This window comes from Tenrec ecaudatus, chromosome 1, assembly GCF_050624435.1.
Source record: "Tenrec ecaudatus isolate mTenEca1 chromosome 1, mTenEca1.hap1, whole genome shotgun sequence".
NCBI lineage: Eukaryota > Metazoa > Chordata > Mammalia > Afrosoricida > Tenrecidae > Tenrec > Tenrec ecaudatus.
In genome coordinates, this window is record NC_134530.1 from 150,175,294 (window position 1) to 150,319,472 (window position 144,179).

Genomic DNA, 144,179 nt, shown 5'->3' on the forward strand with positions numbered 1-144,179 from the left:
CCATGAAGTTGCTGGTGGTTTCGAACTGCTAACCTTTAGAACTGCAGCCCAACTGGCAATCCCTGCACCACCAGGACTCCTTCTCTTGCCATAGGAAAGTATTATTTTAGTTCTAATTAGAAGTGCTCCAAATGCTTACTATATAAAATCAAAACTTTCATTCAAGATTTTTGATGTTACAAAGCATGATTATTCTAAGGCAGGGGTGTCAGACTCAATTAAAATGCGGGCCATTCGGTGCAACAGGCAAGATTCACGCGGGCCACATCACATTTACAAATTTTGTTAAATTTATATTTTGAATTGAGGATTCAGGAATATGGATAGAATAATTAAAACACAATATAACTGCTTTTATTTTAACATTTATTTTATTTACTGTATTTTATAAAACTAAAATTATTATTTTTTTGCCCAAAACTTGTCAGCGCTTTCCTCCTACTAGTTTTCACTTACCTCTTATATTGTGGCCGGAAAATATAACAAAGTAACTAATAAAAACCACAAAATGTTGGACAGCTGACTAACGATGCACAATCGTAATGGCTTCCCTCTGAAAATGTTAACTAGCGCTGCCGCTAGGTGTGATTCATGACAGCACAACCCAGAGTGCTCTCTGTAACCTTTTCTCTATTGGGATCTGTTTCCATGATGTGACACGGAGAGTGGCAGACATCTGGCTTCCAAACATCGCCAGAACTGAGTAGCACGTTTATGCACGCCGTAGGCCCCTAGGAAAGTCAGTGGGCCACGTGCATACTTATCTTCAGTAGTTAAAAGGTTAATGGGGGAATTGTGTGTATGGTGTTGCCTCGATCTCCATTAAGCGATATTTTCTTCGTAACATTTTTTTCTATTTTCATTTTATTTCAGAGCATCACGGGCCACAAAAAATTACCTTGGGGATGGGCCACCAGTTTGACACTCCTGTTCTAAGGGAATATTTAGGTCTTACATAATAAGTAAAGGAATAATTTATACCTGGAAGTTTTCTTTTGATTATCAATTTCAAACAATTGTTATCTTTGCTTATAGGATTTGAAAGTTTGACCAATGAAGATCAGACTGCACTACAGAAGGGATCAAAAGCTGAAGTGATGTTCCTTCATGCGGCTCAACTGTACAATCAGAAAGAATGTTTTCCATCAGTCTCAGAAAGTAAGAAGGCCAATTAATACAGCCTGAGTGTTAATAGCTACTACTAAATCTGGCAGCAAATTATATAAAACTGAGCTGCTTTTCTTATATATATTTTGCCATTTAATATAGGAATAACTACTTTTTAATATGAGATATTTAGTTTCCAGTATATTGGTTTAACCTTTGTTTTTCTTTTAAAGAAAGCCATTCTCTATTATATTTATTATTGTACTTAATTTTGTATTTTCAATGAGTCTTCCATAGCTCTCCTCTATATAAAAAATAGGAACTACTTCTTAGACTAACTTTATGATCCAATAATGAACGTTTTAGAGTTACCATTTCTTGGGAAAGTTTTCATCTTCTAGTTATGCTGAAATCTGACAGACTACTATTTGTATAAAACTAAAAAAAGTCCGACTTTATATTTTTCACTTTTCTTAGATGCTTTGAGATTATCAAGTCACACAGGTGAGACATTGACTTATCACTATCAGAAGGATGCTAGAGGTGTTGTTTGTTCCGTGGAAACATCGCACAATGAAGACAATCCTGCGACAGCTCTGTCTGGTAATATTACACACAAGACAGAATACTATATCGAATGGAAAAACTTAGATGGATATGTTTTATTTTCTTATACTGCCTTGAGGGAAAAACACCATAGAAATTGTGTTTAATTCTGCATTATATTTTGATGAGAACATATTTTATGTTAATCTTTTTAGGCATTACTGAAGATTTTATTACCGCACTGCTGTACTTTTGCAGAAGAATGAGTCAACTAAATATTACTAATACTGAGTATGCTCTGCTTGCAGCAACAACTGTGTATTTTTCAGGTAAAGACCAATTCTAACACAAATAGTAAAATTTTGGATGAAGTTTGGCCATGAAATCATAGCATTTGTGGTAGATATATTATTAAATTATTCTTTACTGTCCAGTATACCAATTTTGTTTAGTCAAAATTTTTTTTGTCACATTAATTTCTTGCCTCTTAAAAAATGCTTTATTGACCCCTTTCTTGCCACTTTACAGAAACACATGGAAAGAGCTGCCTACACTTCGGTACCCTTTCTCTTCTCTTATTCAGGCGTGACCCACTACAAAAAGATTTTGGGCTGTTCTATTTCATCATAATTTGTCCTGATCTGCCCTGATTTGTCCACTATTGGTTCTAGTGGTCATTTTTCAATTTATAGCTTAGTTGACTCAATTTGTTATCAGCATTTAACAGAGCAGATTCCTCCTTTCCACTTAAGATTTTGCCTCACTTGGCCCTTGGTGATCACACCCTCTTTCTTGACAAGCTCCCTCCAGTACCACTCAGCAACACTGTCTCCTTAACTTTCCTCCTCAGCAGTTGCTTTTATTCAGTCTTCTTTGTTAATTCCTCAACTCCCACAGTGATAAATGTTAATATGTCTTAACTTATTCCCCTCCCCCTCTTTTCCTTTGGCAATTGCATTAATTCTCATGGTTTTAAATCCCATCTATATGTAATACCACTCCCCAATTTATAAACCATTTTGTATTGCTCCCTTAAATCAACAATAGTATATACTCAACATTTCAACTTGGATGTCTAATAAAAACAACCAACCAACCAAACAAAAAAAAAAAAACCCTCAATGGTCAATGAGCTCAGAGAGGTAAGATCTTAATGAAGAAATAAACTGTGATTCTAGAAACAAGTGAAATAAATCCAGAAACAGGTGATATAAGAGGTGAAATAAAATTACCATTGATGTGATAGCTATGAAAGTTGGGATCTCATATAGTTTGGCACCTTCAATTCAAGGCAGAGAGGTCAGCTAAGAAGGTCATGGCCACTGTATTTTGGATCCCAAGGGGGCAATATTCATAGATATTTTCAAAGGACATAGGTCAATTAACTTTTGAAGAAGTTTTAAGAACATTGAAAATGATATTGGTGAGAAAAAGATCAGGAAAATTGTGCCAAAGACTTGTTTTCCATCATAACAATGCACCGCGTATTCTTGGAGGCTAGCGAGGCCTGTTCAATGAAGAGTTTAGCTGGGGTCTTCCTCCATCTCCCCTGCAGTCCCACCCTTGCCCTTTCATGCTGCCTTTGAACCCCAAAGTCAAAACTGTCGACAAGGAACATGATTTGAGTCCCTTGAATATGCCCAAATTGCTGTTTTGATGTGGTGTGAATCAAAAAAGCATTGAATTCTTTGGGAATGTTTAAAGAGATGGAAAAACTGTCTTCAGAAATGTATAGAACCTAGATGGAGGATATGCTGAAAGACAATAGCTTCACATTTGGATATTCTTGTTTAATAAGGGTTTCTCTGACTTGTAGCAATGCTTTTTTGTTTACTCTCATATAAGTCATAGCAGACCATTCCTCTGCTTATAATCCTTCATTGGCTTCATATGTTTCAAGAGTAAAGCTAAAATTTCCCATTATTGCTTATCTATTTTCTTACTTCATCCCAATGACCCTGCTTAAAAAAAACCATTTTATTAGGGGCTCATACAACTCCTATCAAAATCCATACATACATCAATTATGTTAAAGCACATTTGTACATTTGTTGCCCTCATCATTCTCAAAACTTTTGCTCTCCGCCCAAGCCCCTGGCATCAGATCCTCTTTTTTCCCCCTCCCTCCCCACTCCCCCTTCTCTCATGAACCCTTGATAATTTATAAATTATTGTTTTGTCATATCTTGCTCTGTCCCACGTCTTCCTTCCCCACTTTTTGAGATGTTTCTTGAAAATCTCAAGCAGGGGTGGCCCTACCTCAGTTTCTACTGTACTTTATGAGACCATTGTCAGGAAGATTTTCACCAGATTCCTCCCTCTTTTATTATCTTTACATGGCTACTCAAGTGTCACCTAACAGAGGCCTTTCATGATTATCCTTTAAAATATAGCCAGTGTCCCTTCAGTTTGAATGCATATCCCTCTTCCTGCTCATGTTTTTCACAGGGCACTTTTCACTGTTACATATATTCTACATAATAAATCATTATATTTAGAGAATGTGTTTATGTAAAACATTTATTATATGAATCCCTATAATACAAACATTTAAATGTGTAAATGTTTTTTCCAGCTCCACTCTTTTTAGACTTAGAATGTAAGTTCAATGAGTGTAGGACATTTTGTTCACTGCTATTTTTCCGGCAAAGTAATTGGATGAATGAATGTAGGTTAGCTTAGTCAGCCTTAGTTGTCTCATATATTTTAGATTTAGGTAAATAAGAAGCTTTTCCTTTTACTTGCTTTTGACTTTGTGGAAATTACCTAATCTTTTACAGTTTCAAATAACTCCTGGCTGTAGTTACAACTATGTATGATCCTTCTTTTCCATGTGACTCTGTGGAAATGAATTTTTATATAGCTCACCTAAAAATGATAGTAATAATACAGCTTCATAGAGTGAAGACTAAATAAGATAGATTCACATTACTAAGAAATTATCTGGAATGTACTAGAAATTTAGTATTACTATTTCATTATGTAAAAAACTCTATTGCTTGAAATTATCCAGTACTACTTTCCAGTATAAACTAATTTAAATATGATGTTTTTCAGATCATCCATGTCTTAAAAATGAGCAACGTGTGGAAAGTTTACAAGAACCAGTTTTACAAATTTTGTACAAATATGCAAAAATCCATCATCCAGAAGATCTACAGCATTTTGCTCATCTAATTGAGAGGCTTACTGAATTGAGAACACTGAATCACAACCACTCAGAAATAAGTAGCACTTGGAAAACAAAGGACCCGAAACGGACTAATTTACTCTCTGAGAATTGGGATTCTGTTAACATTTCTGACATTTTAGAATGTTGTGGTTTATCTGAAGCTTCCTAAATCTGTATTATCTGGTCTCTATAGCATCACAGTGATGACTGATTTCACAGGATGAATTGGAATATTATATTTCACCATAAAGTAGGCTCCAAAACCTACTGCCTATGAGTTTGTTCCAACTCATAGTGACCCTGTAGAGTCAGAATAGAGTAGCTCCTTAGAATTTATGAATTGTAAATCTTTATAGAAGCAGACTGCTTCATCTTTCTCCCACAGAGTAGCTGGTGGATTTGAGCCACAAACCTTGTAGTTAGCAGCCTCATGCCTAAACTAGGACACCACCAGGGCTTCTTTGAATATGATTGAATCCTCATCAATAGTACTCAAGAACAACAACTAGTGCTCAACAAATTTTGTGGAATAGGAAAAACCGCCACCAGAGGGCCATTTAGGACTCCTTTCTAGATTGAAAGGGACACTAGCAGTGGCTATTGTTCGTGGGTTCTTCAACAGGAAACAATGCTAAACAGAGTTCTTGCCTGAATAAAGGTGACTTTCCCCATTTGGCAGAAAATTGAATGGAAAGATATAGATTCTTTATAGCTAGGAGAAAGGCTAGCTAGGAGAACCGCCTATGAGAATGGAGCTTGTACATTTAATTCATTAAAGCCAGACTGATGCTAAGCAGGTTTAATTTTAGGGAATATTATAAACTTATTCCTGTTAGAAAACTTTATAAATTATTAATTTAGTATATGTATGTACTGCCAAAGCGAGCACCTTTATAAATTATTACAAAGGGAACAAAACTTTGTTCTATGCTTACCTTTAAAAATATCTTTAAAAAAATACCCTTTATAAGTCCAAATTAGAAAATTAGTGATGGTAAGGCATTCAAACAATTAAAATAATACATGATTAAAATATTTTAATATGTATTAGGAAATAAAGCATAATTTATTTTTAATAGATGAACAACATTTTGACATTTCCAACATCTTTTGTAATATTCTTAAAAGTTAAAGTTCTTAAAAAGATGAAATATTTCCACAAATATTTACATTCTTGTATAAATGGAGTCATAACCCATCCAAATAAATGTCACATGAAATTAATGAAATTGAGAAATGTATGGTTGAATTATTTTTTGAAAGACTGTATACAAGTAAATAAAATACAGTGCATTTAAGTTAATACTAGACATAACATTTGGGTTTTAATTAAAAGGGAAAAAACTCCACAGTTGATTTTCCAGTATTGTGGGATTTATAACATTTAAAATATCGAATTTATTCTTTCATCTTAAAATCTTGAGGAGTGAGAGTGATAGGAAGGATAAATCACTAACTAGAGCAGTGGTTTTTAACCTTTCTAATGCCACCACCCTTTAATACAGTTCCTCATGTGGTGACCCCACCCCCAACCATAAAATTATTTTCGTTGCTACTTCATAACTAATTTTGCTACTGTTAAGAATTAGGCAGCTCCTGTGAAAGGGTCATTCGCCCCCCCCCCCTGAAGGGGTCGCGACCCACAGGTTGAGAAGCGCTGCTCTAGCGGGTTGTTGTTAGGTGTCTTTGTAAGTTCTGAACCATAGCGACCCTGTGTACAACAGAATGAAACACTGCCCCGTACCATCCTCCCAATCGGTCCTAGGTTCGAGCCTATGGTTACAGCCACTGTGTCAATCCACTTCATTGAGGGGCTTCCTCTTTTTTTGATGCCCCTCTACCAAGAATGACCCCCCTTTCCAGGGATTGCTCTTTCCTGACAGTATGTCCCAAGTAAGTGAGACGAAGTCTTGCCATCTTTGCTCCTAAGGAGCATTTTGGCTGTACTTCACTCAAGACAGATTTTTTGGTTCCTTTGGCAGTCCATGGAACTTTAAATACTAGAGGAGACACACATATTAATAACTTGAGTGAAGGGGACGGCAAAATACAGTGCAAAGTAATCAAGGCAAAGGAGACATTGACAGGGACACCAGTTAAGGCACCAAAGGTAAATACTATTACAGATGCAATTCTGCTATAACAGTAATCTACAAGGGGATACACAGACATGCAAACTGAAACAGGTATGGGAAAGTGGATGAGCCTACACCTTTGAATCTATAGGTTTGATAGAGGGTATTTCTGCATATATGTGTGTGTGTGCATTGTAAATGTATTCATTAATAGAATAGAACATACAGGGGAAATTATGAAAATTTCTTAGCCATAACCACATACCTTAAAGAAATGAGCTGCTTCATTGGGGCTTACTGACCATAATTTAGAAGATATCAAGGTAAATTGACAAACCCACAAAGACAGTGTTCTACATCTTATTTTGGTGAGTAGCAACTGGGAATTTATAAGTTTGTGAGTGGCTATGTAAGTGCAACTCTTGATCTCCTTATGATGCAAAGAAGAGTGGAGACAACCACAGATGCATGCAAACAATTCGTTTGGAGACGTAATGGACCTTATGAATACCACGTTCAATGGCCCTGAGACCAGAAGAACTGCATGACCGACATCTGGCTCCTTCTCTGAAAGGGATCATAATAGGAGGTCTTCCTAGGTAGGGCAGGGAGAAAATACGGAACACTATGCAAGGATAAAGTTCAGAAGGGAAGGAGGAATAGGAAAATGGCTGAAGGGAAATGGTAAACACAGAAAATGGCAAGAGTGTTGTTACATTGTGGGTTTTACAATCAATGTCACAAAAGAGTATTGTGAATTGCTGAATGGGAAACTATTTACGCTGTAAATTTTCACCTAGTCACAATAAAAAGTTTAAAAATAGGTAAACAAGGGGCCATCTAGCTCAGAAGCAACAAAGCCCACATGGGAGAAGCACACTAGCCTGTGTGATCACGAGGTGTCGAAGGGGTAAGGTATTAGGCATCAAAGAACAAAAATCATATCATTGTGAATGAGGGGAGAATGCGGAGTGGGGACTCAAAGTCCATCTGTAGACAACTGGACGTCCCCTTACAGAAGGGTCTTGGGGAGGAGACAATCCAGTTAGGGTGCAGTGTAGAAACGATGAAACAAACAACTTTCCTCTAGTTTCCTAAGTGCTTTCCTCCCACCCCCCACCCCCCACTATCATGATCCTAATTCTACCTTACAAATCTGGCTAGACCAGAGGATGTACACTGGTACAGATGGGCACTGGAAACACAGGGAATCCAGGATGGATTATCCCTTCAGGACCAGTGGTGAGAGTGGTGATCCCCAGAGGATAGAGGGAGGGTGAGGTAGGAAGGGGGAACTGATGACAAGGATCTACATATAACCTCCTCCCTGGGGGATGGACAACAGAAAAGTGGGTGAAGGGAGACGTCAGTGTAAGATATGACAAAATAATTATTTATAAATTATCAAGGGTTCATGAGGGAGGGTGTGTGTGGAAGGAGGGGAAAAATGAGCTGATTCCAGGGGCTTATGGGGAGAGCAAATGTTTTGAGAATGATGAGGGTAACAAATGCACAAATGTGCTTTATACAATTGATGTATGTATGGATTGTGATGAGTTGTATGAGCCCCCAATAAAATGATTAAAAAATTTTTAAATTATCTTAAGTGAATCAATTATTATTGCTGGGGGCATCTTATGGATATTCTTGGAATTATCTCATAGAGGGATTATCTTGTTTTCTGTATTGTATCTGGACTCAACTCTATCTTGCCTACATCTTTCTGGGCCTCAGTTTCCTCAAAATGTAAAATAGATCATGTATAGGTCTTTCCCAGATCAAAATTTTATAATTTTAGTAGAAACTATTATATAAATAAGATGTATTATTAAAATATTGCTAAAGTTCCTAGGAAATGCATTAATTATGTGTTATGGTATCTGGAGACAAAATGAGTATCTCAAACTGAAGTTATTAGCCAAATTTATTAGCCAAACTTATTACTTTATAATGCACCTACTTGTCCAATCCTGAAATTAGATCATCTTAGAATAGAACTTGATTTTTTTTTCAAATTATTTTATACCTGACATATCATGTTTCAGGGAACGGCCATGATTGGAATCCACTCCACTGCAACTTAAAATCATCCATCTCCACTGCCGCTAATAGCTCAGGTCATCATGTCTTCTCCAGGCTATTAACACTGTCTCCTTACTTCAAGTCTTACAAGTCTCAACCATTCTCCATAGTACAAATCATCTTTTGAACCTGATTGTATCTTCCCTTCCATTCAAAAATCTTTAACCTTCCCATCCGTGAAGGCTAAAATCCAGAAGCCTTTGCCAGGTCTTCATATCTGTGAAGCCTCAAAGCTGTACCAATTCTCATTTTCCATCTCTACCTCACACACCTACACCTACAACCACATACCTTTGGCATCATGTACTTAGACAAATGTTTCCTGGGAACTGGCGCGGAGCTCCTTAGTCAGGACTACTATTCCTCTCTTGACCAGGGCCAACTCTCTAGTCTTCTATTTTCTGCAGAAGCACAAACAAATATGTCTCATTCTGAAGTCTCTCTTCCGACTCCTCAAGCTACGGTAAAGTTCCACTTTCTTTTCTCCTCCCTCCCCCTTTTCAACCCACCCTCCCTCCACTCTCCCCAGTTCCGTTTTTTCATGACTCTTCGAAAACCATAACTTTATCATAATGTTTACACCGCAGTAAAATTGTTTCCACGTTTCCTTCCTTAAATTGGAAGGCAGAGATGGTTTTCCACTCCGAGGCCCAATCATCATCCAGCACCTAACACATCTTTCCTTGAACTCTGACAATCGCAGAAGCTTCAATAAGGTGGGCGCGGAAAAAACCGGAAACTTGGAAAGCCCGGTTGCTCCAGTAACGGGAAATCTCGCGAGACGTGAGGCTCCGGAGCAGCGAGAGTTCTCCTGAACGACCGTTATTTAGCCGTTAAACGGTTTAGGACCCGCCCCACCCCTTCCAGCTTCGGAGGTGGGATGATTTCCCGCCTTTTTTTTACAGCTTCGAGGGCAGGAGCTCCTACGGGTTGTTCTGTTCCCCCAATCGACCGCAGGGCGCAGTCCGCTGTCCGCGGGCGCCGAGCCGGGGTTCTTTGGAGGAGGTAAGGGCAGTTTTGGTTCTCTCTCCCCGGGAGGGAGGGAGGGCCGCGGGGCGCGTCGTGGGTTCGGTCCTGTCGCTCCTTCGAGGCGCCACCCGCGGCCATCCTCAGAACAAGGCCGCTGCCCAGCGGCGGGCGGGATGCCGCCCAGGGCCGGCGAGGGGAAGGGCTTCGCTTTCCTGCGGATTCCCTGGGCTTCTCCATGTTTGCTGGGGATGAATGAGGTCGCGTAGATGAAGCCCTTTGACCTTGGGCGCCCGCTGTGGGCGGTGCTGCGCGCATTTGTTTTACATTGTATTCTGCAAAGAAGTTGCCACTAGTGCTTTATATGTTTGCAGTTGTTTTTTCATTTTAACTTATTTACTCACCATGTGTTAGCCACTTTGGTTAGGCTGAGAAGCTGGCAAACTTGTGTATATTTTCGTAAAATGAACGATTTCAAAAGGTTTTCTCGCTTCTTGTGCTTTTTCCTGGCGTCTTCCTTTCTGTGTTTGGTATCTAGTGGACGCTCAGGATAATCTGTGCTTGTGCCTTTTCTTTCTACCAGCGAACACAGGAGCAGGATTGTGTGAATTCTTTTTATAACAACGTATAACTAATTTTATAACGAATGTCACTAAAGAATAGTGTTTTGACGAAGCAATGTAAAACATTTTTTTTTCTCCATTTCATCCTGGGTAGTAGAGATTTACAACTGGAAGAGAAGATGGAAAAGCAAAAACCCTTTAAATTGTTTGTACCACCGAGATTAGGAAGCAGCCAGGTTTCTGCAGTGAAACCACACACGATGGGAGGAGATACGAATTTCTTCAAGGTAAATTTGCACATGAATCATGATCTTAACTTTAGGTAAATGACATAAAGTGTATTTATTTTCTTTTTAAAAAATTATTTCATTGGGGGCCTTTACAGCTCTTATCACAATCCATATATTCATCCATTGTGTCAAATACATTTGTGCACATGTTGCCATTATCCTTTCCAAAACATTTTCTTTCTACTGGAGCCTTTGGTATCAGTTCCTCATTTTTGCCCCTCCCTTCCTCGCCCCTCTCCCCCATGAACCTTTGATAATTTATAAATTATTATTATTCATGTTTTACACTGACGGTGTCTCCCTTCACCCACTTTTCTGTGCCCCTGGGAGGGGGTTATATGTGCATCACTGTGATCCTGTTCCCCCTTTCTCCCCCTGACTTTTCCCTTCCCTTCCTGATTTTGCTACTCCATTGGTCCTGAAGGGTTTATCTGTCCTGGATTCCCTGTGTTGTGACCTCTTATAGAACATGCTCTGTTCTAGCCAGATTGATACAAACTATATTTTTGCAGTGATAGTGTTTTGTAAAAATTTCTTTTCAGCAAACATGGTCTGATTTACTAAATAATTTGAATAACATTGTTGTGAATGAATACCGAGTATACTTATACTGTGTGTAGGTATCATTTATTCACACTGTAGAGCTCTGCACACTTAATGGCACCTGCATATTTTCATGTCTTCTTTCCTTAAATGATCAGGCATTTATTAGACACATGATGAAGTAGTAAAATAGAAATGATCTTTTCTAATACAAAACTATATTAAATACATGTTTTGTAATACAGATATAAGTATATGATATATAATTTATATTATGAGTTATAATATAATATGCATATAAATATAAATGTATATGTATGTTACACACAATATTGTGTATTATCTACAATATACATGAAATATTGTATGTAGTATATGTAATATATAATGTGAATATATTTGTACTATATAATATATGTAAATATATATCATATGAAACATTATAAAATATAAAGAAAATTAGAGAAAAAACCTGTATGCTTATACTGCAAATATGGCTAGATAGTAGCATTTTGACTGAACTTCACATTTGATTACGGGCTCCTAGATTGGTGGAATAAAAAGGGAAACTAATTTTACTCACTAAATGGAATTTTTATAGGAAAGTAGGAAAGATCCTAAGTTTCTCAGGGTAAACAGGTCTGAATTATTTTTGAAAATTCTCACATGGTACTTTATTGTAAATGGAGTGATGCAATGAATATTTATATGCTGAAGACAGTTTCTTGTAGCTGCTATAGTCACTGATCTAACATTAAAATGCTATGGAATGGAGACAGTTCTCAGTTCCATCAAGGGAACAGCTCAATGATGAAATTGGAGAAACTTCAAAAATACTAGTTAAAACTAATTTTTTTAAATACCTAAAAAATATACCTTATAGTTTGACTTCATCTTATAAGTGAAGACAACTAATTAAAATGTTTGCCTTGCTCAAATAGTGCCTTTAGTTATGAAGTGCTTCGATGCTAGAATTGCGACAAGTAAATGGCGTTAACAAATTTATTCTCTCAGTTTGGGAGGCTAAAAGTTTGAATTCAGGTTGTCAGGTCTAGGGGAAAGCTTTCTCTTGGCTTCCAGTTCCGGGGAAAGGTCTCTCTTCAGCATCTGAGCCCAGCTTTCTTTGAAGATTTTGTTTCGTGGCATCCATCTTCCCTTAGGTTTAGGAGGTTTCCAGTGCAGAAATCTTGGGTCCAAAGAATGTTGCTCCGCTCCCACCTCTTCTTTCTTGGTAGAAGAGCTCCCTCTGGTATTTACTTCCTCAGTCCTGTTTGTATTTCCTGGTGGTGTGGTGAATTTTATCTCCTGGAACCCTGGTGTAGTGGGTTACTAGCTGGGTTGTTAATGGCAAGGTCAGCAATTAGAAACCACCAGCTGCTGTGAGGTGAGAAAGAGTAGGTTTTCTTCTCCCATAAAGATTTACAAACTCGATACCCAGGGACGGGGGGTGGGGCGGCAGTTCTCTGCCCTGTAGGGTCACTATGAGTTGGAATTGACATGATGTTTTTATTTGAGAAATCTCAAAAGAGATTTACTCAAGATACAACCTAATCTTGTAAATTGTATCCTGTCTATACAACATCATAGAGGTGAAGATTGACAACAGCTAGCATAATTATGTGAAAACACAAAATAGAAAATAATTATATAATACTGAGAATCATGGCCCACCCTATATGATGCATATTTTTTTTGGGGGGGGGCACAGTTCAAACCATCACACATAGCAAAAGTACTTGATTGCTATTTTAAATATTTATACTTGAGTATAAGCTGAGTTTTTCAGCACATTTTTAATGCAGTTTTTGTGCTAAAATTAGGGGCCTTGGAGGATATTTGGGTCAGCTTATACTCGAGTATATATGGTACTTTAACTATATTAAAGGATTTACAACAGTAGTCAGTTAAGCAGATGTTTATTATGTGCATATATTATTACACTGCTAGGATTATAATGGTGTGACAATATGTTTAAGAACTTTCTTGTGTTTCTAGAATTTCAACAAATGCATTCAAGATGATTTTCATTTGCCATTTGCAATAACTAATCTCTCCAAAAATGTGGAAAACCTTGACTCAGGTAGGAAACTGGAAAAAACAATATACTAGTTTACATAGAAACATTACTTAAAAGATTATATATGATATCTATAGTATTATTTATAAAATAGTAATATTTATTACTGAAAATAGGACATTATACTGATATTATTGATTCTTAAAGCTGGACATAGTATGTAATAACAAAAATAATAAGACTCATATTTAACACCATTTATCTTTTATCTTGCAGCTCCTACTTTACAAAACACCAACTTTTTACCCATGCTTGAACAGGTGAGTTAAATATAGTATCTATAGGTATAATTTGTTTAGATATTGGGTTATATATTTGAAAATACAAAGCTTCAGTTATTGGATTTTTCTTCTTTGGTGTATATTGCTGCTATTCGGAAATTGTCATCAGAAATGCTTTATTACAGGAGACATTTATTTACTTTCTAGGTTGATAATTCTGACGGTTGTCACTACCAGGAAGGACTAAGAGACTCTGATTCTGAGGTCAGATTTCCCATCTATACAGTATTTTGGACATTGATTTGTTTTATATAGCTTTATTTTGAACCTTCAAAAGGATTAATATTTAGTTAACTTTAAAAAAGATCCTTTACAAATCCTTAAAAATTTAAAACTTTTTAAGTTGCTGAAACACTTGATTGATGTATTTTCTTGGGTTATGATGGCAGCCAGTTCATTAGAGACAATTAAATTTTAAAGCATAGAAATTAAGGATAGAAGAGGGAAGATGGTTGTTTGAAGTAAAGAGACTCATAAACAAGCCAATATTTTATCAAATAATTATTTAATAGGTGAAATTATTTTTTGGTTATTTTGTTGACCAAGAGATTTGCAGGAGTAATTTTGACATTAATTATGAAAGATTATAATTCTCACTTGTGGGACATCCAAATCAAAACCATCTCACTACTATTGAGTTGATACTGCCTCATAGCAAGCCTATAGGACAGGGTAAAACTGCCCTTATGAGTTTCTTAGACTGTAACTCTTTACAGGAATAGAAAGCCCTGTCTTTCTCCCTTTAAGCGGCTGGTGGCTTCAAATCACTGACCTTTCAGTTATTAGATATAACCACTATATCTCTAGGAGTCCTCTAATAGGATAGATAGCTTTAAAAACAAATTGAAATTCCTTGGCCTGACAAAGGACTAAATGTTTGTTGCTGTGTATTTTTGCTGTAATACAGGATTTTAAAATGTGAACCTATTAACCTGAGTAATCCCGAGTGTGGCTCGGGGTAAATGTTAACTGTCAGAAGCGGTAACCCCGAGCCACACTCGGGATTACACTGCAGAGAAGTCCCTCAGCTGCTCCCGGGTCCATCGGTGTCCTCTGCTGTGATTGTAAAGTGGTCTGACTTTCTCCTTCCGTTCTGTTCTCTGCATGCAGTGTCACCGCACAGGGGTGGGACTGGGCCGGAAATTCAAAACTGCAAGTCTAAGAGACACACAGTGAGGATTACATTGTATCAAAGCAGATCACCTCAGATTTGTCCCTACATCAGTCTCCAGTGCCCTGCCCGCCCTTTTACTGTCATTTGGAAAATTTTTTGTCCATGGCATCAAAAAAGTGTCACTTTAGTACAAAAAGAGTTTCAGACCAGATAAATGACAGCGACAATGACTTAGAATTACTTGCAGAATTGAGCAATACATTGATTACATTATTGAAAAAATTATATATTTATATTTATTACATTATAATTTATGATTTTGTGTATTAAAGTTTATCATACCTGGAATGTCTACTAGAGAGCTTAAAATGAGTAATTTCTTAAGAATTACAGACCTGCAATATAAAAGAACAAATTTTATGCAAAACAATGTACCTGCTTTGTGTATAAAATTACTGACATAATTAGACCGCCAGGGAGGTTAAAAAACAAAGAGCTATCAGCAAACAAATTAGTTTTTAAATACAAACAGGCATTTTTCTTATAAATTCTAAAAGTACAAGAATTCCAAATAAAACATCAAGCTTGATGAAAGGTAGTTCTTGTGTTCACTATTGTTTTAAAAATCCAAATCCATGTCTCCTAGTTAATTATTGAACTGTATAATCAAAATATTCCAAGATGACATAAGATTTATAGATTTTCTTAGAGACTATTTTAACTTTTCACCAGCTTTATTATTGGCGAAAATATTTTTCTGATTTAAACACATTGGAGTTACTTTACGTTATTCAGCCAGGTAACTTTAGCAAAATGTGTAATAATTGCATTAGTAACTTAGAAGAGTTAATGTATTTTCTTTCAGTATGCTACTAGGAAAGAATTAGTTTCAACTTGTGAAGTGCTATTAATCATGGATATTTGCAAAAGGTAGCTATAATTTTGTTTCATTATAATTTTGAATAATGACCTAATTTAGGTAATTTTATTTTAATAGAATACAGGGCCAATCAGCAGACTATATTCAAAACTATATAAGGAGGCTGAAAAAATCAAGAAGTGGAAAGTGAATGTAGACTTTGAACTAAAACAGAAAGAAATTAAATTGCAAGAAAATAGAAAGACAATAGAAGCACAGCGTAAAGCCATTCAGGAACTACAGGTAAAATGCAAGTTTGAATTATAAACATGTATATCTTATAACACTATTAAAAAGAATCTTAAGGTTGTTAGGTTCACCTTGTTTCTGTGATATGAATTTTAAGGATGGATATTGTTTGAGCTTTTATTGATGATTAGTTGCCTTTGAACTTTAGGGATGAGGATTGTTGCCAGATGCCAGCTGTTGGTGTTATTGCTAGGTCCCATTGAGTCTGCTCTCACTTAACTCTATTCAGAATAGATGGAAAACTCTGATTGCTCCTGCTCTGTCTTCACAATTGTTGCTATGTTTGAACTTATTATTGTAACCGTGGTCTCAATCAGCTTTTGAGCTGGTCCCATACTTTACCAAGCATGGCTTTCTCTAGGGTCTGGTTGCTCCTGTTAATGTCCAAAGTACATGAGGTGAAATACTTGCAAGGAACATTTGGATGTACTTCCAAGACAGATTTGTTTGTTCATCTGAAGTCCATGGCATCTATAATGTTCTTTAACACCGCAATTCAAAGACATCAGTTCTTCTTTGGTCTGCCTTATTCTCTTTCCAGCTTTTACGTGTATCTGAAAGTATTGAAAATACCTTGGCTTGGGTGAGGCACATCGTAGTCCCCAAAATTACATCTTTGCTTCTAATACTTTGTTGTAGTTGTTAAGTGCCATTGAGTCGTTTCTGACTCAGTAACCCTATCCTATGTACAACAGAATGAAACATTGCAAGGTCTGGCACCATCCTTAACAAATGTTCCTATGCTGGAGGCCATTGTTAGAGCCGCTGTACCAATCCAGCTCCTTGAAGGCCTTCTTTTGAACTGTCCCTCTACTTTACCAAACAGTCCTTTTCCAGGGACTAGTCTCTCCTAGTAACATGTCCAAAGTACACAAGACAAAGTCTCGCCATTCTTTGCTCTCAAGAACGCTTTGGTTTTACTTCTCCCAAGACAGATCGGTTTGCACTGTTAGCAGTCTGTGCTATTTTCAATATTCTAATTCAGCACCACAATTCAAATGCATAGATTTTTCTTTAACACTTTAAAGAGGTCTTTTATAGGAGATATGCCTATTCCATTGTAGTACTTCATTTAATTTCTTGACTATTGATTCCATGGACATTGATTGTGGATACAAGTAAAATGACATCTTTGACAACTTCCATGTTGCTTATTGGTTCAGTTTTGAGGATATTTGATTTCTTTATGTTGAGAAGTCATCCATACTAAAGTTTGTAGTCTTTGCTTTTTCCTCATTAAGTGCTTCAAGTCCTCTTAACTTTCAGCAAACACCACAGGTTGTTAATGAGTTTTTTTAGTCCTGATGCCATGCTCTTCTTCATATTGTCATCTACTCAGATTACTTGCTCAGCATATAGATGTTACCTGATTTTAAACCAAGCCATATTTCCTTGTTTTGTTAGAAAGACTACTTTGGGTCTATAGGTTCTGGAATTTCCATTTTTTGCAATGCTATCTGTAATTTGTTTGATCCTTACATTTCATTGCCTTTGTATAAATCAATAAATCGCTGGTCTTTCTGTCATTCCCTGTTTTCAGCCAAAATGTAGCTGCCATCAGCAAGAATATCCCTCCTTCCAGATTGTCTTCTGAATCAGGCTGGAATTTTTGGCAACTCCTTGTCAATGTACTCCTATTTTATCTTAAAAATTTTACTTGTGTGTGATAATAATATTGTTTGACAGTTTTTTCATTCTCTTTGATAATTTTTCTTTGGAATGGGCAAGAATATGGATTTGCTTCAGTCACTTGGCCAGGTAGCTTTCCACCTGAAACTGTAGAGTGCTGACTGTTTTTTTAGTAACAGTGATAGTATAGTATGTATAGCTTCTGTTTTTTTAATTCTTCCTATGTAAGTCAAGGAGCTTTGGTGTTCTAGTACATTATGTGTTGAGCTGCAAGGTCAGTAGTACAAAACCACAAGTTAAGAAGTTTGAAACCATCAGCTGTTCCATGGGAAAATAATGAGGCTTTCTATTCCCACAAAGGGTTATAGTCTTAGAAACCTATGGAGTTCTACCGGGCCCTGTAGGGCCTCTAGGTGTCATAATTGACTTGATTCAGACAGAGTATACATTCAATATTTGCCCATGCTGTTGTTAGATTTCATACAGTCTTTCAATGCTGCCAGTTGAGGCTTTATTTTTTTTACTTCTTTTTTTTTAGCTTGATAAATACTGAGTGTGTTCTTCTGTTTGGTTTTCTAACTCCTGATCTGTGCACATGTTATTATAATTTTTTTTGCCCTAATCATTTTTTTAAACAATTTATTGGGGCTCATACAATTCTTATCACAGTTCATACATATACATACATCAGTTGTATAAAGCACATCTGTACAGTCTTTGCCCTAATCATTTTTTTCTCTTTTCTTTTTTTACATTTTATTAGGGACTCATACAACTCTTATCACCATCCATACATATACATACATCAATTGTATAAAGCACATCCATACATTCCCTGTCCCAATCATTCTCAAGGCATTTGCTCTCCACTTAAGCCCTTTGCATCAGGTCCTCTTTTTTTCCCCCTCCCTCCCCTTTCCCCCCTCCCTCATGTGCCCTTGGTAATTTATACATCGTTATTTTGTCATATCTTGCCCTATCCGGAGTCTCCCTTCCCCCCTTCTCTGCTGTCCCTCTCCCAGGGAAGAGGTCACATGTGGATCCTTGTAATCAGTTCCCCCTTTCCAACCCACTCACCCTCCACTCTCCCAGCATCGTCCCTCACACCCTTGGTCCTGAAGGTATCATCCACCCTGGATTTCCTGTACCTCCAGCCCTCATATGTACCAGTGTACAGCCTCTGTCCTATCCAGGCCTGCAAGGTAGAATTCGGATCATGGTAGTTGGGGGGAGGAAGCATCCAGGATCTGGGGGAAAGCTGGGTTCTTCATCGGTACTACCTCGCACCCTGACTGACCCATCTCCTCTCCTAAACCCCTCTATGAGGGGCTCTCCATTGGCCGACACTTGGGCCTTGGGTCTCCACTCTGCACTTCCCCCTTCATTTAATATGGTATATATATACATATACATATATACATATACACATACATACACACACATATCTTTTTTTTTGCAGGATGCCTTATACCTGGTCCCTTGGCACCTCGTGATCGCACTGGCCGGTGTGCTTCTTTCATGTGGGCTTTTTTGCTTCTGAGCTAGATGGCCGCTTGTTCACCTTCAAGCCTTTTAGACCCCAGACACTATCTCTTTTGATAGCCGGGCACCATAAGCTTTCTTCACCACATTTGCTTATGCACCCATTTGTCTTCAGCGATCCTATCATGGAGGTGTGCAGTCAATGATATGATTTTTTGTTCTTTGATGCCTGGTAACTGATCCCTTTGGGACCCCTCGATCACACAGGCTGGTGTGTTCTTCCATGTGGACTGTGTTGCTTCTGAGCTAGATGGCCGCTTGTGTACCTTCAAGCCTTTAAGACCCCAGTCACTATCTCTTTTGATAGCCGGGCACCATCAGCTTTCTTCACCACATTTACTTGTTCACCCACTTTGACTCCAGCAGTTGTGTCGGGAGAGTGAGCATCATAGAGTTCCAATTTAATAAAAGAAGGTATTCATGCATTGAGGGAGTGTTTGAGTAGAGGCCCAAGGTCCATCCGCCACCTTAATACTTGACCTATAAATATAGACACATAGATCTAGTTCCCCATCCTCCTATATATATTTGCATGTACATGTATTTATCTAGACCTCCATGAATGCCCTTTGACTCCTAGCTCTTTCCTCCATCTCCCTTGACTTTCCTCCTGCCCTACTACCATGCTTCGTCGCCACCTGGGCTAGAGTATACCTCTTCTCTAAGCAACCTTACCCTTGATCGTTTCCCACCAGGCCTGCCACTCCCCCTTCTCTACCATTTGGGGTCCCATGTTTTTCCCTTGTCCCTGGGTTTGTTAACACCACTTCCTTACCCCTCCCTACCCCCCCACCCCAAGTCCCCCCGGAACTGTCGGTCCCGTTGTTTTTCCTCCAGATAGTTCATCCAGCCTGTCCTATTCAGACAGACCTGTGGAGACACTAACATGCACGAAAACAAGACAGAGGAAAACAAAGCAACAGTTTACAACCAGGCAACAAAACAACAAAAACAAACCACTGACAAAGAACAGAACAAAACAGTTCACAAGAGAAAAGCTTGTAGTTAGTTCAGGGATCGTTTGCTGGCCCTTAGGAGCGTTTTCCAGTCCAGTCTGTTGGGGCACCACGCCCTGGCCCCAAAGTCCACTTTCAGCATTCCCTCGGGACCTTGCCACTCCATTCCCTTGCTGTTCCGCTGCACTCCCCCAGTGATTTGCCTCGGTGTGGTGGGATCAGGTCAGGTGCAATTCCCACACTGTATCTCCGGTGCTGTCCCCTGTATCGCCCGTAGTCACTGATTGGCATCATTTCTCATAGTGGGGCCAGCCATGTTGTTCTCTCTGTTGACTGGCTGCTCTACTCAGGAACATCATCATCACGGCCTGGTGGGCCCGGCTGTGCTCCACTCTCTCCTCCTGCCCCTTCATCTTCTCCCGTGTGCTCTGATCAGATATGTTCATCTCCTGGAGCTGCCGAGTCAATGTCGTCCTTTGGAACAAATTCTTTTCGGGGGAGGGGCAGGAATCCACTTAATTTATGGTGCTGGGGCCAGGCTCCCAGACCTCTCCACTGGTTCCCTACTCCACGCCGGGATATTGCATTCACACCTTGCTACACTGGGTTGAAGTCTGGTCCCACTTTCCCTGTGGAGATATAAACAATACCCTCCCCTTGAGTGGATTAGTGCCCCATGACCCTACTACCTTTTTCTTCCTTGTATTCATCCTTTTGTTTTCCTTTCCCCACCTCCTCCACCATTGTCTACCATGTACATCCCTGGTTTTGGTCTGGTCTCTTCCATACTACACAGTCTTCACCCCTAAAATGTTTGTATACAGTAGCTTTTTTCCCTATGCCACTGTTGCTTTTTAAAAATTTTTTAAATTCTTACCTCAGCGGGCTCTTGTTGTACTTGTCCTTTTGTGCCTGACTTACCTCGCTTAGCATGATTTCCTCCAGTTCTTCCCATGCCGCTATGTGCTTCATACGTTCATCACTGCTTTTTAGTGATGCGTAGTACTCCATTGTATGTATATACCACAGTTTTTTAATCCAATCGTCAGTTGATGGAAATCTGGGTTGCTTCCAACTCCTTGCGATTGTGAACTGTGCCGCAATGAACATTGGAGCACAGATGTCTGGTCTTGGTTTGTTTCTTGCCTCTTCTGGGTATATGCCCAGTAGGGGGATTGCTGGGTCATATGGTAACTCTATTTCCATGTGTTTTAGGTGTCGCCAGATTGATTTCCATAGTGGCTGTACGTACTTACAGTCCCACCAGCAGTAGATGAGAGTTCCTGTCTCCCCACAGCCCCTCCAACACTTGTTGCTTTCTGATTTTTTGAATTGGGCTACCTTTGAGGGTATCAGGTGGTACCTCATTGTTGTTTTAATTTGCATTTCTCTTATGGCTAAAGATCGGGAACATTTTCTCATATGTTTGTTGGCCATTGGGATTTCTGCGCCTGTGAAACATCTGTTCAAGTCTTTTGCTCACCTTTCAAGTGGGCTATTGGTTTTTTTCTTTTTGGAAGTTAGCAGAGTATTGTAGATTTTAGTAATAAGGCCTTTGTCTGATGTGTCATTGCAAAAGATGTTTTCCTAGTCTGTGGACTCTCTTATTACTCTCTTGGTGAATTCTTTAGATGTACACAAGTGTTTTATCTTCAGTATATCCCATTTGTCAATTTGTGCCTCCTCTGTGTTTGTGTCCTTCCCTATTTCTGAAAGCCTGCGTATTCCCTGCGCCAAAGTTCTCAAGTTGGTCCCAATTCCCTCATTGATGGCCCTAATAGGTTGGGGTTTAACTTCAAGGTCTGTGATCCACTTTGAGTTTATTCTTGTGCATGGAGTGAGATAAGGGTCTTGCTTCATTTTTCTGCATGTTGATATCCATTTTTTCCAGCACCACTTGTTAAAGAGGGCATCTGCTTCCCATTTGATATTTTTGGGGCCCTTGTCAAAGATCAGCTGTGTGTATGCTGATGCTTTTATTTCTGGGTTTTCAGTTCTTTTCCATTGGTCTGAGTATCTGTCATTGTACCAATACCATGCAGTTTTGAGAACTGTGGTTGCATAGTATGTGCCAAAGTCAAGTAAAGCAAACCCTCCCACGGTGTCCTTCTTCTTGAGGAGTTCTCTGCTAATTCTGGGCTTCTTCCCTCTCCATATGAAGTTGATTATAAGTTTTTCCATTTCTTTGAAGAAAGATGATGGTAATTGTATCGGGATAGCATTAAACTTATATAGTGCCTTTGGCAGAACTGACATCTTAACTATATTAAGTCTCCCAATCCAAGAGCATGGAATATTCTTCCATTCGTTGAGGTCGCTCTTGGTTTCTTGTAATAGTGTTCTATAGTTTTCTCTATATAGATCTTTTGTTTTTTCAGTCAGATGTATCCCTAGATATTTCAGTTTGTGTTTGGCTATTGTGAAGGGTACCACCTTTTTGATCTCTTCTTCTGTGGTCTTATCTGATGTGTATAACAGTCCGATGGACTTCTGTTTGTTGATCTTGTATCCTGCCACTCTGCCAAACTCCTCTATTGCTTCCAGTACTACCCTTGTGGAACTTTTGGGATTTTCCATATATAAAATCATATCATCTGCAAATAACGATAGTTTCACCTCTTCCTTCCCCAGTCGAATACCTTTGATGTCACTTCTTTGCCTTATGCTGTTAGCTAAAACCTCCAGCACGATTTTAAATAGGAGTGGGGACAAGGGGCATCCTTGTCTGGTCCCCTTTTTCAGTGGGATTGTATTAGTCTTTTCTCCATTGACTATGACTTTGGCTGTTGGTTTTTCATATATAGCGTGTATTGTCTTGAAGAACTTTCCTTCCATTCCTATCTTCGCTAGTGTCTTAAACAGGAATTGGTGTTGGATGTTGTCGAATGCTTTTTCTGCGTCTGTTGATATTATCATGTGATTCTTATACTTTTTCATGTCAATGTGACGAATAATACTAATGGTCTTTCGTATGTTGAACCATCCCTGCATCCCTGGTATGAATACCACTTGGTCATGGTGAATTATTTGTTTTATATACTTTTGTGTTCTGTTGGCTAGTATTTTGTTAAGGATTTTTGCATCAATGTTCATTAGGGATATCGGTCTGTAGTTCTCGATTCTTGTGGGATCCTTGCCCGGTTTGGGTATCAGAGTTATACTAGCTTCATAGAAGGAGTTTGGGAGTTTGCCATCTTTTTCTATGTTCTGGAAAAGTTTGTGTAGGATTGGTATTAGTTCTTCCCTGAATGCTTGATAGAATTCTCCAGTGTATCCATCTGGTCCAGGGGATTTTTTTGTTGGTAATCCCTTGATAACCTTTTCTATTTCTTCTATTGCTATGGATCTGTTGAGATTCTTGATGTCCACCGAGGATAGTCTAGGGAGGGATTGTTTTTCCAGGAATTTGTCCATGTCGTCCAAATTGTTGAATTCATTGGAATACAATCCTCCATAGTATTGTGTAACTATCCTTTTGATTTCATTAGGGTCTGTTGTAATGACCCCTCTTTCACCCCTTATTGCTATTGAGATTTGTTCCCTCCTTTCTTTGGTTAGGTTTGCCAATGGTCTATCGATCCTGTTTATCCTTTCAAAGAACCATCTTTTAACGATATTAATTTTTTCCATAGTTTTTTTATTTTCCCTCTCCTGAATCTCAGCCCTGATTTTTATAATTTCTTTTCTTTTGCTATTAGTAGGGTTGTCCTGCTGACTCAGCTCTAGTTTTTGTAAATTTTTTGTCAGCATATCCCTCACGAGTCTCTCTTCCTTTCTTAGGTGTGCTTATATTGCTATGAACCTTCCTCTGATGACTGCCTTTGCTGTGTCCCATAAGTTTTGGTACATCGTGTGCTCATTTTCGTTGGTTTAGAGAAATTTCCTGATTTCGTCTCGGATCTGCACCAGTATGAACTCCTTTTGCAGTAGAGAGTTATTCATCCTCCAATTATTTGCTCTTATTTTCTTTGTCTTTCTTTTGTTGATTTCCAGTCTTATGGCACAGTGGTCAGAGAGAGAGGTCTGTATTATTTCAATGTGCTTGAATTTATGTAGATTTGCCTTATGCCCCAGCATGTGGTCTATCTTCGAATATGTGCCATGGGGACTTGAAAAGAATGTGAAATTTTTTGTATTTGGATGAAAAGCTCTGTAAATGTCTATTAGGTCAAATTGTCTAATTGTTGAGTTTCTTTCCCTGTGATCTATCTTTCTCAGTGAGTGGTGTGTTGAAGTCACCCACTATAATTGTCGAGTCTGTAATTTCTTTCTTAATCTTTTGGAGTGTTTGGTTGATGTATTGAGCTGGTCTTTCATTCGGGGAATATATGTTTACAATGCTTAGTGGTTCATTGTCTATCATTCCCTTGAGCATTATATAGTGTCCCTCCTTATCTCTTTTTATTGTTTGCACTTTGAGGTCAATTTTATCCGAGATAAGGATTGCAACCCCTGCTTTTTTTGTATTGCTGTTTGCTTGGTAGGTCCTTCTCCAGCCTTTGATTCTCAGCCTATTTTTGTCTGTAGCCTTGAGATGTGTCTCCTGTAGGCAGCAAATTGATGGATTGTGTTTTCTAAGCCATTCTGCTAGTCTCAGTCTTTTAATGCCTGAGTTCAGGCCATTGATATTCAGGGTTATTATCTCCATGTGCGGACTCTGTGATGCCATTTTATACTTTTTGTGTTGGGAGTTTTCCTACTTTCCTTTCTCATTAGTGTGTGTTTTGTGTGTGTATCATTCTTGACTTCTTTCCATTGTTATTATAATTTTTTTCTTCTTGAGTTGCCCCTTGAAATCTTTTGTTCAATTTTTTTCACTTCATAATTCTTTAAAAAATCATTTTATTGGGGCTCGTACAATGCTTATCACAATCCATACATCCATCCATTTTGTCAAGTGTTAGGGTCTCGTCCAGCGAGACACTCACGCCGTGACCCGGAGGGGCAACGAACCTGGATGGGAAAAAGAGAGACATGGGGCAAGACAAGTGCTGATCAAGCCCATTTATTTTGCCAAAACTCTGGGTATATATTCACAACAGAGAAGGAAGTGGGAGGCACATATTCCAATGAAGCACATTGTGTACAACAACCAATCAGTCACATGTTCCCAAGAAGGTACAAAGGGTGCGCAACAGTCTGAAAGACATCGTGGTGATGTACGGGTGAACTTATCACTATGTTCCTAATATGGTATATCTGCAGTTCAATGGGTGCTCAGTACTTTGACTAATGGCAACAAGGTCAGTTATTGGAACTGCTCATGCTACAGTAGCTTGGAATGTGGGGGCGAAGTTGGGCAGGAAACAAAGCCTTGCTGTTAGAAAGTGGCCAAGTTTCTGCTACATGTCTGAGGCCAGGGTCTTAATGGCCATCGGCTCCCAACAGTCAAGCACATCTTTTCATTCTCAAAACATTTGGTTTTTACTTGAGCCCTTTTCCCTCCCTCCCTGCTCCCCCTTCCCTCATGAACCCTTGATGATTTATAAATTATTATTTTTTCTTATCTTACACTGCCTGACATCTCCCAACACCCACTACTCTGTTTTCCGTCCCCCAGAGTGTATGCGATATATAGATCCTTGTAATTGGTTCACCCCTTCTACCCCACCTTCGCTCTACCCTCCCAGTATCACCACTTTTGCCACTGATCCTGAGGGGTTTTTCTGTCCTGGATTCACCGTGTTTCCAGTTCTTATTTGTATCAGTGTACATCCTCTGGTCCAGCCTGATTTGTAAGGTAGAATTGGGATCAGGATAATGGTGGGGTGGGGTGGGGAGAGGAAGCATTTAAGAATTAGAGGAGAGTTATATGTTTCATCATTGTTACACTTCCTCGGCTGGCTCATCTCCTCTCTGTGACCCTTCTGTAAGGGGATGTCCAGTTGCCCATGTTCACAAAGATATGATTTTTTTCCCCCTTGATGCCTGATACCTGATCCCTTCGACACCTCGTGGTCACACAGTCTGGTGTGTTTCTTCCATGTGGACTTATTTGCTTCTGAGCTAGATGGCTGCTTGTTTACTTTCAAGCCTTTAAGATCCCAGACACTATATCTTTTGATAGCCGGGCACCATCAGCTTTCTTTGCCACATTTGTTTATGCACCCATTAGCTTCAGTGATCATATCAGGGAGGTGATCACACGATATGATTTTTTTCTTCTTTGATGCCTGAAACCTGATCCCTTAGACACCTTGTGGTCACACAGGCTGGTGTGAAATTCTTTTATTCATTTTAGCTACTCTGCATTCAAGAACAAGTTTCAGATTATTTTTTGACACCCATTTTTGGCTGTCTTCTTAATTATCTTTACCATTCTTCATGTATATCTTTGATATTATCTCACAAATCATCTGGTCTTTGGTCTGTAGTGGTAGTGTTCAAGGTATCTAAATTCAGGTGGGATATACTTTAGTTCATCCTTTGACTCTCACGGATTTGCTTTTGTTTTCCTTAACTTCACCTGGAAAACTTACACATGAGAAAATGAAGTTCTATTCCACAGTTGGACCCTAGGCTTATGATACTGAGTTTTTTCATCATCTCGTTAACATAGAAATAGTTTATTTTTTCCTGTGTACTCCATTCAGCAGGTTCCATATGTATATTCGCATTTTCATTATTTTTGATGTTTGATATAAATATGTTAATAGAATATGACATATATAAGCTTAAATTTAAACCTGTTTAATTATGATTTCCTGGCATAAATTAAAAGAAGGTTGAGAAAAATAAACCATTGTCTTTGGACAAGATAAAACTACACTTTAAAATGTGTCGAGAAGATTAGCATTAAAATATTACTGAATGCTTTTAGAGATGTTTAAATGGACGCTATCTTAGTTTGATAAATGTGAGATCCATATTCTGATGGGAAATCCATAAGTGATAAAAATTTCCCTTTAGGTATCGAAAGAAGATAATTTTATTGACCATTGTAACTTGTTAGCAAAGAAATGCTGCTTAGTGATGATACTCATGTTTGTTTTGCTAAACAAATGTGTAATGACTTGTTTCTGTTTTGTAAATTAGTTTGAAAATGAAAAAGTAAGTTTGAAATTAGAAGAAGGAATTAAGGAGAATAAAGACTTAATAAGAGAGTAAGTATTAATATAATAAATTTATTCTCTCACCAAAAATTTATCACATTTTTTATGTGTTATAAATTTATAAGTAGAATTCTCCTTAGATGCTGTGGAAAAGGAAGAAAATATCCACTGTGTATTTTTGTGTTTGGCAAATTACGACAACTAGGGCCACTTCCTTTTCTTCTCCTGTTTATGTCTAGTTTCTGATTCAGTGGAGTGGGGCTCAAGAATTTATATTCCTAATAAGAGATGTTGATGTTGCTGTTTCAAGGATCACACTGTGTACTAGAAATAGTTACAGGTTTGGAAACAAAACTAAAGCAAACCATCAATGATTTCAGTGATTTGTTACCTTTTCATTCCCTGGATTATTGAAAAAATGTTACAAGATATGACACAGGCCACGTTCTAACCTTTGCTTTTCACTGAACTAATACATATGTCTAAATGTATATATTGAAAATTTAACTTGTAAAGGAGATGTTGGTAACTTGAAGGAGAGCACCACAGATCATATATTTCACACAATGAATGCTTACCCAGAAAGTTAAATTATTTTATTTATTGAAGGTTAGGTCCTTTCTAGGACAATTAGTAAATGAAAAGTTCAATCCTTTCTTCTCATTATTTTTCCTTGGACCATTCTCTACCTGTTCACTTAAATATTATTGATAGGTACTTCAGTAGAAACTTAAGGAACTGTCAGTTTTACTTTTAGACAAGGAATTTACCAATCATTGCTAATTTTACAGTCAGTTCACTTCTCATAATTTCATTTTAGAGTAATGTGCTATATGCCAAATAGAAATATATTTAAAGGTTTTAAAATTGTAATATATTTTAAAATTTTAATGTATTATTTATTTAGACTTTGATATTAGATTACAGTTAGGCAAACGTTTTTCCTCTTTTTCAGAAATAATGCTACAAGACATTTATGTAATGTACTCAAAGAAACCTGTACCAAGTATGATGAAAAGGCAAAGAAATGTAAATATATTTCTTGTTTTGTATGGTTTTACCAGCTTTTATTTGATCTTTTTGAAAACTCAAATCCTTTTGAAACAAGGCATCATATTGCAAAAGATATATGTGACACTTATAAGTTAGTTAACGCCCATATTGTTTAAAGACTAATCTTTTCTGTCTGTGAAACAATCAGCAAATTGAGTCAAGAATAAGATGGAATGGGACATGGGGTTTGGACTGTTGACAAATATTGACTTGGGTGAAAATGGAGGATTGTGGTGGGTACATACGTGGGTTGGGGGGAGAATAGGTAGGAGTGTATGACTGGAGGGTTTGGACTGTTATATGCAAAATTGATGTTAAATGTAAACTTCCATCTAATTTGCAATTATAAATGTTTTTTAAAAGAATAAGCTATGGTATTCGTAATAATAGAAAATACCAGGGGCGAATTATGCTGAAGGCATAGAATTTAATAATAATGGTATAATATTTATTTCTAATTTAAATATAGTTTCTTCCTAAAGATCATAAGTTCTTTTAAAACATTGTAATGTGATTGTATGTAGATGAAAGAGCCAATTAAAAATATATTTTTAATTGTGAAGAAGAAATTTTTCTTATTTTTATGAGAAAATAAAAGTTTAGCCATCAAAAATAATAATCCAAATCTTTGTCATTAATCAAATACTAATTCAGACAACACTTTAGCTCTCTTGGCCTAATGGAAGTTTGGCAGTTTGAACCTATCAGCTGGTCTCTTGTTTCTGACGAGAATTCATTGGGAACGTACTGCTTATTCTAAGATCTTATCTATTTTTCTTAGCTAAAAATACTTCATTGATATATCACAGAATACTTAATTAAGAGCTAGATTTACCAGCTACTCCTTGGAAAAGAGGTGAGGGTCAGCAGTTCCTGTGGAGATTTATAGTTTCAGAAACTATATAAGGTCACTCACTATGCGTTCTAATTGACTTAATGGCCATGGGCTTTGGTTTAGTAAAACTATTCGTAGTTTTGTTTTGAGAAGTAAATTAGTAAATATAAGGTGCTTAGAATAGTGCGAAGTACACAGTAGTTATTATTATTTCCAGTTTGCATTTTTTCCAGCTTTTTATTGTCAGTCCCAGCTTATAAATTCTTTGTTTTGCTTTTGTATCTATACTGTGTGTTTTCCAGAATGTATTGCATCACTATCAGCTCTTCACTTTAGCCTGCTTATTCACCTTTGAGATTCATTTTTCAGTCTAGTATAGAAATTGGTTGATGAACAGGGATCAAAGTAGATGAGAAATATTGGCTCTCTCTGAAAAAGTACTTGAGCTAGATAGACTAGGATCTTAGAACACTTTAGGTTTTAAATCTAAGCCAGCAATCAAATGGTGGGATTGGTTTGAATAATCCTTCACACTTTTTTTTAGGTTATCTCTTAAGGTTGAAGTATGTGTTGATGTGTGTGACATGTGGATACTTTTTTAGAAATCTTTATTATTAAATTCCAGTCAGATTCTTGCCTTAAGTTGTTAGTCTTTCTGTTACTGTGATTGTTCATATTTTGTCTTTTTAAAATTTATTCACTCATTAAAATTTTTTTGGTGTGTGTACCTACTATGTATTATTGCTCTAGATACTGAGAAAATACAAGTGACCAAAGTCACTGCTTATATGGAGTATACATCCTAGTAAGGGAATGAATAAATAAAATAAGAGGTACTTGATATAAACTGCTAACAGAGAGGACATTTTGTGATAGGGTGTTTGGGGAATAGTGAGTCATGTAACTATTTTGGGGAAAAAATATTTCAGGTAGAAGCGGCAAATGCAAAGTCTCTGAGTTGAGAATCTATTGATAATTCTTCAAGACACAACAGTGAGACCACTGTGGACACTTATGTATTTTTCACCTTTTTGTCTCGGTGCTCCAAGATAATTTCTTACAACCTCTCTTGTCACTAATTCTATTTCTGCCTCTCATCTGCTTTTATTTCTATTTACTTATGGTAACTTTTTTTATCATGAATTAGGTGAAGACTTACAGAGCAATTTTTCATTCAACAGTTAATTCACATTTTGTTTCATGTAATTGATTGCAATCCCTACAATGTATTAAAATTTTCATACAAGTTACACACACACGTTAATTTTCTCTAATATTAAAAGAGAAACTTTAGTGGCATTAGTGGGTTATATATATTGAACTGCTAATTACAAGGTCATGTGTTCAACTCTACCAATCCGCTTCTGTGAGAGAAAGATGAAGCTTTCTGCTCCTGTAAATATTTACAGCCTTGGCAAATCAAAGGGGCAGTCCTACTTATTCTCTCCTATATAGGATTGTTAAGAGTCGGAGTAAATTCGATGGTGGTGGCTTAATGATAAAGGAAAAGGAGGGAAAAGATGTACTCTTTATAGGGGATTTTCTTTCTTGGGACTCAGGTATTTTTTTTAAAACCATTTTATTGACACATAATTCACATATCATACAATTCAATATTTTAAATGTATAAAAAGGTGTGCAGTCATCACCACAATCAGATTTAGATCATTTTCTTCATTCATGTATCTATTATTATTGCCTATTTCTCCCCGACCCACCCTGTTAACCCCAAGGAGCTTTTAATGTTACTGGTTATGTAATGCTAAGGAGCTTTTAATCTAGTAAATGTCTTATATAGATTTACTTATCCTAGATTCCATATAAAGAAAATCATACTCAAAACAAATCCAACACTATCATAATACATAAGACAGAAAAATCTCTCTCTAAAATAAAGCAGGAAATAAGATCTAGAACAAGTTACAAAAGGGAAAACAAACGATGAGCTATTACCTAACTGTGTCTATAGTAATCCACTTTCCAAGGCACTCTCTCTGAGGACAAGACTGTTAACATCCTTAGTCAAAGTTGTCTGAGGGAGTTTAATGGAGGCTTAATTCACATGGGGACACTGCAAAGTTTTAGGGCTTTCATTGTCATCCATAGCCTTTTGCAAGACAATAAGGCAGGGGTGGACACTTTTAATATGTCTCATCTTGATATTTATCTTCCTTTTTGTCGCTAGAGATTAAGTGAGTTTGTGTACCTCATGAATCTTAAATATTCAATGGAGAAATACATACAGCGTAGTTATTAAGCCTTTAGTCATTATAAAGGATAAAAATATAACCACGGGAGGGGGGAAAAAAAAGAGGACCTGATGCAAGGGGCTTAAGTGGAGAGCAAATGCCTTGAGAATGATTGGGGCAGGGAATGTATGGATGTGCTTTATACAATTGATGTATGTATATGTATGGATGGTGATAAGAGTTGTATGAGTCCCTAATAAAATGTAAAAAAAGAAAAGAGGAGGAAAAAAATGATTAGGGCAAAGACTGTACAGATGTGCTTTATACAATTGATGTATGTATATGTATGAACTGTGATAAGAATTGTATGAGCCCCTAATAAATTGTTAAAATTAAAAATATATATATATAACCATGATAATCAAAGTTTGAATAAATTCATGGTTAATTATCCTATAATAGGAAAGTGTAGCTACTTGAATATCACCAAGCTTTTGATCTTGATAGCTTGTAAGTACAACCATGCCTTACTATTAAGCTGCCTTTGTTACTTTAAAAAACAGTATAGAGATGGATCTGCCAATGTCACTTCAGTAATGTAGGATTTTAAATATTTTCATGTTTTCCTGAGTTATTTTATTAGTATCATAATGGCTTCATATTGAGACATTTATATTGATATTTATAACAGGTGAATATGAACGGGAAGAAACTAGACAAGCTTATGTAGATCTAAATAATAACATTGAGGTAAGTAGTAGTGAAAAGTAAAAAAATGCTAACAGGCATTTATTTCTAAGCAAAGTGGAGTAATACTCATAAAGATACTAACTAAGACACTAACAGTCCTTACTAAAGGACTTGTTATTTTTATATACATGAATTTGTATCATCAATAAAATTCCCCAAAATCTGTGCTATGAATGTTAATATTTTATTTTTTAGTAACTTTCTTGATTTTCATACTAGTCACTTTATGTAACTTAAATTATTAACTATTGACTTCCTTGTCAGAGACCAAGAATACTATAGCTCATAAAGCATTATTAATCTGTGTCTGACTTATGCTTCCATTTATTGCCCAATCTTCTGTTTCCTGTGCCTTCAATCATTTGGGTAACCATAATAGACATTCCTAATGCGTTTTTAAGTAAATTATTTAAAGCTATAAAGTTTTCCGTATTTGAAATTTTTTGGCTTTAAATTTAAAGATCACATTTTCAAATTTAATGTTTATTTAAAATTTTTATTTAAAAGTCTGAGTTTTAAAAATTTATCATATCCTGTCAATTCTATTTCAGAAAATGGTAATAGCTTTTGAGGAACTTCGTGTGCAAGCAGAAAATTCCAGACTGGAAATGCATTTTAAGTGTAGGTATCCTGTTTAATTTTATATTATTAGTCTTCTGTTTTATATTTTCAATCGTTCACACTATTTTCATCCCCTCAGCCTAATACCCTTAACTCTTTTGTATCTTGTATTTTACATAATTTTGTCAGGATAAAGATAATGGTTTCTACTTCTGTGAAGATTTCCAGTCTTAAAAACCAAAGGGGCTACGCAGCCCAATAGGATCACTATGAGTCAGAATTGACTTGATAACAGTAAACTTTTGAGTGAGATAGTTTTGTAAATAAACTCAGAATCTTATAGAATTTGATAAGGAATTGATAGATGTTAAAAATGACTTTTTGGCTTTAAGATACAATTTCTGTGTCATCAGATATATATGGTTTTTGGTAGGAATCAGTGCGGTGCCATTGGTTAGGCACTGGATTGCTAACAGAAAGCTCTGACTTAAACACACGGCTGTTCCATATGAGAAAGAGAAGACTGCCTGGTCCCTTAAAGATTTAGTTTTAGAAACTATCAGATTGCTATGAGTTGAAATCTACTTGAACAGGCAGCAGGTTTAGTTAGGCGTATGATTTAATTTTTTAAGAAATGTAGTTTATTGTTTTCATATTTCTTGTTAGTTAAATATGCATGCTAAACAACAATACATGCATTTAAAATATGTGGCTGAATCAATAGAGACAGCAAGTAGAATAAGGGTTCCCATGGGGCCCGGTGGGGAATCAGCTAATGTAAAAGGAGTTATGGAAGGAAGAGAATGTTCTGAAATTGATTGTGATAGCAATTGCACAGTACTGCTGGATGCGATTGAACTAAGGAAGATATGATAACTGATTAGCTCCCAATATAATGGTTTTGGGGAAAAATGTTATTTCAGATTAGAAAGTTATAAATATTTTTTATGTGTGCTACTATAAAAGCTATAGATTTTCTTAAGTTACTATAATTTTGTTATTTTAAAAATTCACTATTTTATTAAGCAAATTTAGCGGCATGAGAACAATAGTTTTAGATGGTTAGACTCCATTGAGTTTTTTAAAGTGGTGAAATATATCAGAAACTTTGTATTCTATTTGTAATAGAAATATTTTAAAAATACATTGGCACTAAAGTGTATTTGTTTCATTTTTAAAGTGAAAGAAGATTATGAAAAGTTTCAACACCTTGAAGAAGAATACAAAAAGGAACTAAATCACAAGGAAAATCGGGTAAAAAAAGCAAGCAATTCTTTGTTTTCTGTACTTGTATTTATTAGTTCATCAGATAATTAACAGTTCAGAATAAATTGGAAGTTACTTTGATTGTATGATACACTTTTTGTGAGTGAATTATACATATCTAAAATTTAGCCTCATTAATTTTACTGTGAAAAATTAATGTTTTTCATTTAAGTAGGCATTCAGATGATATTCTATTTCTTTAAAAAAATGATCATCTACATTTATATGATGAGTAATGGACCATTGCTGCAAAATGTATTTTGTGGGACAAATACTTCATAATATGTAATATGTAATGATGGTGATCACTGACCACTCAGTCCACATTTTTGTAGAAGAATAGAACCACCTGGAGAGTTCTTACTATTCATTTTGCAGATTTCTAAACAGTGTGTATGTGTATATGTAGTTCTTGGATTTCACGTAGAGTTGGAAATAGTTAATAGCTATAAACAATGGATAAGCTTCATAACATCAGGTAGAGTACTCAATTCTTAACTGAAGTACACTAATTCAACAGAAATCCAATTCACTCATTCACAGTGCTGCTTCTTTCCCACCCAAAATTTTTTTAAAAAGCTTAATAACTTTTCTTGACATGATTGAACTATTGAATTATATGATGTGTAGATTTTGTCCCAATAAAACTTTATAAATAAAGTACAATGGGACAACACCGTAAACTCTGCTTTGTAGATCATATCTAATATATTTTTCATCTTATTCATTAATTGTTCATGTCTAAAAGTTTGGTTTCTTATAATGTATTTTGTGTTTTTCATTGACATACTTTCTTCGACCTTCTTGAACGCACATGGACTGTATAATAAATAGCTGTTTTTAATTTCCTTTTTTATCAATTTAATCATGTGTCATACCAGATTTTGCCTCTCTTTAATTGTGTCTTTTCTTTTCCTTCTTTATATGGATTTTCTGCTTACTTGTATGCTTGATAAATTTTGACTAGATGCTAGGCATTACCTTGTTTTCTATTGGATTTAAAAAATATTCCTGTGAACATTCTTGAATTTGTTCTGGGACCCAGTTAATGTACTTGGAGGACGTTGATTCACTCAAAGCTTGATAAGTTAAAAAAAAAAAAAAGCTTGATAAGTACTTAATTGAAGACTTGAGAGAAACCCTTTGAAGATCTTCAGAACTCTGTATGCAGATTTCTCTTTTCTGTTCCTTTGTCTGGTGAATTTGTGACTGTTTGCAACTCCCCAAATTCTCAACAATGTCTTCTTAACTTGGAGGGACTTCCAGACCTTGTTTTAGGTTCCCTTGCACTGTGTCATACCTTGGACCCCTCTAACTTGTAGTCCTTACTTGATCTGTTTCTCTCAGGGAACACTGTTCGTTCTTGCTGTTCATTGCCTTAAAATTGTTTCATATATTTTAATCATTTTACTGGGGGTTGATACAATTCTTATCACAATCCATACATACATCAGTTGTGTAAAGCACATTTGTACATTCGTTACCCTCAACATTGTCAAAACATTTGCTCTCCATGAAAGCCCTTGGCATCAACTCCTAATTTTTGCCCCTCCCTCACTCCTCTCCCCTCCCTCATGAGCCCTTTGTAATTCATAAATTATTATTTTGTCATATCTTAATCTGTCTGATGTCTCCCTTTACTCATTTTTCTGTTGTCTGTTCCCCAGGGAGGAGGTATATGTAGATCTTTATAATCGGTTCCCCCTCCTGATATCGCCACTCTCACCACTGGTACTGAAGGGTTCATCTGTCCTGGATTCCCTGTTTTTTCAGTTCCTCTATGTACCAGTGTACATCCTCTGATCTAGCCAGATTTGTAAGGTAGAATTGGGATCATGATAGTGATGGGGAAGGAAGCATTCAGGAACTAGAGGAAAGTTGTATGTTTCATCCTTGCTACACTGCACTCTGACTGGCTGGTCTCCTCCCTGTGACCCTTCCATAAGGGGATGTCCAGTTGCCTACAGATGGGCTTAGGGTCCCCACTCCGCACTCCTCCTCATTCACAATGATAAGATTTTTTTTTTTTGTTCTTTGATGCATGATACCTCATCCCTTTGACAGCTCATGATCACACAGGCTGGTGTGCTTCTTCCATGTAGGCTTTGTTGCTTCTCAGCTAGATGGCTGCTCATTTACCCTGAAAATTGATTTTGCATGTATTTTACCCACATCTTTAGTAGTTTTAGGCAGGTATATTAATCTGATCCCTATCATGGCTGAAAACTATTTTAAAAAATTCATTTATGACCTCTGTTTTTGAATCCCTGTTTTTTAATAAGTTCTTCAAGTTCCACTTTAAAAATACATCTAGCATTTTCTTAGCACCTGTACTGTTGTCAACTGGCGTGAACCACTATCTTTTCTCTGAAATATTCTGGTAATCTCCTTAATTGGTGTCTATTTACTCCTCTATATCCTTTCAAGCTTTACTTTTACAGTATCTATAGTGATTCTGTTAAAAATCTTAGTTCATTCACTCAACTTAGATCCATCCTGTGGCTTGTCATTTACTTAGTGTGAAGGTCAAAGTGCTTATAAAGTTGTATATGATGGCATCTCTTCTTATCATTGTCTACATTTTAGGCACAGTAGTCTTTTGGAAGGCAATTTTTTCTGATAACTTTATGGGAGATCTTTTTTATTAAATCATTTTATTAGGGGCACATACAACTCTTTATCACAATCCATGCATACATCAATTGTGTAAAGCACATTTGTACACTCATTGCCTTCACCATTCTGAAAACATTTTGCTCTCCAGTTAAACTCCTGGCATCAGCTCCTCATTTGTCCCCCTCCCTCCCTTTTTCCCCCTCCCTCATGAACCCTTGATAATTTATAAATGATTATTTTGTCATATCTTACACTGTCTGATGGGGGAGATCTTTTACTATTAATCCTGTATGTTATTTTTTTCCCAAAGAGGTCTTTCCTGCTTCCCTTACATTACATTTTAATATCATTTAACAGAGCTCATCCTTGTCTTCACTGTTTTTCCAGTGTGTATTGCTTTAGAACATAATATTACTCTTATTTATCTTGTTTATTGCTTCACTTTTTCATTAGAATGTAAGTTTCATTATGGCAGGGATTTTGTGTGTGTGTGTGTGTGTGTGTGTGTGAGAGAGAGAGAGAGAAAGAGATAGAGAGAGTGTGTCTGCTGCTTTCGTACTGTTTATATCAATTCCTGATACACAGTATGACTAAAAGATTTCCTGAAATAATGGATGACTGTGTTTGGATGCGATACCAGCCCCCCCACCTCTAATCACGGGTTTGATAGTGTAAGGTTTATTTGGGCGCGAAACAGAACCAGAGATCCAATTAAGAAAGTTTTAGAAGCAGGCTTTATTGAGAAGCTTGCGGGCGGGATCAGCAATTCAGGGCATTGAGTTATTGAAGCCGCGCAGAAGGAAGTGTGAGTGGTGTTTTTATACCCCTTTCTGACAGGCACAGGGGAAAAAAGGGGATAACTATGCTTACACAAGGGATTGTAAGAAAAGGAAGTAATTTGGGAATTGGGTGGGTGTTGGGCAAACTAGCTGAGCAAGCATCTAGAAGTAAAAATATGCTGGTTTTATACAAGGGAGGGGGGGGTAGGTACAGGGTAAGTTTCAAGAACTTAACAGATAGGTGCAATTGTATGGTTGAGATATATAAAGATTATATTGAAGTCATAGAGAGCATGAGAAATAGAAGAGAGATTGAAATAATGGAGTAAGACATTTCATGGTAGCATTTTCACCTCCTGGATGGCCACGATCTTACCAGCCAGGTCAACGCACAGTGTGGGCCGAAGGCAAGGTGGGGCAGGGACCTGGCAGGATGCTCCAGGACCTAATTTATTGTTAACCAAGTATTATAACTACTTCAGGGGCGTGTGTATGATTGCAGGTAACCACACGTCACAGGAATGGGCAGTACAATAGGCATACATATCATAGGATGGGGATGAGCTAGGGGTGTACACATAATAGGAGGGGGTGGAACTAGTGGTATACATGTGACAGTAAGGGCGGACCCTAGATTGATGATGGAGGCCTAACCTTGGCCACTCTTGGGTGGGCTTGACCTCTCTGGGATGTACTACAAAGAAACAGTCAACTACTATCCTTATCAGAAGGGAGTGGGCCCTACTTGTTATGAGCTAAACAGTGGTGATTGCTTGCTCTAGATGGCTGATAACCCTTAGGGAGAATAACCCTGACCTACTTCTGATGACCTCCAAGTGTATAGTCATTCGCAAGCAGCTAAGTTTGACATCTATTTGGGGGGAAACAGCTTGGGGGAGAATTCCTTCTGTTTCCCACAGATGACCTTCACAAACCTGTTTATACATTTTGAATCTTAAAGAGAATACTTTCCTAAATAGAAAATTATTTTTCAGTATTAAGTGTTTAAATGGGTATCCTTTTTTATAAGAGCTTCTTAGTAAATTTTCTACAGGCTAGTATATGCTTACAAAGATGCCTTTGGTGTGTCATTTTTGTGGAGAAGTAACCATTACTAGAGATTAGTTATTCAGTTATTAGTGCTATTTGACAGTTCATCACTTGAATATTCAACCTTCTAAACTGAATATGGAAGTTAATATAATTATGATTAAGCACTATTGAAGTATTTGTATATTTGCTAGATAGCCATTAAGAAACCTTATCTGTGAGGTCTAACGGACCGGTCTAATCCACTAGGTGGACAGCCCTGCCTCTTCCCCCAGAAGAATTTACTTCAGAGGACAGCACTGAAACTACAGCTCAGGGAGAGGGACATGTCTGATCAGAGCACATGGAGCAAATGAAGGGGGAGAGAGAGAGAGAGAGTGGAGTACTCCCTGGCCCACCAAGCCTTGAGAACGGATATCCCTGCTTAGAGCAGCCAGTGCACAGAAAGGACCATATGGCTGGCCCCACTAAGCAAAACAACATCCCTCACTGACCAATAACCCTATAGGGGACAACACTGGAGACACAGTGTGGGAATTGCCCCCACCCCCATCTGACTCTACCACGCCTATACAAAACACTTAAGGGCCTGCAACAGAACAGCAAGGGAAGTCCTGAAGGAATACCAAAAATAGACTTTGAGGCCAGGGCGTAGCTCCCCCCATCAGACTTGACTGGAAAATGCTCCTAAAGGTCAACAAACAGACCTTGAACTATTTACATAAAGGCTTTTTTTGTGTGTCATTGTCATTTTGTTTGCTTTTGTCCCTTTGTCTTGTTTTCATGTGCATATTATTATCTCTGCAGGTCTATCTAGATAAGATAGGCTGGATAAACAATGTGGAGGGAAAAACAACAGGACCCATGCTTCTGGGGGCACATGGGAGACTGGGAGGTGGGGGAAAGGAAGTGGTGTTAACTAACCCAGGGACAAGGGAACAACAAATGATCCAAAATCAATGCAAGGAGGGTGTAAAAGACCTGGTAGGGACTGATCAAGGGGAATGTAACCAAGAGGAATTACTGAAACCCAAATGAAGGCTGAATATGATAATGGGACAAGAGGAAAGTAAAAGGAAATAGAAGAAAGAACTAGGAGGCTAAAGGGCATTTATAGATGGCTATATACAGGCATATACATATGTAAATATATTTATATATGATGGGGAAATAGATCTATGTGCACATATTTATAGGTTTAGTATTAAGGTAGCAGATAGACATTGGGCCTCCACTGATGTACTCCTTCAATGTAAGAATACTTTGTTCTATTAAACTGGCATTCAATGATGTTCACCTTCCTGACATTGTTGGAAGACAAATGTGTGCATAAGCAAATGTGGTGAAGAAAGCTGATGATGTCCAGCTATCAAAAGATATAGTGTCTGGCATCTTAAAGGCTTGAAGGTAAACAAGTAGCCTCCTAGCTCAGAAGCAACAAAGCCCACATGGAAGAAACACACCAGACTGTATGACCATGAGGTGTAGAAGGGATCAGGTACCAGGCATGAAAGAACAAAAAATCATATCATTGTGAATGAGGGGGTGTGCGGAGTGGGGACCCAAAGTCTATCTGTAGGCAACTGGACATCCCTTATAGAAGGGTCTCTGGGAGGAGACGAGCCAGACATGGTGCAGTGTAGCAAGGATGAAACATACAACTTTCCTCTAGTTCTTTAATGCTTCCTCTCCCCCTCACCTATCAAGATCCCAGTTCTACCATACAAATCCTGCTAGACCAGAGGATGTACACTGGTGCAGTTGGGAACTGGAAACACAAGGAATCCAGGACAGATGATCCCTTCAGAAACAGTGGTGAGAGGCAATACTGGGAGGGTGGAGGGAAAATAGGGTAGAGAGGGGGAACCGATTACAAGGGATCTACCTATGACCTCCTTCCTGGGAGACGAAGAACAGAAAAGTGCGTGAAGGGAGATGTCGGAGAGTGTAAGATATGACAAAATAATAATTATTTTTTCATAGGTTTCATTAGGGAGGAGGGAGTGGGGAAGGAGGAGAAAAATGAGCTGATACCAAGGGCTTAAGTATAAACCGAATGTTTTGAGAATGATGGCAACAATTGTACAAATGTGCTTGACACAACAGATGTATGTATGGATTGGATTTTTAAAATCATTTTACTGGGGCCTCATAAAACTTACAACCCATATATAAACAAACACTTGATAATTTTTAAATTATTATTTTGTCATATCTTACATTGGCCATCTTCTCCCCTCACCCACTCCTCCTCCACTGTCTGTCCCCCAAGGAGGAGGATATATGTAGATCCTTATAATCCGTTCCCCCTTTCTACCCTACCTCCCCTTCCTTTACTCTCCTGGTATTGCCACTCTCACCACTGGTCATGAAGGGATTATCCGTCCTGGATTCCCTGTATTTCCAGTTCCTATCTATAGTAGTGTATATCCTCTGGTCTAGCCAGATTTGTAAGGTAGAATTGGAATCATGATAGTGGGGGAGGGGAGAAGGAAGCATTTAGGAACTAGAGGAAAGTTGTATGTTTCATCCTTGCTACACTTCACCCTGGCTGGCTTGTCTCCTCCCCTTGACCCTTATGTAAGCAGATGTCCAGTTGTGTACAGATGGGCTTTGGGTTCCCATTCTACACTACCCCCTCATTTACAATATGATTTTTTTTGCTCTTCGATACCTGATAACTGATCCCTTTGGCACCTCATAATCACACAGGCTGATATGCTGCTTTCACGTGTACTTTGTTGCTTCTGAGATACATGGCCGCTGGTTTACCTTCAAGTCTTTAAGACCCTAGATGCTATAACTTTTGATAGCCAGGCTCCATCAACTTTTCCACCACATTTGCTTATGCACTTGCTTTGTCTTCAGTGATTGTGCCAGGAATGTGAGCATCATAGAATGCCAGTTTAATAGAAGAAAGTATTCTTGCATTGAGGGAGTACTTGAGTAGGGCCCAATGTCTATCTGCTACCTTAATATTAAACCTATAAATATATGCACATAAATCTATTTCCCCATCCTCATATATTTACATATATGTACATGCCTGCCCCTATTTAGACCTCCTGTACATGCCCTTTGCTTCCTAGCTCTTTCCTCTATTTCCTTTTACTTTCCTCTTGTCCCACTATCATGCTTAGCCTTCATTGGGTTACAAAAATTCCTTTCGATTACATTACCCTTGGTCACGCCCTACCAGGCCTCCTACACCCTCCTCACAACTGATTTGGATCACTTGTTTCTTTGTCCATGGGTTTGTTAATACTACTTCCTTTCCCCTCACCTCCCCTTCTCCCATGTCGCCCTGGAACTGTTGGTCCCATTTTTTTTCTCCTGCAGATTCTTCATTCAACCTATCTGAAAATAAAGTGAAAGACTTAACATTTCTGTTAAAGGAATCCAGAGAGAAAGTCAATTAGAAGAAATGACAAGTTAAAGTTTATATAAGCAAATATAGCAATGTATCTTATGCACAAAAGCAAGACAGAGCAATACCAAGCAACAAAAGAAAACAAAACAACAACAAAAAAGAAAAACTTGTAGTTAGTTCAAGGATTGTTTATTGGCCTTTAGGAGTGTTTTCCGGTCTAGTCTAATGGGTACCAAGCTGGCCCTAAACTTTATTTTTAGTATTCCCTGGGGACTTCATTCCTCTGTTCCCCTTGCTATTCTGTTCCAGGTCCTTAGTGCTTTGCCTCCATATGGTGGGGTCAGATCGGGCGTAATTCCCACACTGTGTCTCCAGTGTTGTCCACAGTAGGGTTATGGGTCAGTGAGGATGTCGTGTCTCATAGTGGGGCCGGTCATATAGTCTTCTCTGTAGATTGGCTGCCCTGAGCGGGAATAATGTTGTCAAGGCTTGGTGGACCAGGATGTGCTCCACTCTCTTCCTCCCACCTCATTTGCACCCGTGTGCTCAGATCAGACATGTCCCTCTCCATGAGCTGCAGCTTCAATGCTGTCCTCTGAAATAAATTCTTCTGGGGGAAGGGGCAGCTGTCCACATAGTAGGGATTGGGGTTAGCCCCTCAGACCTCTCCACGGGTTCCCTGTATGTATGGATTGTGATGTGTTCTAGGAGCCCCTAATAAAATGATTAAAAAAAACCTTTGCAATATTTCTTTAGCACCTAACCAAATTAATTGGATATCTGTCTGTCCATGTCAAACTGTGAAGCTAATGAGATTTTAACTTAACTTTTATATAATTTAATATTTTCTTATATTTTTCTCATAAATGTGAGTATTGTTCATAGGAGATTGATTATTTAAATCATGTTTCTTTGACAAATATAAATTATAATACTATAGCTTATTTTGTTTACTACCTTTATGAGATTATAAATTTGAAAGATAGAAATATGACTAGCATATATTGATGTCTGTCAATGTAACTAACGATCTGAGATTTACCTTTTAATTAAGCTGCCATATTAAATTTTGATGAATGAAATGTATTATAAATATTTCATTGTAGGTATCACTGCTATTGATTGAAAAAACCGAGAAAGAAAACAAAGTGAAAGATTTAACATTTCTGTTAAAGGAATCCAGAGAGAGAGTTAGTCAATTAGAAGAATTGACACGTAAGTTTATATAAGAAAATATAGCAATGTATCTTATAAATTTAGGAGCCCTGCTGGCATAGTGGGTTAAGCATCAGACTGCTGCTTACTGCTAGGTCACCAGAAAGAAACCACCCACTGCTCCTTTGAGGATTATGAGGCTTTCTACTCCTGTAAAGATTTAGAATCTCAAACCAAAGAGCAGTTCTAATCTGTCCTATAGGGTCACTATGAGTCATAGTCAACTTCATGGCAGTGAGTTTTTATCCAATTCTTTTTGCTTCATTATAAATTTTTGCTTTCATTACAAGTATGTTATAATAGTTTCTAGTGTTTTCCTTCTCAATGTGAATTGGACCAATAGAGTCACTTGGAGAGCTTTATCAAAATATATGTGATCCTTTTTCTCTCCATACCCTCACCTCTTCCAAAATTTCAATAAAGTATTACTTCACGAAGACAGATATTTTCATATTTTCTGTTCACAGTTGCACTAGAAAAACCTGGACTAGTGCCAAGGACATATTGTTGTTAGGTACCATCAAGTTGGTTCCAATTTATAGTGACTGTGTACAACAAAATGAAACACTGCCTGACTCTCTTACATCCTCTCAATCATTGCTGAGTTTGAGCCCATAGTTTTAGCCATTGTATCAATCTTTGTTGGAGGTCTTCCTCTGCTTTACTGCCCTTCTATTTTAACAGGACATTTTTCCTCCACACTGCTCCCTCCTAAAGTATGTGTTACTATTTTTGATTTCAAGGAGCCATTCTGTTGTACTTCTTCCAAGACAGATTTGTTCACTCTTCTGACAGTCCATGGGTATATTCAATGTAATTCACTACTACTACAATTCAAATGTATCAACTTTTTTTGTTGTTTCAGTGTCTAGCTTCCACAGGTATATGACGTGATTGAAAATACCATGGCTTGGATCAGGTGCCTCTTTGTCCTCAGTAACATTTTTCCTTTTCAGTGCTTTAAAGATGTCTTTTGCAACAGATCTGCTTGATGTAATATGCCGTTTGATTTCCATTGTGACTGCCTCTTTATTAGCATCAATTGTAGATTCAAGTAAAAAGAAATCTCTGTCAGCTTTAATAATTTTCAAATTTATTATCATACTTATTGGTTCAGTTATGAGGATATTTATTTTCTTTATAGTGATGCTCTCGTCTTTGATTTTCAATAGTAAGCGCTTCAGGTGTTCTTTGTTTTCATTAAACAAGATTATGTCATCTGCATATTGGAGGTTATTAATGGTTCTTCCTCCAATATTGATACTGCATTCGTCTTCATATAGTCCAGTTTCTCATATTATTGTTACTCAATGGCATTTGATTTTGTGGGTCTTAACAAAATCTGGTTAACATTGTGTAGAATGGGCTTCCACAACACTTAATTGTACTCATGCTGAATCTGTGCATAGACCAAGAGTTCAAACAGAACCAAGGGGATTGTAGGTAGTTTGCAGTCAGGATAGGTGTATGTCAGGATTGGATCCTTTCACCACATTTATTTAGACTTTATATTTGACTTTTGAAGAATGTCCAATCAGGCTACATATTAGACATTTGATAAATACTATATAAATCAATGATATGAGAGCATATAGATGGAATCGTTAATTTTTCTCTGAGCAAGACATTTTGAAAGGTATTAAGGAAGAATTTTTGATTAGGATTTTACATGATTAAAAGTTAACTAGACAGTGAAGTAGAGGAGATAGCTTTTACAAGACATGAATGTTTAAGGGTATATTTAGTATTCAGGGTTATATTTGAACCCAGTAGATGAGACTAGGTATATTGGACAGGGTTCTCTAGAGGCTGGCACAATAAACTATAGCACTAGGGATATTTGGATCAGTTTATAAAATACCTTGGATGTCATGTTATCTCTAGACTCTGTCTTACTATTGAATACTTTTCAAACTTGTTAAAGTGGCAGGATACTTAGAAGACATAATGAATGGTGAAACATGTACCCTTCAGAATACCACAGGGATCATAAAACATTTATCTATCTTTGTTTTTCAAACACATACCCTGTCTTCACAGAGAAAATCATTTTCTAGTTCCTGCTAACATGTGCTCTCTCATTTTACCTTATTGTCTAACTATAGCTTATACTCCAGCTATATTGAAATTATTTAACGTCTCAAATTTTATGTTCTTCCTATCTCATCACCAATCTTATGTCTGGTCCCCCTCAAACCAAAAGAGCCTTCCACATGTACTTCAAATCTGTGGCTAAATTCTAGTGAATTCCTCCTTCTCTAGTCTTAGGATTAAGAGTCCCGGTGGCATAGTGGGTTCCATGTTAGACTCAATGTCAAAACCACCAGCTACTGCATGGGAGAAGCACTAGCCTTTCTACTCCCATAAAGACAGTTTTGGAAAACCATAGGGACAGTTCTACCCTGTTGCTATGAATCATAGATAATTTAAATTTATTTTCAATACTTCAATATCTGCCTTGCCTGTTGGTTTGTTTCTTTTGTTTTTGAACATGGTTTAGTTCCTTTGTTCATATCTTTTGGTGTGCCCAGGGATTATTAAATTAAATTCTGTACATAGATAGAAGAAAAATTAGAGGCCCTAGATGATGTTATCATTAGTTTGCTAGGGTAGGTTGGACTGATTATATTAGTTGAGGATTGAACTTAATGAGGTAAAACTGGACAAGTGTTTGAGGTTTTTCAAACTTCCAGATTTTTTACTCTATCTACTTAAGAGACCCCCCCCAGTTCCCAAATGATGCTAGTTTCTCAGTAGCACTCTTTTGTTTTCACAAATACCATATGCAACATTTTCAACTTATCCACAGTTCATCTTTTCAGTCTTAGTTTCTTTGTCCCTTTGTTTTAAAGTCCCTCCCGTACCATGGCAAAACCTGTAGTTGTTTTCAGCAGGAAAGTTGGCTTGTCACAGATTGCTTCATCCTATATAGAATTATTACCTTAATTATGATTCACTCATATGTTAGTACTTTTGGTAGTAAAGGATATCACTTACCATCAGAGATTTAAGAACAATTTAAGGGAAAACAAATTTTGCCATATTTCCAATCCTTTTAAAACTTTGTCTTACCTAGAAACTCTTGCCTTATATAGTGCATGAAATTTATTATTTTCTCAACCTGTAATAAAAATTACTTTTATATTTTGGCTTTTCCCAAAACATAGTTCTGTGCTTCCTTGGCTATTTTCTGGCAGGAAGTTTTCTCACATTTCATCCACAATGGAATTGGGATTATTTTAGCGCTCTCACCATATTCAAATCATTCATTCAGTTTTCATCTATGCCAGATAAAGAGCTAGTTGCTGGGGATCCAATAGCATTTTATTCTTGCTTTTTAGAAAAGTTATTATTTCTAGTATATTAGGATGTTTTATGTAGTAATATGGATATTGACTTTTATTAAATACTTTTATCAATACTTTATTAGTGATTACCTTCTTGTGTTAAGTCGTTTAAGTTTCTTAATGTTAAACAAGTGTGACTCTCAATCTAGTTTTAATATTTTAATATATTATTTGATTCAGTTTTTACATGTTACTTGAGTAGACTTTGTTTAGGACATTTCCACCTATGTTCAGTGATACTGTTTATCGTGTTGTTCCATCATCACCCTTGTATTTTCCAAATTTTACCATCGTCCTTAGCTGAAGCTCAGTTTTTTTATGAGGTTTTAAAGTAAATGCATATGTAGAAGGGCACGTGGAGTAAAACTTCACATTGAGTAATTAGAAAATATTAGTTATTAAGTGATATAAAACTTTGCTATTATTATCTTAACTGAAGAATATAATATGTAAGAAAGAATTAAAACTTAAAATAGGTAAAAATGAAAATTATATAATGAATAATTTTGCTTTTAAGAGATTCTAATATTTTAGTATGTACACTTTTTACAGTCATTGTTTACATACATATAAATGCTACTTTTAACCTGTCCTTTTAATTCTATAATATTTAATGAATATTTACCCAAATTAGTGATCAATAAATAAAGTCTGTATCATTATTCTCAATGGCTACATGGTATACTAACATATGCATGTACCAACATAATTTAACTTATCTATGATTGGATATTGTTTCTAATGTTTTACTATTATAAAAAATGCTTCATTGAAAATTCTTGCAAGATAAGAGTCTTAAAAAGCAATAAAGGTTGATTATGATTCAAAGCAGAATGGGGCTAACAATAACATTGGGCTAACAAATGAAAACAGTACCTCTGGTCTAGTGATGGGTTGTGTGTTGGGCTGCTAACCGCAGTCAGAAGTTCATAATTTAGCCTGTGAAGGGGAAGAGATGAGACTTTTTACTTCCATAAATATTCATAGTCTCAGAAACCTACAGGGGCAATTCTACTCTGTCCTGTTGGGTTACCATGAATCAGAATTTTGATGGCTGTGAGTTTGGAGTTGGGGTTGTTTTTTGAGTCATTGATGATAAAGAAGGGAGAAAAAAGACAAAGAAGGGAGCCTTGGTGGCACACTGAGTTACAAGGTGGTGGGCTGCTAACTTCAAGGAAGCAGTTTGAAATCACCAATGGCTCATAGGGAGCAAGATGAGGCCTTCTCTCAAAAAGAGTTAAGACAGGAAACCCATAGGGGCAGTACTAATCTGCCTTCAAGGATTGCTTGCTAGGAGTTGGAAATTGACTTGATGGCAGGGAGTTTTTGAGTTAGATAAAAATGGGTAATTGTAAAGAATAAGAATTCATTTTCTCTTATTCTAATAAAACATCTATAATTTTCTCTTTTAGAAATACAGAATGAAAGCTTAAAAGAATCAAATGACAAACAGCATTGTTTAACATCAGAACTGGAGGATGTTAAAATGTCACTACAAAAAAATGTGGTATGATTTAAAAACTAATAACTCACATTATTAATTAGTGAACAAAAACATTGAATACTAATATGTATGAGGAAGTAGAGTTTTAAGACAAAATTCAGTGTATAAAATGCTTATAGTTTATTATAACAGTATAATTAAATATGAAACTATGCTAGGTGCTACAGGATAATGAACTGGGATAGCTCTAAGAACTGAAAGAACAATATGGGCTGAATTGGTTAGGAAGATTTAGTGGAGGAATTGGGACTGGGATTTGGAAAATGAAATCAGTCATTGAAAACCCTATAGTACTTGTGTTTAGCTGGGCTGACTAGAGAACACTCAAATCCAGAGACACTCATATATGTATGTATAATAGAGCTTTATATCAAAGAGTAATCATGTATTAAGAAAACATCCCAGTCCCGTACAGATCGAGTCCATTAAGTCTGATACTAGTCCATATATCCCTCTTCAAACTCACAGAGCACATGCAGTGCTGCAAAATGCAGGAGAACAGGCCAGTGGGTGCAAAGTCTTGTGGATTCAGTGGTGCTTGAAGCATCTACAGGGCTCTCGCAGGTCTCATTGTGACTTCAGCAGCTCTCTGACCGACTCAACAGCAGGAAGGTGAAGGCAGAGAAAGAGTGTGTTGCCTGCATCCAGGGAGAAAGAGGAGGCCGGCCTCAGAAAATCATTTATCTTGGTCACCTTCCAATCAATCTGCGACCTGATTGGCAGGGTAACCTCTACTCATATATGTTCCTATGGAGCCATGTTGGCACAGAAAACCTAACTGTCACAGTACTCAGTTCTTTGACATACTTGGATTGACATGGGTCAGAATCACTCTATTGTAACTGGTTTCCTTTTATGTTGTACAATAAGTCTCATGCTTTGCCTAGAATTATGCTATACAGTTGAAATAGTAGGTCGATATTTGTGGGGGAAAAGACCAGCCCCCCACAACTAATTACCAGTTCAATAAGTACAATTGTACGGTTAAGATGTGTAAAGATGACAATAAAGTCATAGAGTATGAGAGATATAGAAGAGAGAGTCAAATAAGTCAGACACATTTCATGGTAGCATGCTCACCTCCTGGATGGCCATGATCTTACCAGCCAGGTCTGCGCACAGTGTGGGCCAAGGTGAGGGGGGCGGAGACCCCAGTTATTGCTAGCCAAGGCTTATATCTACTTAGGGGGGCGTGATTACAGGTAACCACACGTCACAGGAATGGGCAGTACAATAGGCATACACATCATAGGAAGGGGATGTACAATAGGCATAAGGGTAATAGGAAGGGGATGAGCTAGGAGTGCACACATAGGAAGGGGGCGGGGACTAGAGGTATACATGTGACAAGAAGGGCAGACCCTAGATCATGATGGTGGCCTAACCTTGGCCACCCTTGGATGGTCTTGACCTCCCTGGGCTCTCCTTCCAGTAAACAATCTACTACTATCCTTATCAGAAGGGTGTGGGCCCTACTTGCTGTGGGATAAAGAGTAGTGTCTCATTGCTCTAGATGGCTGATAACCCAATCTTTCTGTTTCCTACAGATATTCCTAATGGATTGTGATAAATTCACTTTTGCTTTTCATTTATTTGGATGATGCTTTGTCTTTTATTTCATTTAGAGTACTCAAAAGGCTTTGGAGGAAGATTTACAGAAAGCAAAACAAACAATCTATCAGCTCACTGGAGAAAAAGAAGCACAAATGGAAGAATTCAATAACACTAAAGCTGCTCATTCATTTTTGGTCACTGAACTTAAAACTACTATCTGCAACTTAAATGAATTGCTAACCTCAGAACAGCAAAGGTAAAAATATTGAGAGTTGAGTAAAAATAATTTACTTTTAATATTTAGTATCATTTTCTATTGCCAACTTGCTTTTCTGAAAACCTTTAGTCTCTCTTCAAAATACATAATGCTGCTATTTAGCGCTTTTATAACAGAAATACCACAAGTGAATGGTTTTAGCAAATAGACATGTATTCTTTCACAATTTAGGAGATTAGAAGTTTGGATTAAGGGTGCCAAATATGGGGAAGGCTTTCTTTTTTTCTGTTGGCTCTAGGGTAATCCCTTTGTCTCAATCTTTCCCTAAGCTTAGAAGGTTCTCAGTGCAGGGAACTGTGGTCCAAAGGATGTGTTCTGCTCCTGGCTCTCCTTTCTTGATGGTAATGAGGTCCCTTCTCTTCTTTATCTCCTATAGAGTGGTGAAGGAGGATGACTCAAGATACATCTCACCCCAGTCCTCATTAACACATCCTAATTCTGTCTCAACATAATAGAATAGAGGCTAGATTTTGACAGCATATTAGAGAAAATAGAGGATAGTCACACAATATCGGGACTCATGGCCTAGCCATGTTGACACACATATTTGGGGGACACAATTCAAACCATGACAGGCATGAATATATTTTAAAAGTTTGTATTAGGTAGGTAGGTATTCTAGGAAGCAACAATAAAGGCATGTGATCTTAAGAGTTCCTTGGCTAATAGTTAATTACATTGACTGCTAACCACAAGGTTGAAGGTTAGTCTACCCAGAGTCTCCTCAGAAGGAGGATCTACTTCATAAAAAAAAAAAAAAATCAGTCATTGAAAACTCTATAGTACTTAAGTTATTTGACACACTTTGGGTTGCCATTTGTCAGAAACACTCTATTTTAACTGGTTTTCTTTTATTCTCTACATTGTTTAATGTATGCTTTGCCTAGAATCATGGTATGCAGACAGGCTCACAAATTTTGGTACAGATTATTACTCGATAGAGTTGACTCTGACTCATAATCTTATGTACAATAGGACAAAATTCTACTCAGTCCTGTATCATACCCATGATCACTGCATGTTGGAATCCATCTTTACAACTGTTGTGCCAAACCATCTCACTGAGGATCTACCTTATCCTCATCCTCCCTCTTTACCAAATATGATGCGTTCCTCTAATGATTGGTCTCTCCATCCTTATGATGTGTCTAAAGAAATCAAGTCAGGCATTGTTCTATTGTGACCCATGTGGTAATAATTTCTTTTGTAAGAATCAATACTAAACTAAGCCTAAAGAGTTGGAGATTGAAAAAAAAATCTCAAAAGCCAAGCTTTGCAAGATAATAGTCTCCTCCATATCCCCCTAACTCCTCTCTTCAGTGTATTCTCTCATGTCTCTGGATTCTGTGAATTGCTGCAGTGTCCCACAACTCTTTTTTTATGTAAGTTCAAGGAAATCTCTCATGTGTTGGGAGCAGCTTAGTCCAAAGGCTGAAGGTCAGGGTAAGCCACATGCTAGGGCCAGGAGACTCACTCTTACCCTAGAACTTGCTGTTGTTGAGATCACTTCTTCTGAGTGGGCTCATTTTTTATGCAACATGATGGAATTTCAGGGAATTCTGTTCACAATTACTCACGGGCAAATCCTATCAGAATTTTCTCTCACTCTTTTATTAGAACCATGCAAGGAAAGGTCATTTGGTGGGAGTTACATGGCACAATCAAATTTCATCCAAAAGTAATAATATGTTCTCTACCCCTGGAAGCTATCTTTTATATGCATATACACTCTGGAGTCTCTGGCAAGATGTTTCCAGTAGGTCCTTGCCTTCTACTATTAATCAACCAGATTTTCCCCCAAGTCATTTCAGAAACAGGTTTTCTCTTTACAATTGTACCATATAATTCATTATATCCACTGTAAGTAATGATAACTAAGATAACCATTAGTGTGGCCCAATTCATACTCAGTCTCATTCCATGCTTTTCAAAATGGAACCACAATCACAGGCATGTGAAATCCAGAATTATTATATATAATATAAAGGATTAGTCTTGGCAGGGCCATATTAATTAAGTATAACTCAATCCATAAGGTCTTCATTAGCTAATTAAAAATTTTTAAAGCAGTTTTATTTACATATAAGCTACATGCCATATAATTCAATGGTTCAGACATAAGAGTTGTGCAGTTGTCACCACAATAAATTTTAGAACATTTTTTCTTTCTTGTCTTCACTGTTTTTAGTTCCTCATTCCTTCCCAAACTCCCTACCATAATTCTAAAACTATTAATTCAGTTATTGTCTCTATAGATTTACCTATCCTGGATTTCATACAAAGCAAAACATGTATTTAAAAAACCCACAACTACTATAAAATAAAACATAGAAAAACCTCTATCCAAAAGAAAGTAGAGAGAACTAGAATAAATTTAAAATGGATCAAAAATTTAAAATGGATCAAAAAGGAGAACAAATGGTAAAGTATTAAATTTTAATCTAATTACATCTGTGTTAATCCACTGCACTCTGCCAGGCTATTCACATCCCTGGTCACTCCAGATGCTTAATCCATGTGGGGACCCTGCAAATGGCTTTTGGACTTTCACTGCCATTCATAGGCTTTTGCAAACTGGATGCTCAGGATTTAAGCTCTACTACAATTACCTCTTCTGGTCTTAGATTTTATTACTTAGAATCCTTGGATCACACAGGCTAATGTGCTTCTTTCATGTAAATTTAAGCTGACACCTAACTTAGATGGTCACTTGTTTTAAGATAAGTTTTTAAGACCTTGGATGCTATTCTTTCTGATAGCTGAGCACCATCTGTTTTCTTCACCACACTTTGCTGTATTACTGTATTATCTTCAGTGATCTCTTCATAAGTGTTGAGTAGGGCCATGTTATAAGTACGGATTGGTCTTAGATTAGGGCTATGATTAAGTGCAGGCTCAAAGTCCATTCATACAGCTATGGTTTATATCTGTCCTAGGTCCACTTGAGACATTATTATCATTTTATTGGGGAATGTTAGAGATTATCCTCCTGGGGTATGTGGTAAATCTATTGATAGTATCACTAATTTAGCATTGGCTAATTTTTGAAAGTAAATTGTCAGATCTTTCTGTTCTGTCTTCATCTGGAAGCTCCACTGAAACCTGTCTCCCATAAGTCACAAATTGTATAAGTATGATAAGTAGACAGATAGGTCGTAGTGGTTATGACTAACTTCAGAGAAATGATTTTCTAAGCTATGATATTTGGTTTACTGGATTCTATAAACCACTTCCTGATTTCTGAATTTAATTTATAGACTAGGTGCTCTAATATCTTTATTGAAAGAACAGATGAATGTCTATAACTAAATATATATCAGTAAAGGTACTCACTTTTCATATAGTTTGTCTAAAATTTGAGTATAAAGACTTGTTTTGTTTTTCACTACTTTATACTAAAGAAATATTTTATTAAGCCTTATAAAAATAGCTTTGTGTTACTTTTGCTCCTATTGAATCATTACTAATTAAATCTTGAAAGGAAGAAAACCAAGTTTTTTTATATTCTCCACTGCTTGTGCATGGTGAAGTAAGAACTATTTTTCCTAATCTTATATATTTTTGATTGATCTGGTAATTTTCAAAGTTTAAAGTTATAAGCAACTTTATATGTTCTTTTCCCAAATTACCACAGTTTTATACATGGAGACAGAAATTATAAGTGGATTGCATAAATTCTTATACAAAGGGGCTTTAAAAAGTTTGTAGAGAGATTCTATTATCTTTTAATTCTATTTTTTCATAAACTTTTTGAAGTCTCCCTCATCTTTATATTGTTTTTAGGGAAAATGCAATACAATAGTAGTTATTTATTCAGTGTCTTTCAGAGTTTTAGAATGCATTGATTAGATTATCACCAATAGGTAAAAGAGAAAATTATGACTATAAGCTTTATGGTTTTATATGGATTTAATTAATATATAATTATATATTTCTAATGGTAACATCTTATTTTAAAATATCACCCTGTTTAATAATTTAATTAGTCAAATCTGCTAAGATATATCAATTATTAAATTACATGAGTTTTAGTGACTAGATGAATTCTGAATAAAGAGATTATTTATATTTTATAATATGTTTACAAGATTGGAAAAAAATGAAGAGGAATTGAAAATCATAACGGTGGAGCTTCAGAAGAAATCTACTGAACTGGGTAAGATTTAGAGAATAGCTTATATAGTTTGATAATATTAGCTAATTATAAAAGTAAACAGGATTTTAGAATTGTTGTTGGGTGCTATTGAGTCCATTTTTAACTTAACAACCCATTTGCCAATAGTCATTATTCTAGTAAAAATTAACCCAGCTTTTCATTTGGATAGAGACTGGTGGAACTGGAGAATCTGGTCCTTGGTCTCCCTTCAGGTCTGGAACTAAGCTTACCTGTATGGCTCAGTTGTCAGCCAAAACAATAGACAGGTCTATAAGCAGCACAATACACTAAGGAGGTACGCACACCTAAGAATCATCAACCATTTGGGCCCAAAAGAGCAACATTTATCCATGGACAACATTTAGAAGAGTTAAAAAGGAGGTGGAGTGGAAACTGGAAACATAGGGAGGAAGTGGGATAAATGGTGTTATATTGAGGGGATTGCAATGAATGAGATGAAACAAAATGTAGATGGATTGTTGAATGTAAAACTGATAATGTGCTTTGTAAACTCACACAATATACAATACAAAGCTAAAAAAAAAGATAATGGAAATTTCCCTGAATAAAAAATAGTGATTATTCCATGCTTTTGTCTTATTTTTTAAAAGATAAAAGAATTTAAACTTATAGAAAACTATTTAGTTTCGTTACACAGTTTGTAGACATCCTGAAGTGTAAGGAACATCTATGTTTATTTTACTTATTTTATGATTCAGGGGCCTTAGTGAGAAATTACTTATATTTTAGAATTCAATTTTGAACTTTCATATATTAACCACAATTGGGTTATTAACTATTTACAGGGAAATATGTAATGGTATTCAATAGCTTTCATGGCTAAGAGAAAGAATTCTGTAGCTATATTTTAAACTTAGATAGTTGTAATAATTCTGAGCTTTGTGGATGAAGGGCCAGCCCCCCACAACTAATTGCGGGTTCCATAGGCAAAATTGTACAGTTGAGATATATAAATATAGATTATAATAAAGTCATAGAGCATAAGAGAAGAGAGATTAAAGTAATGGAGTCAGACACATTTCATGGTAGCATGCTCACCTCAGCCCCACTCAGTGGTCTACGTAGAGAGAAGGGTAGGGGGGATAGGAGGAAGACAAGAGGAGAGAGCCAGTGTGAGGGAGAGGGAGGACAGAAAGAACCGAGAGAGAACCTTTGTTGCTAACCAAGGCTTATATATTGTTGGGAGGGGGGTGGTGTGCAAGCCCACTAATTATGGGTAAAGACATACGTCACAGGAAGGAGTTGCACTATAGGTTATACAACAATGAGAGGGACAATATACACACTATAGGAAGAGGAGGGATTAAAGGTGTACATGTGACAAGATAGGCAGGTCCTAGATTCAGGATGGCAGCCTAATTTTGGATGTCACTGAGCAGGTTTGATCTGTTCTCTGGATCTTCATAGAAACCATTAGCAGTAGGGTATAAATCCCATCTACAGGAACCAGACTGATGGCCCAAACCTTTAGGGAGAAGTAGCCCATTGTCCCTAACAGCAGGGCAGCGAGTGGGCCCTTCTAGTGGTGGACCCAGACAGAAGTTTGGCGACTAACTGCGTTCAGGGAGGATATCTCTAAGCATATGACCTCCCACCATATGCTGGTAAATAGCCTCTAATGTTTGGCATGTCTTTTGGGGAGACAAACCTGGGGAAAAGTCTATTTATAATCCCACAGAGCTTCATAAAATGCAGAAAATTAAGAAGGCATATATATTATTCCAATGAGCTAAGTATTTTTATAAAATAAAAATATCAATTCACAGTTGTTTTCCCAGAATAATTCCATAAATCTCAAAAGCTTTAATATTAGCTTGTTTAGTTAAAAAGTTACAACTAAGATTGCTTAATACTTGAAATGAAATATTTCAGAGAACATTCAAAAAATTGTCAAACCAAAAGTTTGGTTAAACTTTTGAATCATTAAGCTTTTCCTTTTTCAGTGCTTAATTTTACATTATGAACTAACCTGTAGAACCCCAAATTGTATTACTCAATTGTACACACTTTATTTTCTGAGAATGACTTTATATTAGAAAGAAAGCCTCATGAAAATTATAATTTCCCTCCTAAAGCATGGTTTTAAATTACTTCATTCTACTTCCTTTAGAATTAATTATTCAGTTGAATGTTGTTGACTAATAATTTTGGTTCCTTAAATATACTAAATAAGTATTTATTTGCAACAATTCAATAAAATGTTAAGTGACCATTTTTCACAATAAAAATCAAATGCACAATATAGTTCTTTACAATAGAACAATCAGTTATAAAAATTTGATTTAGAATTATAAATTTACAAAATAGTATTATATGTGCTTCTTATTTTGTCCTATGGGAACATATACAAATAGTAAAGTATCTTGCAGTTACAGAGAAATTTGTGAAATTTCAATTATGGTAGAAAGGTTGAACAAATTTCCATTAGAGCAGTAGTGTCTAAAGGGAAGAAAACTTAGGAATTTCTATTTCTATCATATATGTCATACATATGCTTTATAGTAAATATTGTCACATTATATATGAAACAATATGTATTTGGATTTTATGCATATTTATATACATGGTATAATCATTGAGTCCTTTTTTGATGGAGGTGCCTTATTGCTGATAATAAGGCTAAGCCAAAGATAATCAATGTAAACTGCAGAATTGCAAAACGTTTCACATAGAAAGTTGATTTTAAAAGTTGACTTTAAGGAACCAGTGCAGCTTTGGACAGTTGTTAGAGGATGGTAGAGTTTGCCAAACATGATATGTGGAAAGTAGCATTAATAATGACATATGTATTCAACATTAGGCAAATAAATACTTATTTAGTATATTTAAGGAACCAAAATTATTAGTCAACAACATTCAACTGAATAATTAATTCTAAAGGAAGTAGAATGAAGTAATTTAAAACCATGCTTTAGGAGGGAAATCTTGGAGATTATATTGTACCCTACTTCCTCCCTTATCCTTTACGTTTAATTGATTATTCAGTGCTTTCATTTTAACTATCATTTTATTGGGGCTGTTACAGTTCTTCTAGCAATCCATACATCCATGTGTGAAGCATATTTGTACATATGTTGTCATCCTTTTCAAATTTTTTTCTACTTGAGCCCTTGGTGTCAGCTCTTCATTTTTCCCTCCCTCCCTCACCTTCTTACCCTCATGAACCCTTGATAAATTACAAATTATTTCATATCTCACATTGTCTGCAATCTCCCTTTACACCCATGTTTCTGTTGTTTGTCACCCTGGATAGAGATGGGGTGGGATTAAACGCTGATCACTGCAATTGGTTCCACCTTTCTTCCCCCATCCTTTCCCTATCTTCATGGTATTACTACTTCCATTATTGTTCCTGAGGGGTTTATCTGTTCTGGATTCTGTGTGTTGAGCGCTCTTATCTGTACCAGTGTACATGCACTGGTCTAGCTGGATTTGTAAGGTAGAACTGGGGTCATGATAGTGGGAGGGAGGAGGGAGAAGCATTAAAGAACTACAGCAGTGGTTCTCAACCTGTGGGTTGCGACCTCTTTAGGGGTCAAACGACCCTTTCACAGGGGTCGACTGATTCATAACGGTAGCAAAATTATAGTTATGAAGTAACAACGAAAGTAATTTTATGGTTGCGGGGGTCATCACAACATGAGGAACTGTATTAAAGGGTCATGGCATTAGGAAGGTTGAGAACAACCACTGAACTAGAGGAAAGTTGCATGTTTCATTGGTGCTGTACTGTACCTTGGTTGGCTGGTCCCTTCTTTGTGATGTGACTGAGGGGATGTCCCATTTTAACTCTTAATATGTAACTCTTAAAATCTAAGACTTTTTAACTCTTAAAAAGCTTTTGAATATATCCCATTTTTATTACTTCCACAGACCTTGAATATAAGGAAATGTGTTCAGGTCCACATTTTTTCTTTCATGGTTTTTGAGATTCAAGCACATATTTTTAGCCTAACAGAAAATGAGCATAAGGAACATATTGAGATAAAAATTGTAATTATTCAATTAACCATCCAACCATATATCCTTGTTACATTGTATTGTTGTAATAGAAAATACCACTAATGGCTGGTTTTATAGTCATTTCTATAAACACAATTTTCTTTCTTTTAAAAAAATTTTATTAGAGGCTCATACAACTCTTATCACAATCCAAACATCCATTGTGTCAAGCACATTTATACATGTGTTGCCATCATCATTCTCAAAACAGTTGCTTTCTACTTGAGCCCTTTGGTATCAATCAGCTCCTCATTTTTCCCTCCCTTCTCCAGCTTCCTTCCCTCATGAACCATTGATAATTTATAAATTATTATTATTTTTCATGTCTTACACTGACTGATGTCTACCTACTTGTTGTCTGTCCCCCAGAGAGGGGTTATATGTAGATCCTTGTGATCGGTTCCCCTTTCTCCCCAACCTTCCCCTTACACTCCTGGTATCTTGTGGAAAAGATTCGAAAATCCCAAATTCTTTTTATGAATTGAGTTTAATTCTGATATCAAAATCAGGCAGAGATATTACTAAAAATGAGCATTACAAACCACTATCTTTCACAAACATAGGTATAAAAATTCTAGCCAATAGAAGGTAACACTATATAAAAATCACTATCAATTATGATTTATATTTTCTAGTTCAGTTCATTAAAAAAATCACTGCCATTGAGTCAGTTGACTCATAGCAACCTTATAGGATAGGGTAGATGTGTCCTGGAGATTTCTAAGACTAACTCTATTGGAATAGGATGTCTCATCCCTTTCTCTGGGGTTGACTGGTGGTTTTGAACTGCTGACCTCGCAGTTAGCAGTCCAACTCAACCCATTATGCCACCTAAAAGGGTGGAGCTAGAAGACAAAATAAGATATTACAATGAAATTTGTAAAGACCGGGATTAGAAAACCAAAAGGAAGAATATGCTCAGCATAACAAACTGAAAGAACTAAAAAAATTAAGCATTAAGTTGCAATATTGAAAAAGGCTAAGGGCAAAAGGTTATATGGTTCATGAAGAATCAAAAGAAGATAGAATACCCAGAATCACTGTACCAAAAGAACTGATTGACATATAACATTTGAAGAGATTGCATATGGTCAGGAACCAATGATACTGCAGGAAGAAGTTCAAGCTGTAGCGAAAACACTAGTCAAAAGCAAGGCTCCAGGAATTGATGGAATATCCATTAAAATATTTAAACAAGCTGATGAAACACTGGAAACACTCATTCATCTCTGCCAGGAAACTTGGAAGACAGCTACTTGGCCAGTAGACTAGAAGAGATCCATGTTTTTAGCTATCCAATAAAGGTGACCCAACAGAATGTCCAAATTATAGACTAATACTGTTGTTGTCACTTGAAAGGAAGATGTTGCTAAAGATGATCAAATAATGCATACAGTGTTATTGGGAGGGAGCTGCCAACACTGACACAGGAAGCTGCCATAGTTTCAGGCCTGACTTAGGACACAGAACCAAGAGATCATTCCTCATGTCAGATTCATGTTGAATAAAAGCAGAGAATACCAGAAAAATGTTTACTTGTGTTTCATTGACTATACCAAGGTATTCAACTGTGTAGATCATAACAAATTATGGAAATCCTTGAAAAGAATGAGAATTTCAGAACACTTCAGTGTATTCATACAGACCAGAACAAGGACTACCTCATAGTTTAAGATCAGGAAAGGTGTTCATCAGAGTTGTATCTTCTCACCATACTAATTCATTCTTTATATTGGAAAATCATTAGAGAAGCTGGATTATATGAAAAAGAATGAGGCATCAGGATTAGAGAAAGGCTTATGAATAACCTGTGATGTGCAGATGACACAAATTTCTTACTGAATGTGAAGAGAACTTGATGCCCTAGCTGTTGAAGATCAAGGATTACATCCTTCAATCTAGATTACAACTCAGTGTAAAGAAGACCCAGAATCTTCACAACTGGTTCAGTGGGTAACAACATGATAAATGGAGAAAAGATTGAAGTTCTCAAGGATTTTGTTTTGCTTGGACCCACAACCAGTACTGCAACCATGTAAGCAGCAGTCAAGAGATAGATCCGCTGCCCAAAACCTCTTTACAATGTTGAAAAACAAAGCTGTTACTTTGGCGACTAAGGTGTGTGTGCCTGACTCAAGCCATGGCATTTTCAATGCCTTTTATGCATGTGAATGTTGGACACTGAAGAAAAAGAATCAATACATTTGAATTGTGCTGGCGAAGAATGTTGAAATTATTTTTTACTGCCAAAAGAACAAATCTGTCTTAGAAGTACAGGCAGAATACTCTTTAGAGGCAAGGATTGAAAGATTTGCTTCATGTACTTTGGACACGTTGGGAGAGAGAAGTCCCTGGCAAAATAGAGGAGTAGCTGAGGAAGGCCCTTAACAAGATGGATTGACAGCGGCTGCATTAGTAGGCTCACATATCACAACGATTGAGATGATGCTGAGCTGGGTGGTGGTATATGTAGGGTTACTGAGTCAGAATTGACTCGATGGCATCTAACAACAGTTCACATTCCATGTTAGTTTAAGTCAGTGGTTCTCAACTTTCCTAATGCCGCGGCCCTTTAATACAGTTCTTCTTGTTGTGGTGACCCCCCCCCACCCCCCAACCATAAAATTATTTTCGTTGCTACTTCATAACTAATTTTGCTACTGTTATGAATTGGGTGCCCCCTGTGAAAAGGTCATTTGACTCCTAAAGGGGTTGCGACCCACAGGTTGAGAACCCGAGAACCGCTGGTTTAAGTAGATAGTGTGCTTCTAGAAACTTGTCCATTTCTTTCAGATTTTTTTATATTTTTGGAGGAAGGTTCTTTATAGTTACTGTTTCAATTTTTATTTCAGTTGGTTCTGCTGTGATTTGGCCCATTTCATTTCTTAATTGTGTTATTTGCATCTTCTTTTACTTTGTTAGATTTACGGTGGTATATCAATTTTGTTAGTTCATCATAGAACCAACTTTTTGTTTTGTTGATTTTAAAAATTATATTTAATCTGTTTTTGTTCTTTATTGTTTCTTCTTGTGAGAAGAAATAGTGCTTTTTTATTAGAAATTTATTTTGCAACTGCTGATAATTTTTTATTGCCATTGACTTGATGTATTTTTACTATCCTTTTTTAGTCAAAAAATGCCGTGGAGTCTATCTTATAAATAGCATATTGATGGGTCCTGTTTTCTTATCCATTCTGCTCTCTTGACTTGTGCATTTAATCCAATTATAATCAGTGTACTTATTGATAGATATGAATTTTTTGCTGTCATTTTGCTCTTTGTGTATATGGTGTTTTTTGTGTGTGTCTGTTGCTTTTTTCTATGTTGAGCTCATTTTGTGGGTTTTCTTGTCATTTTCTTCATTGCTTTTTAAAAAATTTTATTGGGGACTCTTACAATTCTTATAACATTCTATATATCAGTTGTATCAAGCACATTTGTACATATGTTGCCTTCATCATTTTCTAAATGTTTATTTTCTATTTGAGGCCTTGGTATCAGCTCCTCCTTTTTCCCTCCCTTCCCTCCCCCACCTCCAGTGACACCTGGATAATTTATAAATTATTATTTTCATGTCTTAACACTGACTGCTGTCTCCCTTCACCCATGTTTCCGTTGTCCCCTGGGGTGGGGGGATTATGCATTTTCATTGCGATCGGATCCCCTTTCTTCCTCTCTGCACCCCCACTCTCCCCCTATGCTCATGGTATGCTACTCCCATTTCTGTTCTTGAGGGGTGTATCTGACCTGGATTCTGTGTGTCATGAGCTCTTATTTATACCAGTGTACATGCTCTGGTATAGCAAGAACTGAAATGCAGGACAAGAGAAATAATTGTGTTTCTTTGGTGCTATACTGCACCCTAGTTAACTTAACCCTTCCTTGTGACCCTTCTGTGAGGGCGATGTCCAATTGTCTACAGATGGGTTTGGGTCTCTGTTTTGACCCCCCCTTGTTCTCAACAATATGTTTTTTTGCTGTTGCTGTTTTGGGTCTTCTGGTGCCTATTAACTGATTTTGTCAACACCTCATGATTGAATAGGCTGGTATGCTCTTTCCATGTGGGCTTTGTTGCTTTCTCTGCTAGATGGCCACTTGTTTAACTTCAAGCTTTTAAGACCCAGATGCTATATCTTTTGATAGCTGGGCACCATCAGCTTTTTTCACCACATTTGTTTTTGCACCTATTTTGTCTTCAGCGATCAATTGTCTGTGAAGGTGAGCATCACAGAATGCCAGGTTGTTAGAACAAAAAAAAAGTGTTCTTGTGTTGAGAGAGGGCTTGAGCAGAGGCCCAAAGTCCATCCGCTTCCCCCAATTGTATTGCCATATAAATATATGTACATAGGCCAATAACTCTATTTTTATGAATTAATATTTTTACATAAGTGCACACCTATGTTTATACTTCTATTCATAGTTTTGCTTCCCAGATCTTCCCTCTGTTTCCTTTACCTTCCTCCTGTCCCGCCATCAGGCTTGCCCTTCTTTGCCTCTGAGTAATTCCTCTCAGCGAGACTGCTGTTGCTCCAACACCACTGGGATCTCTACATCTTCCTCTTTGTTGCTTTTTAATTCCCTAATCGTTCCCCTGTCTATAGTGTGGTTTGCTCACCGCACCTTCCCTGGCCTCTTCCTCGCTCCCCACGTCCCTCTGAACTATAGGTCCTGTTGCTTTTTTCCTTGGGCTTGCTTCCCATGCCTCTTAATTTTCTGATCTAACAACAGGAGCACTGGGCAGGTGATTCTACTTGGATGCCATCTTAAAAAAAAGAATTTTATTGGGGGCTCATACAACTCTTATACAATACATACATCCATCCATGTGTCAAGCATATTTGTACATTTGTTGCCATCATCATTCTCAAAATATTTGTTTTCTACTTGGTACTCTTGGTATTAGCTTCTCATTTTTCCTCTCCCTCCCCACCCTCTCTCAATCACGAACCCTTGATAATTTATAAATTATTATTTTGTCATGTCTTATACTGCCCACCATCTCCCTTCACCCACTTTTCTGTTATCCATTCCCTGGAGGGGGTTATATGGAGATCCTTGTAATCGGTTCCCCGTTTCTACCCCACCTTCCCTCCACGCTCCTGATATCGCCACTCTTACCACTGGTCCTGAGGGGTTCACCTGTCCTGGATTCCCTGTGTTTCCAGTTTCTATATTTACCAGTGTACCTCCTCTTGTCTAGCCGGATTTGTAAGGTAGAATTGGGATCATGATAGTGGGGGGGGGAGGAAGCATTTATGAACTAGAGGAAAGTTGTATGTTTCATTGTTGCTACATTGCACCCTGACTGGCTCGTCTCCTCCTTGCAGCCCTTCTATAAGGTGATGTCCAGTTGCCTACAGATGGGCTTTGGGTCCCCACGCTGCACTCCCTCTCATTCATGATGATATGATTTTTTTATTCTTTGATACCTGATTCCATCGACACCTCGTGATCACACAGGCTGGTGTGCTTCTTCCATGTGGGCTTTGTTGCTTCTCAGCTAGATGGCCGGTTGATTATCTTCAAGCCTTTAAAACCCCAAATGCTGTACCTTTTGATAGCTTGGCACCATCAGCTTTCTTTACCACATTTGCTTATGCACCCAGGCTTTGTCTTCAGCAATCATGTTGGGATGGTGAGTATCATGGAATGCCAGTTTAGTAGGACAAAGTGTTCTTACATTGAGGGAGTACTTGAATGGAGGCCCAATATCCATTTTGCTACCTTAATATTAAACCTATAAATATATGCACATAGATCTATTTTCCCTCATAATATATAAATATATTTACATATGTACATGCCTGTATTTAGACTTCTATAAATGTTCTTTGCCTCTTAATTCTTTACTCTATTTCCTTTTACTTTCCTCTTGTCCCACTATTGTACTCATCTTTCGTTTGCCTTTCAGTAATTGCACTCCATCAAGCCTTACCGGGCCTCATACACACCCTCCTCGCCACTGATTTTAGATCACTTGTTGTTCCCTTGTTCCTGGGTTTGTTAACACCCCTTCCTTTCCCCCACTTCCCTGTGTCCCATGTCCCCCCTGGAACTGTCAGTCCCGTTGTTTTCTCCTCCAGATTTTTTAATCCCACTTATCTATATAGACCTGTAGTGATAATATGCACAAAACAAAGACAGAGCATATATAACAAAATAACAAAAGAAAACAAAACAACAATAAGAAAAAAACCAGCCCCCGCCCCTCAGAAAAAGAAAAGCCTGTAAATAGTTCAAGGTCTGTTTGTTGACCTTTAGAAGTATTTTCCAGTTTTGTCTGATGGGGTGTCACACCCTGGCCCCAAAGGCTATTTTTGGCATTCCCTCGGGACTTCCTTGATCTGCTCCTCTTGCTGTTCTGTTGTACACCTTAGTGTTTTGCCTCAGTGTGGTTGGGTCAGATCAGATGCAACACTCCTCCTCCTTCATTGCTTTTTTAAACTTTATGTTACTACATATTTATGTTTTTTTTCTTTTATTTTGATGAGGTTTATTTTCTCGGAGGTTACCCTGTACTTTGTTAATTTCTTCCAAAATGTAAACAATCTGTTCTATCTTAGAATGTACAGACTTCCATTCCATTTGAAAGCTCTGTAGCTATGATTTCTTATGTTTAGTTTGCGATTGTACTCATTAGAAACTGGTATCTCCAACAAATCCCACATGGAAGAAGCATACCAGCCTATGCAATCATAAGGTATCAATAAGATCAGGTATCAGGCATCTAAGACCCAGAACAAAATCATACCAATGTGAATTGGTGTGGGGGTGGGCGGCGGATTGGAGACCCAAAGCCCATCTATAGACAGTTGGACATCCCTTACAGAAGGGTCACAAGGAAGAGACAAGCCAGTCAAGCAGGGTGCAGTATAACACCAATGAAACACACAACTTTCCTCTTGTTCTTTAGTGCTCTTTCCCCACTATCATGACCTCAATTCTACCTTACATATTTGATTAGGCCAGTACATGTACACTGCTACAGATAAAAGTGTGCGGCATAGGGAATCCAGGACAGATAAACCCCTCGAGATCAATAATGAGAATAGAAATACCAAGAGTGTAAGGGGAAGGTGGGGGGAGAAAGGAGCATTCGGTCACAAGGATCAACATTTAACCCCTTCCCAGGTAGATGAACAACTGAAAAGTAGATGAAGGAGTCAGTGGATGATGTAAGATATGAAAATAATAATTTATAATATATCAAAGGTTTATGAGGGAGGAGGGTGAGGGAGGAAGGGAAAGGAGCTGATAACAAGGGCTCAAGTAGAAAATGCTTTGAAAGTGATGATGGCAGCATGTACAAATGTACTTGACACAGTGGATGAATGTATGGATTGTGATAAGAGCCCCCAGTTAAACGATTAAAAGGAAAAAGTAATAAAAACTGATTTATCTCGCTGTGATTTGAAATCCTGTGATTATGACTTAATTAATACCTTGGAGATTGACACTAGATTTTTGTTTAAAAAAAATGTTCCAGGTCTGCCTTTTGGCCCTTATGAGTTTTCCAATCGAGTTTGATAAGGTGTTAAGCCCTCCCCCCAGAAATCTATTTTTGGGATTCCTTGGGGACTTCATTGCTTTACTCCCATTGCTGCTCTGTTGCACTCCATGTTTTGCCCCAGTGTGGGGAGGTCAGACTGGGAACAACTACTGCACTGTGTTTCTGGTGCTGTCCCCGGCAGCGCTATGGGTCAGTATGTCATGTCTCGCGGTCATGTCCCCCTCTGTGCATTGGCTGGTCAGGGAGGAATATCATCCCAGGGCTTAGTGGGACTAGTTGCGGTCCACTCTTTCTCTTAGTTTGCTCATGTGTGTTCTGAGCAAACCGCCCCTCTCGCTGGACTGTATCTTCAGTGCTAGCCTCTGTAGTGCATTCTTATGGGGAGCCAGGTCCATGTAGCTGGTTATTTTGCTGCTTCATACCAGTATGCTGCATTCAAGTCTTGGCATACCAGGTTGAAGTCTGGTCGCTCTCTCCCTTCCTGTGGAGACATAACCAATAAACCTCGCTGTGGGTGGGTTAGTGACCTGTTACCTTACTTCCCACATGCCTCTATATTTTCTTTTGCCCTCCTTCATAGTTGACTGCCATATATATCCCTGGGTTGTAGACGTTAGTTTTGTACTGGGGCTATGCAATAACAATGTTTGCAACAAAAAGGAATTTAGCTGCAAAATAAAGTAATAATTTGATAGCTTCAAAAGAGTAGAAAGATCACATTAATTTTTTTATTGAAATAGAATACATGGGATATACAGAAATGAAAGATTCTTCTACAGAGAATTGAGGAACCCTATCGGTGTTGTGGTTACGTATTGGGCTGATAGCGGTTCTGCAGAAAAAGACAGGTCTTTCTACTGTGAAGTATTACAGTATCAGGAACTCACAGGGACATTCTACTCTGTCTTGTAGGGTTGTTGCGAGTTAGCATTCACTCAATGGCAGTGGGTTTTGGTTTACAGAGACTCAGTATATATTTATATAATGGCTGCTAAAGTTTCAAAAGAATTGAAATGTAGAGTTAGCTTCAAGGGGAAGATCCATTTACATTTGGAGTGATTATTAAGAGTGGTATACTGGATGATATATTGAATATAGTTTATAGAGGTCCATACTTATTTCCCTTAAAATGTTTTGTTGTGGAATTAAATTTTTATAGAAATTATTATTAACATTTATCCATTATTTTTGCAGGGTTACTTTTAAATTTCCAATGTGCTTGGTGGCATACTGGATGTAGTAATACATCTCTTCTTACTCATCCCTTTCAAATGATATAATTTCTTCCTATATTTAAATTTTAAATTTTTAACATATTATATTCTTTTGTTTATTTAGAAGAGATAACTATGTTTAAAAATAACAAAGAAGTAGAAATTGAAGAATTGAAAAAAATGTTGGTAAGTATAGAGTTGCTTTTATTAATTTATAATACTTAAAATATTGAATCTACTTAGATTCTCACTGTGTATGCTTTGGGCTAAAATTTTCAGCTATAATATCAATAACTTAATATTTGATTTTAAGTAGAGCTGTATTTTTATTTGTACCAATTTTTATGTATCTTATTAACTGTAGTTTCTGACAAATAGTGATCTTTTGGAGCAGAGTAGTTTAATCAGATTATCCAAGGCTGTAGTCTTAAATGAAGGAGAGACTTCCACGTAGTACTTCTTTCGCACTGCTGGTGGGTTTAAACCAACAACCTTCAGGTTAGCAGCCAAGCATTTAACCAAGCACTGATAATTGTGAGAGGTATTTATAAAATCTTCTATGATTTTGGAGTTTTCATTTTTTATTTCATTTATTTATTTTAATCATTTTATTGGGCGCACACAACTCATCACAATCCGTACTTACATCAATTGTGTAAAGCATATTTGTACATTCATTGCCCTCATCATTCTCAAACATTTGCTCTCCACGTAAGCTCCTGGCATCAGCTCCTCATTTTCCCCCTCCCTCGCTGTTCTCTCCTCCCTCATGAATCCTTGATAATTTATAAATTATTATTTTGTCAGAGTTTTCTTTTTTAATTCCATTAATTTTTCATCATATAGTTTGAATCTTTCTTGTGAGCCTTACTTTTATATATAATGATTACATCTTCCTGATGAATTGAGACTTTCATCATTAAATACCTCCATTTATCTGATGATACTTTTTTATTCCAAGTCTTTTTTATGTGGTATAATTATAACCACTTGAAGTTTTTAATGATAATTATTTATTTTCAAGGTGTAACTTTCAACCCATCTTAGTCTTTATATTATATATATAATTTATATACAATATATTATTATTCAAATAATATAATAATATAATATATTAAATAGAATATATTTACAATAATATAAATATAATATATTATACAATTACATGTATTATATAATATAATTTTATTATATGTATATAAGCTGTATCTAACAAGGTCTTTCTTTTTTATCCATTTTGACAGTTTCTGCTAATTGGTCTGTTAGACCCTTAATGTTTTTTTAAAATTGATAGTATGATTGGATTCGACTCATAATTTTAAACTTGATTTATGTTTATTCCTTTTGATATTTGTTCCTGTTTTTATTTAATATACCTATTGTATATTTTAAAGATAATTTTATTGGGATTCTTACAGTTCTTATAACAATCCATACATCAGTCATATCAAGCAATATCAAGCATATATTTTCTTTTCATCTGTACTTCTTTGTATTTTGTAGTTCTAAGGGTTACAATGTACATCCATTAGTTTGTTTACCAAGTATTAAAATGGTACCATTTAATGTGAAATGTAGAGACCTTTGAACTATGTCCCACCCACTATCATTGAGTTGATTTGGTTTCAGTGGGACCTTGTGGAGTGACTGGTCAACCTTGCTAGCAGTCCAACACTTATTCAGCAGTGTCACCAGGGTGTCTTTAACTATGGATATCCCTTCTGTCGCCTTGTCTTTTATGTTTTAGTTGCCAAGACAAGGGTAAATCACAAAGTATTGGCACTATAGTTCCAATTCACATATACATGGATTAATTCTCAACAAAGCATGTTTAAACATGCCTATGCATTCCATGAGTGGCTGAAGGCCATTTCAGTAATACACTTGTCTTAGACTTGTTAGGATGCCTTCTGAAAAAACAACATTTTTTGTGCTACAAAAGAAAACAGTTTTGATATTAGTGCTAATATCCAAACTTTAACAAACCTCAGGTGAACACCTTTATAATCACTGAAACTTTGCAAGTTTGTAGGAGTGCTGCCTCACATAGAATAACAGTTTTTTGGATGGATCAAGTATTTCTTTCTTTTTTTAAAAAAAAATTTATTTATTTATTTATTTTAACAATTTATTGGGGCTGATACAATTCTTTTCACAGTTCATACATATACATACATCAATTGTATAAAGCACATCTGTACAGTCTTTGCCCTAATCATTTTTTTTCTCTTTTCTTCTTTTACATTTTATTAGGGACTCATACAACTCTTACCACAATCCATACATATACATACATCAATTGTAGGATCAAGTATTTCAAGTTAGGTTGGGGAGACCTCAAAGATAAACCAAAAGAGGGAAGTCCTTGATGAATGAGCACACTCTGGCTGAAGTCTAGAATGTGTTGGAAAAAAGCCTATGGAATTTTCATTGATGCATAGTAACTAAAAGTGTTGGTATCTCACATGGTTTGGCAATTTCAATTTTAAGTGAACACTGTGGACTCGGCAGACTTTGGCTTGATGGTGTGAAAGTGTGTGAAGATTAGTTAGTTCAAAGAGTTCATCTTTAAATCAGCCTTTTAAAGCAGGAGTTTAGCTAATGAAACCAGTTTATGAAACAATTGTAACCAGGGGAAAATCGTAGATTTTACCTATCCAGAGAGTCAGTTCTAATCAAAATAGTGATTTCTGAGGATATATTTTGAGCTAATTAAATTCAAGGCTGAGTGGTCAGCTCAGAATATGGAGACTTTTGTTTTCTTTTTCCCAAAGCGGAAGGACTCAGGGTGATCACAAGGGCTGATTAGGAAGAAAAAAAATGTAGAAGTGCATTGCTAAGAAAAAGGTCAGGAAAGTTACACCGAGGAATTTTTAAAATTTTCATTTCCAATAATGCAAGTTTCTCATTCTTCAAGGGTAGTAAGAACTATTCTGTAAATAATTTCATTGAAAAACTTTACCCCATTTACCCTACAACCCTGATTTTGCCCCTTCATCTTTTTTTACGTTTTCCCAGATGCAAAGAACAGTGAAAGGAAGGATATTTGAAAAAGTTTGAGTCCTTGAAAAATGTGTAAATTGAAGAGAATTCTTTGAGGGAAAGGTTAGAGAGATGGAAACATCACCTTCAAAAGTCTGTAGACTTAGCTGGGAGGACATTTGTTTTGAGAAACAATGGCTTCATATTTTGTTACCTTTGTTTAATAAAGTTTTATGATTTTGTAGTAATACTTAAAAAACTTTTCCTAATATTACAGTTAGATATTTTGACATACAAGACAGTGTTATATTTTTTCTCCTTGAAATAGTTCTGTTTTTAAAAAGTTTAAAAGAGCTTCAGGGAAAAATTCTCTTTTATATTTACCCCCCACATTCACTAGTTTTTATGTTCTTCACTTTTTTCTTGAAGGATCTAAATTTGTTTCATCATTTTCCTTCAGGCTGAAGAGCTTCCTGTGTTTTGTTTTTTGTTTGTTTGAAGTGTAATTCTACTAGTTCTTGTTTTGGAACTTTACTTGTTTTCCTTTTTCTCAATATGTCTTTTATTTAATATCCATTCTTGAGGAATATTATTGCGGGATACGGAAGTTTGGGTTGACTTTTTTCTTTTAGCATCTTAGAGATCATGTTTTATTGTCAAAGCCTTCATGTTTTATATTGTGAAACATAGACATATTGTCAAAATTTTTCTTATTTGGTTTTCAGCAATATGTAAAGGTGTGAGGTTGAATTACTTTGGAATTCACTGATCTTCATAAATCTGTAATTTTTTAACTTTTTTCACATTTGGCAAAGTCAGTCATTTCTTAATATATATATATATATATATATATATTTTTTTCCTATCTAGTCCTCAGTATCTTCTCTTTCTGGGACTATAAGCATATATTTGATTTTTTAAAGTGTTCTCTCACAGGTCTTTGAGGATATATATGTTCACTTTCCTTTCATCTTTTTTGCCCTCTCTCAATTCTTCAGATTGTACCATTTGTTCTTAATTTTAAATTACTTCTTATTGTCAAATTTGTAATTATTTTATTTGTAATCTGCTTTCTGTTCTTAAGTACACTCAGTTTAAAATCTTATTAAAATCAATTAAAATTTTTTTATTTCTCTGGTTATATTTTGTGTTTTTGCATTCATTTCCAGGACATTTTCCATACTTGACTGAGCATAATTTCATTTTTATTTATTTATTTAAGAACTGTTTATTAGGGGCTCATACAACTCTTATCACAATCCATACATACATCAATTGTGTAAAGCACATCTGTACATTCATTGCCCTCATCATTCTTAAAACATTTGCTCTCCACTTAAGCCCCTGGCATCAGGTCTTCTTTTTTTCCTCTCCCTCCCTCCTGCCCCCTCCCTCATGAGCCCTTAATAATTTATAAATTATTATTTTGTTATATTTAATAGTGGTATTAAATTGCTCATCTGATAAAATTTACCATTGTAGTTCAAAACAGCCATAGCACAATTCATAACTGAATAGATTTGTGTTCTAGTAAACTTTATTAATAAAGATAGACAGTGGACTAGATTTGGTCTGTGGACTGATCTTTGGTCTAGAACATTTGGTTCAATTTTCGACATAAGTATATTGACAAAGTGAGCTTATTCTGAGGGAATGAGGTAATTTAAAACCATTTCAAAGTAAGAATAACAATGAATACTAGAATTTTCAGAATAGTGAAGAGAAATTTTAGGGAATGATTAAACAAATTCACTGCCATCAAGTCGTTTCTGATATACAGGGACCCTCTCGAACAGTCGAACTGCCCCTGGGGGTTTCCAAGACTGTCCCTCTATTGGAGTAGAAGTGTCGTCTTTCTCCTCTTAAGTGGCTGGTGGTTTCAAGTCCAGTGAGCAACCCACTGCACTATCAAGGCTCTCTAGGGAATGATGCTACCTCAATAAATAGCAGCTATCATTTGCAAGGAAAATTAGGCTGTGCTTAAGACAGACAAAAATGGCGTGAAAGTTACTAGTAAAGCACTTTATTGCAATATTAGAACACATAGTATTGATAAAATAGTAAAAGACTATTGCTAATGAGTAGGAATGATTTATGTATAAGGTAAGGCTTTAATTTAGTGCTCTGTATGATTTTCAAATAAAAAATTCTATGGTTTTTAGTGTAGTGCTTTGCTTATTAAATCTGTCATTAATTTAGTTTTTGATTAATTTAGTTGTGATATTTTGCCTTATTATTATTTTTTAGCCAAAGGAGAAACTCACAGTTCTTTTTGCAACTCATTTTGGATAGTTTGACTGTTTTGAATATGTACATACTTTGGCTCTTACGATTTGTTAATGTTCTTAAATAGGCAGAAAATCAAAAGCTTTTAGATGAGAAGAAACAATTTGAGAAAATTGCTGAAGAACTAAAAGGAACAGAACAAGAATTAACTGGTCTTCTCCAAACCAGAGAGGTAAGTTTAAGGATAAATTTTTGTTTCAGAGAACTTTGTAATAGAGTACAGATTTACAGAATTAGACCATGGTGTATCATTATTTAACTTGTAAAAGAGTTCTTCATAAAGTTCCTTTAAAAATTGTGGTACAATTAAATTTCACATATTAAAAATTGACTCCATTGGGTAACATAGGACATAAAATATTTAAAGCAGTATTATATATAATGCTATAAAACCCAAACCCCAACTTACTAACATAACATTGAGTCAATGCAGACTCATAGCAACCCTACAGAACAGCACAGAACTGCCTTTGGGAGTTTCAGAGACTGTAACTCTTCATGGGAGTAGAAAGCTCTGTCTTTCCCCAGAGGAGAAGCTGGTGGTTTTGAATGGCTGACCTTGCATCCCAACATGTAACCATTATCACCATGGCTCCACATAATGCTATAGATTATAATAATTATGTTTTAATGTCATATTTATTATCACATTTAAAATGTAGCTTTAATTAAATTTAGTTTTTAGATAAAAGTAATTTTTAAGGTACATGTTATAGTTTCAGAATGTTTTTTATTTTTAAATCCTCTTTCCAATTCATAGAGCATTATATTGGAACTGTTTCATAATATTAAGAACAGCTTAGTTTTTAGAATGTTTCTTTATTTGGTTAATTTATTCTCCATAATAATGTAGCAATTATAGGTGAAATTAGTTGCTTGTTAGATTAGACATTATAAAAATATTATATTTAAATATAGTTTTATTGGTAAAGCTTGAGAATTTCAAGATGAAACTTTCGCATTTACGAATGTTATTATTTTAAAAGTAGAATGTTTATGGCATTACTTATATATAACTTAAAATATTTGGTATAGCATTGCCATATATTTGATTATACAGAGTCACTATACCTTTTAAATAAAAAAAATTGGAAAAACATTTTTTGTTTATACATGCTTAATTTGCAATACACATTTATTTTGCAGAAAGAAGTACATGATTTGAAAATACAATTAAATGCCATTGTGACAAGTGAACAACATTATTCAGAACAGGTTAAAGATCTGAAATCTGAGCTTGAAAATGAGAAGTATGTTTCTGTCTTTCTATAAATAGTCTGTTCAATTTATAAGATTTCCATTAGTAAATAATAACTAAATTATGTTTAATATTTATGGGAATGGACTTAAAGAGTGCATCACAAAGCTGGGAACTGCTCTAAAAGAACAATATATTACTTTTCTTGGAGATACTTAATTCATAATAGGAATAATTATGTATAGTTGTCTCTGGTGATTTTGGTAGATTATTTCAGAGGTTCATATAGCGGAAATGCCAAAATGAAAATTTCTTTTTTACATTGTCCAAATAGAGTATTTGATTGTATAAATTTCACCAAATCAATAAATTTAGACAAAGTGAGGGGAATAATTAGGATATTAGTTAGAAGTAAACTCAAGTAGTGGGTCTAGGGGTAAGCATGATTTTTTTTCCTTTTTGTTATATTTTAGTTTTGGGGAAAAAACAGGAAGTAAGCAGTTTATACTATACTTATCCTTCAGCTCCTTTTTCTTGCTTCTGGTACCCTATCAATAGTACTTTTTTTAAATGCTTGGGTAATCTTCAAGTAATAAAGTAGCTTTTAATGACTGAATTATTTATACAGTAGCATACACTTAAATTGTCTTTGGCATATGTATTTGCTTTTGTAAACCATTTATTGTATAATGAAATTCTTTTATGAATTGTCCATGCTAGTAAATGGGAGGAAATCATGGGTACTTTTGGAAATCCTCTGAAGGATTAGAAATCTCCCGTGACTGCATTTAAAATCGTTCCTGATTACAACTAATAATAGCGGCAACCTCTCTTTCATTGTAGAGCATCTACGATCTCCTAAGAGGAGATGGAGTGTTATGAAAAGAAATTAAACTTAGTTTCACTTATATTAACTAAAATACTTTTACTAAAAATAGTTAATTTCTCATGTACTAGTTTAATCAAATAAGCAGATGTTTGGAACCATTTCTATGAAGGAAAATAATGTAATCACTCTTCAGATATTTGGAGAAAGTGTTAGGGATAGGAGAGTATGGAGAATATGCAAGGGAATATTTAATCTGATACTTTCAGAATCATGCTATGGAAAAAATTCAAACGTCAAAAGTAGGGGAGAATAATCCAATGAACCAGCATGTATCTATTACTCACTTTCAGAAATTAACCTTGTTTTGTTTATACCTCCCAAACCTTCCTCTATTTCCTCTCATTATTTTCAGTTAAATTTAAAAAACTCATTTTATTGGGGGGGGGTTCTTACAATTTTGAGTTATATTAAACATGCCATTTAATATGATTGTTTGCTTATTTTGTATGACATCTTTTCCAAAAATAGGCTAATGAATTCTGAACTAACTGCAAGCTGCAATCAGCTTTCATTTGAGAACAAAGAACTAGCCCAAGAAACCAGTGATGTGACTCTAGAACTCAAGAAACTGCAAGAAGATAATAATGTGAGTTGAAAAAGAAAGGGCCAGCAACAAGTTTTCTGAAAAATTAGAGGGCAAAGACCCTTTGGCTTTGAAAGACTGATTGTATTAGAGCTGACACTTTATTTGAGAAGAAAAATATGCATAATGATTTTAGATGGTAATAATGGGTAACAGAATGTATAGCTTTCCACTGCAAAAGTTAATCTAATTTTTATAAAGTGTTTTCAGCAAGTATTTATTGAGTACATTATATAACAATGTAAATGATACAATGATGAGTTAAGTATCATCATTTCTCTTATGTAATTAAAATATAATAAATAATCAAATACATAAATAAAGTAAGACATCTTATTTTATTGTGTTGTTAGTAACACAAAGTATTACCAGAGGTTACAGGGTCATTCTAACTTGGTGGAGGACTCAAGGCTTATGTAACATTGATCTTGATCTTAAAAGATGAATTATGAGTTCAGTAGGTAACAGTGAATGGGAAAAATCATTTCTTGAAGCTACAACAATATGAAAAAAAAGGATACAAGGCAACAAAGGATCACTGGGAAACAGCAAGTAAGACGTGTTTAGTTTGCAAAAGTAGTGTGGATCTATGTAAGTTAAGAAATTGTCTTGCTTCATATATAATTGACTGAATACTGACAGATAAATATCTTAAATATTGGTTTCAATTATATTTTGATTAAACAAAATAATAATATAAACAACATTGATTATTTCTTTAGAATAGCAAAAAGCAAGAAGAAAGGATGTTGAAACAAATAGAAAATCTGGAAGAAACAGAAACACAATTAAGGCAAGACTAATGAGTTGGCCTTTTTTGTCTGGCAAAAGACTTCAGTATTTCTTTTCTGTTAACTCGATTTAAATTAAGCCTCTGTTGAATATAATATAAAATTAAATATTGGTTTTAGTTACTGTTTGGCCAACTAAAAATTATAGTGTCTAATTTATACTTAGTGTTGAAACAATAGTGATATGCGTAGGAAGTAATTTTAAAGAACTTTATAAATCTAATTCTTTGATATTTACTTAGTTAAGAAAGTACACTTAGTTAAGAAAGTAAGAATATTCCAGAAAATTTACAGGAAAACTAAATGTATTGCTTGTAATTACATCAACCATTTTGTATTGGAATATTCATAATCATTCTTCATTTTAAAATAATATATATAGGTCATTTTCTTACAATCATTGTTGATAGGTAATTTCATATATGATTCTTCTATTTAATGTCATTTTAAGTATTATCTATGTCTTAGGAGTTTTAAAAATCCATTTTCATGCCTTTATATCATCTAATCAAGTGGATATAACATTTATTTTAACCATTTATGAATTTGAATACTTAAGAATTTTCAATATGATAAATAATACTGTAGTAAAAATCTTGGCACATAAAAATTCTGGAGTCTTAACTTGATAGGGTATATTTTAACCAGTAGAATTCATTGGGATATAGGAATAATTACTTCAATGACTTTTGATAGTTAAATAGCTTCAAATATTAGTTATAAACTAGGAAATACAACTGATTATATGAAATTACTGACTCCTAAAATATTTTAGTTGGTATTAGATATTATTGATATGTATGATAAGTTAACAGGTAAAAATAGAAATTTTTAATGTTTTCATGATTTATTTTCATTTTGGGGGGGTAAGCTTTTATTATTTGCCAGAATTTTATTTTTCTAAAATTGTCCATGTATCCCATTAGTCTTTTGAAGTCTTTATTGTTTTCTTATTGGTTTACTTAAGTTTGTAAAAGTATATTAAGTCTATCTGTTTTATTAATATAGCACATATTTTCTCCAGTTTTTGTTTTCCTTTAAGGCACTATGTTGACATATAGAAACATTAATTTGCTATTAAATCTAATTGCCTTTCCTTTTGTGGTTTCTGTCTTTACATTTTTACTTTGCTATTTCTAGCATGCCTGAAAGCAATCAGATATTAATATTTTCTTTAGTTAATAAATCATATATTGATGGTATATTTTTAACAAAATATAAATCATTTTAAGTTGACTGTTTACTGCTGAACATAGCTCTAGATTTAAGACATGAGTTTTGATATGTAGCATTTTCGTTTTGTGTTCTAAACAATCTGATTTGGTAATTTAAGTTTCTTTTAAATTAATTACTAATTTAGACAAATATTTTCTGTTTCTGGAGATTTTTGCTTACTTATATTCTGAAATATTAAGTTTTGATTTATTGTTGGATTACAAAATGTAGTCCATAAATTCATTGAGATCTTTAGATTTATAATATATCTCCCTCATGGGATTGTTTTATAATTACACAAAGTAAGGCGAATAAAGTGCTGAACCTGGTCAGGTACACAGTAATGGATTAATAAATATTAGCTATTATAGGAAACCTTGGTGGTGTAGTGGTTACCCACAGGGCTGTTAACTGCAAGGCCAGCCGTTCAAAACCATCAGCTTCTCACTGGGAGAAAGAGGACTCTTTCTGCTGTAAAATATTACAGTCTTGGAAACTCATAGGGACAGTTCTACCCTGCCCTATAGGCTTGCTTTAAGTTAGCATCAACTTGAGGGCAGCCTTTTTAGAGTTTTATTGCTTATATGGAACTTGCATTTGTAGTTTGAATCCTTATTATGAGTGCTTATACAGTTTGAGAACAGTGAGGATACATGAAAAGGCTGTTTTAAATAATTCAAATGATCTAGACATATCCCACATCTACCTATTGTATCAACTGATAGGACTCTAAATGTAAACATATTTAGAAAAAGTCATTATGTTGATTAAAAATGTAATGCTCTGGTAAAGAAGTAAATATTTTGGATTCAAGTCCTGGGTGGTACTTATTTCACATGGTTAAGCAGTATTCCATGCTTACAATTTATATCCAACAACATTATTAGTGGTAACAAGGTAAATCGGAATTAGAAAATTCTCTGCTGAGACAAAGCACCATTACTTTCATGTGTAACAGACCCAGTTTTAAAATGAAAATATTTTTAAAAAGTTAATATATACAAATGGTACAAAGTTCAAAGAGGCATACAATGAAAGAAAAGTATATTCTTGATTTAGTTTCTCTTCCCAGATATTTCTTGTGTAAATTCCCAGAAACAATTTTTATGTACACAAAACTATGTGCACAGTTTCAGTTATATAACTCTTATTTAATCACTTAAATTTATTTATGATCCCAGAGTGTTTTTGTATAAACCACAATATGCCTTAGAATGGCTAACTTGTGATTGAAAACATTTAAGTGAAATCTTGATTGAAATAGTTGTTACTTTCTAGGACTTGATTGTAGAAAAATGACTAAAAATACAGGTAATTATTTTCAAAATCATGGTATAGATTAACTTAGTTATAAGAGTGGAAATGTGTCAATTGGAATTGTCTATGAAAAATTACAAAATGAAATGAAGGAAAACCAGAAAACACCAATAGTAACAGCATTTCAGAAATTCCGAAGGTAATAAAATGAAAATATGATTTTTACTACCATTTACTCTCTTTGATTCTTTTTAGGAATGAACTAGGATCTTTGAGAGAAGAGCTAAAAAAGAAAGATGATGAAATTCAATGTAAACTGGACAAGAGTGAGGAAAATGTATGCTACATTTAATAATAAATTGTATCTTAAAATCTCAAGTCATAAAAAATAATACTTTCTAAGAAAATAAAGTATGTTGTTGGAGTCATCTAGAAACTCTCATAGGTTATCAACCTTAAAAAATATAATCAAAGTTGGGGGATTTATTTATAGCTAGAAGAAATATTAGAATAATTTTGAAATCATTTTAATGTTTAATATTGATTTCCTTTTTCAGGCTAAATAAATACTCATGCCTCAATGATAATGGAGTACAGTGCTATTAAATTGATAAAACGATTATATATATTTAGGAAATAATGGAATGAGAATGTAAAAAACTACAAGTATATGATATTAGCATAGATAACAAAGTGGCAGAAAATCAGGTTGAAATAGGAAAAGTAAATTAGATTTTAAAAGGCCTTGACTGTGTTCTTTGATTTATCCAATGAAATATTATTTATCTCGTACTGTGTGCCAGCCACTGTTTTGGTGGTGAGTTTGTATTAATTTGTTTTCTTGGACAAGGGTGAGCCAGTTGAATTTTTATTTGGGAGATGGCATCTCTCAAATTTTAATTATGGAACAAAAGTGAAAAGTTCTGGAATCTCTGAGAAAAATTTGGTTCACTTATTCTAAACCAATTATTGTTTCTAAGAGATTAAATAATCTGGATAGACCTGAGTTGCATGCTTCCTAGAATTGGGGTGGGAAACAGTTTATATCAGTTTATGTGGATACAGCAGGATTACTGTGGAGTTTACAGTAAAAGGGTTCTTGAAGGGAAAGGATGTTGGACATACCAAAACATAGTTAATTTGATTGTATTAGGAGTTTGAGGTTACAACTTCCGGACATTAAGACTATAAAAATAGTCCAAGGAGGGATCAGCTAACATTTGAGCTTACAATGAACTACTCGTATTTTAAGTTCTTAATATGCTATTTAGCCAAAAATTATTGTACTTACTTTAAGAATTAGGAAAAAGGGTTTACAAATAAGACTAAAAAAAGCCCCAAACTGAAAAGATTACATAATTAAGAAGAGGTAGAGGTGGCCTTCTGGATTTTTGATATTACCCCTCATATTTTTTCTCAAGCTGTTTATCCTACCTCTTAGTTAATAGTTAAATTCAACAAGAAAATTGAATTTAAGATTAAATAGTTGGTATGTAATTAATTACTTTAAAATTTGCATTCGAGGCTGCTTCAAAGCACCATTTCTTAGTTTATGTTAGGGAAATACAGGATTTTGATGTTTAGTGTAAAATTTAACTTTTCTATTCAGAATTTGAAGTACAATTTATTTTCACAATGTAGAAAATATTGGTGAAGATCAGGGGGAAAAATGAAATTCATGACTAATTTTGTTAGCATTATCAGCTTCCCATGTGTGGATCTTCAATTACCTATTAATATAGTAGGTACATGGTGGTGCATTGGTTAAGAACGGGGCTGCTAGCTGCTGGGTCAGTCATTTGAAAGCACCAGATGCTCCTTGGAAGAAAGACAGGGCTTTCTACTCTCATTCTGTAAACTATCATATATGTTTCTACCGTCTCAGAAACCCACAGGATCAGTTCTACCCTGTCCTGTATGGTCACTATGAGCTGGCATCGACTCAATGGCAGTGAGTTTGGTTTTGGCTTATTAAAACTAGATAATTTCCCAAAAAAGGATCTAAATTTCAAATAATTATTAGATATTTATCCGACCTCTACTTTCTTTACATCTTTTCCCCCAAGTCACCACCTTAGTTTCTACATTCATTTTTCATATTTGTTTATTCTAATGAGCCTCAGGTTCATTCGTCTCTAAAATGAATATAATACATATCTTTTCTATATCATTGGGTTGTTGCAAGATTCAGATTAACAAAATGTATAAGACATAGTTAAGAAATTACATTTATATATAAGACAATTTTTGAAAAGCCTAGATAAGTTGAGAAAGGTGATAACCTATTATAAAACGATCTTGGGCTAAGATAAGAATGGTAAATAAACTTTTGACATTAAACATTTGCATACCACCTGTTTTTAAAGACATTGATATAAACTGAGAGTTGATAAATTTAGAATTATAAGGCTAAGTTTTATAATTCTAATTCTAAGTAATACTAAAAGATTCTCATAGAAGAAAATTAGGATGTTTTAAAAAGATTCTTAATGTGCCATATTTTTTTTAGGCTCGAAACACTGAATGCGAAATTTTAAAAAAAGATAAGCAAATGAAGATGTTAGAAAACAAGGTATTGTCAAATTGCAGTATGATTTTTGGGAATTAGGGGTATTTGTATATATACTTTATAGATTTTTCAGATTTTTGAGAAAATGTACAATTTTTGCTATAGATTTTCCTTGGGTTCAGTGGTTTTATACAATGCTCGAAAGAGCAAAGTTTTATTAAACTCTTCTTTAGCGTCCCCTTGCCCCAAATTTCATACTTTAAGCAGCTGCATTTATTGTGGATATCCTTGAAGGGGCAAGACACTTAAAATTATTTTTAGACATCTTTTCCTTTCCTATAAATTTTATATTAGTCGAACTGCAACAAAATTCCTGCTCTCTGTTATGTGAATAGTATTTCCAGCCTACTCATCTCAATTGGCTCTTCCTTTTCTGTGCCTTACCACTCACCAGCCTTAAACTTGACCTTCTAAATAGTGAGAAGTTCTCTGGAAAGTATAATTAACTTTCTGTTCTGATCACTAATAATCCAAACAATTTTTAGGGATGGGGTATATTAAGAATTAAGTGAAATAAATCACTTGTAACTAGCTGTGCCATATATTACTCAGTTTCAGAATTGTAGTTGACTATGCAACATGAGTAAGTATTGTAATAAAAATGCTTAACAGAATATTTTGTGGTAAGGAGAGAGAGTTAATTTTTTTCATTGAAGTTTCAGTCTGATTTCGTGATAGTAGAACAGTTTCTATGATGCCACCAAACCATTGTATGACATATGGGTGAAGTGCCAATAAAACTATTAAAAATTATGCTTTTTGGTCAAACCAATAGAGAATTGTGAATTATATTGATTGGGTTGTGAAAAATTAGTGGTAAAAATATCTATAGTTTATCTTATTCCTTATCCATTACATCCTACTTCTCATTTTAGAAATCTCTAACTTATTATAATTTGGAGAAGATTGATTGCAACATTCCCCATTAGCACATTTCAATTCCCTTTATGGAAATATCAGACCTTTTTTGCCCCTATTTTCAAGGGACTTGTGCAGAGCTAAATTAAGAGATATTAATAGAAGTAATGTTTAGAATACCATAAAATTAATGCAAATTTCTAAGGGGACCTAAAATCACTGAAATATGGTGGCATACTCATAACCATAGACCAATAAAAGCCAAACAAACATAGAACAACAAATTTTGGAGAGAGTGTGAAGAGATTGGAACTCTACACTGCTGATGGTTTGTAAACACAACTACTTTGGAAAGTGAAATGGTGATTCCTAAAACAAGTGGCAATCGAATTACCATCTGGCCCATTATTGCTGGGCATGTACCCTAAGAAATAAGAGATCATCAATAGTTGTATGTTCTCCCATGTTCAGTGCAGCACAGTTCACAATAACAAGAAGTTGGAAACAGTTTAAATCCCCATCAGTAGAAGAATGGATAAAAAAAACCTTTGGTATATATGCACAATGAAATACTATGCATCTCTAAAGAGTAATGATGACATCGTTAAACAACCTCATGACATGAAGGGAGCTGTAAAACATGATAAGTGAAGTTAATCACCAAAGGACAAATACTGTATGAGTCCACGGTTAGTTATAGGGACAAGAAACAGGATGGTGGGTGCAAGGCTTAAGCTTGTAGGTTATCCGGTAACCCGGCATGCTGCTCAGGGCAGCCAGACATTCTGGCCAAGTGCCTGACTGGTGCCAATGAACCATACACACCATCCCCTCTAGGTGTGTATCTTGATGGTCACTTTGACAGAGGGGTCCTCATGTCAGCTGGGATCAAATTATCAGGGGAGGTGGGAGGGTGATCACTTATTGACTGCCATGGAAAGTTATGATGAGGTCCCCCAGACTGGCATACTTTCCTATCAGAGGAAAGGAGAGGGGTAAGGGAACAGACATATCTGGGAGAAGATAAGTGCATGCCTGTTGGTAGAAACGGGAAAGAACAACTTCCAAGAGGAGCAAAAAGAGGACTAACAACAAGGACCCTAAGGAAGGGGGTATACTTGGTAATAATGAAACTAATAAGCCACATAGGCGCCCCAGTTTCTGTATACCTCCTGGGGACCCAGTCCAAGTGCCGTAGAATGCTAGGGCATTGAATCCTGGATCTTCAAGGTGCACAGCACACTCCAAAGGCCATGCCAGAGGGATCTGTTGTGGAAACTCAAGTAGGTGAACGAGACTCTACCTCAAAAACATTACTGTAACCTGAGGCCTGAAGACTGAAATTACATGGCGTTGAAGAGGCAGAAGACAGGTATACCAAGAGTATTGAACCTGTTGGTTGGGTAGGCACATGAACAATGACGTATTACATCAATGCCCTGCTTGCTGTATTAAGATATATATTATTCTGGCAGACCTAGGAATATGGAACATTTTGCCTGACAGCTGCCATTATTTGTGTAAATAGCCATGTAAGTATTTAACACATATTCTGTACAGGTGAATAATTCAGATATTGCAATATGTAGTTAACTTACACTTGTTCATGGCCAGTAAGTGGATTGTCGACTCCTTTGTTTGGGAGTTGGCACCTGAGATTTGTTTCATTGGTATTTCTCCTTGTAGGAGTACACTCATACAATATTTGTCCTTTTGTGATTGACTAACTTCAGCCAGCATAATGGTTTCCAAGTCCTTCCATCTCATGTAGTGTTTCATGCTTTCATCGCTGTTTTTAGGGATGCTTAATATTGCATTGTGTGCATGTACCATAGTTTCTTTATACATTGTGCTGCTGTTGGGCATATGAGCTGCTACCAGTTTCTTACTATTGTGGACTGTGCTGCCATTAACTTGGGAGAGCATATATCCATTAATGTTATGTCTTCTGTTTCTTTGGGCTTTATGTCTAGTAGTGGTGTTGCTGGATCATGATATTTGAATTCAAAATTGCTCTAAGTATTGCCTTATCAATTTCCATTGTAGTCGTATGTATTTACAAGTCCACCAGCAATGTATGTAAGTGTCGTTCTCTGTACAACCTCTGAAGTTTTCTTTTTTTTTTTAATTGGATAGCTAGTGCTTATGAACGTATTTGTTAGCCATCTGTACTTCATTTTTGGTGAACTGTCAGTTCATACCTTTTTCCCACTTTTAAAAAAATATGTATTTGAATTTATTGTATTTTTATGTATTTTTTTAGCTAAATTTATTGGGGGCTCTTACAACTCTTGTTACAATCCATACATTAATTGTATCAGACATATTAGTACATATATTTCCATCATTCTTTTCTAGACAACTACTTTTTATTGAGACCTTAGGATCAGCTCCTCATCCCCCACCGTCATGACCCCTTTATAGATTACAGATTATTATTTTGAAAAATAAATTATCTTTAAAAAATTCACTCTGGATACCACATTCTACCTTTTGATGTCTTGCTTTGCTTTAAGTGATTGCTAATCACCTCTTTTAATGGAAAGCTTGTTATAAAACTCATCATTTCCTCCTATTTTCTAATTCTGAATATTTGCATTTTTTCTTGAAGACAAGAGCTCTCTTTAGTTCAACATTGTTTTTAAATTTTTTCCCCCAATTCTTAATTGGGTTGTTTGTTGTTTTCTTGTGGAGCTGTTTCGAGTTCTGTGTATTTTAGTGATCTGATGTGTCCTTGGTACAAATCTTCTCCCAATCTGTGGCCTCTTGTTTTACTCTTTTACTGTGCAGAAGTGATGTGATTTCAGTATTTCCCATTCATCTGTCTTTTACCCTATGTGCCTCTTTCATTATACTTGTATATGCATGCCCTGTAATTGGGCCTGTAAGTTTGTTCCAGTTTTCCCATTGATGATCCTGATAGCTCTCGGGGTTGTTTACATTTAGATCTTTAATTCATCTAGAGTTTGTTTTTGTGCACAGGAGAAATTCTTCTGCATATGTATATCCAGTTTGTCCAATACCATTTGTTGAAGAGGCTGTTTTGTCCCATTAAAATTTCTAGGTCCCTTATCAAAGATTAGTTTCCTGTAGGCTGATGCATTTGTGTCTGGGGTTTCTGTTCTGATCCATTGGTCTATATATCTCGTACTCGTACCAGGCTCTTTGGATTACTATGGTTAAATATAGTTGGTTTTTAGGACAGGTAGTGCGAGACGTTTTTTGCTTATTCTGGGTTTTTTGCCTACCCATTTGAAATTGGTTATTTTTCATTTCTTTAAAGAATGCATTTGGGATTTGGATTTGGATTGTATTTTATCTGTACATTGTTTTAGGTAGTATTGTCATTTTCACAATATTAAGTTGGCCTATCCATGAGCACAGGATTCTTTCATCTATGTAGGTCTATTTTGGTTTCTTGTTCTGTTCTGGATTTTTCTCTGTATCGGTCTTTGGGGTTGTTGTTTTCTAAATGAGTTTATCCCTAAGTATTTCACCTTTGTAAATGTGGTTATTGTAAATGGCATTGTTTTCTTAATGTCCTTTTCATAGCTCTCGTTGCTAGACAGGAATCTGACTGATTTCTTGTTGTTAATTTTGTATCTTGCTAACTTGCCGAATCCCTCGATTTAGGCAATTTTTGTGAAGACTTTGGGTTTTCTAATAGGATCACACATCCTCTGCAAATCACGAGAGTTTCACTTCTTTGTCTATTTGTATTCCCATGATTATTTTTGTTGTTGGAGGGCTATAGCAAGAGTTCTAGCATAACGTTGAATAAGAGTGGTGATAGGGATCCTTGTCTGGTCCCTTTTTTCATTAGAATGTTTCTAGTTTTTCCCTATTTAGTGTGATGTTGGCTGTTGTTTTTTCAAATATGGCTTTTATTATGCTGAGGAATTTCCCTTCTATTCTTATTTTCTTGAGTCTTTTGATAAAAAATGGGTGTTGGATATTTTCAAATGCCTTTTCTGCATCTATTGATATGATTATGTGGTTTTTATTCTTTGCCTTTTTAATGTGGTGAATTATATTGATTGTTTTTAAATTTTTGAACTGTTCCTGCATCCCTGGAAAGAATCCTACATGGTCATGGTGCATTATTTTTTTGATATGATGTTGGATGTTATTGGCCAGATTTTTGAGGGTTTTAGTGCCTTTGTTCTTGAGGAATATTGGTCTATAATTGTCTATCTTTGTGAAAGTTTTGTCTTGTTTTGGTATCATTCATACCCAAACTCATAGAATGAGTTTGGGACTTTGTTGTCTTTTTCTATGTTCTGGAATAGTTTGTATATTATTGGTGTGAGATCTCTTAATACTTGGTAGAATTCCCCTGGGAAACTATCTGGTCCTGGCCTTTTCTTGGTTGGTAGTTTCTTAATGATGGGCTCTATTTCTTCTTTTGTTGTGGGTCTGTTGAGTTTTTCAATATCTGTCTACATTGATTTGAGTGGATTATGTATTTCTAGTCCCTCTTCAGACTCAAGCAACCACATGCAATGATGCAAAATGCAAAAGATCACAGGCCAATGGGTGAATCTAGTGGTGGTGGAAGGATCACAGGGCTCTGGCAGGCCTTGTGTACAAGGCTCACGAACAGGAAGGCAAAATCAGATAGAGAAGGGGAGGTTATGAGGAGGGCACATCCTTATGAGAAGGCACATCCACAAGGAGGTACCAGCAAGTTGTGATCTAATTGACAGGCTGGACTCCACCCTTACATTACTATATATCACTTTGATATGAAATTATGTAACTTCCACTCTATTCTAGACTGTTGAATTTGTTTGAATACAGCTTTTCACAGTAGTGTATTTTCTTTTTATTTCATTTACATCTGGTGTAATGTCACCTTTTTCACCTGTTATTTGCATCTTTTTCCCCCCTTTGTTAAGTTTGCTAGTGATCTATTTTGTTAATTCTTTCAAGGCACCAGCTTCCTGTTGATTTTTTTTTCCATTTTTTCCTATATTGTTGATTTCTGCTTTGGTCTTTATTATTTCTTTCCTGTTTATACTGGAGAGTATGTTGTCCTTGTTCCAGTTCTTCAAGGTGGTTGATTTTGGATTTCTCTTATTTTTTCATGAATTGGCTTCTGATAACTGCTTTTTCAGTGTCCCCAACGTTTTAATATGTTATGTTGTGTTACCATTACCTTGTTTCAAGGAGTTTTTGTTTCCTCCCTTCTTTTACTTTATTGCCCAATCATTATTAAGTATTATGTTGTTCAGTCTGTGTGAGGATTTTGATTTTCTTTATACAGAGTTGTAATCCATACTGAAGGCTACAGTCCTTGATAATCATCATTAAGTGCTTCATATTCTCCTCAGTTTCAGCAAAGAAGTTTGTTTCATCTGCATATCAAAAGTTGCTAATAAGCTCCCGTCCCTTCCCTTCTCCTCCCCTCTCTCCTCCTGCCCCCCAGGCGCTTACTCTCCGGCCGCCCGGTGGGTAGCTGGCGGGGGAGGAGGCAGGAACCACGATGGCGCCCCAGAAGCACGGCGGTGGAGGAGGGGGCGGCCCCGGGACCAGCGCGGGGTCGGGGGAAGTGGCTTCGGGGGTTTGGCGGCTGCGGCGGCGACGGCTTCGGGCGGCAAATCCAGCGGCGGGGGCTGTGGCGGCGGCGGCAGTAGTTACTGGGCCTCCTCGTCGTCCTCCGCTGAGGCAGCTGCGGCCTGGGCAGCGGTGTTATGGGTGAAGAAGCCGAAAATGGAGCACGTACAGGCTGAGCACGAGCTTTTCCTCCAGGCCTTTGAGAAACCAACACAGATCTATAGATTTCTTCGAACTCGAATTCTCATAGCTCCAATATTTTTGCACAGAACTCGTACTTATATGTCTCATCGAAACTCCAGAACAAACATCAAAAGGAAAACATTTAAAGTTGATGATATGTTATCAAAAGTAGAAAAAATGAGAGGAGAGCAAGAATCTCATAGCTTGTCAGCATATCTGCAGCTTACATTTACTGGTTTCTTCCACAAAAATGATAAGCCATCACAAAACTCAGAAAATGAACAAAATTCTGTTACTCTTGAAGTTCTGCTTGTAAAAGTTTGCCACAAAAAAAGAAAGGATGTAAGTTGTCCAACAAGGCAAGTTCCCACAGGTAAAAAGCAGGTGCCTTTGAATCCTGACCTCAATCAAACAAAACCTGGAAATTTCCCATCCCTTGCTGTTTCCAGTAATGAATTTGAACCTAGTAACAGCCATATGGTGAAGTCTTACTCATTGCTATTTAGAGTGACTCGTCCGGGAAGAAGAGAGTTTAATGGAATGATTAATGGAGAAACCAATGAAAATATTGATGTCAGTGAAGAGCCTCCAGCTAGAAGAAAGCGGAACCGTGAAGATGGGGGAAAAGACATTTGTTGCACATATGACAGTGTTTGACAAGAACAGACGCTTACAACTTTTAGGTGGGGAATACGAAGTAGCCATGCAGGAAATGGAAGAATGTCCTATTAGCAAGAAAAGAGCAACATGGGACACGATTCTCGATGGGAAGAGGCTACCTCCATTTGAAACATTTTCTCAGGGACCTACGTTGCAATTCACTCTTCGTTGGACAGGAGAGACCAATGATAAATCTACAGCTCCCATTGCCAAACCTCTTGCCACTAGAAATTCAGAGTCTTCATCAAGAAAACAAACCTGGTTCAGTGAAAGCTACTCAAATCATTGCGGTTAAAGAATCATTGACTACAGAACTACAAACAAGAAAAGAAAAAGATACTTCAAATGAAAATCGACAAAAATTAAGAATATTTTATCAGTTCCTTTATAACAATAATACAAGACAACAAACTGAAGCAAGAGATGACTTGCATTGCCCTTGGTGCACTCTGAACTGCCGCAAACTGTATAGTTTACTTAAGCATCTGAAACTCTGCCATAGCAGATTTATCTTCAATTATGTCTATCATCCAAAAGGTGCTAGGATAGATGTTTCTATCAACGAGTGTTATGATGGCTCCTACGCAGGAAATCCTCAGGATATTCATCGCCAACCTGGATTTGCTTTCAGTTGAAATGGTCCGGTAAAGAGAACTCCTATCATACACATACTTGTGTGCAGGCCAAAACGAACAAAAGCAAGCATGTCTGAATTTCTTGAATCTGAAGATGGAGAAGTAGAACAGCAAAGAACATACAGTAGTGGACACAATCGTCTGTATTTCTATAGCGACACCTGCTTACCTCTCCGTCCACAAGAAATGGAAGTAGATAGTGAAGATGAAAAAGATCCTGAATGGCTAAGAGAAAAAACCATTACACAAATTGAAGAATTTTCTGATGTTAATGAAGGAGAGAAAGAAGTGATGAAATTATGGAATCTCCATGTCATGAAGCATGGGTTTATTGCTGACAATCAAATGAATCATGCCTGTATGCTGTTTGTAGAAAATTATGGACAGAAAATAATCAAGAAGAATTTATGTCGAAACTTCATGCTTTATCTAGTCAGCATGCATGACTTTAATCTTATTAGCATAATGTCAATAGATAAAGCTGTTACCAAGCTCCGTGAAATGCAGCAAAAACTAGAAAAAGGAGAATCTGCTTCCCCTGCAAATGAAGAAATTACTGAAGAACAAAATGGGACAGCAAATGGATTTAGTGAAAGTAACTCAAAAGAGAAAGCTTTGGAAACAGATGGTGTCTCAGGGGTTTCAAAACAGAGCAAAAAACAAAAACTCTGAAAAGCCCTGAACCCCGGATTATGGACAAAACAATGAAATTACGTTGTAGGGAATTCAGCCTCTAGGAAGACAGTGCGTGTGAGTGAGCAAGTGTGTGTGTGTTTGTGTATATGTGTGTGGTTTTAAATCTTAAGTTGCAAACAGGCACAGTTAGATGAAGTACATGATTTCCACAAGGACATTTGTATCAGGGTCCGCCTTCACTTCATTACACACCCATTAAATATGGAAATCCGTTTCATTGATGCCATTACAACATGGAAAGTATACTTCAAAGAAAGTATTGATTTTTTTATTTCCCCCAAATTTCAATAATTATGAAATACTAAATTTATAATCTAGAAGTTATTTCAAATAGTTAAATTATAATGTTATTTGCATTTGTTAATGGCTGTTTTTCTACTCTGTAATTAATTGTAAGACATTTTCTTGGGGAAGGAAAATTGGAATGTGTTTCCCTTTTTTAAAATAGAAAATTTTTGTGAAATTACGTTTGATTACTATTTGTAATCAAACCTTGATCCCTGAATTTGAAATCATTGAACAATTTGGAATGAAAAACTATAAGATGATTTTACATTAAATAAGTTCTTTTTACAATTAAAAAAAAAGTTGCTAATAAGCTTTCCTTCATACCTGATGGCAAATTCTTCTTTATATAATACAACATCTCTGATTTCTTTCATCATACAGATTGAATAATTATGGTGACAGAATACAATCCTGATGCACACCTTTCTTGATTTTAAACTGGGAATTATTCCCTTGTTTTGTTCACACAACTGCTTCTTGATCCATGTACAATTTCCTCATGAGCACAATGAAGTGTTGTGGAGTTTGTTATTATTTACACAGCCCAATGCCTTTTGCATAGTTAATAAAACACAGGCAAATATTTTTCTTATATTTTCTGCTTTTAGACAACATTCATCTGACATCAGCAATGATATCAATCTTCCCATCTGAGTCAGGCCTGAACTATTGGCAGCTCTCTGTCAATATTCTGTTGTAGCAGTTGTTGGATAATCTCTAGCAAAAATGTACATGCTTGTGCTATTAATGATACTACTTCATAATTTGTGCATTCTGTAGGATAACCTTTCTTTGGAATGGGTACAAACATGGATCTCTTCTAGTCAACTGACCAAGTAACTGACCTCCAAATATTTTGGCATAGGTGAATGAACCCTTCCAGAATTTCATCTACTTGTTGAAACATTTCAATTAGTATTCCATCAATTCTTGGAGCCTTGTTTTTGGCTAAGACTTTCAGTACAGCTAGGACTCCATCAGTTGCAGTGGTTCTCAACCTTCCTAATACCGTGACCCTTTCATATAGTTCCTTATGTTGTGGTGACCCCCAACCATAAAATTATTTCCTTTGCTACTTCATAACTGTAATTTTGCTACTGTTATGAATTGGGCAACCCCTGTGAAAGGGTTGTTCGACCCCTAAAGGGGTCACGGACTCAGGTTGAGAACCGCTGTTCTAGTGGTTCTTGATTGTACAGTAACCTCTTGAAATGGTTGAGTGCCTCTAGTTCTTTTTGGTATGGCCATGCGTATATTCTTTCCATCTTTTGATGCTTCTTGCATTGTTCAGCATTTTCCCCACAGAATCTTTCAATATCACTGCTTGGAGATCGAGTTTTTAAACAAAATTATTAATATGTATATCATTCCATAGTTCAATCATGTCAAGCAGAATTGTTCAATTGCTACCACAATCTTTCTAAACATGATTTTTCTTCCTAGACTCCTTGACATCGTCTCCCTCCCCAACTATAGTCTCCGCCCCCCAAAATCCTTATTCTACTTGTTTGCTGTCCCTATAGGTTCAACAATCTGGGTTTCATATACCAAAAACCAGAAAAAAATGTACCACAACTTCAAGAGAGTGACCTCCAATGACATAACACCTCTGAGATACACCCTACGATGAACGAATACCAAACAAAACAAAAATATTGAAAAAACCACATCAGGTTCAGCATACATCAGAGAGGGGTCAACCGACAAAAGTTTTAACTGCTCACGTCGGATGTATGCTTTGACCTTACATACTCATCTCTCCAATGTCTTCTGCTTAGTGTGAAGATTCAGTGATCTTCTTTAGTTTTTTCAGTTTATGATAATTCTGAGCATGGTCTTTTTGTTTTTCTAACTTTGGGCTTTTGCACATTTGATTATAATATTTTACTTTGCCCTTTGAAATTTTCTGTTTAGCTCTTCATTTCTTCCATTAATTTAGCTACTCTAAGATTAAGAGAAAGTTTCAAAGTTTTTTCTAACATCCACTTTCATCTTTTCTTTTTTCCTGTCTTTTTAATGACCTTTTGCTTTCTCCATGAATGGTATTTTTCATGTCATCCAACTGCATTCTGGTCCTCTATCATTAGTGTTCACTGTAGCAAATTTGTTCTTGAAATTCAGGTAGTGTATACTTAAGGTCATATTTTGGCTCTTGTGGACTTATTTTACTGTTCTTCAGCTTCAACCTGAACCTTCGTGTGAGCAATTGATGGTCTGCTCCTTAGTTGACCTCTGGCCTCATTTTAGCTGCAGGTGCTGTGCTTCAACCAACTTCTTTTCCACAGATGTAATCCATTTGACTTATGTGTATTCCACCTGGAGAAGTTCATGTGGATAGTCAACATTTGTGTTGTTGAAAAAAGATATTTGTTATGAAGTAATTATTAGTCTTGTAAATTCTGTCATGCAATCTCCAGTTATGTTTCTATCAAGACTATATTTTCCAACTATTTCTTGCCCCTTGTTTCCAACGTTTGCATTCCAATTGTCAATAATTAATCAATGCATCTTAATTGCATAATTGATTAATTTCAGATTTAAGACATTGGTCGAATTCTTCAGTTCCTCATCACTAGCTTTAGTGGTTATTGTTTAAATTTGCATACAATGACAGACATATGGTCAATTTTTTTCTTAATTTGGATTCATGTTCTTTTAAGTAGATTAAGAAAAATTAGGAATTTTAAATTTGGATTGAGGCTAATTTCTTTTGAAGCTTTTCCTTTTTAAAATTAATGGGTTATTTAGCAACATGATTATTGAATAGTTAATTTATGTTAATTTATACAATATTTTATTAGTTTGCAATTGGCTATCTAGACTGACCTTGTGAATAAAATAACTATGATTTCTGATTTTTTTAGTGTAACAACTTAAGGAAGCAAGTTGAAACTAAAAGCAAGTGTGCTGAAGAACTCCAGCAGGAGGTAGGAACTGCTGAAATAGGTTCAAAATTGAACTGTGATATTTTCACTATAGATATACACAATACTGCTCTCCCTTCCTTTAATAATTTCACTCTAGTAAGTGCCAGAGTAAGTTAAAATCATTTTGGTACTAAGCATATTTAAAAATTTTTACAGAATAAGGCCTTAAAAAAAAGTACAGCAGAAAGCAAGCAACTAAATGTTCATGAGATAAAGGTATTTGCAACATTATTGCTTTTAAAGTTATAGTAAATAGATGAGTATCAGTTTTGTATCATTTATATGAGGAGTTTCAAAAAGTTGATGGACAATTGGAATTAAAAGGCAATGAGATTTTCCATAAATACTTGAACACCTCACAAGGTAGCAATTATCTTCAAAGATTGCCATTATTGGAAATTGTGGACATAAACCCTTTTATTATAAAAGAGTGAGTACCTCATCTGTGATGGACCTGAGAAACTTTAAAATATGTGTGGGTATTCATGTAAGTTACATCATAAAAATTGAGATGGTGTAGGTTTAGGATGAAACCTTGAAAAATACATTTTTAAAATGTGTGCTTACATGCTAATCCTGATAGAAAATGAGTATGAAAATCATTGACTTTAGAAAAATTAGTGATGTAGATGAACCCAGATGTAGGAATGATTACCAAATGCCAATAAAGTAAGTATTGTCATAAAAGGGAATATTTTGTCAGATTCAATAAAAGTCAAGGCTAAACTTATATATTACCTGTAAGAGAGACATTTTATTAAATATGAAGACATCATATATCATGTATTGTGGATTAAATTGTGTCTTCCAAAAACATACATTGTAAATTTGAAATTCTATGCTTATGATTATAACCCATTTAGGGATGGGTTGTATTTGTTATGGTAATAGAAGAGAATTAGTATTTTGAATCAATTTCTTTTGAGATTAAAAAAGAAAAAGATTAAATAAGGGAGTAGAGCATAAATAAGGGAAAAGAGATAGATGCCAAGCCACATGGTATCATCTAGGAACAAAACTTCAGAAGAACGGAGCTGATAGAGAAAACTTTTCCCTAGAGCTGTAACCCTGAATTTGAATTTATAGCCTCATTACATGTGAGAAAATTAATTTCTTTTCATTAAAGACACTCATTTATGATAGTTTTGCTATAGCAGCATTAAGAAAATAAGATGCCATACAAATAGTAAGCTAGGGAATATTAATACAGCAATTTTAACTAAAATTCAAAATAAATTTAAAGACAAAGCAAGTAAAGAAGGGCATTTCATAATGATAAAACTGTTAGTTTATGAATATATTTGCCCCTAATAAGAGAGCTTTAAAATACATGATGAAAATACTTAAAAAAACAGAAGTGAGAATAGACAATTACATCATTATAGGTGGATATTTTAATACTTCTTCTCTTAGCAATCGATACAACTAATAAAACTGGTATGACTATAGCAATAAAAGTGACTATTAAAAACTGTATTTAGAGACATATACAAGGATGTACGTACCCCCCCCAAAAACGGAATTTGTTTTCAAAGCTATGTATTAAAATTTTTTTATAAAACAACCCATCACCTTCAAAGTACTGTCCATTACACTTAATACATTTGTCAAATCTGGGATTTCATTCTTGGAAACATCTTTCAAACTCATTTGTTTGAATGGCTGACACATCTACCTTGTTTTTTCCTTCCCCTCTTCTTCGTCACCAAATCACTATCCTTTCATGTCCCTCTTCATTCACAGAAACAAAAAAGTCTCATGGAGTGAGTTAGGTGAGTGAGATGCATCAGGAAGGGAGGTTTTAATTTTTTTTTCTTTAACCAGAAACTGGTGCACAGAGATGGCTGAGCAGGTGCATTGTCGTGACGCCAAAACCAGTTCTCTGTCTGCCATAAATAAGGCCTTTTTTGTTGCACACTTTTATGCAATCTTTTCAGAACCTCTAAATAGAAAGCTTAATTAATAGTTTGACTGGTGGAACCACCTCCAAATACACTCCAAGTCAACATTTTTGAGACATTATGAGGCAGCAAGTCTGTGTTGATGATAGTGAAACAGCTCCAAAAAGGATAAAAAAATTGGCATATCTTAATTAATGTAACCTGTGTTAATGAATTATAGATGTAGAAATTATTGTACGTTTTACTACAAAATAAGAATTTGAAATTTTAAAAATTCTAAAGAATTTTTTTTCTAAAGAATTTTTATGAGAAAAAATAATGTGATAAAACTGTTCAGTGTTCCCAAGCTCTTTATTAAGATTATCAATAAGCATAAATCATGAGATACTGTCATTGAAATAAAATCACTGCTTCAAAACTAAGTTAAAATCATCTGGAAAAGAAGAATCACTCACAGAACCACAATAATAACATGGAGTCTGTAAAATATATAGTGTTTACTAATGTTCATTCTATTTTCTTTATTTAAAGGTCAGTAAATTTGAGTTGGAACTTGAAAGTACCAAACAAAAATTTGAAGAAATGACTCATAACTATCAAAAAGAAATTGAGGATAAAAAGGCATCAGAAGAAAATCTTTTGGGAGAGGTAGGAACAAGTAAATGTGTTTGAAAATCTCATATACTCAAACTGTACATTTATTAGCATTTAAGAGAAAAGAAATAAAAATTCCCAATTTTTAAAGTGTTATTTTAAAAAAGTAACAAATATATGAACTAAAAGTACTCTCTGCCTTCAAGTTGATTGCAACTCATAGTGAACCCTATAGGACAAAGTAGAAATGAAGTGCCCCATAGAGTTTCCATGCTATAAATCTTTATGGAAGCAGGCTGCCGTATTTTTCCCTTTGATACGGCTGGTAGGTTTGAATCTGACCTTTCAGATAGGCTCTGAGTTCTCAATCACTATGTCCATAGTGTTCCTTAAAAGTGTATACTGAGGACAATTGGTAGTTCCTATACAAGTTAAAAAATCTCTTTGTAATTTTAATTAAGTTTTGAGAAAATAAAATAATCATACAGTGTTATTCTGTCATGTTATTTCATAGGTTGAGAAAGCAAAAATTATAGCTGATGAAGCAGTAAAATTACAGAAAGAAATTGATATACGATGTCAGCATAAAATAGCTGAAATGGTAGCACTTATGGAAAAACATAAGGTAATTTTTTTCCTATTTTATAATAAATATAAGTGGAGTAATATTTCTATTTAAAAGTGATACAATCAAGATTACATTCTGATCTGCAAGAGAAAATTATGTTAACAACTACAATGAATATCTTTAATGTGATTATATATTATAACATTATCAACTACTTTATTTTAAAAATTATGTGATACATAAATAATTAGTACAAGAATGCAGTAAATTTTTAGTAACATTGAAATTGTTAACAATTTTGACATGTATCTTAAAATATATCTTAAAATTTAGTTGTTCACTTATATTAAAAAGTTTTGCAATCATCACCATAATCAATTTTAGGATGTTAAAAAAATTTTGGGGGCCTCATACAACTCATCACAATCCATCCATCCATCCATTGTGTCAAGCACATTTGTACATTTGTTGTCATCATCATTTTCAAAACATTTTTTTTCTACTTGAGCCCTTAGTATCAGCTCCTCAGTTCCCCCCTCTCCTTCCTCCATCCTCCCTCCCTCCTGAACCTTTGATACTTTATAAATTATTATTATTTTTCAATGTCTCACACTGACCGATGTCTCCCTTCACCCACTTTTCTGTTGTCTGTCCCCCAGGGAGGGGGTTATAGGTAGATCATTGTGATCAGTTCCCCCTTTCTCTCCCCACCTTGTACTCATTTTAGCTCCCCATTTTCCTCTAACCTTTCCTGCTATGCCACTAAGGAAACTCTTAATTCAGTTACTGTCTCTATGGATTTGCCTGTCCTAGATTTCATGACCAGAAAAACATACAAAATCAAAACAAACCAACAATCATGACAAGAGAGAAATTTCGGTCAAAAAGAAAAGAAAATATTAAAACTGGAGCAAATATGAAATGAATCAAAAAAGGAGATCAAATGACAAAATGGCATCACATTTTAACATAACTACACCTGCAGCAGTACTCCACCCTACAAGGCACTCTACTCTGTCTGATACCAAGTCCATTCAGCTCCCTATCCATTGTCAGAGGGATATTTTCTGGAGGCTTAATTCATGCAAGATCTTGCAAATGGATTTTGGGTTTTCATTTGTCATTCATAGCCTTCTTCAAAACTGCTTCATAATTTAAGCTCTAATACGATTTATTCTATATAATCCTTGGATCACACAGGCCTGGTATATTTCTTCTATGTGGACTTAGCTGACAGCTCACTTAGATGGCTGCTTGTACAGACAAGCTTTTAAGACCTCAGACACTCTTTTTTCTGATAGCTGCACCATCTGCTTATCACATTTTGCTATAGTGCCCATATGTTCAGTGATCTCTTCATGTGGGCACATATAGAGAGGGACCGTGCCACTCTGAGCTTGAGTGTCACTTCCTTGGGGAATTATTCCTTGATTTTTTTTTATTGATTGAAGTAATCATACTATTTTCTGGTTTCTCCTTATATAATCACATAGATAGCACTTTCTGTCTTATGTTTTTGTACATACAAGGATATATATTTTATTAATATTTGCATTTCCTGCATATATCACACAATACTAGCCTAAGCCAATTTTAAACAAAGACATAGAGGAAAGGACTTGATAAGTTTATTGTGTTTGGAGGTATCTGGAATTTAAAAAAACTTTCAAGGTAGTTATAATTTTTTACTTGAATTGGACATTATTATAATCAATGAAGATTTACAAAATAACACTGAAAACTAGTATGTTCCAACCCAGTAAAGTTTTAATTTTTGTTGATATTAAAAGTCTTCAGCTTTTGGCCAGTGGCATTTATTTTGCAAGTCCATTTGACTTGAGTATTGAGCCTCTATTAGTGATTTTGCTTTCTCTTATAAGATATTCCAAGTTTGTTATGTATTTCTGTTTGAGGTCTGTAATTGGCTATCCTTAGAAACATCATATTATCAAAGTATTAAGTTAATTGGGATAACAATCCTACAAAAAATAATATATTTGTTTTTTAATATGCCCCAAATGTTCTCTCTTTTCTGTATTGGTAGCTCCAATATGATAAAATTGTTGAAGAAAGAGACTCAGAATTAGGACTTTATAAAAGCAAAGAACAACAACAATCATCAATGAAAGCATCTTTGGTAAGATATAGAACATAAATCAGTAAAAGGCAATTTTTATAATAAAACCATGGTTAGCGATAAAGAAAAAAATATTAAGCCATAATTTTTGAGTTATGTAGAATTACAGCCTCGTAGATCTGAAAGAGACTGGAACTTTCAGTTAAGTGGTTTTTCAATTTATTTCTTAAATGGGAAAAAACTTTTTTTCATATTGTTATAAACCCTAATTAAATTAGTTTGACGGTCTGATTGACATCGAGAATAGAAATATGGGATAGAGTAGGAGAGGCTGAAGATGAAAGATAAAGTGTTAAATCTTTTTTTAAAGTATCAAAGATGTGTTTTAATGAAGGTACTTAGTATAGTTGCTTTTATATAAGTAGACTTAAAATATGAATATTTCATACATGAATTTATTTCTCTATGAAAACGAATATGTAAAATATTTGCTTCTATTTTATTGTCTTGAGAAATGGACTGAAGTATTATAAACTTCATCTGTATTTTTCTATAGGAGATTGAACTATCCAACCTCAAAAATGAACTTTCATCCATTAAAAAGCAACTTCAAATAGAAAGAGAAGAAAAAGTAGGTTTTGTGGCATTATAAAATGAAATAACGCATTTTAAAGTTTAGTGCAACTTTGAATTTTTATAAATATGTCACATTAGAAAACAAGACAGCTTTACATAACTAAGGAAGAGACAATAGTTTATTCTCATTAGTTTTATTTTTCCCTCCAGAAGTATTTAGCATATTCTTTGGTATACCCCCTGGTTTAAATGCTAAACACAATATATATAGAAGCACACTTTTAAGTATGGCAAAACTTTTTTTTGTGGTAAAATAATTGTCATTCCAACCATTTTATATGAATAATTTAGTGACATTTTTTATGTCCTCAATAAAACTGCAACCACACCACTATTTACTTCCAAATATTTTTCATCTTCCTAAACAGAGACTCAGTACTACACTCACCTCATTTCCCCTCCACCCTGACCCCTGGCCCCAGAGTATGACTCTGTCCTCTATTTTAATAAATTTGTTATTTTAAGAATTTAATATAGATAGATTCATACAATATAAAATTTTTGTGATTGCTTTTTATCCATCAGTACAATTTGTTGGAGATATAGCTAATTGTTGTGTCTAACTGTCTTAATAGTTTTTATTTTCTGTTACTGAATAGTAGTCCATGCTATGGATGCACCAGTTTGTTTAATCATTCATTTATTGAAGAATATCTGGTTGTTAGCAGTTTTGAAACATTGTGAATAAAGCTGTTAAGCGCATGAGTATATATAGGTTTTGGGGTGGACATGTTTTGGTTTTTCTGAAATAAATGCCTAAGAGTACAATTGGTAACTTGTGTGGTAGTTGCATATTTAGTTTTGTAAGAAACGTAAACAGTTTCCCAAAGCGGTTATGCCATTGCACAGCCCTAGTGGCCATGTTTGTAGGAGCCCTGGTGGTATAGTAATCTCTCACTTTTAAAACACAAGGTTAGCAGTTTGACACTACTGCTAATAATTGCTCACTAGAGGAAAAATGAGGCAGTCTGTTTTCACAAAGATTTATATAGGGGACCCTATAGGGCAGTTCTAGTTTGTCCTCTAGGGTTACTATGAAACTGTATCAATTCAATGGTAACAGGAAGCAGTGCATGAGCAACTCAATTTTGCCATCTTCACATCTTTCTCAAACCTTAGTGATACTATTATTCTTTTATTTATTTTAAAAATATATGATTCCATAATGATATCTTGTTGTGGTTTTAATTTGTATTTCCCCAATGGATAATGATGTTAAACATTATTTCATGTGTTAATTATCTGCACATCTTCTATGAAATGTTTGTTTATGTTGTACTTTGTTTTCTTTAACTGTGGAGTAAAAATTTTTTTAAAACATTTTTTTGGAGGCTCGTACAGCTCTTATCACAATCCATACATCCATCCATTGTGTCAATCACATTTGTACATATGTTGCCATCATCATTTTCAAAATATTTTCTTTCTACTTGAGTCCTTGGAATCAGCTCAGTGTGGAAAATATGTGTACAATTTTACCATATCAATAACTTGTACAATTAAGTGGCACTAAGTCAATTTATGATGTGTATTCATCACTACTCAATTCAGTTTTTTTATCACACAGTTGAATATTGTAATTACTTATTCTAGTTACAAGTCCTTTGACAAATAGATGGTTTGCAGTTATATCCAAGTAGTTGTAGCTTGCATTCTTAGCCTTTTAATGGATCTTTCACAAAAGTTTAATTTTTTTGGTATGTTCAAATAACTTTTATGGGGAAAAAGGAAGTTTCGGTAATATAGTCTCAGATAATACAGCTATCCCTGGAAAGTGTACAAGGCTATATGATGCAGGGTGGCGATGGGGACCACGCAAGAGTTTGTGGCTGATACTGGGTGCTTCTGGGGAACCAGAATCTGCCAGAATCTACAGCCCGAGGGAAGTACTTGTAGCCTCTACCAAGAACTAACTGGAGGCTTGCAGCCTGTACCAACACTGACTATATGAATGTGTGGGTCCCACACCTATTCCATTTACTTTGCCCGTGTCTCTGCTCACACCAAGTAGGAACTTACAGCATCCACTGCTGTCTATTTCATCAGTGTGTGAGGTACTCATCTTCTTGTGCCTGTTCTGTCACTTAAAAAAAATGAGCAAACTTGAGACAGCACTGTCAGTTCCAGGACACTGGAAACCTCCATTGGCACTGAACGAGGGCTTGCAATCACTACTATCCACCAAGTATGTAAGTTGTAGATTGACACCCACTCTGTGCCACCAAGGCAGAATGGGGAACCAGGGATGGGCCCACTCACACTTTGGTCAACAGGAAGCTCTTGGGAGCTGTAGAGGGCTCCCGTCTTTCTTGTTTCTGGGCACCAGAGACCTTTGTGCACTGTGGACAGAGCTGTTTGGCTTTCATCTGACCAGTAGAGAATTCACTGGTTTGTTTGGTCACTTTGTGTTGTGTGAGGGTTCTCTCCTTTATTGTTTGCTAGTGTTTGACTCACTGAACCTTTTTTCCCTCTTAGAGATTTAGGACTTTCGGTTTTTTTCTTTGTGTCTGTTTTCTAACCTCTTGGTTGTAGAAGGTCTGTGTAAGAACTCATCTGCCAAGGGCACCATCTGGCTAGAAATCATCCCTTCTTATTTTGTTCTAATATTTCTGAGAAAAGATTATAGTATAAATATTTATGATAATAAAAGTAATTGTGTGAACTTTTGTGTTTTAAATAGGAAAAACTCAAAAGAGAGGCAAATGAAAGCACAATTATCAAAGATAAAAAAGACAAGGTAAGAGTTTTATATAATTTTCATAGTTTTCTTTATAACCAAGTGTTTTAAAATCATTTTATTGGGGGCTCATACAACTCTTATCTCAATCCATCCATACACCAATTGTGTAAAGCACATTTGCACATTCGTTGCCCTCGACATTCTCAAAACATTTGCTCTTCACTTAAGCCCTTGGCATCAGCTCCTCGTTTTCCCCTCCTCCCTGTAACCAAGTTTTTAACATCAGCTTAGAAATGATCTTTGTTCACAAATGGGAAAAGAACATTCTAAATATTTAATGCATTTAATTTCTTAAATAGTTTCTTGGTAATTATTACTGTAAAAACATTTGCTAAAAATTTTAACACATTTGTCATTTAGAAATTTAAAGAGATTTTAGTCTCATTCACAAATCTTCTTATAATGTGTTTAAAAAATCCTTTTGTTGTGAATTGGGTGAAAATTCACAGAGCATATAATCAGTTGTACATTCAACAATTCATACACAGTTTGTTTCATCTTACTGATACAATCTTCATATCCCATTTAATTCCTATGTTTCTTACTTCCTTTGGAACTTTTTACTTGGGTAAATGTTGCCCTTTTGATGTCAAATGGCTGATTATTCTCAGATGTGATCACCTCTGTAGTAGTAGTATTTCTATTTGTTCCACTCTATCCAGCACCTTCTTTGTGTGATCCCTTTTAGAGCATTTGATAGTGGGATCTTGGCACTATCTGGTTCAGGGTCAGGGTCGTAGAGACAGATGTTCATGTGGTCCCTTAGTCCATCTTGTTTTTAGGTATCTTTAATTTTTATCACTCTTTGCTCTGGACAGAGAGAGACCACTAGTTGCACCTTTAGTTGATCCATGTGTGAGCTTGTAACACTCCAGTGCTACTCACCAAAGTAGGATATCGATGGCCATTTATTTGGCTCTGTTATGCCAACTGACCTTGGTATCCCTTGAGACTATGATTCTGAGACCTCAGGTCAATCAGCAACTCATTTCCTCAAGGTATTTGATTATGTCTAAGAAGTTTTTCTACTTTGGACCCTGTTTGGTTCATCATCTTCATGGTTATATTGGCAGTAAAGGTAAATACCCATGTAGAAATAGCCTCTGTCAAACATGTATTTTTGTACATCTATTCAGCTTATGAGTTAGGTACATCTGTGCTTCTTGAAAATTTTAACAATGCTAGAGGCAAAATGTTTTTATTGAGAATTCTAGCACTTTATATTTAGGTTATAAGTAGTGTTGGATTTTGAAGGGGCCCCAGCAAACTATAAATTTTCCTTAATTAGTTCTGAACAATTGAAATAGGAAGAAGAATCCAAATTACTTTTTACTATTGATTACTAATTTTAGAGAATGTGGTTTATATTTGCAGCAAGAGCATGACCTAATCCTGGAATACTAAATTACACAGATTCACCCGTGCAGTGATAGAGCTCTTCTGGCATAGTGGGTTATGCACTAAGCTGCTGACCACAAGATTAGCAGTTCAAACTCACCAGCTGGTCCATAGGTGAAAGATGAGGCAGTTTATGCTTATAACAATGGAAAGACTTGGCAACCCAAAAGGCAGTTCTACTCTGTCTCATATGGCCATTGTAAGTCAGATCAACTTGATTGCAGTGAGCTTCCACCCCCCCACCCCCTGGCCCCTTTCAGTAGATCAGAAGTATGCTTCCTCTGATTCCCAAGAAGAAAAGGAAGGAAGAAGCTGGACTATACATGCCCAGGTTTCCCTTCCAACTTAATTAAATTATTGTGCAACCTTTAATGAAGTAGACAATACAAATATTCCTCTGCTAGGGTTTGTTCTCTACACATGGAAAGAAGCACCAAGTATGGGCAAGAAGAATAGCCCTCTTCTTCAGAAAGAATAGCATCTGAGGTCTTAAATAACTATGTTTTAAGTGTGGTGTCAGCTGAGTCCCACACAGAAGAAGCACCCTATCCTGTGTGAACCAAGTATTATAAATAATAAAATCCAAGTATGGTTGAGAGAACAGTACTACAGTTTAAATTTTGAACAAGTGTTTTTGCAGAAGGTTACATATGATAGTGAAAGTCCAAAATCTATTTTCAGGGTCCCTAGGTGGGAAAAAAATTACATACTTAATACACAGTAAGAGTCTCTTAAAGTCTCCACAGATGACATTTTAATTAAAATTAATCTGGAAGGTCGCAATCACGATAACCTGAGAATAGTTCAGTTATATGCTTTAGAAAGTGTTAGAATCTTGCCAACTTTGGGTTCAAAGAAAAGGAGAAAGGAAAGAAAAATTGAACCTACATTGGGTACTTTATACAGCCAGACATTATACTAGATACTTGAACTTGCTATTTTTTTGGAGAAATACTGTTTAATAAAATTAGCTAGCACAGTGAGTTGTAATCTTAAGAAATTGATGAAAAAATGTTATATTGGTTAAACACCAATGTTCTTATCTAAATATAGGAATTATTGTTAGTAGTAATAATATTAATATAAAATATAGGAATTATTAATATAATGAAATATAAACCTCTAAACCCACTGCCATTGAGTCAATTCTGACTTACAGTGACCCTATAGAGGACAAACTAGAACTGTTCCTGTGGATTTCTGAGACTATAACTCTTTGCAGGAATATGAAGTCGCATCTGCCTCCCAAATACAATGGATGCATCCATTCATCAAATATAATGTAGAGTTGTTTTGAGTCATGTACACAGAACTTCAGTAATATAGTATATCCTTTCTATTATGTCTGTTTAGTAGATTGACAGTTGACCTTTATTTCATATAGAGATATGGATAGATATGCTGAAAATAATGGGAAAATGATAAAAAAAAGATGGAAAGATTAGCTATACTTCATTTACAATTATACAACATGAAAATATTATAAGTCTTATGTATAGTAATCATTAGAATTACAAATTATTTCTGATTTGGGGCAAGTTACCTAACTTCAGTTTCCTACTGGTACAATGGGATTTTAAGAATATCCATCTAAAGTTGTTCTCACTTTCATTGCCATCCAGTTAATTCCAACTCACAGTGACCCTATAGAACAGGTATAGAAAGCTTCATCTTCCTCCAGGAGCAGCTGGTGGTTTTGAACTACTGACCTTGTGGTTAGCTGCCCACTGTGTAACCACTATGCCATGAGGGCTACTCTAAAGTTGTTAGGAGGATTAAAATGAGATAATGTATGTAAAGCATTTAAAATCATGCTTGAAATTGTAAGGGCCATATAGATTTTTTAACACAATAGAGAAAATTGTGAATGTTATGTATATATTTGAATTACTTGAAATATAAACTTCATAAAATAAATTTTAGGTAAATGCATTAATGATATAAGATGGGATATTTCAGTGTTCTATAGTGGGGTGAGTTTTCCTGTTAGTAGGAAAATGTCATTTTCAAGACATGGCCACAAGGTGGTGCCATGACTCTTATTTGCCATTTGCAGGCATTCTAGATGGATAAACAGATGATTTTGGAGGAAGTTTGTGTGACTCCTGACAAATCCAGAAAGCAAATGTAGAAATGTGTAGGAAAAAGAATACATAAATTCAACTCTGAAATAATGGTGCCAAACTTCCTATCTACTAAGAAAAAGATATTAGAACTGGGCTATAAACTTGCAGATCATCCATCTCATTTTAACCCTTGGATCTTAGGATAAATTGAAGCCCAAAGGTATTTGATGATTTACTTTAAAATCATCATGCAAGATTGAGATTAAGGTGAAATGAAAATACTGTTGACTCTTAGTCCAATGTTTTTTTTATAGTACATACAATTGCTTCCTGAGCATTCCATGTTTTTGTAATTTAATCATTTACTGAAAAGCGAACCATCAAACTTGTGAGAGCATTCTCTCTTTTCTTCACATTAGTGATACCACAGTTTTCATCAGAGAGATGTTGGTGACTGAAGGGAGTGATGAAAATAGAAAGTAACGAGCATGGGTTTTATGGAGGATCCTATTTAAGCAACTATTACCAGTTTTGCTAGAAGGGTAGGCCAGTTGCTAAAGAGAGCTTTCTATAACAGTAAGCGACTTAAGGAGTTTAAATAATACCTAAATGTTTTGAGTGAAAAAATTGCAATTTGCTTACTTTCAGAATTGAAGCAAATATTTTCGAATTTTGCTGAAAGTTTCTCTAATTCTTTACACTCATATTTTTTTTCCCTCACCCCTCTTGAGATGAAGAGGAGGGGAACAGCGATGAACCTGGTAGACAAAGAAATGTTGATATTTTATAATTGACTGAATTAAGAATGTATGTGAGAGGATGAGTTAAAATGAGAATAAGTTATCTATTTTGTAGGACTTGCTCTAACAACCTAGGAATAGAGATTTTTCTCTAGAGAACCCTCAGTTTTTAGTTATATCAAGAGCTGGCATATCACAGTTGTTTTCACAGCAACTCAGTGAAGACAGTGAAAAGTAGATACCATTTTCATCTTATGGCCTTAAGAAAAAGTAAAGTGACAAATAGGAGAATTGCAATTTATTCAATTTTATTCAATTAATAGTAAATTTTTTGTAAATTCTAGTTTGCTTTAGTGCTATTTCTACTAGTTGATATACTGTAACTTAAAAAAAACAATTAGAATAACATTTGATGATGGGATTTCCTTCACTTTTGTTGTACAATACAGAAAACACAGACATCTTTATTGGAAACGCCCGAAATGAGCCATCAGAAATTTGACTCTAAAGTTATTCCTTCACAGAATGTATCTAGAAATTTCATGTCATCTGATCATGGAAAATCCAGAGATAGAAGAAACTATTTGTGGACATCTACTAAAAGAACTTCATCTACACTAATACCAAAGGTTGGTTGCTACCATTTCTTTGATAGTAGTACCATTTTTGTTTAGAGTTAAATAAGAAGTTAAGTACAGGAAGGTTCTGGTATTATTTAAAAAAAATAAAGTATCTTTTGAATTCCTGATTTCTATGCATTAATACGAGGGTGTTTCAAAAAGTTTGTGGAAAAGATAATAGAATTTTTCCACAAATTTTTTGTGCACATAGATGCACACTATGTTGTTGTGGTATCAGCATGAAATGCTTTCATTAAAAAAAAAGTCACTGCCCATAATTACCCACAATCTCATCAGTCTATTCTCTAACTGGCTGACCATTCACTAGTGTTTAGGTCCTTGATGTGGGAAATATAGTTCTGATTTAACATTTTCCAGTATTATCTCATTAATCATTTCTTGCTGTTTATACCACCTTCACCTTATTTTGATTCTGGAGCCTTTTAAGATGTAGCCACCCTTCTTGGCGTAGGTGCCAATATAAAGGGGACCCAATCTTAGCTATATTCCACAATGCCCATTTAAAATTCAAGAGTCTAAACCTTGCCATACCAAATGACAGTGAAAGATACTTCACTTGTGCTTCCTCTTGCCTCTCTGCCATTCTTCTAGCTTTTGTTTCTTTTTCCTCAGTTCAGCCAGAACATATAAGCAAATGTGCTGGTGTCATAGTCCACCAGGGAATGGGATAATACTAGCTCCCCTCCTTGAGGACATTCCTAGTGTCTACAGCAGTAGTTCTCAACCTGTGAGTCGTGACTCCATTGGGGGCCAAACAACTCTTTCACAGGGTATCCGATTCATAACAGTAGCAAAATTACAGGTATGAAGTAGCAAAGAAAATAATTTTATGGTTGGTGAGGGTCACCACAATATGAGGAACTGTACTAAAGGGTCAAGGCATTTGGAAGGTTGAGAACCCTTGCCATAAGTGATCATTTCATGAGGGCAGGAATTGATCAGGACCACATCATAAATAATTTTTCTTAAATTAGGGATTACCATATTTCTGGTTTCCTTTAAAGGCAGCATTATCAGCTTATTGAAAAATAATTTAAATAACTTCCATGAGCCATTTGTTAATTCTAATCATAGTGTCATTAATTTAGCCAATGGTATAGAATTGAAAGTACTATTGGGAAAACATACAATTATAGGAAAGCTTCTTCACAAAGGCATTGAGCCGTAACAAACTATGCATGGCTTTGAGAAGAATGGGGATTCCAGAACACATCATTATGCTTCTATACAACCTGTACATCAATCTAGAGGCATTGTGGGAATAGAACAAGGGAATACTGCATGGTTTCAGATCGAGAAAAGTGTGCACCAGGTTTGTATCCTATCACTGTCCCTACTTAATCTGTATACTGAGCAAATCATCAGAGAAGCTGGACTATGTGAAGAATGGGTCATCTGGATTAGAGGAAGGCTTATTAACAACTGATATGAAGGTGATACAATGTTGTTTGCTATAAGTGAGGAGGACTTCACGCACTTGCTGATGAAGATCAAGAATTATAACCTTCACTATGGATTAAAATTCAACAGAAAGCCAAATTCCTCATAACTGGACCAATAGTAACATCATGAGAAACAGAAAAAAGACAAATTGTGAAGGATTTCATCTTGCTTTGATCCACAATCAATGTTCATAGCAGTATTCAGCAGATCAAATGACTCATTGCATTGAGTAAGTCTGCTGCACAACACCACTTTAAAATATTGAAAAGCAAGGGTGTTACTATGAGGACTAAGATTCATCTGACCCAAACCATCGTATGTTAATCACCTCATATACATGTTAAAGTTGGACCTTCAATAAAGAAGACTGAAGAAGAATGGATGAATTTGAATTATGGTGGTTGTGAAGATTATTGAAAGTATCAAGAACTGCCAAAAGAACAAACAAATTAATCTTATAAGAAGTATAGCCAGGGGGACAATACTGGAGACACAGTGTGGGAATTGCACTCGATTTGATCCCACCAACCAAGGCAAAACACTAAGGGCGTGCAACAGAACAGCAAGGGGAGCAGAGCAACGAAACCCCCAGAGAACACCACAAATAGACTTTGGGGCCAAGGCGGGGCACCCCATCGGACTCCACCGGAAAACACTCCTAAAGCCCAACAAACAGTCCTTGAACTAACTACAGGCTTTTCTTTTTTGTTGTTGTTGGGTTTTTTTTGGCATTGACTTTTTGTTATTTTGTTTTCTTTTGTTTTTCTCTGTCTTGTTTTTGTGCATGTTATTATCTCCGCAGGTCTGTCTAAATAAGATAGGCTGGATGAACAATCTGGAGGAGAAAACAACAGGACCTACGCTTTTGTGGGGGAGGGAGGGATCATGGGAGATAGGGTAGGGGGGGGGGAGGAAGTGGTGTTAACTAACCCAGGGACAAGGAACAACAAGTGATCCAAATCAGTGGTGAGGAGGGTGTGGGAGGCCTGGTAGGGAGTGATCAAGGGTAATGTAACAGAGAAATTAACTGAAACTCAAATGAAGGCTGAGCATGATAGTGGGACAGAGGAAAGTAAAAGGAAACAGGAAAGAACTAGGAGGCAAAGGGCATTTATAGAGGTCTAGATAACGGCATGTACATATGTAAATATATTTATATATGAGGATGGAGAAATAGATCTATATGCATATACTTATAGATTTAGTATTAAAGTAGCAGATGGACATTGGGCCCCCACTCAAGCACTCCCTCAATGCAAGAATACTTTGTTCTATTAAATTGGCACTCCACGATGCTCACCTTCCCGACACAATTGCTGAAGACAAATGTGGACATAAGCAAATGTAGTGAAGAAAGCTGATGGTGCCCGGTTATCAAAAGATACAGCGTCTAGGATCTTAAAGGCTTGAAGGTAAACAAGCGGCCATTTAGCTCAGAAGCAACAAAGCCCACATGGAAGAAGCACACCAGCCTGTGTGACCACAAGGTGTCGAAGGGATAAGGTATCAGGCATCAAAGAACAAAAAATCATATCATTGTGAATGAGGGAGGGAGAGTGCAGATTAGGGACCCAAAGCCAATCGATAGGCAACTGGACATACCCTTACTGAAGAGTTGCGGGGAGGAGATGAGCCACTCAGGATGCAGTATACCAATAATGAAACATAACTTTCCTCTAGTTCTTAAGTACTTTCTACCCCCCCCCCCCCAACACACACACACACACACACACACACACACTATCATGATCCCAATTTTATCTTACAAATCCGGCTAGACCAGAGAATGTGCATTGGTACAGATAGGAACCAGAAACACAGGGAATCCAGGACAGATGATCCCTTGAGGACCAGTGGTGAAAGTGGCAATACTGGGAGGGTGGAGGGAGGCTGGGGTAGAAAGGGGGAACTGATTACAAGGCTCTACATATAACCTCCATGGGGAATGGACAACAGAATAATGGGTGAATGGAAGCATCGGAGAGTGTAAGATATGACAAAATAATTTATAAATTATCAAGGGTACATGAGGGAGAGGGGAGCTGAGAGGGAGAGGGGAAATGAGCTGATACCAAGGACTCAAGTAGAAACCAAGTGTTTTGAGAATGATGAGAGCAACAAATGTGCATGACATGCAATGGATGTGTGTATGAATTTTGATAAGAGTTGTAGGAGCCCCTAGTAAAATGTTTTTTTTTTTAAAAAAGTATAGCCAGAATGCTTCTTAGAAGCAAGCATGGGGAGAGTTCTTCTTCCTTACCTTAGACATTTGTCAGGAGAGACTAGTCCATGGAGGGCATCATGCTTGGTAAAGTAGAGTGCAGTGAAACAGAGAAAGGTCCTTGACAAGATGGATGGACTTAAGTGGCTGCAATAATGGGCTCAAACATAAGAACAATTGTGAGGATGGTGCAGAACTGGGAAGTGTTTCCTCCCGTTGTACCTTAGGGTCATTGTGAGTCAGAACCAACTTGATGGTGTCTAACAGGAAAAATTTTGGACTAAAATGCACGGATGCGCACACAGGTGAAAACTCAAATAATTGAACACTGTTAAAGAAAGCAGTGAGGGTTAGAAACAAGGCCAAAATAGCTATAACACCCATTCATTCTGGTAGAACTATGTCTGTAGGACTTAGATATGTCACAAAAAGCAACGAGTATGAAAATAGCACGTATATGGTAGTCTTAGGTTGCTAATTATTGAACAATCTGAAGATTTGAACTAAAGTCCACCAACTTCCAAATCCATGATATTTAGATAGTAGTCTTCCATTGTTTCTCACACTGGGACGTTTCAGCTTTAAGCAGGTTTAAGTCCAAAGGAGTAGTTCAGTTCCTTTAATCTGTAAGAGGTGTGTTTAAGGTATAGTCAGCTTCTCTCATTGGGGTTTACAAATGACATAACTGATGTGGTCTATGAAGAATGGCAATGTACCTCAATAAGACAAAATCTAAAATCAAGGTAACCTCTGGCATCTAGCTAGGGTTACCCATGGCTGAAAGGAAACTTGGTCAAAATGAATGATTAATAACAATACTGAATTAATTTTCCCATTGGGAGTCTATATAAGTAATAAGCATTTTCTCTCAGGACAGCTTTCCCCTCCTTCCTGCCCCCTCTCAGGGACAGACATATCCCCCTCCTAGGGTTATGAATTCCCATTGAAATTCACTAAGCACCATTATAGTAGTGTCTTACTTTGGGGTGACTGTGTGACAGTGCTATACAGCATGAAGTATTTGGATATGCCTCTTCTCTCTTAATTAAAAGACTAACCCCAGTTAAGGTGAAGCCTTCGCGAAAAAATGTTAAGATATACAAATAAGGGAGTGAAAAATGGATTGTGAGCATTAGACATATTGTTTGGGAGACCAAATTAAATGATTACATGACCTTTTGTGTTAGGCTGGGTTGTCTAGAGAAACAAAACCAGTAACACTGATCTATGTATAACAGAGAACTATATATCAAGAAGTAATCATATCAAGAAGGCACCCCAGCCCAGTTCAACTCAATTCCATAAACCTATGCTAGCTGGGGCCAGATACACATAGCTGCAAGCTCATAACTCAGAAAGGGGAAGTGGGATACAGGGAGATCACAGGCCTGTGAAAAATCCTGTGGATCCAAGGTTGGTGGAAACATGGCAGGACACAAACAGCTCTCAGGGTTGGGGCCACCCCTAGAAGCAGACACAGACAGAGTCCCAGTAAAGTTCCAGCAAGGAAGGAAGGTAACTGGCAAAGAGATGGGAGATGTTCTCAGGTTCTCCCAAGGGGAGATAGCCTCAGGCTGTGACCTGATTGACAGGTTAGACAACTCTGCCTCTGCACTTTAAATGAAATTCAAGTTGCCATAAAATTTCACTGTCTTTGTCTTGGTGTTTGTTTGTTTTTTAATCATTTTATTAGGGGCTCATACAACTCATCACAATCCATACATACGTCAATGTGTAAAGCACATTAGTACACTCATTGCCCTCATCATTCTCAAAACATTTGCTCTCCACTTAAGCCCCTTGCATCAGCTCCTCATTTTTCTCTTCCCTCTCCCCTTCCCCCTCTCTCATGAACCCTTGATAATTTATAAATTATTATTTTGTCATATCTTGCCCTATCCGATGTCTCCCCTCACCCACTTTTCTGTTGTCCGTCCCCCAGGGAGGAGGTCACATGTAGATCCTTGTAATCAGTTTCCACTTTCCAACCCACCCTCGCTCTATGCTCCCAGTATCGCCACTCACACCACTGGTCCTAAAGGGATCATCCACCATAGATTCCTTGTGTTTCCAGTTCCTATCTACCAGTGTACATCCTCTGGTCTAGCCAGACTTGCAAGGTAGAATTGGGATCATGATAGGGGGTTGCGGAGTTGGAAGCATTTAGGAACTAGAGGAAAATTGTATTATTCATCGTTGCTACATCACACCCTGACTGGCTCGATTCCTCTCGAGACCCTTCTGTAAGGGGATGTCCAGTGGCCTACAATGGGGCTTTCGGTTCCCATTCCGCAATTCCTCCCTCATTCACTGTGGTAAGATTTTGTGTTCTGATGATGCCTGATATCTGATCCCTTCTACACCTCATAATCACACAGGCTGGTGTGCTTCCTCCATGTGGGCTTTGTTGCTTCTGAGCTGGATGGCCACTTGTTTACCTTCAAGCCTTTAAGACCCCAGACACTATATCTTTTGATAGCTGGGCACCATCAGCTTTCTTTGCCACATTTGCTTATGCACCCATTTGTCTGCAGCGATCATATCATGGAGTTGAGCACACGATACGTTTTTTTGTTCTTTGATGCCTTATACGATACCTTTGGCACCTCGTGATCACACATGCTGGTGTGCTTCTTCCATGTGGGCTTTGTTGCTTCTGAGCTAGATGGCCGCTTGTTTACCTTCAAGCCTTTAAGACCCCAGACGCTATATCTTTTGGTAGCTGGGTACCATCAACTTTCCTCACCACATTTGTTTATTTACTCACTTTTTGTCAGCGGTTGTGTCGGGAAGGTGAGCATCATAGGATGCCAATTTAATAGAAGAAAGTATTCTTGCATTGAGGGAGTACTTGAGTGGAGGCCCAAAGTACTCCATGTCCTTCTACCTTAATGCTGAACCTATAAATATAGGAACATAGATCTATTTCCCCGTTCTAATATATAAATATATTTACATATGTACATGTATTTATGTAGACCTCCCAGCTTTTTCCTCTATTTCCTTTGACTTTCCTCCTGTCCCACTATCGTGCTCACTCCCCACCAGCGTTTCAGCAATGCCTCTTGGTTACATTACCCTTGATCATGCCCTACCAGGCCTCCCACACCCTCCTCACCACTGATTTGGATCACTTGTTGTACCCTTGTCCCTGGGTTAACATCACTTCCTTTCCCCCCACCTTTCCCTCTCCCATGTTCCCCCAGAACTGTCGATCCCGTTGTTCTCTCCTCCAGATTGTTCGTCCAGCCTATCTTATTTAGACAGACCTGCGGAGATAATAACATGCACAAAAACAAGACAGAGCAAAACCAAGCAATAGTATACAACAGAACAACAAATTAATGACAACAAAACAAAACACAACAAGAAAGAAAAGCTTGTATTTAGTTCAAGGATTCTTTGCTGGCCTTTAGAAATGTTTTCCAATCCAGTCTGTTGGGGGCACCACACCCTGGCCTCAAAGTCCACCTTCAGCATTCCCTGGTGGGACTTTGTCACTCCATTCCCTTGCTGTTCTGTTGCACGCCCTTAGTGTTTTGCCTCAGTGTGGTGGCATCAGATTGGGTGCAATTCCCACACTGTGACTCCGGTGTTGTCCCCTGTAGGGATATGGGTCTGTGAGGGCCGTCATGTATCATAGTGGGGCCAGCCATGTGGTCCTCTCTGTGGACTGACTGCTCTAAATTGGAACATCATCCTCAAGGCCTAGTGGGCCAGGATGTGCTCCACTCCTCCTCCCCCTTCATCTGCTCCCGTGTGGTCCGATCAGATATGTCCCTCTCCCGGAGCTGCAGATTCAATGCCGTCCTTTGAAATAAATTCTTCTGGCGGGGGGTGGGGGGTGGTGGGAGAGGCAAGTATTCACTTAGTAGTTGGGATTGGGGCCAGCCCCCCCTCCCCCCAGACCTCTCCACTGGTTCCCTAGGTTATTGTTCCTATAGTTATGGTCTTAAACAATATTGCCTTTTTGTGACCAGTTTGCTAGTTTGTCACACTGTGGTGGTGGTGGCTTGTATGTTGCTGTTATCCTGAAAGCTATGTCACTAGAATCTCAAACGCCAGCACATCACTTTGTCTCACCTATTTTGGACATGTCAGAGGATACCAGTCCCTGGAGAATGACATGCTTGGTAATGTAGAAGGGCAGAGGAAGAGAGGAGAGAGATTGACATAGTGCCTGCAACAATGGATTCCAGCATAGGAACAGTTGTGAGGATGGTGCAGGAGTGGGCAGGGTTTTGTTCTGTTGTGCATAGGGATGCTATGAGTCAGGATAGACTTGAAGGTACCAATTAACAACTACTTTGATCAGTGTAATGGTCCATCCTTATCGTAAGATGCGCTGAAGTTTTATCAATTTTTTAAAACAATGCATAGTTTTTCATTGTGTGCACGTACCAAGGTTGCTTTAGCCATTGTTCTACTGATGAGCTTTTAGGCTGTTTCCAACTTCTTGGGCTATACTTGTTTTATAATTTTTTAATTGAGTGATCATCATTTTAGATAATACATATAATGTGACAAGTCTGAGAATCAAAATGTGACAAGTCTGAGAATCCCCTTTCTCTCTAGGGTTTATTGGCTTTACTTCTTTTTGTAGCTATTATTTAGTCTTTTTTTCTAAATTAACTCAAGATTCTGTAAATTTTTTTTGTGAGTACACCTTTAAAATATCTACAAAGCTTAATTTTCAGTTAAGGGATTTTCTTAGGCAGAGATTCCCTTAAATACCTAGAATAAAATTTTTTTCCAGTTTTTGCTGAGAGACTATGTGTGTGTTGGACGACATTTTCAGTGCTCAACCTAGGTACTTGACAACTCTACTTTAACCCTCAGTTCTCACTTTTGCAAAACTTCAAGGTAAACCAGAGGCCGAGAACTAAGGGCTTCTCAAGCTTTTTTTGAGTGTGAAACAACTCTATGTATATATATAGCCTTCTGTATTTCTGACTCTTTCTGTTAGAGCTTTTCCAAGTCTCTAAAGATGTCTCATTTTCCATGTTAAAATTTTTTTTTTTATTGATTGCCTCCAGAGTTCCTGGTAGAGTAGTTGGTTAAATGCTAAACAACTATTCGCTGAAAGGCTGATAGCTCGAATCCACTCAATCAATGATTTCTTAAAAGATAGGTATGGCCTATCTTCTGAATGCCTTGGAGAAAACCCTACTTTGCAAACAACAGTTCATCATGGGTCAGAATTGACTGGGCTACTAACAATGGCATTGTTTGTTTCAACTGGGAATCATTGTTTCTATCACCTGCAAAGTTACATTTGCCTATAATTATTTTCACTAAATTCTACACTCTTGCTATCCCTAGAGAAGAGGAGCTTTTGTACTGGGCAAATTCAATTCAGGTCAACCTTGTAAATGGAATTTTTTAGGAACCAAACTAATACATAGTTAAAATTATGACAATTTTGTGGGGATGAGTCTTCCTAAAATTTCTAACCCTGTTCTACTTGGTTTGTCGATTACCAGGCTGGTTAGGAATGTGAGCTTTTATTTCAAACCTACTGGAGATCTGGGGATAGGACTAAGGAAAGTTAAACATCACAGAGCTTTGCTTTACTGAAATTCAGCGGTTCTTGAACAAATACTCCCCCTCGTTTTTAATTAATTTCTGAAGTTTTGTAGAGTTGGCACTGATAATTTTAATGATATTTCTATTATTCTTATAGAGGGATGGTGAATCTTTGGAATTCCATATATGCTGTTTTCGCTGATAACAATCTTTAAATATAATCACTTATCTTAATATTTAAATATAGTTTTAAATTATAAAAATTATAAAAAACAAATATATACATATGTAAAACCAAAATAAGCAAACGTCTTTTCTCATAAGATATTGATAATTTTTGCAGAGAGAGCAAAACTCAGTTTTTTTCTTAATCATGATTTGAAAACTTAAAAGTCACTTTTATGATTGTCGACTGCTGAAAGTAGAGTTTCTTTCTACTATTCAGTAAGCTGAAGGGGGGAAGGATAGAGAGGCTACTATTGTAAACTTTTTTTAGGAATAGCTTATGATTTCTATATCAAAAGAATTTGGACTAAATTTTTATCCCAAAGTTCTGTCTCATATGCCTGATAGTAATATGGAAACCTCTTTATTGTTAAAACATCAAATTGCCTTGAAGTTTTTGTTAAAAATATTTTATTTCACATGAATATTGTATTGTGTTTCTTTTTTATAGGCATATACTGTGAAGACACCAACAAAAGTAAAAATGCAGGCAAGAGAAAACCAAAATTTACCTACTGAAGAAAGTAATAAGAAGAGAAAAACAATCTTTGAATTTGATATTAATTCGGATAGTTCAGAAGCAACCGATCTTTTGGTAAAAAATATTTCCAACAAGTACATTTATTACTTGTCTACATTATTTCTTGATATATGTATATAATATATGGACCCTGGTGCCTAATACTTAAACATACAGAAATACGGTACCTACCATATTGTAATATAGATGCTACACTTTTGCAATATTTTAAGGAAATCAGTGTTCAAACAATTAGTTCCCATATTTCCAAAAATATGGCATTTTGAAAATACTGGATATAACACCACATTCTCTTTTTTGTTTCACTATAAGAAGGGTAAGATGAATAGTTTTAATCTTGCTACAGCTAATTCTATCATGGGTTTCTTTTATATATTATACTTGTTCCTTTGTTTTACATCACTTGTTCATAGATATGTACATTAGCTTACAAACTTCATTGTTATATAATTTTAAGAGTTAATGCATTAAGGACGGCATATTTAAGGATCCTATTCTAAAACCTTATACCACTAAGTAATCATTAACATGAGTCAGTTATTTGATAAAGTCGCAATGATGGATTTTTGAGAACAAGTTAACCTAAATTTATTTAATTAAAAAAAAAACTTCACACTAAATGGAACAATGAAACAAAAGTTTTAATTAAAAAAATCCCAGTAATTTGTTTTATTAATCTTACGCCCTTGCAAAATCTTTCAAGCATTTCCACTGCTTTTTGGCTCTCTATTTCCATTTGTTCTGGAATAATATTTGGAGTCTTGTTAAACTTTTACTCCAATGCCCTTGATATATAGACATGATTGGTATATAAAATGATTAACATTTTGATCATTAAAATTGTGTTTCAGGCATTTCACATAGATTATTTCACCCATTTTTTATGTAAGTCATGGTGTAACAGTCTAGACCACAGATTCCCAAACGAAGTTGACCTATTACCTTCGAAGTACTCTCCATTACACTTAATACATTTGTCAAATCTTACTTTTCAGAAAACAAAAATTACTCAGTGTTTCCCTGCCAATTAAAAACTTAAAAAAAATTTTTTTTTACCAAATGTAGCTCTCTGTTTTTGCAGGTGCCAGAATCATTCCAGTCCCTCCCAGGAGGAGGTTTTGCTCATTTTAGACAATATTATCTTTATTTTAAAGTGAATAAACTGAGTCACACAAGTACCTTGTTCAAAAATCACATAGCTAGTATAAAGGTATAGAGCCAAAATTTGAACATCAGTACTCTGCTTCATAACCCATGTTTATCACTATACTTAATATACTTAAATCACTATACTTGACTGCTTGTTCAAACTGAAGTCCATATGTATAAAAATATAGTGAGAATTAATAGAAAAGGCAGGAGACCTGAAATAAAGCAATACAGATTACAATACCAGATATTTTTTAGCAGTGTGAATTTAAGCCAGTTTCTTAGTTGATCTTAAGACTCATAGTGATTCAGGATTATTTTGTTTTTTTAAGACTTGACAACACAACAAACATAATTCAGTGCTCACTCCTCACTTGTAGACATGGTTAATTTCTAAAGATCCAGTTGTTATGCAAAAAATTTAACATTTTGTGAAAACTGAGGATGACTACAACAGATCACAAAATAGAGGATAACTAAACTACATTATTATATAACCAGCAGATTATGAGGGGCACCCCCCAAAAACTGGAATTTTTTCCAAACCTGTATTTAAATGTTTTTTTATAACACAACCTTATTACCTTCAAAGAACTCTCCATTACACTTTATACATTTTTCAAATATATGATTCCATTCTTGGAAACATTTTCAAACTCATCTGTTTAGATGGCTGATGACACTCCCTCGTTTTTTTCTTTATTTTTTCTACATTCTCAAATCACTCCTTTTATGTCCCTTGGCATCTTGGCATATGTGGAAACAAAAAGAAGTCACACGGAGTGAGGTCAGGTGGTGAGTAAAGTGTGTGGGCCAAGAGACAAGCTGTTTTTTGCCAAAAACTGGCATACTGGAGATGGCTGTGTGAACAGATGAATTGTTGTGGTGGCAAATCCAGACCTCCATAAATCAGGCCTTTTTTGTTGAAAACTGTTAAGCATTCTTTTCAAAACCTCTAAATAGAAAGTTTGATCAAAGTCTGACCTAGTGAAATGAACTCCAACTGCACGCATTTTTGTACATTAGGGAAGTTGGTGGGCTTCCAGAATGAGATTTGTCATCAATCAACATTTCACCGTTTTTGAAATAAGAAAACTAATCATGCACTTGAGTTTTTCCCATAGTTCGTCCTTGTAAGCTGTGTTCAACATCACAACAGTTTTGAGCAGGAAATAAAATTTCACAGCCACATGCTGTTCTCTGAAATTGGTCCTAACTAAAAATGAGTTTCAAGCGAAATGGCTAATTACAAAAAAATTCCGTGACCAGAGAGAACCTTCCTAGTCAACACCACTGGGCACACTAACTCAGAGCTTGTCTCTTGATGCTTGGCCTAGTGAGAAAATGCACACTATGAAAGCTGGGCCTAAAGTAGCCTTTTCTGGTTTTTTCTGGGTACCCTCTCTTACATCATTACATAACTGTAAAATCACCTATCTGTGGCCCAGGTGGGCTGACACATAACCCTAACTATCTCTAGTAAGGTTATTTTCACCTCACACCTCAGTATATTAACCAGCAGTATGTTGTTAAAGCAAAAAATAATTGGATAGATTTTTAAAAATTTTTTTCCAATTAAAAACTTCTACTATTTATTTATTTTATTTATACTTAAGATCACTTTATTGGGGCCTCTTACAGCTCTTATAACAATCCATACATCAATTGTATCAAGCATATTTGTATATATTTTGCCATCATTATTTTGTAAACATTTACTTTCTATTTGAGCTCTTAGTATCAGTTCCTCCTTTTTTACCCATCCTCTTGACTCCTTGATAATTATAAATTATGATTTTTATAACATACACCAACTGCTGTTTCCATGTTCCCCGTGGTTACTTCACCCTTCCCCCTCCCCCCCCACCTGTCCCTTACACTCCTGGTATTACTACTCCCATTTCTGTACCTGAGGGGTTTATCTGAACTGGATTCCATGTATTGTGAGCTCTTACCTGTACCTGTGTACATGCTCCAGCCTAGCCCACAGAGAAAGGCAAGATTAAGGTCATGATAGTGGGGGCTGAGGAAGTCTCAACCAGAGGAATATTTTGTGTTTCATCGGTGCTATACTTCATCCTGGTTGACTCATCCCTTACTTGCGACCCCTCTGTGAGGGGATGTCCCATTGTCTACAGATTTTTCGGGATAGTAGATTTTTTGTTGTTATAAAAGGTGAAATGTCAGATAATGAGATAGTTGATAAGTGATTCATTATAGAATCCCAAATGGTTGTTAAACTAGTTTAAAACACATTTAACTACCAGCTGAAGCTTTTAGTGTATTATGTAACTTTCTTAACTGTAGAAATTACATTTTGGTCCAGGTCCTTGCTTGGTATATTGAGAGATTTTAAAAATCATCTTTATCATCTGCTTTTCTCCTACTGTCTTTCTCCTCATTTCCTCTTTCTCTTCTCTTCCTCAAATATAATATGTAGACAAAAATCTTAAAATATATTATTAATGATGGTAATTCTCATTGAATTTTTTTTTGTTTTCTTGAAGAGCATGGTTTCAGAGGAAGAAACATTTAATAAAGTATACAAAAGTGGTCATTCATCAGCTTCTAAATTTTGTGTCACAACACCAAAACCGGTAACCTTTAAATTTTATTTTAGAAAGTAAATTTTAAAAGTTGGACTTTTTTGTTAACTATGTACATTAAATCTTTATTTTATTTTGTATTCAGACTCCTTCATCTTCAGCAACCTCTGGATCAACATTGAAGTTTGGAACTATGCGAAAAATACGTGAGGACCAGTGGACTGCAGTTGCTAAAATGGATAGGAAGAAAAAACTAAAGGAAGCAGAAAAGCTATTTGTTTAATTTTAGAAAATCAGTGTAACTAAGGCGCCTAATGGCAAAAAATTTATGGTTATTTTTTATTTTCCAAAGAGCCAACTATATCTAGAAGTTCTTAAAAGCTTTTCATGAATAAAATGCTTTATTTTTTCACTTTGGCCTATAGTGAGATTATATCTTACTCCATAAATTCTATTGTATTTAGATAGTTAGATTATATTTTACTGTTGACTTTTCTTGTATTCATTAAAAACTTTTTACTAAGTTTTCAAATTTATAAAGTTAATCTTTGAATTCTAGGAACATTATTGAGATTTACTTTTATTTTTTACTTTAAACTATTTTAAGAGGGAATAAATGTTTTATTGATTCTTTGAAGTTAGTAAACAGTGGGATTCAGAGGAGCTAGATAACTTGCAAATAACGTTAATGGATGTATGTATGTATTGTGATAAGAATTATATGAGTCCCCAATAAATTATTTAAAATAAATTAATTAATCAATTAACAAATGTCTTTTATTTGTAAGAAATAAGACCATATTAGAATGACTCTGAAAGTCTTCATTTATTCAGGAAATATTTGTTGAGTGTATAGTAAGAGTCAGGCACTGTTTTATGTACTAAGGATACAGCATTTACCGCAAACAAAACAGAAGAAAAAATCCTGTTCTCCTGGAGCTTTTTTTACCTTGTAGCTGGTGGGTTTGAACAGCTGACCTTGTAGCCTAACACTTCTTCAATAGCACCACCAGGACTCCAGGGAGGAACATAGAAAATAATAAAGTAAGCTAAATTATAGTATATTAGTTAATAATTTTAATTATGTGAAATATCAATGATATCATTCTATAATTTGAGCACAATACTAGGTTACCTTTCTTTGGAATGAGCACAAATATGGATCAGTATTGGAAGAAGATCAGAATGCTCCTTACAGGCAAGTCTGGCAGGACTTCATCTCACATACGTTTTACATATTGTCAGGAGAGGCTAGTCCCTGGAGGGACACCTTGTTTGATAAAATTGAGGGGTAGCAAAAAAGAGGAAATCCTTTAACTTGATGCACTGATAAAGGAATAGGATCAATTGTGAAGAAGGCACAGAACCATTCAGTGTTTGTTCTGTTGTGCATAGGGTCACTGTGGGTTGAAGTTGACTCGATGGCACCTAATAAGTTAATGATAATTGCTAAGGAAAAAAAAGTTTGAATATGAAGTGCTTGAAATTTAGGTAGGGAAGCCCTCATTTAAATGATGCTTCATGGAAAATCTGATGAAAATAGCAAGTAAGCCTACGGACATCTGGTTGAAGAACATTCCTGGCAAGAGGGAACAGGGAAGATAAACACCCAGAGGGAAGGATGGACTTAATAGATATGGGAAGCAGCAAAGAAGTTAGTGAGACACTGGAAACTATTAGAGTAACTTTAAGCATTTGTTTTACAGAAGTATGCATTTTACAATGATGCTGCATTTGAATCTTAACATAAATTAATAGTCTATTGAGTTCTTTTTATTTACTGGAAAGATAAAAAGCTTTGTCTAGGTAGAGTATTTGAAAGTACATTATTATGACTCTCCAAACAGCCTGGGCAGGGACAGTTTCCTTTTAAGGGGACTTGCCTTGACATTTTCTTAGTGGATGTTGGGATACCAGGACCTCATTTATGGTCCTGAGTCCCAGCCAATCAAAACTGTCAGAGCCACAGAAACAATCCTTTGAGTGTTACTAATGTGCAGTATTATGTATATCCTATTCATGGTCTGTTTCTTACTTCCGTAGTCCTGCTTGAGATGGTGATGAGTTAATCTGTCACCAGTCATGATTTTGTGATGGATTTATCCTAAGTTCTATAATTAGCAATGTAGCCACAGATCCTTTGAACACACTATTATGACCTTATGCTGATACTCTTCCTCATCCTGATGATTTGTGTCTGTCCTGTTTAAGACTTACTAAAGGAGTTTCGATAAAACGCATTTATGTAAATTTGAGATCTTAAAAAAACGCAACCTCATTGTTACTGAGTTGGTTCTGATGCATAGTGGCCCTATATAGGTTTTCTGAGAATGTAAATATTACTTCAGGGAGCAATGCTTTAAATTGTACAGGTCAGACTTTGTCCCTATAGGTGGAAAAGGGAGGAGGGATGTCCTACAGTTTGTGAAAGAATAATTTTAATTTGGGGTAATATTAACAAATCCCAATATTTTCATTAATAGGCTATTTTGAGAAGGAAATAAAGAGTGAAATACATTGCTAATACTAAATCTATGATGTAACTTTGATGGTTGTCATGTTTAAGGATTATGTTAACTAGATACTCTTGGGTAGGGGGTAGGGAGAGCTTAAACTGTCAAGTCACAGCCTGATGACACCTTGATGGCACAAGTCTTTTGTATAAGGACAAGATTGAACAGAGTCGATCTCTCTGTCATTTCACATTCTTCCTCACTGGGACTTCCCTGAGACTGTTTCCCTCCTGGAGTAACCTCAGTTGGGCTGCCTGACCCTGAGAGCCACTGGTGCCCATACTTCTGCCAAACATGGATCTCTGCACCAACTGGCCTGTGATCTCCTTGCTTCCTGCTTCTCTTTTCTGCATCATCTTCCTGCAGCTACTTGAGTCTAAAGAGGGTCCAAGTAGCATTGGATCTATAGAATTGAGTTGGACCAGGCTGGGGTGACTTCTTGATGCAAAGTAGCATCTTAATATAAAGTTCTTTCTTGCACATTGATGCGTGTCCCTGATTTCTTTTTCCGGACAACCAAGCCTGACTCAATGATGTACCTTTGATGATCCTGGTATTTTCATTTGGCAGGTCACTGTAGCCTATAGTAGTCTTTTCTTTACATGGGTAACTTTTTAAAGAAACAGGTTGAAGCTTCAAAAAGGTTGAAGCTACTGAGTCTCAGCAATATCTTGTAAGGCATCTCCCCCAGGCAATGTTCCAGATGAAGCCCCAAGTGACATTTCAGCATGCACAAGTTAGGTTAGTCTGATCAAGTGTGATTTGTTTTACTGATAGTGGGTTGATCCTCTCAGGTGGGAGGGGTGGATCTTTTGACTAGAGTGATTTAATCGACTCTAGGGACGCAATATCCTCCTCTTCTGGACCAGCAACCCATATGTTTCCATCCCATGTTTCAGGGTCCGATTTCTTTCTGATTAATCTTATTTCTTTAATATCAGACACTGTTCTAGACTGACAATTCAGCTGATGCAGTAATTCAGTTACTTGTATGATGAGACTCTGGATTTGGTTTTTGGCAATGTCAGCTCTCTTACTAGAGGAGAGAAGGCTCTTTTTTGGTAACAAATGTAGAAGCTTTTATGTCTGTTACTCAGCACTTGAGACATGCTTCGGAGGTGCTGAGTTTATCCCTTTCCTTGCTCACATTTTCTATTGTAAGGAGGACCAGCCAACCAGCTTCCCTATACTTCTCATCCTGACAAACCTGCTGGAAAATATCAAACACATAATCTCCCAGAACCTCTCCTCTCACCAGCACTTCATTGACTGCGGATATTAACTTTGCTACTTCACACCATGGATTAATGCCACCCTTCTTAGAGTGGCAGACTTATCCATGCTTTTAGGGATAGAGGCAACATTCTCAGTATTGTTAGGCCTAATCATGCTCGAGAACCAATTCAGAAAATCCATATTTCTGATCTTGGTTATCTAGAACCACTCCTGGTACCATTTGTGTTAGGCAGGGTTCTCTTAGAGAAACAAACCCAAGATATATATATATATATATATATATATATATATATATATATATATATATATATATACATATATATACATATATATATCAAGAAGGAATATAATGGCTAATTAGTTCACACAGCAGTACAGAGGGTTAGTGGAACAGTTAATATACTGAAGGTCCTTTAACTCATGAGGGCTGTGGATCCATGGTCAAGGAAGCAGACAGTGGAGTCTGCCATCAGGTAAGACAAGGTGGAGCTAGCTCACAAGCAGCAGACAGCAAGGTGGGGCAGTAGCAGTAAGTGCAGGGGCATGGGGAAGCAGGCCCCATGGGGTTTCAAGCATTGATGTACCACATCCACATGAGCCACTAGCAGCAACACAAGAAGCAGGTCTCGAATGAGCAACATGATCCACAGGTTGGCTCAGCCCACAGGTAGTGCAGCACACAGTTGAGGCAAAGAACTAGCTCCAGCAGCAGCAACTTTGGTTGATCACCAGGGAGAAAGAGAAGGGGACCAGCCTCTAAAAGCTATTTATCTCATTGCCCTCCAATCAAACTGCAACCTGATTAAATTCAGCTCACATGTACCTATGGAAGCCTAGTTGGTATAAAAAACACACACACAACTATCACAATCTTGAGTGAGTGATGCATGAGCTTTGTGTAGAGTCAAAATGATCATGTCTGCTATCTGTGGGTTTTAAAATAAATGTAGGCTGATGGTTGTCTCAGCCAAACATTGGCTAGAAAGAAGGCAATTACAACTATTAGCCACACTAAACTTGATAAAGGTATGGGACTCAACCAGAGGTCATATTTTGATAGTGGGACCAAAAGATTTGCTCACAGATGGACTGATACAAGTGTATAAAGAAATGAAATACGTAAAATTAACTTAAAAATATACAAATATATGAAGTCAGAAGTGGATGGTACATTTTGGTCTTGAGTTGAGAACATAGAGTTTATGATAAGAGTTGTGGAAGCAAAATTAAGTTTTAAAGGGATTTGCCAGAGAAGTTTTCTGGAATGCTTTAAGCATACACGAGGAACAGAAAATCAAGGCAGAAGAATTATATAAAGGATAGGGCAAAGAGTAGTTAGGAGAATCAGATCACAGTCCCTTTATGGAGTACTTTTAAATGCTCTGTTGCAAATCAGGGACTTTTTTGGTATGGAAAATGAAATAGAGTTTATAAACAATAATAAACATAATAAAAGTCAAACTTTTATTATTTAAGATACAGTATTTTACAATGAAATTTTACCAAGGGGTATCTCTTATTGTCAAGCTCTGTAACTGAGAAAGGCTTTGGTTTAGGAAGAGCACTAAGGGCAAAGTTGATTGAAGAGAGGCTATTTATTGCAAGAGTCCAGATAAGAGACAAAACAATTTCTTAGAGGGAAAGTTTGGGTTTCAGGCTTTTGGACTAGATCTGAAACCTGGTGGTACAATAGTTAAATAGGTGGCTGCTATTTGAATGATTGGAAGTTTGGACTCACCTAGCAGCTCTGCAGAAGACAAGCTGGCAATCTGCTTCTGTAAAAACTACAGCCAAGAAAACTATGAAGCAGTTCTACTCTGTCACATACATGGGGTCACTGTGAGTTGGAATCAACTGAGCAGACCTTCCAACAGCAAGAAAAATTATTAGCAACTTTATAACTCTGCCAGTAATAAAATGTCTCCTCCTTCATGAAAATGTAAATTAATGATGTCAAAGAGCAAGTTGCTTCGGTTGATCTAAAGGTTAGAAATATATTATTCATAGTTTAGACAATGTGAATTCAGTATAATTAATAGTTCACAGGCTGTAGTAGAACATCAAGAACTTTAATCAGTGACAGGTCACCTATGGGTTAGAAATAGGAAACGGTAAACAGGAGAAAGATAAAACAGCATTATTTAAATTATGAAAGCATAGTTTATAACTGGATGGAACCAAAATGTCATTTAATTTCAATAGATGAGTAATTTGAGATCTGTAAAAGTAATCACAATTAGCTTTAAAGGGAAAGCATGTTTTAAAAATAGTTTTTATTTCTGTATGAATATACTTTATATAAATATATAAAATTTTAGACCCCCTTCTCTTTATCTTCTCTCAACTTCCTTCATCTTTGAATATCAGAATCCCCTTCCTTTAACTCATACTCTCCTAGTTAACCCATGTCAAGAACATAGGATATGTCTTCCCTTATTTTTCTCATGGCAAATAGATACAAATATAGGCATAATTTATTTACTGATTAATTATAGCTTTACAAATATATAGGCACACACAGTTTTCTGGTCATAGTTTACAAAAATGGAGTAATAAGAATTTTCTTTTATATAAAGCCCCTTTTTTTCTTTTAAAAATTATTTTGAGGGTCCGTACAACTCATAACAATCCATCCATCCATCCATCCATTGTGTCAAGCACATTTGTACATTTGTTGCCATCATCATTCTCAAAACATTTCTTTCTACTTGAGTCCTTGGTATCAGCTCCTTATTTTTTCTCCTCCCTCCCTGCCCCCATAATATGATTTTTGTTTTGTTTTGTAGTTAGTTCAAGGATTGTTTGTTGACCCTTGGGACTGTTTTCCAGTCCTGTCTGTTGGGGCACCACGCCTTGGCCCCAAAGTCCACTTTCAGTATTCCCTGGGGACCTTGCCACTCCATTCCCTTGCTGTTCCGCTGCACTCCCCCAGTGATTTGCCTCGGTGTGGTGGGATCAGGTCAGGTGCAATTCCCACACTGTGTCTCCGGTGCTGTCCCCTGTATTGCCCTTAGTCACTAAAGGGCATCATTTTTCATAGTGGGGCCAGCCATGTTGTTCTCTCTGTGGACTGGCTGCTCTACTCAGGAACATCATCATCACGGCCTGGTGGGCCAGGCTGTGTTCCACTGTCTCCTCCTCCCCCTTCATCTGCTCCCGTGTGCTCTGATCAGATATGTCCATCTCCCGGAGCTGCAGAGTCAATGTCGTCCTTTGGAACAAATTCTTTTCGGGGGAGGGGCAGGAATCCACTTAATTTATGGTGCTGGGGCCAGCCTCCCAGACCTCTCCACTGGTTCCCTACTCCACGCTGGGATATTGCATTCACACCTTGCGGCACTGGGTTGAAGTCTGGTCCCACATAATATGATTTTTTTCAGAGTATTTCTTTCTTCACTTAATATCTCATGGACATCTCTCTATTCTATATGGCATAGTCCCAGTCCATTCTTTCTAATGGCTATAAGTAACACTTTGTGACTGTAACATAATTTAGACATTTCTCAAAGATGAATGTTAGAGGATTTTTAATATTCACTTATATCCAGTTCATCTTTCTTCCCAGGCATAGGAGAGTCCCCTTTTCCCTTGGAGAGGCTATGTGATTTCCTCTGGCCAATGAATGTATGTATATTACTGCTGGGCCCAGATAGTTAATATTGTAAGATGTAATATACACTTCCTCCAATTGTAGCAATTTGTGACATTCTTGGTAATGAGTCCCCATTATCCTAGGTCCACGAGTGAAAGTGACATGGCACAAAGCTCTCCTGGAAACCTATAAATGGTTATATAGCATGAGTAAGAATCCATCTTTGTGACTGTAAGTCCCTGAGAGTTAGGTTTGTGCATTCTTGTTTGCACAATTTGTGCTACTTTAATTTAAATAGTGGGAATTCTATTTATTTTCCATTTTTTATTTGTTTTGCAATATGAACACTGTTAATGTTAGTGCTTTTATTTCTATAGGATAATTTCAAAGTATTGGAATTGATGGGTGTGTTAATTTCCTATGCTACTGTAGCAAAGTACCACAAACTGAATGACTTAGAATTACAAAGACTTAACCTCACCCAGTTTGGGAGGCCACCAGTCTGAAATCAGGGTGCCAGCAGTGTTGGTTCATTCCGAGAGAGCCGAAGGAGAATCTGTTCCATGCCTTCTCCTATCTTTAGATTGTTAGGGGCCATTGAGCTAGTTCTAATACCTAGAGACCAAATGCATAGCAAGCTAAACACTGCCCAGTCCTGTGCCATTTCACAGTGGTTTCAGTGCTTGAGCGCATTGTTGGAGCCCCTGTGTCTATCGTGTTGAGGGCCTTCCTCTCTTTTGCCGCCCTTCTACTTTACCAAACACAAAGTTCTACTTCAGGGACTGAGCTCTCCTGACAACATATCCAAAGTCTGTAAGACAAAGTTTTGCCATCCTTGCTTCTAAGGAGCACTGTGACCATACTTCAAAGGCAGATTTGTTTGTCCTTTTGGCAGCCCATGGTACTTTCAGTATAACTCACCAGTGCCACAATGCAAATGCCACTGACTCTTCTTTGCTCTTCCTTACTCAATATTCAACTTTTTTTTTGCATTTTTTAAAAATTGGGGCTCATACAATTAATTCACCAATTGAGTAAAGCACCCTTATACATTCATTGCACTCATCATTCTCAAAGTTCGCCTTCCGCTTGGGTTCCTGGAATCAACTCATTTTCCTTTTTCCCTTCCCCCTCCCTCCCCATGCCCTTAATGAACCCTTAATAATTTCTAATTTATTATTTTATCTTACACTGCCCGGCATCTCCCCCAGAAAGGAGGTTATATGTAGATCCTCAAGATCGGTTTCCCCTTTCTATCCCCCCCTTGCCTCCCAGTATTGCCACTCTCACCGTTGGTCCTGAGGGGTTCATCTGTCCTAGATTCCCTGTGTTTCCAGATCCCAACCGTACCACTGCATCTTCTGGTCTAACCAGGTTTGCAAGGTAGAATTGGGATCATGGTAGTTGTGGCGGAGGAAGCATTTAAGAACTAGAAGAAGGCTGTGAGTTTTATTATTGATAACACTGAACCCTGAGTGAACTCATCTCCTCCCCACTACCTGTCTGCAAGGGATGTCCAGTTGTCTACAGATGGGCATTGGGTCCCCATCATGCACTCCCCTCATTCACGATGATATGATTCCCCCCCTGCCTTTGTTGCTTGAAACCTGGTCCCCTTGACCCTTCATGATCACACATGTTGGTGTGCTGCTTCCATGTAGGCTTTGTTGCTTCTGGGCTAGATGGTCACTTGTTTACTTTCAAGCCTTTAAGTCCCCAGATGCTATCTCTCTCAATAGCCGGGCACCACCAGCCTTCTTCACCACACTAACTTATGCACACATTTGTCTTCAGCGTTTATGTGGGGAAGGTGATCATACAATGATGGTTTTTGTTCTTTGGTGTCTGCTACCTGACGCCTTCAACACCTTGTGTTCACTTAGACTTGTGTGCTTCTCTGTGGGCTTTGTTGCTTCCGAGCTAGATGACCACTTGTTTGCTTTCAAGCCTTTAAGACCCCAGACGCTCTATCTTTTTGATAGCCGGGCACCACCAGTTTTCTTCACCACGTTTGCTTATGCACATGTCTGTCTTCAGCAATCATGTCAGGAAGGTGGGTATCATGGAATGACCATTTAGTTGAGCAAGGTGCTATTGTATTGAAGGAGTGCATGCAAGGATGCCCAATGTCCACCTGCTATCCTACTACTGAACCTATAAATATATGTACATAGGTCTATTTCCCCCATAATCATAAATATAACTACATATGTACATGTTTGTGTTCAGGCTTCTATATATGCCCTTTGCCTCCTACTCCTTTCCTCTATTTCCTTATGCTTTCCTCCTGTCCCACTACCATGTTCAGCCTTCATTCTGGTTTCAGTAATTCCTCTCATTTACCTTGCCCTTGGTCACACCCTACCAGTCCTTCCATCCCCTCCCTCCACTGGTTTTGAACCACTCATTTTTCCCTTGTCCCTGGGTTGACCAACACCTCCTCCCTTCCCCTTCCTCCCACACTCTCATGTCCCTACGGGACTGTTGGTCCCGTTATTTTCTTCTCACATTGTTTGTCCAGCCTATCTTATCTAGGTGGACCTGCAGATAGAGTAATATGTGCATACAAATGCAGATGGCCTTGACAGCACCCAAGTGACACATAAGAACATGGCATCAACAACAGCAACACCAACAAGCTAACAAACAAAAAAAGTCACTGACATACAAAATATAAAAGAAGAGGAAAAAAAAAGAAAAAAACAAAACCAAAAACTTGTTAGTAGTTCGAGATCTGTTTGTTGACCTTTAGGAGTATTTTCCGGACGAGTCTGATGGGATGCCATGTCGTGGCTCCAAAGTCCATCCTTTATACTCCCTCGGGACCTCCTTCCTCTGCTTCCCCCACCACTCCATTGCAGACCCCCAGTGTTTTGCCTCAGTGTGGTGGGGTCAGCTCAGTCGCACATCCCCCGCTGTGTCTCCGGTGCTGTCCCGTGTAGGGCTATGAGTCAGTGCAGGATGTCGCATCTCGCCGTAGGGCCGGCTATATGGTCCTCTCTGTACATTGAGCCCTTCAAGCCGGGCTATCGTCCTCTGAACTTGGTGGGCCCAGGTGTGCTCTGCTCCGTTCTTCCTCCTTCCTTTGCTTCAGCTTCCTTCTGGGTGTGGTGTCAGTACCTTTCTCACACCAGACGATCTAATCAACACATTGTTTCGTGGGAAGAGCTGGAAGGAATTATGTTAAGCGAGGTAAGCCAAACTCAAAAGGACAGATGTAACATGAGTCCCCTGAGGTAAGTACAATCAGCATGCCAGGAATAGAAGAGTAAACATCTATCTCGCTATAAACCGGTGGAAGCATAGATAGTTGGACGGAGGGCAGGCCACACCTAGGGAGGTATATGAGAGCCCAGCATAAAGAAGGGGAAGTGGGGCAGGTGGAGGGAGTAGTGGGGTGGGGAGAAACTGAGTGTATAGCATGGGGGGAACAGGGCACTAACCCACCCGGGGGAAAGTATTGGTTTTGTCTCCACAGAACTGGAACATGCATACGTACCCCACCATGACACACCAACCAGGAGAGCAACGTAAAGCTCAGAGGAATACATAAAGAGACTGGACCATATGCCAGCCCCAGCCAGAATTAGCCCGACCCCCACCATCGAAGGGAGTACCACAGAAAATGAAAATAGATCGTCTGGAATATCCTACTTTGAACATGCATATGAGGTGATTGAAAATACCATGGCTTGGTTTAGGGGCACCTTAGTCCTCAAAGTAACGTCCTGGCTTTTCAGCACTCTGAAGAGGTCTTGTGCGGCAGATCTGCCGACTGCAACTTGTCCTTCAAGCTCTTGACTGCTGCTTCTATAAGCATTGATTGTGGATCAAATAAGACAAAAATCTTCCACAGCTTCAGCCTTTTCTCCATTTATAATGATGTTACCTATTGGTCAAGTTGTGAAAATTTTGGTCTTCTTTACATTAAGTCATAATTCAGACAGAAGGCAATCATCTTTGTTATTCATTACTATGTGCTTCAAAGCCCCCCTCACTTTCAGCAAGCAAGGTTGTATAATCTGTATATTGCAGGTTGTTAGTAAGGCTTCTTCCAAACTTGATGCCACATTTTTCATATGAGCCAGCTCCTTTTATTATTTGCTTAGCATACCAATTGAACAAGCATGGTGAGAGGATACAAACATGACACATCTCTCCTGATTGCAAACCATGCAGTATTCCTTGTTCTAATCACACAACTGCCTCTTGATCCATGGACAAAGTTCTACATGAGTCCAATCGACACGTTCTGGAATTCCCATTCTTGATTCACATAGTCAAATGCCTTGGCTTAGTCAATAAAACACAAACATCTTTCTGGTAGCCTCTGATTTATCCAAGATCCATTTGACATCAGCATTGATAATCCTTGCTGCACACCCTCTTGTGAATCTGACCTGAACATTGGCAGTTCCCTGTTAATGTATTGTTTAAACTTGTTAGATGATCTTCAGTAAAATTTTACTTACATGTGATGTAATGATATTATTATAAAAATTTGAGCATTGTGTTGGGTCATCTTCCTTTGGAATGGGTACGAACAAATGGGATTTTTACCAGTCAGTTGGCCAAGTAACTATCAATTTTTTTGCATAGATGATTGAGTGCTTCCAGTGCTTCATCATTTTTTGAAACATTTCAATTGGTATTCCATTGATTCCTGAAGCTTTGCTTTTGGCTAATGCTTTCAGTGCAGCTTGAACTTCTTCCTTCAGTGTCATGGGTTCTTGCTCAAATGCTACCTTTTGAAACGGTGGAATGTCTACTATTTCTTTTTGGTACAGTGATTCTGTAGATTCTTTCCATCTTTGTATGCTTCCTGCGTAATTCAAGATTTCCCCATAGAATCTTTCAATATTGCAACTCTAAGGTTGAAGTTTTTCTCGAGTGCTTTCAGTTTAAGATACGCTGAGCATGTTCTTTTAATTTTCCCATTCTAGGGCTGTGCGCATTTCATTATAATGTTTCACTTTGTCTTCTTGAGCTGCCCTTTGAAATTTTCTGTTCAACTCTTGGCTTCATCATTGCCTTAGCAACTTCATGATGTGCTACCTTATGATTAAAAGCAAGTTTCAGAGTTTATTCAGATATCCACTTTGATCTTTCTTGCTCTTTTAATGATCTTTTGCTTTCCTCATGAATGATATCCTTGATGTCCTCTCAGCGATCATCAGGTTTTCGGTCATTAGTATTCAATGCCTCAAATCTGTTCTTAAGATGTTCTAAAAATTCAGGTGGGATAGACTCAAGGTCATATTTTTACTCTTGTGGATTTGTTTTAATTTTCTTCAGCTTTAACTTGAACTTACATATGACCAATTGATGATTTGTTCCACTGTTAGCCCTTGGCCTGGTTTTAGCTGCTGACAGTGACATTCTCCCTTGTCCTCTCCCACAGATGTAGTCAATTTGATTCCTGTGTGTTCCATCTGAGGAAGTCCATGTGTATAGTTGCCTTTTGTGCTGTTGAAACCAGGTATTTGCTTTGAACAAGTCATTGGTCTTGCAAACTTCTGTCGTGCAAACTCCAGCTTCATTTCTATCACCAAGACTATATTTTCCCACTACTGTTCCTTCCTCTTTGTTTCCAACTTTTGCATTCCAGTCACCAATAGTAATCAATGCATCTTGAGTGCATGTTTAATCAATTTCTGACTGAAGTTATTGGTGAAATTCTTCATCATGAGCTTTTGTGGTTGATGCATAAAATTGAATAATAATTATATTAAATTGGATTTCCTTAAAGGCAATACATATAATACTACTGACAGCAATGTACTTCAAGATTGATTTTGAAATGTCCTTTTGTGTGTGTGTATAAGAAAGAGCTTTATATACAAGAGCAACTGAATATTGAGAAAACATCCCAGCACAGTCCAGATCAAGTCCATAAGTCCAATTTTATCTCATATATATGGTACCAGTCTATAAATTCCTCTTCAGACTAATGCAACCATGCAATAATGCCGAATGCAGGAAGATCACAGGCCAGTGGGTAGGAAGTCTTGTGGATTCAGTGGTGGTGGAAACATCTCAGCACTGTTGTGGGTCTCCACGTGGCTCCTCCAGTTCCATGGCTCTGGCTGCCATCAGCGTGGCTCCATGTGTCAGCAGCAATGTCTCACGGGAAGTGAGAGTGTGTCCCATATCCAGCGAGCTATTTTTCTACTTAGCACCTCCAAATGAGGTCATCAAGGTATGACCTGATTGACAGGCTAAACTCCACCCCTTTACTCTTAAGTCTCAAGGTGACAATGATTATGTAACTACCACAAGAGATTTCTGGATTGCTACATTTTTTCGCAGCCACACATGGACATAACTTATGTATTAAGCCTAAAGTCCTATGTTGTACATGGGTCCCTGTTGCTATTATGGCATGGGAGGCTGAGGTTCTTGCTCAGCTACTCCTGTTGATATTCCAATGAGTTACTTCTTATTTTAACTCTGGACTCCATGCTGCATATCTAGAAGTGAAACACTCGTTGCTCCTACTACCATCCATAGCAATCGACCCTGTTGGTGTTTGGAGCTGCCATTCCCTTCCTTGTCCTCCAATTTCCAATCTATTTCTCAATGAATACTTGTAACTCTGGGTCATCAGTGGCTAACCCATTTTACCAGTGTACTTATGAATTTAATGCTTTTAAATGTCTTTTCTCCCAGTTTTAAGAATGTGTAGTAGACAAGGAGTCTAGTGTGTGTTCCCAGACTGCCATGAAATGTCCATTTTTGACAATACAATGCCATTACTTTTAACTGTGTTAGTTCCAGCAGAGTAAATCACACAATGTTATGATTCAAAATGGCCAGTGCCAGATCACTAATGCCTCAGATAATTGAGTATTTTTGACAAATTCTAATTTTTCTAGATTCATACTTTGTACATGCCAAGTGGTTTCAATTATTAGTAGCAATTTGTAGTTCCTTCTTCTCCTTCTCAGTTGTGCCCCATCAGCAGATGAAGATTCTGAAGGCTGTACTCTCACAAGCTTTTTATTCCATGCTTGTTACCATGGATGACTCGACTTTGAGAAAGCCTTTCCTTCTCAGTTACATTTTGAGTGCCTATGTATGTGAGGGGCTCGTTTTCTGGCGCTATCTCTGACAATGTTTTACTTCCTTTCATTAAGCCTTTAATACCTGACATGGTTTGGAAGCTATGCATAGCATTTTCAGCAGCTACTTCCTTCAGAGTGGGTAGCCAATTCTTTCTTGGTAATCTGTTCTGATTCTGGAAGCTCTGTTGAAACTTGTCCACTTTGGGTGACCCTATTGGCATTTGAAAGACCAGTCACATGGCTTCCAGCATCACAGCGACTCACAAGCAGCACAGTAAAAACCAACTGGCGGACGAATGGTGATTCACTAGAAGAGCCACATTAAATAATTCACTTCTCCTGCAGGTCACTCCATGCAGGGCCACAAAGGGCTCAGACTTGGGTAAGAAGGGACTAGACTAGCGGTTCTCAACCTTCCTCACGCCGCGACCCTTTCATACAGTTCCTCATGTTGTGGCGACCCCCCAACCATAAAATTATTTTCGTTGCTACTTCATCACTGTCATTTTGCTACTGTGATGAATCAGGCGACCCCTGCGAAAGGGTCGTTCGACCCTCAGGTTGAGAACCACTGGACTAGACCATGTTGAAAATGAAGTCTGCCACTGAAGACCATACGCATCAATTTTTGAGAAAATAATTTTGTTTGTGACTAATTGAAGATTAATAGCAGAATATATCTCAGTTGATAGAGTTGGTTTAGTTTACATCTCAATAGTTCAGTTTACAAAATTCTGATTTTAAAAATTGAAGTGGAATAATCTCAATGGGTGCCCAAACCTTTAAGTTCAGATATGCTGGAGACAAGAACAGAACTTTTAATGGAGATTTTAAACAAGACGGATTCATCTCCTACAGCACTTATTGGAAGAATTATAACAGGAGATTAAGCAAAATGTTACCACTTTGTCCCTGAAGACAAAGCACAATGAAAACCATGGCTGCCAAGAGGTGGAAGTCATCTGCTCAAAGCAAAAAGGATCCGTCAAGAACAAAGGATATGGATGGAAATAGTGTTTTTATAGAGGGCAGGATGGGGTGGATATGGGGATACCAAAGATTTTTCAAAGGACACAGGACAATCATAGACACATATGACATTTTAGGATAATTGAAAACTAGGCCAGAAAAGATGCCCGTGTTTTTCGCCATCAATAAGTGTGTTTCATCACAACAATGGATTTGCTTATTCTTTGAGTGTAGAATGGGCAATTTGATGAGATTTTTTATTTTTAAGAAACCTTATTCCATCCAATTTAGAACTCTGATTGTGCCCTTTTCTTTGTTCCCTAAATTTAAAGAACATTTAAAAGGAAGACAATTTGTGCTTGAGGATGACAATGCAGTGTTTTTGATGTGATGTAAATTGAAAAGTGGAGAATTCTTTGGGGAAGGATTAGCGGGATCGAAACACTGCCTTCAGGAGTGTATGTAGACTGAGTTGGAAGATACACCACGGAACAACAGTTTCATATTTTGTTATTTTTGTTCAGTAAAGATTTCTTATGATTTTTGTAGCAATACTTTCTTACTTCTTCATGTGTGTACAAATTTGTACTTACACTTATTTGTTGCTCTAGAGTTAAATATGTATCTTTAATTTATTATAGTCTCATAGACTCAACCAAAGTAAAGCTTACTACCATTGAATTGATTCTAACTTATAATGACCTTATTGGACAGAGTAGAACCACCCCTGTAATTTTCTAAGACTGGAATTCTTTACTGAGTAGAAAGTCTTAACTTTCTCCTGTAGAGGGATTGGTGGTTTTAAACTGCTGACCTTTTGCTTGGTAGCCTAACACGTAATCACTACACTATCAGGGCTCCTAATCAAATAGACTAGATTTAAAATTTGTATTTTAAATATATATCTATATAGACTATGATAAATTCAAGATATTTTAAATCTAAAATGAAAAAGAAAAATTTATAGCTTGATTCTAGGGCAACCATTGAATATATATATAAATATAAATTTATGTACACACATACACTTGAGAGTAAGGCAGAAAGTATGGGTACAAAATCAGAAATCTTTATTAACTAAATCACTTTATATTAAATCCAAAGACCTTACAGAAAAATATTTCCATTTCTTCTTCTGTTATTTTATTCTATTCTTGACATACAATTTAGTTCTATATAGATTATAAACCCCAAAATGCATTGATTTTGGTTTAAACTATCAAATGTATTTTATTTTAAGTTGAGGTTAAAAAAATTTTTTTTAGTATATGTGCTGCTGAAGTGAGCACGAGGTGAAATTCATATTAACCATTTTAAGTGAAAATTCAGTAGTTTCTAGTAAATTTATGATGTTGTCCAACCATTACTCTTCTCTCTAGGTTAGTATAACTTTATTACTCCATAAGAAATTTCCATATTCATTAAGTTGTTACCCCCTAGTCCTACCACCCAGTGCCTGACCTCTCCCCTTCTGCTTTCTGTTGTTATGGTTTTTATCTATGCTAAATATTTTATATGAATGGATTGTACAGGATGTAGCATTTGTGTCTAGCTTCTTTCATTTAAATTATTTTGAAAGATAATACAAATGAGAAACAGTAATATCTACTCACATATTTACCCTTTTCTCAAACTCCTCTATTCATTAAGTAGTTCCAGTCTTTTTCCTCTCCCTGCCCACTGGCACTGTCCAGTAAGCACTGAACTATTAACCACATATTTTTTTTGGCCTTTAAAAAAATCATTTAATTGGGGGCTCATACAATTCTTATCACAATCCATACATCCATCCTGACCCTGAGTCTCCAGTGTTGTCCCCCTTCAGGCACTGGGCCATCAAGGGACGGTGTGTCTCGTAGAGGGATCAGCCATATTGTCCACTCTGTCCATTGGCTGTTCAGAGCGGGGATATCATCCTCCAGGCCTGATGGGCCAGGATGTGCTCCACTCTCTCTTCCTCTCCCTTCATTTGCTCTCTTAACCATATATCTTTCATTCAAATCCCACTAGCCATTCCATGGAAGAAGAGAAGGCTATTTGTGTCTATAAAGGTTTAGTTTCACAAACACTACATTGAGTCACTATGAGTCAGAATCGACTGAATAATAGAAGGTTTATTAAATGAAGCTTTAAAAACACTTTATTGTGTACATCTCAACTGGTGAGGACATCTCTCAGCTTTGTTTTCATCTGAAAAAGGTTTTATTCCCCCTCATTTTAAAGAGATTTTGCTGGAAATAGAATTCTAAGTTGATAGATTCAATCTTTCAGCACTTTAAATATTCTTTCCGTTGTATTCTGTTTTGCATACTTTCTAATGAGAAGTCTGCTGTATTAATCTTTACAGAAAAAAATCTACAGAAACTCCTGTATAATAGAGAATTTTATAGAAGGTCAAGTGTACATCAAGAAAACATCTCAACCCAGTGCTGCCCAGCCCAAAACTCCAACATTAACCCATATGTCCGATACCAATCCACAAAGTCCTCCTCCATCTCACAAAACACACACTATGACACCGACTTCATGAGGTCAGTCGAGTCAGTGAACATGTAACCTTCTCAGCACTGGCAGGGGTCGCCACAAGGCTGCTCCAGCACCCAGGGCTGCATCGGGGTAGGTCCATGTGGCTTCTCCTCAGGAATGTCTTGCAGGAAGTGAGTCTTGTTAGCTGAAGCAGAGAACTGGCTAAGGCAGCTGCACCCCAGTGTGACCATCAGAAAGCAAGAGACCCAAGAACTCGAAAGAAGAGTCTCACTGAGCCATTTATCTCTTCACCCTTCAATTAACCCCACATGTGTTTATCGGCCAGGTTGGTACAATAAACTTTAATTGTTTCATCTGCTAATGCTTATCTCTCAATCTTTTTTACATAATGTGACCATTTTGTCTTGTTGCTTTATCTTCAGAAATTTGGTGATATTTTTGAATAGTTTTTCTTATGCTCATTTTATTTGAGACTTGAATTTCTAGGATATGTCAGTTTATTGTTTTTGATCAGATTGGGATATATTCTGGCCATTTTATCCATCAAACACTTTTCTGTCTTTTCTATAATTCCTAACTCTTATTTTGGGATTACAAATGTATGTATTTTATTCTGCTTGGTATTGCTCCACTGAAGTTCTTCTGTTCTTAAACATTTCCCCTCCTTCTATCTTTTATCTTAGTTTCTGTATGAACTATCGCTGCTTTCTCAAAATATTCCAAAACAAAATGGCTTAGAGTACCAATATATATTTGTTATATTACACACTTTCTATGGGCCATGGATTTTAGAGTAGTTTAGCTGGTGACTCTGGCTTGCGATGTTGTTGAAGTTCAGCTGTCATTCACTCAGACTGGGATACACTTCCAGGATCACTAGTCACGTTGTTGGTGAGTTGGTGCTGATTGTTGGCAGGAAGCTTCTGTTCCTCACCACGTGCACTGATCCATTGTTTGTGTGGCTTGGTTGTCTTTATAATTTATTGACTGGCTTCCCTCAGAGCAAGTATTTCAAGTAAATAAGACAGAAATGGAAATGTATTTTGAGACCGCATCTTAAGAGTCACTCCCCTTTATTTCTGCTGCACTCTGTTGATCAAAGAGGCATGTTTGATATGACGTGGGAAGACAGTAACACAAAAGGACATAAGTATCCGAAGGTAAAGACCGCGGGGAGCCACTTTGGGGACTTGAACCCCACAGTTTCTATTGCAATATCTGCACGTTTATTGATCTTTTCTCCTGAAGTAGCTAATCTGCTTTTTTGCCCCTTAGCAAAAATTTCCATTTTATAGATTGCATTTTTCATCTCTTCAAATGCCATTTGAGTCTTTCATTACATCTCTCATTTCTCTTTATTTCCTGTTTAGTTTTCCTTAGGTGTTGGAGCCTATTGGAAATATTTATGAAAGACATTTTAAGGTTCTTGTCTGCTAAGTCCATTACTCTTTCGCTTGTTTCTATTTACAGATTCCCTGTGACACGGCGCATATTTGCTTCCTGCTGCTTTGCATGTCTGGTGATGTCTATTGGCTGATAAGCCACACTCACTGCCATCGAGTCAACTCTGACTTACGCGACTCGACAGGACAGGACAGAACTGCCTCGGTGGGTTTCCAACACTGTAGCTGTTTTTGGGAGTAGAAAGCCACATTTTCCTCCTGATTGGGTGATAGAAATGGCAAATTTTATGGTAAAAGATAGATTTTTGTTGTATTCGTTTAAAGACTACTGGACTTTATCCTTGTGTATATTTCTATTACTGTCAATCAGTTGGACTATTTCGAAAAGTTGCTCTTATCTTTGTTCAAGGAGCTTCAGAACAGCTTTCACGCTGGTCTAGTTCATGCCTCTGTGAAGCCGTGCCTCTTCTGAGGACAATTCAGCGTCACGTGTATTACAAGCTCTAACCTGGCTTACACAAACCGTGAATAAGCAGGAACTGGTCAGCCCCTTAACTTCCCGTGCGTCACAGTTCTAACTCAAGCATTCACAGATTGTCCTCAGCCAATGACTCAGTGCAACCCCCTCAGATCTCTAACCTTTCCTAGGCAGCTCTCTGTCCTCCATTACTCTGCCCTACCTACCTAGCTACCTCAGCCATCCTGAACTCCTATGTCTTCTTAAATCAGCCACACTGGGCTCTTGGGCTTCCAATTCTTAGGCTATGGCCTTGCAGCAGCCTGCATACAATAAGCTAGGACATTCATTGCAACTCTGTCTTGTTTCCCACCTTTCTGGTCAATTTTGTGCTACTTTCTGTGCAATGCCTGAAAACAGTTGTTCACATATTTTGTTTTGTTTCAACTTGTTTACAGTAGAAAGGCAATTTCCAAATCAGCTAGTCCTTCTAATTTAGAAGTAGAAAAAAATAGGTTGTTTTTTTGGAGAGGGACTGGATAGCCTAGGCACTGACCACTGAAAACAGTTATCAGCAATGTTGGCACAGAGGTGGTAGGTCACCTCTTGGGCTAGGCAGCGATAAGCTATGGGGGGAGGTCAGAAGCTTGCAAGCATCTTCCCTGAGGGCGATCAGTTGCCAGACTGCAGAGGGCCTCACTCCCTGCTGGTAAGGACAATGGACAGGCCTGCAGTTATCAATTTGGTTCCTGTAGGTGGATTTCACACCCTACTGATAATGGTTCCTATGGAGATCCAGAGAACAGATCAATCCCTCCTCTTCCTATTGCGTGTTTGTCTCTAGACCACCCCTTCTATTACTGTATTACCTATAACACAATCCTTTCCTGTGACATTTGTCTTCACCTGCAATTAAGGGGCTTGCATGTCCCCAGAAAATATAAAAGCCTTGGTTAGCAATAAAGTTGGGGCTCTCTCTTGCTCTGGGGCGGGCACCCCTTTCTCCACATGGACCACTAAGCAGGGCTGAGGTGAGCATTCTACCATGAAACGTGTCTGACTCCATGATTTGACTCTCTCTTCTATCGCTCATGCTCTCAATGACTTTAATATAATACTTATATATCTCAACCGTATAATTGTGTCAGTCGAACCCGTGATTAGTGGTGGGGGGCTGGAACTTCCAATTCAGACCACAATAAGCTTTCTTCTGCTCCTGGTTTCCTTGAGGAAGGTTGTTCCCTAAGCACATTTTTTACCCTCTTCTTTTACTTATTTACGTACTTCATCTACAGAGAGGCACACTAAATCTCGTTGGTATTTTAGGCAAGACTTGCTGACTTGGTTTTGCCCTTCTTTTGAGAGCAAGCCCCAGAGCGGTCATGTACTAGCACATGCAGGAGGCATGGAACCCAATGGTGGGGATTCAGGGTGCTCACCGAGTGTGCAGTTCCAGGGGAGCACTCCGAGTTGTCTTGCAGGTAGTTGGATATGTAGGTCTGGAACTCAGAGAAAGGGATGAAGACTGCCATCTCAGAGATGGGCGAGGAACGTGGGGCCCATTGATGAAGATGAGGGCTGTGTATGTGATGAAGTAGAGATCCCCTAAGGGTTTTCTGAATTAAAGAGTGACCAGTGTATTCTTCTTCTTTTTTCACATTTTAATGCTATATTAAAGTAGGAAATGAATAAATTACAGCAGCATGCTACTATATGAAAGGATCTTAATAATACAGAATCAAAAGAAAAACTGAGGAGTTTAGGGTTATAGACAGAGATATTCTTTGTGTAATTTCAAAAATAATTCATGTTATTTATCTTATGCATGCATCTCTATTTGACAGAGCTCTGGCAATAAGATAGTATGGTGCACCCATAAAGGTAGTCAAAAATGTCAGGGGAATAGGATTGAAAATCTTTGCAATTTATACGTTTATAAATGTGCCAAAAAATTAAAATTAAAAAAATTTGGTCCTGGTAACACTGGATATTCCCATGTAAAAGAGTAAAGTTGTGCTAACTACTTCAAACTCAGAGTATTCTTCTTAACCTGCCCTTCACTTAAAAAAAATCTGTTTGCTGTTGTTAGGGACCATCAAGCCAATTTTGACTTTTAGTGACACCGTGTGATGGAGCAGAATTTCCCAGGCTGTAATCTTTATGGCAGCAAATGAGCAGGTCTTTCCCCCTGAAAACCACTTGGGTTAAGTTTGAGCAGCCATCTTATCTATTAGCAGATTGGCTCTCACAGATTAATTTGCTAATTGAATCTTTTCTTGATTATTGAATATAACAATACTGTGAAATTCTTTTGACAAAAGTTAAAATAATTTTGAGTGAGATTAACAACATATGGTTGCTTAAATGCTGAAAAGTGGTTACACTTATTATGATGAGTATAATTAATACTGGCTTTATATTACTCTGCCACAGAAATAATACCTAATTGCCATGAGGTTATATAAAGTAACAAGCAGGATGAAAGATATTAAGGAATAAAGGAACAAGTTTTGATACGCAGAAAGGAAAATTTAATACTGATATGGTTTTAAAAGTAACTACCAATTTTATTATAAAAGATGTTAGCAATTTCTATTAATATTAATATGTGACCTTAATTTCAAAAACATTTTAAAATAGAAAAAGAGTTTACATAAATTCATATAAATCTGGCATATTAGGAAGTAAATTATCATGATTTTATACAAGTCAAGTTCCTCTCCATTTGGGAGTTTTAAGATAATAAAAGAACAATATGAACATTGGGACTATATAAACCTGATGTCAAGTTTTCTGTATTGTTTAAGAAAAAAGCATAGAAAAAAATTAAAAATTAAAAAAAGAAAAGAAAAAAGCATAGAAGAGAGTTAAGTAAACAAATCACACCACCTCTATCAAGTTCCGGCACAGTTTTAAATGGCAGATCATTCTCTTTTAAAAAAATAATTTTATTGGGGGCTTGTACAGTTCTCATCACAATCCATACATCCATCCATTATGTCAAGCACATTTGTACATTTGTTGCCATCATCATTCTCAAAACGTTTTCTTTCTACCTGAGCCCTTGGTATCAGCTCATTTTCCCCCTACCTTCCCTCCCTCATGAACCATTGGTAATCTATACATAATTCTTCTTTTTTATGTCTTATACTGTCCAATGTCTCCCTTTACCCACTTTTCTGTTGTGCATCCCCCAGGGAGGGGGTTATATGTATATCATTGTGATCAGTTCTCCCTTTCTCCCCACCTTCCTCTTCCCCTCCTGGTATCACTACTCTCATTATTGGTCCTGAGAGGGTTTATCTGTCCTGGATTCCCTGTGTTTCCAGCTCTTATCTATACCAGTGTACATCCTCTGGTCTAGCCAGATTTGTAAGGTAAAATTGGGATCATGATAGTGGGGGGAGGAAGCATTTAGGAACTAGAGGAAAGTTGTATGTTGCATCGTTGCTACACTGCACCCTGACTGGCTTGTCTCCTCCCTGCGACCCTTCTGTAAGGGGATGTACAGTTGCTTACAGATGGACTTTGGGTCTCCACACCGCACTCCTCCTCATTCACATTGATATGATTTTTTGTTCTTTGACGTCTGATACCTGGTCCTATCAACACCTCATGATCACACAGGCTGGTGTACTTCATCCATGTGGTCTTTGTTGCTTCTCAGCTAGATGGCTGCTAGGTTATCTTCAAGCCTTTAAAACCCCAGATGCTATATCTTTTGATAGCTGGCCACCATCAGCTTTCTTCAACACATTTGCTTATGCACCTGCTTTGTCTTCAGTGATTGTGTCGGGAAGGTGAGCATCATGGAATGCCAGTTTAATAGAACAAAGTGTTCTTACATTGAGGGAGTACTTGAGTATAGTCCTAATGTCCATCTGCTACCTTAATACTAAACCTATAAATATATGCACATAGATCTATTTCCCCATCATCATATACAAATATATTTACATATGTACATGAATGGCAGATCACTCTAATGTAACTCACAGATGACTTAGATTTCACATGAATAAACTCACTTAAAATATCTGCCTATATCTATATCTACATCACTCAGGATTTTAGGATTTTGTGGAATATAATAGAAACTAAAAAAGTACCTAACTCTTTGGAGAAAAGGAAATATAGCTGATCTTGGATTTGTAGTGCCTTTCTTTTTTAATATAAATTAAAATGTTAATGTCAGTGAATATTACTGTAAAATTTACCTGACAACCAAATCCCATTGTTTGTATAAATAGTGACCAAACATGTAAGGATTTATTCTGTACAAGTGAATAGTTCAGGTATTGTAGTATGTAAATGGCCTACACTGGTTCAATCTCCCTCTCTCAACAGGGATATAAAAATTAGTACCATGGCCACTATGGTACTAATAACATTATTAACAGAAGATCTTTATATGCCAAGGATATGATTGATAATATTGTCAACTTTCAATTAACAAGGAAGTCAATGAGATGTCTAGGGGAGTCAGAGACAGATAAAAAACACAAATTCAGGAATATAGTTTGGGCTCACACTTAATCCTAGCTCCAATCTAAGACAATTAGTTTGTATGACATGGGTCTGCTTGATACTCGCCCTCAGGAAGGGAACACAGAAGATATAGGTGCTATAGCAAAGTGTGGTGAAGAAAGTAGATGATGCCCGGCTATCAGAAAGAACAGTGTCTGGGGCCTTCAAGGCTTGTTTTAAAGCAAGCAGTCATCTAAGTGAGATGCCAACTAAGTTTACATGGAAGAAGCACACCAACATCAGGGACCTAATGATTTTAAATTATATAATCAAAAGCCGAAGGAAGGAATAGTATCAGAGCTTAAATTGTGAGATCCTGGTTTGCAGAAGGTTGTGGATGATAAAGTGGGAGCCAAACATAACATTTGTGAGATCTACACAGGAAATAAACCTCTGGTGATTTCCCTCTAACCGTAATGTAGGGATGGGAATTAACTGGTTACCAAACAGAGTGTCGGAGAGATGATTACAGTAGATCAAAATGATAAACCTGACTCAAACGGTTAGAACTTTATCACTTGATCCACTCTCTGATACACTTTGGACTTGATCTGGTTTTCTATATTTCCTGTGGGTTTTTTCCCCCACATTGGGGTTTATCTCTGGTGTATCTTGTCATTGTGGGTGTTGCGTGTTTTTCTGGTTTTCGGTGTATGAAACCAAGATGGATGAACCTATAGAGAGACAATGATTGGAATAAGGGGGGAAACATAGGGGCGCTGATATCAAGAAGTTCAAGAAAATGCTTTTAAACTGATTGCAACAGCAATTGTGCAACACTGCTTGATGTGATTGAACGATGGAATGGTACGTCTGGATTCGCTCCTAATGAAATGGTTTGGAAAAATGTTTATGTAATAAAAGACACAGTGCAATGGATTGCTTTCATAGATACTTTCCTTAATATTTCCTCT

General features: G+C 36.6%; 1 protein-coding gene and 1 pseudogene across 2 annotated transcripts; both read left to right on the forward strand.

Moving 5' to 3' along the window:
- Nucleotides 1-10,690: 10,690 nt before the first annotated feature.
- SYCP1 (synaptonemal complex protein 1) lies at nucleotides 10,691-119,300 on the forward strand. 2 transcript variants are annotated; one of them, XM_075540321.1, is made up of 31 exons: nucleotides 10,691-10,798; nucleotides 13,340-13,424; nucleotides 13,638-13,681; nucleotides 13,850-13,906; nucleotides 15,814-15,978; nucleotides 27,147-27,214; nucleotides 28,119-28,192; nucleotides 31,932-31,990; nucleotides 32,542-32,611; nucleotides 33,732-33,805; nucleotides 42,739-42,847; nucleotides 47,607-47,701; nucleotides 49,324-49,508; nucleotides 53,618-53,685; nucleotides 66,557-66,618; nucleotides 71,768-71,872; nucleotides 72,847-72,950; nucleotides 74,256-74,373; nucleotides 75,093-75,163; nucleotides 77,889-77,970; nucleotides 91,943-92,005; nucleotides 92,162-92,221; nucleotides 94,438-94,554; nucleotides 95,015-95,125; nucleotides 97,113-97,205; nucleotides 97,702-97,776; nucleotides 100,462-100,518; nucleotides 105,175-105,354; nucleotides 115,233-115,376; nucleotides 118,979-119,068; nucleotides 119,163-119,300. In XM_075540321.1, exons 1-31 carry the CDS (start codon nucleotides 10,691-10,693, stop codon nucleotides 119,298-119,300), a joined length of 2,931 nt encoding a protein of 976 aa, XP_075396436.1. The 2 variants fall into 2 exon arrangements, with proteins under 2 accessions (XP_075396436.1, XP_075396437.1); XM_075540322.1 differs by lacking the exon at nucleotides 97,702-97,776.
- LOC142458805 (polycomb protein SUZ12 pseudogene) lies at nucleotides 86,546-88,786 on the forward strand (annotated as a pseudogene).
- Nucleotides 119,301-144,179: the final 24,879 nt, after the last annotated feature.

What these genes read in the sequence shown, in the direction of transcription:
- SYCP1 (XM_075540321.1), top strand. Translation starts at nt 10,691, where the DNA reads ATGGAAAAGCAAAAACCCTTTAAATTGTTTGTACCACCGAGATTAGGA. An exon ending in ACTGGAAATGCATTTTAAGT is followed by an intron (nt 32,612 to 33,731) that starts GTAGGTATCCTG and finishes TCATTTTTAAAG; the next exon opens with TGAAAGAAGATTATGAAAAG. An exon ending in AACTGCAAGAAGATAATAAT is followed by an intron (nt 74,374 to 75,092) that starts GTGAGTTGAAAA and finishes TTATTTCTTTAG; the next exon opens with AATAGCAAAAAGCAAGAAGA.